The sequence below is a fragment of the Lemur catta genome, chromosome 14 (assembly GCF_020740605.2).
Source record: "Lemur catta isolate mLemCat1 chromosome 14, mLemCat1.pri, whole genome shotgun sequence".
Taxonomy (NCBI): domain Eukaryota; kingdom Metazoa; phylum Chordata; class Mammalia; order Primates; family Lemuridae; genus Lemur; species Lemur catta.
Window position 1 is genome coordinate 23205836 of NC_059141.1, and position 110496 is coordinate 23316331.

Genomic DNA, 110496 nt, shown 5'->3' on the forward strand with positions numbered 1-110496 from the left:
TATCTGCCTGCCTTGCAGGACTGATAGATCAGATTGCAAAAGCATCTGGCACAACACATGGAAAGCGTTCGATAAATGGGGACTTTTTGTTATCCTCGCTATTATCATTATCGTTAAAGATGTTTCCAGGTGTGGCCCATTGCAGAGATCTGCCAATGTGCAGACGCCAAGGTGGCTGTTCCAGGAAAGAGCAGAGGCCCAGGGTGGGGGTGAAACAGTTATTGGGGTAAAAACCAGAGAGGGTGACAGTGAGTGAGGGGCTGCTCCCCACTGGGACAAGCACGGCTGAGAGGGAGTGCTGAGCCTGGCCTCTGTTAGGACCCCTGGTTCCTGCCACAGAGACAGATGGGAGCTGGGGCCCCTTCCCCAGGCTTGGATGCCTGGTGACCTATCTTCTGAAGCTCCAGATAGAAATCAGGGCCCACCAACTAGCAGGCATCATGTTCTGCTTCCCATTGCTCCATGGGGGGCCTCGTTGAATTCTCTGGGCACTCCAGGGAGCTTGGGGGGTCAGGATTTATCTCCCTCGTGTGCAGTCAAACTGGAAAGTGTTTTCTGCTAATTGACCTAGAGATGGGAAACCAAGGCACGGACTACACAAGGACCACAATCCAAGGCACAAGGATGGTCCAACAGAGCTGGGGCTAGGATCCCTGGCTTTTACTTCCATCCTCTTGACCATGAAGTCCAAGAGGGGATAAAAAAGGTCCTGGGTTGAAGAGTCAAGATCTTTGTTGTCTGGAGGTGATGCCAGAGTCAGCCAGCCAGCAGCTGGGGAGAAACAAGGCTTTTCCAAGGCACCCAAACACACAGACTTCTGTTAGATGAGACCGCAGGGAAGCTGGGAATTGAAGGGGAGGCACTGAGACCAAGACACTGTCCCCTCTGCAGCCTGGGCCTCGCTGAGGAGGCCAATTACCCACGAGCCCCTGCTCCCCAGGGCCCCATCACGAGGAGCAGCTCTCATCACCTCCAAGCCCAAGCGGATCCCCCTTTATCAGCCCCCCTGGCACCAGCCTGTCTGAGCCTCCCCCACCTCTGACGGCCAGGACGTTTGTTTTGGTATCTGTGGTGGCTGTGGTCAAAGCATAATTGGGGTTGAAATACCCACTCAGACCCTCTGAAGGATAAACAAGCTGGGCTGGGCAGCCCTGGAACAGACGTGAAGACAGACATGAAGACAGAGGGTCCGGGGAAGCCAGGCAAGCTGGGTGGGAAGGGCCAGAGGGTTGAGGAAGGGAAGGGACAAGGTGGGAGACAGTGAAGAGGCCAGTGCACGCCTGCTGCCAGTACGACTGCTGCAGAGAAGTCAGTAGTCTGAGGCTAACTAGGAAAACCTCCCCACTCAGCCATCCCGGTCTGGGGCTGCCCTCAGGAAGCTTTGAGTCTAATGAGGGCTCGAGCCTGGCTCTAAGGAAGTCTCATGTGCAGTGGTCCTCAGACTTTAGGAAGCTTAGTATCAATTCAGTTCTCTGGACCCCATCCCCAATTTCCAGCTCAGAAGGTCTGAAGTCGGTGCAGGAGGTGTGCTTGGAGAAACACTGGTCTTCATTGATAGGGATGTCTTGACTTTGCCTTCAAAGAATCTGAAAGCAGGAGACAGGGCCCGCCTGGGGCTGGGAGTCCGCATCATGACCCAAAGGCCCTGCTGGGATTCAGGGGGGGCACTCCAGACTCCCAACTAATATCACCAGAGAGCTGAGGAGAGGGATTTGCAGCAAGGATGCCTAGGCAAGAACTGCCAAGGAGACATGAAGTTCCATCCATTTTCCTAGGACTCCAATTGAGGCAGCTGGGCTGCAGGAGGCCTGGCTGTGTTCAGAGCCTGATTCTGCCAGCTCTACCCCTGGGGCTCAAGGTATCTAAAGCGCCAGAGCCCTGCATCTTTGTGGAAGCAGCTTGCAGGCTAGGTGACAATGCAATGTTACGCATTGTCATACACCATCACACTGCAGTGCTCGGCCCAGCCTCAGCAGATGGTATAAGACTATATCTTCAAGGTGTCTGTGGAGGATGAGGGGCTTGGAGAAGTGCCAGGTTGGGGGCCCTCTTGCAAGCCCAGTGTTGAAGCCACAAGTCTCCTGAACTGTAGGACCCATTTGTGTCTCTGGGCAGCTCCCTACTCTGCATGTGGAGGGAGGAAGGAGTGGGACCATGGAGGGACAGGCGTCCTTGAGTGGACTGGGTCCGAATGTTTGCAATGAGATGGGGAGTGATCCAAACCCTGAGGGCTGGGCTCTGCTGGACCCCCACTGACCATACATCAGTAGCTTCTGTCTTGGCTGTTTCGGGGGGTCTCCCAGCAGACAGAGGGATGGGGAGGCTGGCTGCGTTTCAGGGGAGTTGGGCCAGGGCCAGTGAAGTCTGGCTGGCTGTAGCTGCCCCCTCTGGGATATGGCTGCTGACATACACCATCTGGGCTCCCAATTCTTCTCCTGAGATGATCCCGTTTGAAGGTGGCACCATGTGTGGTTTGACGTGCGAAATGGGTCCCGTTCTCTGGTCCCACTGAGGCTAAGGGCTCACCGTGTCAGCAAGACCCCATCTCCACCCACTCCCCGTCACCCTCCCCTGGCGGGTCCCGCCGTTCCATGGGCATTTCCTCACTCAAATGCTGCCTCCTGCCTCCTGGAGCTGCCATCCTGGGTTTTAGGTCCGCCATCTGGTGGACATTGCCGTAACTACTGCCACCACCTTCTGAGGCTGAGGCTGCCTCTCAGAGGCGTGGCCAGAGAGAGCGGCCCGGACCCCAGGGTAGGTCAGGGCGCTGGGGAGGCAGGTCTCGCAGCCCCAGGGACACGCCCACATCCTGCTTCCAGGGATGCGGAACTCCCAAGCGCTGGGCTTGATTGGCGGGAGACGCTCTCAGGTGGTGAGCAGGAACTTCCAGGTAAAGTCTCCCCCTGATCTGTTGGCCCAGAGCTTTAGGAAGCCAGGAAGCCTCCCCCCACCGCATTCTGCTCTAGATCGTTCTCTCCTGTCTAGAGCTGGAGAAGTCCCGAGGCCACAGCCCTGTCTCCTGGAGCTGAAGAGCTCCTGTACGTGCTCCTGGGTGCGACAGTTACCCTTGAGTGGGGGCCCCACTCCTTCCCATGCCCTCAGTCCCCGTGCCTGTGGCTCCCTGCCTTAGCCGGCCAGTGAACGCCTCAGAAATGGGATGGAAGCCCTTACTACAGGATTCCTGGCAGCCCCCAAATAGTGAATAATTTATGTACAAGGCGGAGAAGACAATAATTTATCAGCGGCAGTGATTAACACAAGCTATTCCAAGTGCGCGGGAGCTCTATGGCGGGAGGCTGCCAGGTTGCTGGTGATTAATGCTGCTGTTTGGACTGGCTTGTGGGCCTTTATATTCAATTATGGGCCTGAAGTGTTGGGGGGGTGTCCCGGGATGGCATGGGGAGCACGGGGCCCAGGGAGGGAGTGCTTGATGCCTAGGACCAAGGGTGAGGTGACAACAGGTGGCCCTGTGGGCACCTTTACTGATGAGAAGTTAGTGGGACGGAATGGTGGCTATTTCTGTAATGGGAGTCACTTTGCCCCTGGGGTCACCTCTAAATACTAGTCAAGGGGGAGCCTTGGGAAGCAGGCATGGACAGAAGGAGGCATCTTTGGGAAAATCCGACTCTGGGTTTCTGAGCCCCACTACCTGCCTGGCCTGTGCTGCCAGCACCACCCTGCTAGGAGTGGAACATCAGCCAGCCGGCTTGGGGTGGCAGTGGGGGTGGTTAATGCTGGAAAAAGTCCCCTGTTAGCAGCAGAGCCAGGTCAGATGGCGGCAGGGAGGCAGGCAGGGGAAGAAGTCCCTGTGCTCTCCTCCAGCTGACCCGGGAGGCCCTGGGAGGCCCCTCCCTGGATTCCCACACTCAGGCCCCTTTTTCTCAGCCAGCTCCAGCTGGCCCCTGTCAGTTCAGGGTTCCAAAGACCAGTGGTGGCTTGGGGGTTAAGTGATTTCCCCCTGCCCAGCCCCTCCCATCCCTGGCTCCTGTCAGCTCCTTCCTCCTCTTCCTGACCTCTGCATTGTGGCCCTGCCTCCCCTCAGGACCCAAGCATTGTCATGAGGCACAGTGGTAGGGGGTTCTTCTGAGAGCTGGGCTGACAGCAGGGCTTAGGGGCTTTCTGGGCTGCCTCTCCCCAGCCTGGCTGGGAGCCTGCTCCAAGTCACTCCACCCACAGGCCAACACTCAGAATTCCAGGCCTGGGCTGGGAGGAGGTGCTGAGAGAAAAGGAGAAGGGAACATCCAGGGTGGGATGGGGCACAGAAGGGGCTGGCTGGGGCAGGCCAGAGCTTCTGGCTGCAGAGAGAGTCTCTGGTTCATCCCCCCCAAGCCCCCACCCCTTGCATGCCCCGAGGCATTGTGGGAAGCAGTTCTGAGTCCTAACGGTGGCGTGGGTCTCTGTGCCTGAGCCTGAAATTCCACGTGTGTCTCTGGCGAGCGTCTGGGCACCTGTGGGCTCTCTGCATGAGCGCTTGTGTGGGTGAGAGCGTGAACACACACACTTGAAGCTGACCCCCACCTCGGGCCCGCTCACCCTGCCTCACCCAGCTTCCCTGCCACAGTCTTCCTCAGCCCCTAATCCCCTGTTTGCCCAGCTCATCCCCTGGACTCCTTGGGACTCCATTAATGAGCCCTGGCCACCCCAGGACAAGCCCCAAATTAACTCCACTGCTGACCCTGACACGGACACCTGTAATTAGGCCAGAAGTCGCTGAGGCAGAGAAGCCCTTGGGGCACAGTGGGGTGAGGGCAAGGCTGGCTGGGACAGTGAGCCTAATGCCCAGGAATGCTCTAAAAGCTGGGCCTGGCTCCAGGGCCCGCCCCCCAGCTCACCTCTAATACCTCACAAAGCCCCAGACGGGGCTCCAGGGGGATTACCCATGGAAGGGCCCTGCGGTGGGCAGGGCTGCTCAGCAGGCCCACCCTGCCAGCTCTGGGCTGGGGGGCTTTAGGACGGGAAAAGCTGCCCCCTTGGCCTCAGAGCCCATTGGCCCAGCCACAAGGTCCTCAGCAGCCCAGAACCTGTGCCCATGATGGCAGCTGCCCAGGGAACAGCCCGGTCCAGGCTGGCTGGGGCTGGCCCATCTCCCTCCCCTTCCCAGAGGGGTGGCCCCTCCCCTCCCCCAACTTGTTTTGTTTGCACAGCGTGTCCCAGTAGCTCCATCAGCATTAACCCCTGACCCCAACTGTAACTCTCCCTCCCTTCTGACAACCGTGTTTACCCAGTGGCTTTCTCAGACATACAGGGGAGGGCTCCCTTCTTTCCCCTCCTGCCTGCCGGGCCTCTCCCAGGGGAAGCTGAACTTCCCCATCCCAGGAGCTGCCAGAAGAACTGTTGCCCAGCAGTGTGCCTGAGCTCAGTTGAAGTGGCTGCAGGTAAACACCTGGCAGACAGCACCTACACCAATTTGACAGTGCAGGTATCCTGGCACAATCATCTTCATGTGCAATCTGGCAATATCTATCAAAAGTATTCAATGATCACATCATCTGACCCAGCAAGGCCACTTCTAGGAATTTGTCTATATGTCTTGCACTTATGCTCAAAGAAATATCAAGGGTATTTATTGCAGCATTGTAAGCGCTAAAGACTAGAAACAATCTAGGTTTCCATCTAGGGGACAAGCTAAATGATTAAAACAGCCATACATGAAATACCATGCAGCCATTCAAAAAAATGATGTGCATGTTCTGATCTAGAATGATCTTCAAGATATAAGGATAGCAAGGTGCAGGTAAAAAAGCAAAGTGTAGAATAGAGTATAGAATATGCCAGCATTGGGGGGAAGAAGGGAAATATGCAAATAAGCATTCATATATCTTTAAAAATATACATAAACCCTTGGACCCAACTATGCAATTTCCAGAAATCTAGCTTACAGAAATTTACAAGTACACAAAGATAATACAAGGATGGTCTATTGTTTAAATTACAAAATGCTGGAAAAAACCTAAATGCTCATCAATAGACATTTAAATAAATGGTGATACATCCATACCATAGAATCAACCCATACGTACGTCCATACTATAGAATACAAAGAATGAAACAGATCTACACATACTGGCATGGAAAGACCACAAAAACAAATATAAGAAAAAAGTAAATTTCAAAACAATACAAAAATACCATTCATCTGTGTAAAAAAGAAGAAAACTTCATGTTTCTCTGTGTACATATGTATTACATAAATGCATCCCTAAAACTCTGGAAAAACAACCACCACATTGACGACAAGGGAAAAGTGGGATGAGGTCATTCTATGCTTCCATATATACAAGAAGAGTTTATCAGGTGTTCCTTGAAGAGTTACAAAATAAAATAAATAAAGGCTCATAAAAAGAATAACAGTACCACAGTCACTGGCCTAGTTGCCTCCCACCACATAGCTTCTGGAACCCTCATAACAATGTTATTATTGTCTTCATGTTACAGAAGGGGAAACTGAGGCTAGGGGAGGTCATGTGGCTTCCCCAGGGGCATACAGCAAACACAAAGCCAGAGTCATGTCCCAAAGCTCATAGCTTGTCCATGGCAGCCCTCCTTAGAGATGACATTTCTTCCATGTTCTGAGCCTCTTCAAGGGTGTGGGCATCTGGCTGGGGTTAATAATTTCCCCCTGGACTCCTCTGCACAGCACATGATAAAACCCCTTCTCCTCCCATCCACCTCACCCCCTCCAGCCCCCAGAGGGCCCGGGTGGGCTCCAGAAGCCAGTGCAGCTCCCAGCCTTGGCATGGCTGCCAGCTTCCCCATCACCTGCTCCTGTTCCGGCTCCTGCCTGCCAGCGAGAACCCAGTACCCTTCCCCGCCAACAGCCCCCCTCCTCGCCACAGAGCACCCCCTTAATTACACTTAATGGCAAAGACCATAAGAGCTTTATTAACTTTATTATGGACCCAATTAGCAGTTAATGCCCCATGACTACTGTCCCCCCACCAATAATCCCATTAAACAAAATGAAGCAGCCTCTCCCCACTTCCCTGCTGGGTTGGGGCTGAGAGGACAGGGAAATCCATCTTCCTGGGCCTGATTCTGCCCCCTCAGGTCCCTTGGACACCAGCTTAGTTCCCAGAGCTTCCTGGAGACTAGGGCTGGGTGCGGGCGGAAGACAAAGATTAATCGGCAAGGATTTTGGTGCCAGCCATTCAGCCTACGCACACGTGCACTCACACACGCACACGCAGACACACAGACACACTCACGTGTACACACAGCCCGGCCGATGCCCAAATAGCTCCTTTCTCAAAACGGGGATGTGGACACACATATCCCTTGAGCACAACTCCATCCGACACACCAATGTCCTCTAGCCCCGTCCAAGAATTGGGGGTTCAAGTGGAAGGCCCATGCCTGGGCTTGTCACAGTGATGGACCAGAGAGCTGGGAGGCAAGGAAGATGGAGGATGAGGAAGGAGAGTCTCTCTCCTGAAGTCCACACCTTCACCATACGCCAGGCTCTGCCCCACTCTGATCATTTCAAATATTTATTTAGCACCCACATGTGCTGGACACAGTGTGAGGCCCTCCCTGCCATCTCACTTGGGTATCGCCACAACCCAAGGAAGTAGTTGTTATTTCTCCCGATTTACAGATGAAGAAACTGAGGCAAAGAGAGATGACCAATTTTTGAAACAGGTATTCGTGGGATTTGCCTTAAAATATTTCCCTTCTCTCCTTCGCCAGCAACCCACCTCTCGCCATCCTGACCATGGAGAGAATCTCTCCATTACCCACAGATGGGGGGTAAAGGACAACCATGGCGATCACAGTGAAGCAGCCCTTGGTGTGTGATGTCACATCCACCTTAGCAGGGTTGAGAGGACTAGAAACTAGAGAACACCCTGTCCCTACTGCCACAAGAGGTCCCCAATGCAGGATCCTATATGAATGAGAAGGCAGGTGGGACAGGGCAGGGGGAGCAGGGAGCAACTACAACAAGTTAAATCTCCCAGTCACCACAGCGATCAAAACCTTAAGACTTGGGTATTCTGGTCCCTGAGGGTCTGTGCTAGGGATCTCCGCCCATCCCACTCCAAGCACAAGCACTGCCTCAACATGGGGCAGGGTAGCACATACCAAGCCTCCAGGGACTTGGGTCCCTCCCTCCAGCCTTGGTCCTGGATAAGGAGTAAACACCAAGACTGACAGGGCAGAATCAGTGGTTGCCCTGAGCAAGGGGGTGGGGGCTCAGGAAGGGAGACCCTTGAACCTATGCTTGGAAACAGGCCCCTGTTCCCACTCCTCCTCCCCCGAGCTGGCCCAGCCTGGAAGCAGCCACTTGAAATGGGTCCCAGGGAGCCTGGGAGAGGGGCTGGCCTGACTCCAGCCTCCAGCTCCTGAGGCGCAGCCAGGCACTCCCCCAACCTCCGCTCCGGCCCAGCCCTAGCTGAGGTCAGGAGGTGAGAGGGAGAGCTTTCTCTCTAGGCCCATCAAAGTCAGGACCCGCCCCCTACCCAACACACACCCAGTGTGGCATCCCTCCAACTGCTCCATCCCTGGCGGAGCGGGTGGTGTGGCCCAGTCAGCACCCTCTCCTTTCCCAAGGGGCCATGGGGCCTGGGGAGGGGGCCATCCTACTCCCTGGGGCTACTCAAGGGCAGAGCACTGGGGAGCCTCCCTGGGTGGGGCTCCTGCTCTTCTCTGCCCTGGCTGAATGTTCCCCAACACCAGGCCCCCCACCCCACCCTCTGAACAAACAGCAGGGCCACCCTCTCCACCCTCCTCACACTCAGAGGGACCTGGTGCCTGGGTGATCTCAGCTAGAGATTTCCAGAGCCAGCCAACAGGGCACACTGAGGAACATTGTGGGGACAAGTGAAGTCTGGGGACCTTGGGGGAAGTTAGCCTATGCTGAGGCTCTGGCTCAAGACTGAGTACTGGCTTTGCTGTTTCCTGGCTGCACGAGCTTGAGCAAGTCTCCCAGCCTCTCTGAACCTCAGTTTTTCTCTGTAAAGTGGGACTAAAATAGAACTTGCTTCACAGGGCTTTCTGCGAACATGAAAGTAGTAATGTATAAAAAACCAGTAACAAGTCTCTGGCACTTAGAACACAATAAATGAAAGTTAGTTTTACAGTACTGTTACAGTACTATTGCCTAGGGATGGGGTGGTCTCTAGCTTGGCAATAATGACAATAATATTAATATTATAATAGATAACACTGGTAGAGTACCACAGGGACCACAGCCCTCTCAACTAACCCTGCGCCTGGTTCTTCCTGAGAAATGAGGTGGGGACTCCCAGCTCTCACCTCAGCCCTCCAAGGCCCCCTCTACCAGTAGCCCCCACACCTACCCCAGGCACAATTTCAGAGGACTGCTGAGTCCCTGGCTCACTCCCAGTAAACCCTGAGGGTGCCCCAGCAAGTCTGCTTGCCTATCTCCCCCTGCCCCTCTCTCTCTCACACACACACAATGTTCTTTCTTCCCCTTCCTTTCCCTGGAGCAAGGAGGGAGAAAGAGATATGAAGTTTGAAGGATGTGAAAATTAGCTGGAGCTGAGAGAGGTGTCAACTTCAAGGTGGAGCCCCCCACCCTACCCCTTCTCTATCCACAGGATGGTATTTCCACAAGTCTCTGCAAGGAGACCCCCACCCAGGTGAGGACTGACACTGTCAGTGGGAAGGAGAGTGAAGGAGAGGAGGGGGCTCCCCAGGAGGAGCAGCTGCCCCGGCCCAGGGTCCTGTGCCAGGGATGGGACCTCCACCCCAACCACCCAGGGCTCAGATCTCTGTGGCTGGGGTGCAGGAGCCCAGAGGAGGGGCTCAGTCTGACCTTCTTGATCTCAGTTTCTTTGGCCAGAGCTGAAAGTGTCAGGGGCCACGCCAGCTTGTTGTTGGGGGCAGCTTTTCCTGAAAGGTGAGAGGGATCTAGAACACTGTCCTTTATTCCAAAGTACCTTTCCAGGCCCACCTCTGTCCAGTCTGAAAGTGTTGCTGGAGTCCCTGCCTCAACTTCCCCACCTCTCAGAGAGGGCCAAAAGCTGGTACTTGCTCTACTTTCTGGGCGTGGTCAGCTGAGCCATGGGTGGCAGCTCCAGGAAAGAAGGACCTGGCAGAGGAGCCCGTCCCCTCATCCTGTCTCTGTCATCGTTAACAGCCACAATTATTATTATTTGGAGAGACAGGCCAGAGGTGGTCAGGGACGTGGTTGGGGTGAATGAAATGAAAAAGTCCTCGGTACGTGCCGTCTCGCCAGGTTAATACTCCTGCCTGTCGGCCTGACAGCTGCAAGATTGATTACCCAGGCCTCCCGCTCTTTATAACTCGATCAGTTGAATTAATCTCTGGCTGTCGGCCCATCTGATGCCTGAATCACAAATTTAATTTGGAGGTGCACAGCCCCTCCCCCAGCCCGTCCCCTTCTCCTTCCTTCCAGCCTCCCTCTGCTCCTCCATCTCCACCTTCCTCCTTCCTCTTTCTCTCCCTTTCCTCCTTTCTCCCCACCCCTTTTGCTCCATAGTTCTCTCTTCCTCCTGCTCTTCCTCTGCAGCCTCTCAGGCCCCTGGAGGGGGAAGTGGGTGGAGCGGGAGGAGAGAGGGGGGAGTGGATGGCCCTGAGTCAGCAGCCCCCTGCCCGGGCCAGGGGAGGGGTCGTGTCCCCTACCCACTGGGCGCGGCGCCCACCCCAGCATGCTCCACCCCAAACAGGGAAGAGGCTTAGCTGACACTAAGTAAGACATATTAATGTACTAAAGACTTAATGAAGTTGGGGGGGGTGAGGGGTGGAAAGTGCTTGCTTTATTAGTTTATGGCCGATTAATGGGGACGCCATTACGGGGATGGAGATGGATTGCTGCTGTCAGCAGCCTGGGCTGAGGGCCGCGGCTCCTTTCCTCGGGTGGTAGGTGCCCTGAACAGAGTCAAGAGAACTTCATTAGAAGCGTCTACAGGATCCCACCTAGGGAGGGCCTGGGGCCAAGCTGGAGGAGCAGGGGCGGGCGCTCTGCTCTAGTGGAGGGGAATTCCAAGGACTGGGATATCAGGCGGGGACTCACCCAAAGGCAGCAGGGCAGTGGGGTGGCTGGCTCTGGACCTGCACACACAGGGGATCCATAGTCACCTGGGGAGAGGGAAGGAGGAAGACAGTAGGACAGCATAGCCAATATCCCCTTGATCTCCCTGAGACCCTTCCCAGGATGAAGGGAGCAAAAAGCAAGGGAGCAGTCCTGTTCCCGAATCCTCCTCAGAGGGGACGTGGCACAAAGATCCCAGGCCTAATAGCCCAGAGGACTGGGCAACACACTGGACAGCAGGTCTGCCCCTAACACTAGAATCCCCAGCCCGGAGGCCAGGGACTCCACCCCACACTCTCCAAATGGATGGAGGTGAAAGCCACATTGCCCCATACCTCCAGCTGCTGTGACCCCCCCCACTACCCCCAATCAGTGGGGTGGGCTTTGGGAGAACAGTGGTCAGGGATGGCAGGATGGTAGGGCAGACCCCACCCAGCCTCAAGGCTTTCCCAGACCTTTGGGACTGGAGGTCCCAGACATTGGGCAAGCTGATCCAGACACACCCCTGGTGGCTCCACCATCCCCTCAGCTCCTCCTCCCCCTATGACTCCCTTCATGATCTTGTTTTCTGTGAAGAGGGAGAGGGAGCCTGGGTCTAACACGACTCTGCTCCAAGGGCTGCTTTGTATTTGGAAGTCTCCAGATGTCCCCTTGTGTCTGAGCACCAGTCCATAGGTCATGGCCAGCACATGGTGCTGTGTGTCCACGTGCTCCATGAGGGCTTGTATCTGTGAGTGCTTGTGTGTCCTTCTACATCACAGAGCAGGCACTACCTCTTGGAGACTGGGGTTGCCACTTTGTGCCTGCTCTGACCAAGGACCAACCATCAGTTCAGGAGTCACCACCCAGGCACATTTCTCAAGGTAGGAGATACCTGCTCAGCCTAACCGGGAAATAAATACCCTGTTTCTGAGAGTAATTTAATTATTGGCTCCTGCAGACTAGTGGGTAATTAAATTCCATAACTCCCAAAGTAATTAATTGCTATGCAAATAGTAATGCCCTCTGCTTTGGAGAGAAGGATCCTGGCCTGGGTTTGCCCTGCAATTAGAAGGTAATAATTACCCTGTCAGTTCCCAGCTTTTGCTGGGTAATTATCTGCTAAAGCTCCACTGGTCACCAAGGGTCATTCCCATCAACTGCTGCTGTAGCTCTGGCTCTGGTGACCCCAACAGCCAGGACGGAGGACCCTCAGGATGATGGTGAATCTTGAGCCCTCCCCATCTTGCCCCATGTCCATAGAGACACCCTTACTTCTCACCAAGGGAAACCAAGGACAGGACCTCCTTAGGGTCTCTTTGCTAAGGAAGAGGTGCCCAGCTTCCCAGTGGGTAGAACTCCTGCCAGGTAGGTTCGACTAACCTACACTGGGTGATTCCTATGTGTCAGGAAATTTCCCTAAGAGAATCTGTCAACTGTAATAAAAATCATGTTCCCCATGTGGCATTTGTGTGTGTCAACTAGGTGAGGCTAAGCTATGAGAAGAATAGAAGGGAGGACAGCAGGTATTTTGTAGCTCACACACACTTCTCCCAGTTATTCAACAAACACTAATCTAGGTCCTGCAGTCAAGGAGTTTTGAAGATGTAGTGAAAGTCCCATATCAGTTGACTTTAAGATTATCCTCCATGGGCCTGACCTAGGCAGGTGAGCCTGCCGAAGGGTTCTTCCTGATGAAGGAGACTCCAGACAGCAGCTGGGGCTAGAATCACTCTCCCCTTGCTAGATTCTCCCACCCTGACTGCCTGTGGACAACGGCTTTGCCAGTGCCCAGGAGCTTCCAGCTTGTTCCCCATCATTCCTTCCTGACTGCCTGCCCTCCAGATTTCAGACTTGTTTGGCCAACCCACACAACTGCATAAACCAATTTCTTGAAATAAATTTCCTTTGTATTATACACACACACACACACATAGGTTCTGACCCTCTCAGGACCACCTCCTTAGGAAGATGTCAGAGCATTAAGACCTGAGGCTTCCAACCTCCACAGTCACATTGGCCAAACTCCAAAGGCATTTGTGGATGTCCCTCACTCCCTCATAACTCTATCTCTGTGGTTCGCTGAATTTTTATTTCTTAGCTTGATCTTGTCCCCTCCATCAGGCTCCCGGCCACCTGCCCTGGGTTCTTGTCATTCTCTCTGATTTCTTCCTGAGGACATGAGCGTGAGAGTGACAGAGCCTGTGTGCTTTCTAGGCACAGGTTCCCTGGACCCCTCTGCCCCAGAACTCACCCCACCCTCCCTGTCTGAAGTCTCCCACCTGAATCCCTGTGGAATACTGTCCTGGTTTGGTCTCAGAGCTGGGGAATCCCTTGTGAAGCTGGATGCTGGGTAGGTGTGGGTAGAGGGGGAGGACTCGTGGAGACTGGACTGAAGGACACTGAGCCAGGAAGGGGCCCCAGGGGTCTGGGAAAGAAGAAGTCTAGAGAGCAGAAGCATCAACAAGGGTGAAAATCTTCCCCTGCTCCTCATTTGGGTACTGCCCACTTATCCTTCAGGTGTCAGTTCCAATGTGCTCCCTCCAGGAAGCTCTCCTTCACCTGTAGAAGAGGGTAGGCCACATGCTCCATGTTCCCTGTCTCTCATCCTCTGTCCTGGCTCAGGTGAGCAAAAGTGCAGAGGACTCAGGCAGAGGAGACAGACCTCACAGGTGATCAGCTCTCCTCAGCCCACCATGACTAGGACTGAAGCTGAGGAGCAGGGCTGGCAGGAAGCACTGTGGGCTTTGCGGCCAGAGTCTCACCCTGTGAGTACCTTGCCCTTGGCTCAGGCACACCGTGGAATGAGTGCGAGCTACCCAAGGCAAGACCTCCACACCACCACTGCCAGGGGGACAAGAGAAAAATGGCAGGCAGAGGGTGACACTAGGAAAACCAGGGGTGATAAACAAATAAGCTTCAGACAGGGAGTGGCAGGAACTACACACAGGGAAAGGTTCTCAATACCAGAAGGTGAAGGTCACTTGATATTAATGAGGGTCTCATCTATTTGGGAAAATCCAACCTTGAAGAGGCCCCTTACCTCCACCCCTGGCTTCACCTGCCCTAGCCCCCCATGGCAGAAGGAAAGTAATTGTGCCCCACAGTCTGAAGTCTGTGCCCTGCCTTCTATTCCCAGCTTTTGTTCCCAACTGCAGGAACTGGTAAGAGTCATGCTCCTGCCTGTCTCTTCTTGCCTCATGCTAGAGATTCTAGCACAAAAATGTTGATCATTTGCAAGTCAGTACTCTTCAGAGAGCTAAGACAGCAGTCTGAACTGTGGGAGCCTCGTCTTCCCCATCCAACTGGAGACCCCCTAAAAGCAGGGGCCTGTATCTCCCCACTGAACAAGGACTCTACAGGCAGTTGATATTTCTCTTCTATCCTTCCCATCAGTGCCTGATCCTGAGGTCTGCAAACAACAATTCTCAAAACAAAGTACCTGTGAAGTGGCCTGGTAGGACTAGGGGTCTCACAGCATGACCAGGGCCTCCCAGCACCCTCCACACAATATGGCCTTCTGAATAGACTGGTGCGGTTACCACTCCATTGACAGCTCTTTAGAATCCATTCAGAGTTTTGGCCCTGCTGTAATCTCTGGGTGATGAATATTTCTCCTAATGAACCGGCGGGAATTGGATTAGGCTGGAATGCACGTGTGCTTAGACTCCAGTTGATTAAACCCCCATCTGTGCAAGGCTTGCCTGTGAGCAACTCGTTACATATAATTTTTTAAAGGAGGGGAAGATGATATGGGTATCGAGTTCTGCAAAGGAGCAGGAGAGAAAACGGAAGCAAGATGTCTCTCTGGATTTTTGACAGGATCTGGTTGCTTTTAATCTGACTGGGCCAGCATTTCCCACCCTAGGGTACACCCACTTTCCAGCCAACTGGTCCCATGAGGCTGGACTCAGGCCAAAGTTCCTCTAGGGCTTAGGTACCTAAACCCTTCCCCAGGAGCCCTGCACACATTACCTCTGAGCCACACCTATCTGCCTCCTGCAAGGAGCATTGATTAAACAGGGAATTGCTTTGGGGAAAGGTAGAAGGAGATGGTGTAAGAGCAGGAGAAGTCAGACCTGTGGATTCAGTTCCCGTCAGATGCCGCTCTAGCTCTTTGTTCTTACTCCAAAATCATCCAGTCACCTACACAGGAAATTGCATGGAGTTTGGGCCCCTTCCAGGGCAGGCACTCCGGGCTATTCCTGGGTCGTTTGTCAGTCAGGACCAAGGACAGCGCCCCCACCATTTCGAGTGTCTCCAAACTTCCAGGCCCCTCCACCTATTCCTCTTTCTTCCCTGCCAAACATATCTCCCCATTCTTCAACATTCTTTTTCATTTTCTTTCTCCCCTTTCTCTTATCCCTCCCTCTCTTCTTCCTCTTCCTCTTCTTGCTCCTTGTCCCTAATCCCGGGGACACAGCCTGCCTTCCAGTTCTTCACTACCAGGTACTTCACCCCAGGAATCCCTCAAGAAATGTTATTTAAGCACCTCAATAAGCCTAACATCTGTTAAACTCTCTATTCCACACTGACTCTTACTCATGCCTTACAAGAACACACATACACTGAAATCTGGTGTTTAGCAAGAAGGAAGGTCACAGTGATGGTTTTTGAAAGACTGGCAAACCCCCTCTCTTCAGTGGGGGATTTAAGTACTCCCAGCATGACTACAGCTCTAACTCCATAGCCCTCCCCTTACCTCCCCTCTACTCCCACATTTTCTTCCCTCTCCCTCCCCCTCCTCTCCTCGTGTTTCTATGAGAAGTGGCAGCAGCTGCTAGAGAAGTGAGTCCTTCAATGAGCATCAGCAATTGCAGTGACTGAGTGTCTCAGCCTTCTTTCCTGGTTAATCTAACTCGGGGAGAGTTGAGGTGTGCTCTGGCTCTGCTGCCCATGAAAGGCAGAGAATAAATAACAAGCCAGAGGCATAAACAGATGTGCAGATATATGCAGCTGGCATTTCCCTGCCAAATTACCATCAACGGAGCACTGGCAGGGGGCCAGGATGCCTCTCCCTCTGTTTGGAGTTTGGCCACTAGGACCCATCCCAGTTTACTATCCATTTGGCAATGTCTGAACGAGAGGAGGGGATGCCAGGGAAGGAAGTGGAGAGGCTGCAGGTGCCCCTAGGTTGGGTAAAGAGCTGCAGAGGCTCATCCTAAAGATGCAGATGGGTGGGGGTTAATAGGGTCAGGAGGATTAGGGAGCTCTGACCAGGTTCCCTAGAGTAGTCCCTCCAGGGTGTGGTTGGAAGTGGCTTGAGGGTCAATGCTTATGACACTACATGGCTCTGTGTTTCCACCCTCTCTCTCGCTCAAGGATTGGGTGTTCCTTGATCTTTGATCATATCTGGCACTGCTCAGAGTTGGCACAGAGTGCAGGGGACAGGCACCAGCTGGATAATAGCCAATCACAAACTTCCCAGCATGAAAGCATGTCCCTGAAGATTCCAGCCCTGGAACAGAGATGTGGGAGAAATTGGTTAGAATTATTGTGGAACTAGAGGACAAAGCAAGTGAGCAGGAAAGAAAAGAATGAGCTAGAAGGAGTGTTGCCAAAGGGGGCCTGTCTCTATGGACATTCCCAGATCTGAATTCAAGAGACACCAAGCTACCTCCAGGCTTCATTCGGATCACAAGGAGTCTTTTCTCGTATTCATTTTTCTTTCTCATGCCAGGCCATCTCATGCAGTTTTGGGTGGCATGGAACAGTTTTTCCAGGGCCTGATTACTGTCCTTTCTCCAGATAAGAGAGGGGAATACAAATTCCTAACCTCTGGGAATGGGTGGTATCTGCTCTCGTGAGCCATGGCCTTATGACAGATCTTGCATGGACTCAACTCTGTAGGTAATGGGGAGCCAGAGAGTTATATGATAAAAGTAATCGCCTGAAAAGACAAGACCAGCAGTGGACTGGAAGCCTGGGTTGAAAGGAGAGATGCGAAGTGGGGAGGCTAGTTAGGAGGCTGTTGTTGTCATTCAAGCCTAATGGTGGGCTCTAGAGCCAAGCGATGGGGAAGGAACAGAGGGAAGAGTGGAGGAAGAATTTGTGGGACTTGGTGATGGACTCAACAGAAATCAGATGGAGAGGGATAATGTGGCCATATAATTTATTGCCCAACCCAGATCAGTTTTGAGCATGAATGGAGTCCTATCAGTAATTTTACCAGTCAGCTAATAGGTGATTTAAAAAATAATAATTTTACCAGGACAATAGACATAAACTGGACAATCCTGGGAAAATCTGGACACACAGACACTTTGATCAATGACCCAAAGTATGGCACTTTGGCAAGAGCAGTATAGGGATGATGCTGACCAAAGTAAGGAGGCTAGAGGCGGAGTGGCAGGATGGGAAATGGGGGGACAATGAGCTTGGCATTGGATTTGTTGAGTTTGAAGTGTTTGGAGACATTCATCTGGAAGTTACTCTCAGGCTGCCCCCTTCCAAGCATCTATGGGTGCTTGCTTGGAAATGTCTGTTTCAAACTTGAAAGAGAAGTCAGGGTTAGATAAATAGTGCCTATATTTTGACCCAGTGATGCCATTTCTAGAAATACAAATCTCAGAAAATATTCATTCTTGTGCAAAATGACATATGTCAAAGGAGGATCATTGTGGCATTGTTTGTACAACTTAAAAACAATCTAAATGTCCATCAATAAAAAATTGGTTCAATCTATTCTGGAGTGCCATGTGTAGTATATCCACATGTGTGGAGGGATGTCCATATGCACTGACCTGGAAAATACCTCTGATATTTTTAAGTGAAAAAGGCAGATTGAAAAATAATAGTGTGACATGATAAATCTCTATAATAATGGTCTTATTTTTTGGTGTGTGTCTATGTGGTTAATATGTAAGAGACATAGAAGAATACACACAGAATTATTAACAGCAGTTACTAATGGAAAGGGAGTAGTATTAGTGGGAAAGAGAAAAGGCTTTTACTTCTCTACACACTTCTAAATAGTTTGAAGGTAAAAGTTTTATAAGCATATATTCACAGACTACATTTTTAAAGTAAAGGACAATAGATAAGGATTTTTAAAAGACAGACTAAGGAGTTCATAAGGTGACGGGTGAAGCCCTGGGAGTAGGTGAAAGCAGGGATTGGGGCTGACACGTGAGACCCGTTCTCATAGAAGGGAAAGCTAGGAGAAAGGAGGCAGCGCCAGAGAGGAAACCCCAGAGTGGGGCCAAGGAAGGTGGAAATCATTTCTGACCCCCAAGCCTATGGAGATAGAGTCTCTGCTCCACAAACAAGGCTGCCTGAGCCAATCCCTCCAGACTCCAACTCCCCCTTCGTGAGGACTGAGCTATACAAGAACCCAGCTTCGTTCCAGGGTCCCAGCTGACCCACAGCCATTCCAGACTCTGTGCTGATAGAGAAAAGCCCACCTTTACCTTACATGCCACGCCAGCCCAGAAGACCAGCTCGGTCCTAGCCACCACATTGCCCTGGGTGACCAAGCACCAGCCTAGGTGGCCACATCCCAGGCAGTCCTGACTTCTTGCTGCTTCTCTTCTCTTCTCTTCTCTGAAGCCGTCAAAACTCCCAGCCCTTCTCCAGGTGAAGAAAGTAATAGCCAGAAATTAATTCTCTCTTCTGGAGCAGGGCTGTGTGTGTGTCTCAGGAGGGGGGACACAGGACAGAGCAGCTTGACTCACCGGGGCTCCTCCCCTGGGGAGACAGAACCTGACAGACAGGGCGTGGGACGCACTGAGGTGACTTCCTGACAGGCTGTCAGCACGCTTCACTCCGCACTCTCAGCAGTGAGTCCCTGCAGCTACGCTGAGGCTTCTCCTTCTTTCTCTGTCTACACCTCTCTAAGGCTGGCTCTGTTCCCTTACCCGATGCCACCTCTCCCCATGTGGCAAGCCCTGTCCAGTGCTAACTTCCTGTCTTGGTGCTCCACTTTCCAGTTCTGCTAAGCCTTTTTTCTTCTTCTTTTAATAGAAATTCATAGAGTCAGCTTTTCTGTTTGGATGCCCTGGCCCCTGCCTCCATCTCAACCACAGCAAATTTTATAGATGATTGGGAGTCCAGGGATGCACACAGTGCATGGGGCAAGGAGACTGTGTATGTGTGTGCGTGCGTGTGTGTGTGTGTGTGTGTGAGAGAGAGAGAGAGAGAGAGAGAGAGAGAGAGAGAGAGAGAGGAGAGAGAGAGGGAGAGAGAGAGGGAGAGAGAGAGGAGAGAGAGAGAGAGGGCACATGCACCAGTATCTTTTGGTCTATATATTTGCTGCGCGGGGGGTGGGAGAGTTCAGAGCGTGTACAAGCTGGAGGAGGGCACAGCTGACCCCAAACATAAGGTTCCTCAGTTCTTAGAAGATGATAGGACATCGGTATCAGCGGTGTCTATAGAATTTGTCCCATCAGCACCCCCTCCCCAATTTATAAATGAGGAAGCTGGAGTCCAGATGTTAGTGGCAGAACCAGGATTAACGCTCATGAACCACGCTGTGCTCAAAAGTCTGTCAGAGACCTTAGAGAAAAGGTCCTATTTCTCAGACACTTATAAAGATGGCAGATTGACTAACAACTTCTCAGAGTGGTAGAAAAAGCTAGAAGCTCCTGACCTTCAGGCTGCCCAGGGGACAGGCAGGACCCTGTCTCTCTGTGCCTTCCCCCAGCCCCAGCAGTGACAGCGACACCTCTCCTTTCCATCCTGGCTGCTTCACTCCCCAGGGAGACTCCAGGACCAACCCTTCCTGGGCACCCCTGGGGCTCAGGGAGCAGCCTGGCTGGGAATTCTCTATATCCTAGTTCCTCTCCTGGTCTGGACACTTCTTACCTGACCCTCAGTCCCACTTGCCTCATCCAGAGATGTGGCCCAAGACAAATTTGTCTCTTATCCAAACTCTGAGTCCAGCCATCCCCCAGGGGCTTGCTTTACTTTTTCAAGGTGCCCTCCCTCTCCCACCCGGAATCTGGAGTCCCCTTTGATCCACAGTCCCTTGGCATTGGAGTCACTTGCCTGCTCCAGGAATAGCCCCTCACCCTTCATTGATTGGAAGAAAAACTGGTCCTTCACAAGCTCTATTCATTGTCAACACAGGAAACCCCAGCCGGGTGCCCCCACCCCTGCACACCCACCCAGCACTCCCTCAGTCCTACTGCCCGGTGCACCACACTCTGCCACCCCCAGGGGCCTCTGTTGTGTGGGGACAGTGGGGACTTTGTCAGCGCAGTAGGCTCTCTCCCCCTCTAATCACCTCTCCCACCTGCCCGCAGTTCCCCAGGAAAGGCGGTGCGGAGAGGAGGTTGGCTGGGCAATGAAAATGTCAGGGCCCTTCCTCCTTTCACCCTCCCGTCTCTCCACGCTTCCCGCTTCCTCCCTTTGCCCCTCTCCCCTTCTCCAGCTCCTCCATCTCCCTCCCTCCCTCCTCTCGCTGCAGACCCTGCCGCAAACGTGGTGGAGGCTATGGCATTTGGGGGGATGAGGCGGGAGAGGTTAATTATTGCCTCCCCGTCCCCCACGCCCCCCCACAAGATGTATCTGACTGTCAGAAGGGGTGACAGATGAAGACAAAGTACAGGTACGGCTCCGAGAACCGGCCCTGGACGTACCAGCCAGGGGTGGGGGTGGAGGGGAGCGCTACTGAGGTTTTAACCCCTCCGACACCGGTTCACACGGCGGGGGAGGGGCGGGGGGAGTCTGGGAAGCCGCGTTTAGAACCTGGGGCCTGGTGGGGCCTGGCTGAGGCCAGAAAACCTGTGGGGCCTTCTGCCCTGCTCCAGTGATCTGGAATCTGGGGTGGAGGGCGGGCTGGTGTGGGGGCGAGGGGAGGAGGCAGGGGGCGGCTGTCCTAGAAGCTACGGAATCAAACAATCCTTCTGAGAACCTAGCAGGTACAGAGAAAGGCGCTCAGGGAGTAGCCTGAGTAGACTTGGGGGCCCAGGAACCCCAATAAGAGGGAGAATTCCATCACTCTTTCACCTGCACGACTATGGCCCCCTCCCATGTCTGTCCCCAAGGGTGCTTGTCAGGGTGTGCTTGTGTGTTGGAGAATGAGTCTGTAACCGTGTGTCTGAACCTGTGGGTACTTGTGCTCACGTAACTCAAGAGGCTTGAAAGTACCTGGCTATGCTGGGTGTGTGTGTGCACCGGGTGTGCATACACACCCATGGGGCTTGGAAGGAGGTGCCTGAGGGACCTGTGAGGGCGCCTGTACTGTGAGCACGATGTGTTGTGCGTGTTTGTGTAAGCGAGAGAGCGCTGTGCCTGCAAGCGTGGCTGCAGTGGAGGGAGTGTCTTCAGGAGAACGTGGATCTGTGCTTGCAAGTACTGAGCGGTCTGGGAGGGTGTGGACAAGGCGAATCTTTCTCTGGGCACACAGCGTGCGAGCCAGTGTGAGGGGTATGTGGACATTGATTCCGGTGTGTGAGCATGGTTGTGAGCGCATGTGTGCATTTGCACACACGTGTGTATGCACCAGCCGGAGGCTGCAGCCTCCTCCTCTCACTGGCATCCCTCCCTTTCCCAACTCTCCTCTCTCCATAAGCAAACGAGGTGAAATAATTACTTTTCCATTTAAACGCCCCATGTTCAAGCCAGAATGAAAACAAAGTGATTTAATAAAATTGTCTTTAAAAGGGAAAAGAGGAAAATAAACGTCTACTCTGCTCCCCTCCCTGGTGCTCAGGGAGGCCCCAAGCCCTTCAAAGTTAATTAAAACAGGAACTAAAATCACAGAATAGCTTCCCAGCTCTTTCCCCATCTCTGCCTTGAGGTAAGGCAGCCCCCAGAACCCCTTCCACAAGCAGGCCTGTTCCTGGAGCTCGCCTGTGCTGAGCCTCAGCTCCTCCCTGGGACCAACCCTCATTCCTGCCAGGTACCTCGGCCTTCATGCAGCCACACCTGGGGGAGGGAGCTGTGCCCCCCACTTCCCGCCTCCAGAAGAGTCATTAAAGGCCTTGTCTGGCCATTTGAAGTCCTTGATAGAGGCTGATCCACATCAGAAGCTTCCGGCCTTGCCTCCTCTCAGGACACAGCTGGCCCTCCGTCCCTGCTGACCTCCCCCATGGGTCCCTTGAGCCCCCAGCTGCTCTGAGCTTTATCTGTCTTCACTGACCCCCTGGCCCAGTCCTCAGCCAAAGCTCAGCACAGTTCCGGCTGCTTCCGCCTGGACTGTATCTGCTCCCCATCAGAGGCCCCATTGGAGCTCCAGCCCTTCAGCAGCCCAGATAAAAGAGATGGATGGAGGTGAGTTTGGGGGACGCCCCTCCTCACAAGCCCAGAGCTAGAGCCCTGGGTTCTGACAGGGGCTCCCTGAGGAGGAATGGGGGTGGGGGTGAAGACTGCTGAGTTCTCTGGAAGCCCAGTCCCTGCCCATTCCCGTCCTGCCTCAGCCCTTCCCCTCTTCCTCAGGCCTCCTCCAGGCAGGCACCAAGACTGCGATCACCTCATTCTCCAACACACCCACTTCAGCAGGAAGCTCTGCACTGGGCACCCTGCCCCCAGCCCCATGCAGCTCATCTGCCCCCAAATAGTAATACCTAGTAAAATTGACATTTGTTGGGCACTTACTGTGTTCTGTTCCAGACACATTACTTATAAGATCTCTAATCCTCGTCACAACCCCTATGGAGCAAGTTTTATCACTGTTTTGCAGAAGAGGACACAGAAGAAGGGAGGTTAAGAAACTTGCCCAAGGTGTGCATTTAAAAAGCAGCAGAACTGAGACTCAACCCCATACTGCAAAACACCATGTCCCCTTGCCAACTAACCCTTGAACTCAGAGCCCCTAGTTCTGCTCCTGAAGACCCATTCTTACCCTTCAGAGACCACTGCCCCCAGAATTTAACCCCTCTCACACCCAGGAGTTGAGCCCCAGAGAACTGTGGGGCCTTTTCCAGCCCTACTCCAGTTATCTCAGGGTGGGGTCAGGTGTGGGGCAGGAAGCGATATTGTCCTCAACCCTCATCCTGGGAGACCCCATCACTTCCCTCAGGCTCTCAGCGCTTCTCACAGAGACCTTGTCTTTTCTCCCACAGACTCTAGACCTCATGTCACCAAGAGGATAGGATGACATTTGAATGTGGGGCAATTCTTGTCCCAGAACTGGACTTTCATAACTGTTCACCCTGTCCAGACACCCAAATAGCAGCAAAAATGCCAAAAATAAATCCAGGCCAGGAACCAGCCTGTATCTTCAGCCCATCTCCCTGTTCCCTCCCCCAACCAGTGAGGACACAGCCCAAGATCTCAACCCTGGGAAGAAAAGAGGGACTGGAGGGAGGGACAGAAACCCCAGTTTTAGGGTGAAGAAATCCAGCAAGTGAGGGCGAGAGGGAGGTATGAGTTACTACCACTGAACAAGAATTAGGATGGCACCTGAAGACCCCTAGACTTGACTGCATCTGCAAAACATCTGGCAAAAGGAGGGCAAGAAGGAAGAAATGACTCAGAAGCACCTTTCCCAGTTCAGCCCCAGAAGCCTGTGTGTTGGGGAGGTGCATATTCTGTGACATTTTCCAAGTCCATGCCCCACCCTTGTTTGAAACCCCTGAGCTGAGCCCAAACTGGAAGCTGGTAATGGCAGCTGGGTGGGCAATGACCCAGGTGGCTGGGACATGGCTTCATGGGACACTGATGTTGTGAGCCCTGCCCCACCTCACCCACCACTTAGGTGAGTCACCTAAGCCAGGCCAAGCCCTAGCACCTTAGCTGTCCTCCTCTGCCCCCAGCACACGTGGGAGCCACTGGAGCATAGGGAGGGCTAGAGCACTGTAGGGGCCCAGCATGGGGAAGGGAGGGGGTGAGAGAAGGGGAGGATGACTCCCACTGAGCCAGCCTCCAGGCTCCACCCCAGGACTGGTGTATTCCTGTGCCAGAGCTTCTCTCTCTGCCCCACCCCACCCCAACTCCATCCCCCCTCTGACCTCAGTACTCCCCTCAGGCCCCTTCTCCATCCCACCACTCCATCCTTCCCCAAGTGTCCTCAACCACCCCCCATTGTCAGCAGCCCACTCCCAGAGCTCCTCGCCTCCCAGACCCAGACCCTCCCAGTCTCTGAGTGCCCCCTAACTGCCCTCAGAGAAGCTATTCCCACCCCCAGCCTCCCAGACCCACTCACTCCCTTCCCCACCCCACCATCCTTCCGCTGAAGGGGCTCTGAGTTGAGCACAGGTGAGACTTGATCTTCTTTAACTTTTCATTACCACAGCTGCACTTACACGGCTGTTCCCTGTGTAGAAAGAATTTGGTCATTCAGAGGGCTGGGAAAATAACCAAAATATACCCTAGGAGGTAATCAGCCCATGTCTCCAGTGTCCTTCCCTCTGGTCTCAGCTGCCTGCATACTCAGAATAGAGTTCTAGGTGACAAGCACCTGAGCAGGGAATCTCCAGGCCCACCAGAGCCTAAGCTTGTCTGCTCCCCACATGTACACATATAGACAGAGTCACATGTACACAAGCACATAATCCTGTAAATATAAACATATAATTTATGTAAGTACACATACATTCACACATATACATCTTAGACTAGAATGGAAACTCCATGAGAGCAGCGACAACTTTTGCTCCATGATGTAGCGCCAGCCCCTACAGCAGTGCTAGTACATAACAAAATATGTGTAGAAAGAATGACACACAGGCTGGGCGCGGTGGCTCACGCCTGTAATCCTAGCACTCTGGGAGGCCGAGGTGGGTGGATCGCTCAAGGTCAGGAGTTCGAGACCAGCCTGAGCAAGAGTGAGACCCCATCTCTACTAAAAAATAGAAAGAGATGATCTGGCCAACTAAAAATATATATAGAAAAAATTAGCCGGGCATGGTGGCGCATGCCTGTAGTCCCAGCTACTTGGGAGGCTGAGGCAGTAGGATTGCTTAAGCCCAGGAGTTTGAGGTTGCTGTGAGCTAGGCTGACGCCACGGCACTCACTCCAATCCGGGCAACAGAGCGAGACTCTGTCTCAAAAAAAAAAAAAGAATGACACACAGTGGAACACATACTTGCAAATGAATGTAAATACATACACATATAACAATACATCATATATTCAATGCTCATGTACACACACACATACAACCTATGTGTATTTCCACATACATATTAATATATGTGCATTTAGATAATCCACATGCATACATACACTGCGACATACATACATGTATACATACTGTGCATATAACACAACTACCATAAACATATTAGATAGTATATATAGATATCACACACATATATATAGATCTCACATATATACAACACACACACGTGCACGTTCACTTACACTAAATGGATACAAACCCAAGCACCTTTTTACTCAGATTTTTCCAGTTAAACTGTCTCAAGGCGCCTGGCTCAGGTCTGACGCCCACTATCAGAAACATCCACCAGATGGCACTCTGTCGCCATTCCCATTTCCTGTACTCCCAAGTGTTGCCAGAGATGCCGCCTCTTTCCGCCAAGGCACAAAACTTGCGGAGCCAGGTGTTCACAAGCCCAGAGCTAGAGCCCCGGGTTCCAACAGCGGCTCCCCACCGCCACCACCAGCGCCGCGAGCGTGTTCTCAGTCCCCAAACTCTGCGATCTTGGCCCTCTCCGAGTCAGGTTCATCCTCTCGGGCCTCCAGGCTTCTTTTGGAGGGACGGTCCTCCCCCTTGGGGCTCCAATTCTGCCTAGTCCTCAAATCCGCCCCCCGCCCCCCACCCCCGTTACCAGCGAGCCAAGGGCTGGGCTTGGCCCCGGACACCCTCAGTTCAGACCGGCATGGCTGAAGGACCCTTGGACCCTGCTTTGGAGCCTTTGTAGTAACAAGCAGCCAGACGCAGCGGGTCCTTTCCCCAGGACAGCCCGAGAAAGGGGTCAGAGTCAGGGTTATTTGCACACACGGCCCGCTTTGGCCTACTCCTCACACTTTGCCTTGGATGGAGGAGAGACTGACGCCCAGCCCGGGTCAGCCAAAAGCGGGAGGTGGTGGGGTGGTGGGGGAGAATGGCCTGTCCCTGAGACCAGGAACCTTTGGCTTGGGAGGAGCTGGTCCCGATTAACCCTTCCTGCCCCGGTCGGGTCTTGACTCTGGATCTCCGGTGGGAACCCAAAGAAACTGCGTTCGCTGGATCTTAAACAAACTACTTAAAATCCCAAAGGTGCGGGAACTAAGGTGGACTGAGCCTCCCCCGCCCTCAGGCCTGGCTACTCTGGGTTGGCTCTCCTGGAATCTCACATCTCCGGTGTGAGCAACCTAGGACGAAAAACACGGGGAAGGCTTGGAAACCCGAGGGGAGGCAAAGCCGGGAGTCGTGGCAGCAGCTCAGCTTCCCCCTTCTCCTCCCCTCTCTTCCCCCGGGAGCAGCAGGAAATTATTTATTAAAACGCCGCCCGCACTCTCATTTATTTGCGGTGAATAATCCTCGGCATCTCAGCGCGTTTATTAAACCTTTCCCGTCCCCGCGCCCGCATTACTTTAATAATAAATCGCGTGTCACTTTCCAGCGACGTTATTAAAGCCGGTCCGCTGCAGCAGAGGCTGGGTGCGGGGCGGGTGGGGGCGGTGGGCAGCAGGGGTTCCTCCGGTTCCAGACTGTGGGGCTTGAACCAAAAGGGAGGCAGAGGGAGAAATTGAGGCTGCAAGGAGGCTGCTCCCGAACATCCTACAAAGTCTGCAAACGCGATCGAGTACAGATTCCCCAGGACCCGTGTGACCCACTCGGGTAGGGTGGGCCTTTAGGCCGGGAGCCTCTGCTCTGCAGGTGGGCGCGGTAGGACCCATGGGCCCGCAGAGGGCGCCTCCGAGCTCAGCTGGGTGAAGAAAAAGCCAGGGGCGGATGCCGGGGCTGACACAGGGACCCAAACCCACCGCCCCTTTCAGCGCCGAGCGGATTTTCCTCTGTCCCGAAGGCGCACAGCACGTCCCACACCCCACTGCCACAACCCCACCCACCCCCTTGCTCCTGTTTTGGCGGTCGCCTTGGAATTCGCTCCAAGTATCCAACCCGCTCGCGCTCCTGGGGCCGCCGGCTCCAGCCAGGGTTTGCCAACAAAAACCGTCGTCTGGCTTAGGGGCCCAGGGCAAGGCAACAGTAGATGGTAGTGCGTAGGCGCGGGAGGGGTGGCCCAGTCCCAGGGTTGGGGTTTGGACCACGCCCCTCCCAAGAGGCCAGGCCCCCTGAGTTGGGCCCCAGAGGACAAAGTCAGACGCCGAGCCAAGAGCGGTCCCTCCCGCGGTGGCGCCAGGCTCGGGGCGGAGCCCAGGAGCGTAGGAGGCCGTCGCCATCCGCACACGGCATCCTGGCTTCGCTGACTTAGGCTTTCATTCTTTCCTTCAATCATTCGGTAAACACTGGGTCTCACCAGTGTCCCTGGGCTAGGTAAGCAGAATGAGGGAGGAGATTGGGGGAGCCAAAGAGTGCGGTTCTGCGAAGGACCCCAAGCCAGATACAACAGGTCACAATTGGGACAGACAGGAAACAGGCTTACCATGGCCTTGGGTTCAGCCGGGAAATAGATTCCTATGGGAGTTGGGCAAGGCCACACTGGTGGCCAAACTTCTCCCCTCCCCTATCCAATTTATGCTTTCATTTTGGGGTCCTACCCACACAGACATGATTCCCCACTCAGCCTAGGGAGGAAATCAGAGTAAGATGAACAGAGGGGCAGATACCTATCTGTATACCAGCCCCAAAGGAGGGCAGACTGAGAGGATACCCTGCTTCCAGCCAGATGGCTCCACTTTCTCCCCCTAGAGGGCTCAAGCCTTCCCTCTGTACATCTGGCAACCACGTGCTTAGAGAGCAGGACCTGCACTTCTGCAAGTCAGTGTCCTATTAGTGTGGGAGGCCTCCCAGGGATATTTGATCTTCATGTGCACATCTGCATGAAATCTCTGCATCTGTGTGGCTCAGTTCATTTGTAAATCTTTATTGGTGCTTACTGTGCCTAGTCCTGTGCTAGGCTTTGTCTAATAGAGTGGTATAAAATATGGAGCTGGCCCTGCCCATCTTACTGCAGGGAACTAAGTGCTCCACTCTGTTTTCTTGTACAAAAGACGGCATGCAGTTAGGAAGTGCAAAAAGGACTTAGGAGAGAGGGAAAACTTCTAGAAGACAGGCTAGGTAAAGGTTAGGGACCAGGAAAACAGCAGGAACAGGGCCGTTGGGGAAGGGCAGTTAGAAGAGACTGGCTGAGCAGGGCTGGCCGGAGGGCTGCTGGAAAGAGGTGGAGGACCCCCGTGCTGTGCGTCTCCTGCAGGGGCCCCTTTGCACACCAGCTCTCCTAGTCTCTGCCTCTCTCCCTACCCTCCTTCAGCTTCTCTCTCTCCCCTACCACCCCCTTCTACCCTGGAGACAAGTAGACCCCCAACCACCATGATCACCCCTACTAAGAGCATTAAAGTCAATCCATGAAGGGACCCTGTTCCCCCTTTCCAGGTCTTTTTAAGAGCAGGGATTGAGCTCATGCCTGCTCACCCACCCCAATGAGCCCAAGCTCTGGACCTAGTAGTAATCCTCGCTGTCTTCACTCTCAGCCTCCTCCTCAGGAGCCAGGTTTAGTGACCGCAGCTGGGGGATGCCTGTAGAGTTCAGCTGATCTGCAAACACACGTGGGCAAACGAGAGAACAGGAGAGAGGGACTGTCGGTGTGCATATATCCCAGTCTGTGGGAAGGCCATGCTTATGTGTGCACACACATGCACATACACAAGTGACTGTTTATTACGCACATATCCAAGGGCCCTAATCCAGCACCATCCTCCCAATCCCCGAGTTCAGGCCTCCCTCTTTACCTGGTGTGAGCACTGTCAGGCTAGCAGGAGCCTCGACCTGACCCAAGGCATTGCGGGCAAGGCAGCGGTAGGTGCCCTCATCACTGGGACGCACAGCCTGGATCTGCAGCCAACCAGTCACCTCAAACTTCTGGGGTCCTCCCCTAAACTGGAGCCAGACAAAGAGTCAGCATGCTCCTTTTGAGGGGGGCCCTGGGAAGCCTGAAAGAAGCTTCTACTCTCTGTCCCTACCTGCACAGAGATGTGGGGGTCATCTCCTGGCAGCTGGATGTCCAAGCCGTCCTTCCTCCACTCGATGGAGGCCATGGGGTAGGCAAACACCTCACAGCCAAAGATCACGTCCTGCCCTGTCACATTCCAAATGTCGTATGGGTGTGACACAATCTGGGGCTCTGGGGGTGGAGGTGGAAGGCCTGAGAACAGGATGACACATCCATCCCAGCAAGGACACGATATACGAATTACTGTGGACATGCTTGTGGCAAAACACAATGTATGCTGAGGTCAATACACATCTATAAACACAACATGACACACAGATACATATAATGTGGATGCTGGCACACACAAAGATGTGAACACAGATATGGAGATGTACACGAACACGTGTGCACACAGAGAGCCATAAAGACATGATGCACAAACACACAAGCACACAGACCCACACCTTAGCTTGGTAGCCACACTGTCCCTGACTGCTCCCTTGTCCTCATTCCACCCTGGGTGGGGAAGAGGGGGCACCTTGTCTGCCTTGCTTAAAACCAACACCTCCCCCCTTCCCCATTTTCAAACCAGGCCCAGTTCCCCTAAACCTGAAGAGCAGCCCTCCCCCCACCCCCCTGGGAAGGTCCCTCTGGCAAAGGCAGAGGACCTGAAGGCAGACCCCGGGCAGCAGGCCAGCAGGCAGGAAGCCCTGAGGACTAGTGGAAACTCTTGGGACCCCCCGCGGGGTGTTTGTTTCCCCTCCCCCCCCACCCCCGCAGCTTCAGCCAGGCCCCACCAGAGCAGGGGCTCGGGAAGTGAAAGTTACTAAAACCGCCAAAGAAAACTCCAGGCTTGATGGCCCCCAGCCCTGAGGGGATAGGGCGAAGGAGAGCTAGAAGAGCTCCCACCTTCACTAATCCCTAAATGCAGAAGAAAGGACAGAGGTGGGGAGACTGGGTTAATAAATTGCTCTAAGAATCTGCCCAAGCAAAACGTGATTGCATCTCACAGGAACCCAGGTCTGGCTGCCTGGGCTCCAGCAGTCTGGCAAAGTGTGGGAGTCGCTTCATTCTCTCAATTTTGAGCAACCATAGGCTATGTGCCTGCACCCTCGGAGGGTTTGATCTCGCCAGCAGTTCTGGAGCTTTCCCTGCTCAGCCCACGCAGCTTGCCAACAAAGCTCGGGGCCCCCACCTTCGGGCGGCGGCCTCTAAGGACCAGTAGAGAGAGCCCGGTCTTATACTGAACTCGAGGCCTCCCCGACCTCATTTTTTCCTCTCCCCTGGCAGAGGCCATGCTGTCGGGGATCAGGGAGCAGTGCCTCGAGGAAGCCCAAGTGCTGGGGGTAGGGGACCCGAGCCATGCGTACCCGATTCGCAGGGCCCCGGGTGCGCTACAGTGAGGTTGGCTTCGGGCCGAGCGCGGGCGGCCTCCTGCAGCCGGCAAATCTGGGCGTAGGTGCGGCCGTCGGACCCGCAGAGCGGGTGCTGCAAGCGGCAGGCACACAGCGGCTCCGGCACCTCTCCGCGGCTCAGGTCGCCGCCTGCGTCCAACCGGCACTCAAGCTGCTCGCCGCAGCGCCCGTAGAAGTGAGCACTGGGGTCCAGATCGCAGAGCTGACCCTCGAGATTGGCGCATTCCCAGCAGCAGCCGCACACGTCGCGCACCCAGCCCGCCAGGCAGCCGCGCGGCGCGGCGCACTCTTCTGCCTGGCAGGGAGCGCAGCCCTCGCCCTCAGCTAGTAGCCGCAGCCAGCCACGCCGCAGGTAATCCGGGCCTGGGGATGGCCTTGCGCCGGTCGGGGGCGGCGTCCGCACCACCAGCAATAGCAGCAGCAGGGGCAGCGCCAAGGCAGTTGCCAGGGACTGCGGCATGGTTAGCTGGAAGCCCTGTGAGCACTCGGGCATCAGCGCGTTCGTGGCACCCTGCCAGGGACGGAAGCCAGGTCAGGAGGTCAGAAACAATGTCTATGCTGAAAGACCAATCTCACTGCCCTTATATCAAAGCTTGACCCTGGCATTGGCTCCTCCTGCTACCTTGAAGTAGACCCCCAGCCCCAACACAGAGGCCCAGTGACTATAGGAGCTATCCAGTTATGCCAGTTGGCAATTAATTGGGCTGTTCTTGGGAGGCTGAGGAGGAGTGAGGAGAGATGATAGGAAGGGGTGATAAAGCTCAGGCGGAGGCGCGCGCATACACACACACATACACACACACACACACACACACACCGGCAGCATCACCACCATACACCATCCAACTCCAATGCTCATTGCCCCAGATAAGGATGGGAATGGACGGGTCCAGAAGTGAGAAGTTGTTAATGGGGGGTGGGAAGTGTGTGTGTGTGTGTGTGGGGTGTGATGGCCCTCGAGTGTGGCCTGGGGCCCAGGGCCCCAGGGCGCTCACCTAGTGTCCAGGACTGGGCCCTTGGGAGCAGTCGTGATTCCAGTCCGAAAAAGGAGGTGATGGAAAGAAAGCAGAGGTGCACGGTCAGCTGGGCCCGCCAAGCCACCTCTGCACCCGCCTGAGGATTTCTGAGGGCCTACGGATTTGGATTCAGAGAGCAGCTCCTCCGCCCCCTCTCCCCGCCCCTCGACGTCGCACACCCGCCTTCCCCCTAGTTCTGAGTCTGCCAATTTTATGCAGCCGCACGGGACCTTCCCAGGCCATTTCCCCCTAGCCTGGCCCAAAGTCACAATGAGAGCAGAGGAGCCGTAACCAGACACCAAAGCTGGGAGAGAAGGGGGGGGTGTGAGGACTGGAGACGGGGAGTGGGGGTAAGGAAGTGGCTGAGAAGCTCTAAGTGTTGGCTGAACGGCTAGGCCCTGTCCCATCTGACTTTACAGTCCCTGGGGTAGTCTGCACAATGGGGAGGCGGTAGGGGCTCTGGTGCCAAGTCATTTTACGTCGATGTCTGGGCGCTCCTGGAGGGCAGGGCCAACCAACGTCGCCTCCCCGCAGCCCAGGGCCGGCTTCCTGGGAGCAAGTGCAGGCTTGCCCACCCAGCTTCACCACCGGGGCGCGGACCGGAGACGGCGCTTACATCTGCCCTCCTCCTCCCTCCCCACATCCGGCAGGTGCTTCGACCCGCGGATGAGCCGGGTGATTAGAGGTTGGAGGCGACCGGCGGCCGCAGGAGAGGCGGGCGGGGCTCAGGTCGGGATTACAGGTTATGGTTGCGAGGCTGGCAGGGCCGTAGGCATTCTGTCTCTCCGCCGCCACCAGCGCCACCGTGGCACTCAGGGCTGGGGGAGGGGAGAAGAGACTTCTTGCAGGCCCGCCCGCCGAACACGGGTCGGCCAGGCCCCGCCCCGGCCTGTCCCAAGCGGTTTACAGAAGCCGCTCCGCAGTCTAGCTGGTAGGGGGCGGAAACAGCCGAATGCAGCCAGGGAGGAGGCGGCATTTAGTCAGGCCTGGCCCGGGCGGCAGCCCCAGCACGGCCCACCGGGATGGGGTCCGCATGCGCACTGGAGCCCTGGAGAGCCAAGCTCGGGAGGCGGCCCGGGACTCTGCCTTCGAGAAGCGCACCGGAGCTCGGTCAAGCCCTTTCACTTAGGGGCTCCCGAGCCCCGCATCTGGCCAGTGGGATTCTGATGAGATGGACGAGGACAGGTTGCCACCCGATCTCAAACTCAAAAGAGGGACGGGAAGCAAACTTCACGCGAGGTCTAGCAACTGTCGCGAGAATCAGAACGGGAAATCTAGGAATTCAGAACAGGAAAAGCCCGCGGGTTTTAAACCGGAAAAAGAGTGGGCGGGGCCAGCTATGGCCGATAGTTGCGAGTTATCCCTTGTCCTTGTCCTTGAGGACAACGGCAGTGTCGACGTAGTGCCGAAGTGAACTGTCAGAGAACTGCAGGAAGCCCTGAAGAAGGCCGGAACGGGGACTTGCGGAGCTGACAAACGGAGCCACCCAAGGAGGGGTTGGTCCCTGGCCCTGACAAAACACCAGGCGGAGATCGTTGCCAGGGTACAGAGCGGAAGCAGTTCGGGATCTCTTAATTAATTGCTACGGGTTTCTAAGCCCTGGAGCCGATTTTTCAGCCGCAAACTCCACGGTCCTAGAAACTCTTCACTTATCCCACTTTATAGTAGCCGGTGGTTTACTTTCCGTCTTTGCTTTGCTCTAAGCCTCTGGTAGTAGAGTGCTTAACTCACCACAGTATCTCGTAAACCTAGCCCCACACCTAGCGGCACAGTAAATTCTCGGCAAATTTTTGTGGATGAAATGTGAAAAACTTAGTTTCTGAGTGTTTAACCTAGATTTTTCTGAGTTGCTGATGGAGACGACTAGATAGGGAATGAGCGCCCTCTGGTGGGGTCGTGGTTGGTGACGAGAACATAGCCGTGCATACAAAAGATACCAAAGATGTTGACCATATGGGGGATCCAGTTTTATTAAGTAGAGGTTTTGTTCTAGGAAAACACCACATATTGTAAGAATACTTTTAGGAGGGAGTTGTTTGAGTAAGACACAACTTGATAGTCTGGATACGTTTCCAAATCCTTATCATCCAATACTTTATCCATTAAGGCTCCTAAGTACAGTCGGTAACAGCCATAGGAATCACAAATAGTAAAGAAATAGCAAAAGATTTTCCATACTCGTACTTTGGAAATGTTGATCAGTTTAACGGGGTTCATAGAAAACTGTTGGGCCAAAGGAAAAGGATTCTCTAGATGATGTGAGTACTGCAAGGAGAGAAGCCAGGTGGCATCGTCTTTTGCATTTACATGAGGAAGACTAGATTGAGACAGAAAAGGTGAAGTTAATGTTTGTTGAGGAATAGATGGTCCTGCCTCTTTCCCACTCTTTCCTGCAGATGCTTGTACTGAAGAAGGAATGAGGTATACAGTGTAGTCGTTTGCTTTCCACTGTGAATCCTAGCCTTGTGTTCACAGGTTATCAGACTTTCACTTTCTTTCAGCCACTGACACATAAAATAACTGTGATATAATGATAGAATGAAAAAGGCCCTATATAAATGAACAACAGATTAAACAAGGCATAAAAAGTCAGTGTGTAACTTGGTAAGAAATTACGTGGGAGGATCCCATATTTTAACCTGTCACTTCATGAACCCTGTTTTGACACAGCTGGCAAAAATAGTGGGGCTGCAACTTTGAGGAAGAAGCAGATGTGAAGCAAATGGTCCATACTGACCTATCAGATATGGATACAGAAGAATTGTGCTTCCTGTAAATATTAGAATCAGTTAAGTCAAAAAAGGCACAACATAGATAACTAAGATGACATACTTTGTAGCTATCTACTACGTACGACAAATAGGTAAACTCAGTCAAGGTGAAAAATATGTGTCGGAAATAATGAAAAATAGTGTAGGAAGGTAAGGTTAAGAGAAGAAGAGAAGTATATGGATACTGATCACAACTGTGTAAATATTTATCATATATTTATCATCAAGGCCAGGCGCGGTGGCTGACACCTGTAATCCTAGCACTCTGGGAGGCTGAGGCAGGTGGATTGCTTGAGTTCAGGAGTTCAGTACCAGCCTGAGCAAGAGTGAAACCCTGTCTCTACTAAAAATAGAAAAAAAAATTAGCCAGTCATGGTGCCTCACACCTGTAGTCCCAGCTACTAGGAAGGCTGAGGCGGGATTGCTTGAGCCTAGGAGTTTGAGGTTGCTGTGAGCTAAGCTGACGTCACGGCACTCTAGCCTGGGCAACAGAGGGAGACTGTGTCTCAAAAAAAAAAAAAAAAAAATCATCAATAAATGCCCTAAGAGAATTTGGAATGAGGCTGAGTAATGACTGAGTGTAATGCTCACTACTCCTTTATTTTGTAAAATTATTTTTCATAATAAAAAAGTAGAGCCTATTTTTATAGGTAAGTTGGAATGTTGAGATAAGTAGAAAGTTGGGACAGCCAGGTAGGAAAATAAACCTTGTAATTGAACTACAAATAATGTTACAAAATGAAGGCTGGAATAGCTAGGAACTGGCTCTCTGGAATACCTAGGCATTAAGGCAAATTGAGTGAGCTTTAAGATTATCTAGAAAGAAGTCAGACCTCAGTCTACCTTTCTTCCTATTTCTCAGAAGGCAACTCCTTCTACCTCCAGTATCCAGTCCACCTTTGAGATGGGCACTATAGCTCTATCCAACCTGATGACTTGGCCACATTTTGTATTAAACTTAGAAAGGATGCTTAAATCACTGTACCTGTGAACTCTTTCTACGTTTCTTGTTCCCCTTTTGTTTGTAACTTTTTTCATTATGAGGCATAACAGAGAAGCAGAAAAGCACACAAGATGGATATATAGCTTGATTAATTATTACAAAATGAACATTCATGTGATCATCATCCAGGTCAAGAAATAGAACATCACTAACACTCTCAGAATCTCCCATCACGTCCCCTTCCAATCATTATTGCTCTTCTTGCCCATACAAAACCACTTCCGTACTTTAATTTTACCTGGCTTTGACATTTATTATATATAAATTGGGACATGCCTAGGAGTGGATTTCTGCTTCATGTGATATGCATAATTCAACATTAGTAGATATTACCATACCCTTTTTCCAAAGTGTGTCAATTTATATGGTCACCAGCAGTTTATGAGAGTTTTCCTTGTATCACACCCTTGTCAACACTTGGTATTGTCTGTCTTTTAAATTTCAGCCATTAAGTAAAAATTTTAGGGCCTAAGATTTTAATATGGCCAGTCCTGCAAGGATTTCCTCCTTTAGATTTCTTTTTTAAAACTTTTATTTTGAAATAATTTTAGATCTGTATAGAAGCTGCAGAAATAGCCAGAAAGTTTTCATGTACCCTTCACCCAGGCCACCCCAGTGATAACATAACATCTGACCATATCATAATTATCAAACCCAGCAAATGACATTATTACAATACTATTAACTAAACTATGGACCTTATTCAGATTTCACCAGTTTTTATATTACTTGTATGTGTATAATTGAAATTTTATTGGCCAGGTACAGTGCCTCATGCCTATAATACTAGCACTCTGGGAGGCCAAGGTGGGAAGATTGCTTTAGCTCAGGAGTTTGAGACCAGCTTGAGCAAGAGTGAGACCCCCACCTCTACTAAAAATAGAAAAATTAGCCAAGTGTCACGGCGTGCACCTATAGTTCCAGTTACTCGGGAGGCTGAGGCAGGAGGATCCCTTGAGCCCAGAATTGTGAGGTTGCAGTGAGCTATGACGCCACCACTGCACTCTACCCAGGATGACAGAGTGAGACTGTCTCAAAAAAAAAAAAAAAAAAAAGGGAAATTGGGAAATTGAACCTCATTCCCTGTTAAAAAAAAAAACAAAGGAAATTTTATTTTTTTATTGCATGTATAGGCTTTTGTGACCATGAAGTGAGTAAATGGGTCTTCTATAAGCTAAAGCTGATGCCAAGGGTAAACTTAGTAGACTCTATAATACTAAACACAATGCCATTTAATATATGAGTTGCTGTTTTTTGAGACAAGGTCTTGGCTCTGTTGCCTGGGCTAGAGTGCAGTGGCATCATCATAGCTCACTGCAACCTCAAACTCGTGCAACCTCAAATCCTCCTACCTCAGTCTCCCAATTTGCTGGGACTCCAGGCATATGCCACCATGCCTGGCTATGTGTTTTTTTTTTTTTTTTTTTTAGAGAAAGGGTCTCACTATGTTGCCTAGGTTGGTCAAAATGCTGGGATTACAGGCATGACCCCGGCGCACCCTTACATCCACTTTTTGCTTGAAGACAGTTTTCTGTAGGTGAGGCCAGAGAGATAACTTTCTGCTGACACTTGTACATTGATACTTCTTTCCTTCCAGCCGATTCCCAAATTTCTATCTCTGGTCTAGACCTCTCTCCCAACCATCACTCTAATATATCCAAACTGATTAATCTACTGCTGATATTTTCTTCCAAGCAGCCAGGGAGGAGGGCCTTAAACAGCTCCAGCCTGCATCATACTTACGTCTCCCAGAGAAAACATCAGCATATCAAATCTCAGAAATCTTTTATTGAACAGGAATTCATCACATGGCCAAAGAGTTGTCACCCTGGACCACAAACCTCCCAGCAGCAGATGTAGTCAGTGTTCACCCATTTACACCAGAGGTTACCTGCAGACAGTTCCTGCAGGATCTCCTGGGTCTCTCTGCCTGAAGGAGTTCTCTGGCTCCTACTAGAGTGAGCTTGGCCGGCATGTAGGGCAGGCTAGACATGCCACATCCAATGAGGGACAAAGCTGGAGGAAAAATACCCCTGTTCCTTTCCTTTCAGGGGGATAATTCTGAGGTATATTCTGTACAGTTTTGCAGAAGGTCTCCAGTGAGATTGAGTCCCAGTTGCCTTCAGTGGTAACCCATTCATTAATGCATCTTTTATTTGGTTTTCCTCCCCTCTCTTACTTCTCTTCTCCCTCACAGTATTTTCTGGGATAAACTCCCAAATAAACCACTTGTACCCAAATCCTTGCCTCAGGATCTGCTTTCTGAGGAAGTAAAACTAAGACAACCCCTGTAAAGGGAGGAGGCCATCTCCTGAGAGCCCCAGCAAGACCATGTGGGCTAGGAAGAGATCTTGGGCCCCAAAACCACACTGTGACTACATGCTTGTTCACACCGCACTTGCAACCTTTGCTCTTAAGAGATAACAGAGTCTAGTGTTGGCATCTGTGGAGAGTTTGGAAATAGGTTAACATTCAAGAATCGCCTGAGCTGACCATTTCACTGAAACCAAGGAAGAAGCTGCTAAATGTGTGCTCAGAACTCCAAGCAAGAAACAGTGGGTGCTTTCTCAAGGGATGGTGGGAAATAAAGGGGACTAATTCATCAGCCAGGAATACTTGGCTTTTAGGCAACCAATCCACGTGGAGAATCTTGGGTCCCAGTGGAGCATCAGAATGTGATTGGTAGAATGCCGCACATCTTCAGAAGGTCATAGCTTTACATTTCAATGTGCTCAGCCTCCCCAAACCCCGGGTTCCTTCCTGGCTTTTCCATAATTTTCCCCAATGGTAAAGTACAGGAACAAAGGTAACAAAAGGTGGCAATTGGGAGAACTGCCCCGCAAACCTCCTCCTGGCTCTGTGCCCTGACTGGGGAAATGGAAGTGAGGAATTTTTGAATAGAATCATACAGAAGTTGATGAGCTTAAGAAGTGTGTAGAAATATGGGGCTTTAAGTTGGGGGTCAAGATCTCCTGGGTCCTGGAACTTGACTTGCTGTCACACTCTCCTCTACAACATTTAAAAAGAATTTGGATGGGGCCTGGCACGGTGGCTCATGCCTGTAATCCTAGCACTCTGGGAGGCCAAGGCGGGCAGATTGTTTGAGCTCAGGAGTTTGAGACCAGCCTGAGCAAGAGTGAGACCCTGTCTCTACTAAAAATAGAAAGAAATGATCTGGACAGCTAAAAATATATATAGAAAAAAAAATTAGCCAGGCATGGTGGCACATGCCTATAGTCCCAGCTACTCGGGAGGCTGAGGCAGAAGGATCACTTGAGCCCAGGAGTTTGAAGTTGCTGTGAGCTAGGCTGACGCCACGGCACTCTAGCCTGGGCAAAATAAATAAATAAATAAATAGATAGATAAAAAGAATTTGGATGTACCACAAAAGACGAGGCTCTTGTGACCCAGGTCTTGTGCTTTTGGAGCTGCCAAGTGGTAACACTGGCCCAGCCACCGTGCACTGTCTGCAAGGGGGGCAGCATCTGCAGTGGGTGGCAGCTAAAGGGACCCCACCATCAAGGAAAGGCCTCCTAGGAGAAGTTTTTATTTTGACTTAGAATCCAGGCTTCCAGTCTCAGCTTTGCCAGCAGCCGAAAACCATCTGAACCTCAGTTTCTTCTGAGAAACGAGGGTGAATTCAGACTTCAGCCATGTTATATTCAGAACCATGTTTTTAATTTTCTGCTTAATTGCTAATTTTTTAATATATTTTTTTTAGAGACAGGGCCTTGCTCTGTCACCCAGGCTGGAGTGCAGTGGCTAGATCAGTTCATTGCAGCCTCGAACTCCTGGGCTCAAGTGATCCTCCAGCCTCAGCCTCCTGAGTAGCTGGGAATACAGGCATGTGCCACCACTCCTGGCTAATTTATTTTTGTAGAGACAGTGTCTTGCTATGTTGCCCAGGCTGGTCTTGAACTTCTGGCCTAAAGCAAGCCCCCTGCCTTGGCCTCCCAAAGTGCTGGGATTATAGGTGTGAGACACCATGCTTGGCCTTAATTGCTAATATTTAAACATTGAAAAATTTTATACTGGCCGAGTGAGACTGTCTCAAAAAAAAAAAGAAAGAAAGAAAGAAAGAAAGTCTTCCCTCTCAAATTATAAATTGTGTTATTTAAAAAAAATTATATAAAAATCCAGAATTTGGGGGTCAGAATTGTCAGGCCAGGATGTTCAGAGAGGCCTTGAGGGGAACCCTGGGTTGCTCCCGGTGCTAAGATGGGAGGTAGGAGGTAAGAAAAGTCAGCTAATAACTGAACTGCTATGCTGCCAGATTTTGAAAACAAACAACAAACAAAACTGAAAATCTGGTCCACGCAGCAACAGTTGCAGGTGAGTACTGGCTGCTGTTTTAGATAGGGCTGGCCCTCTCCAACTCACCACAAGCCTGACCTAGCCTGCTTCCCTCTGCTAAGATTCCTGCCTGCCCCTGTAGTCTTGAGTTTCTGTTCCTTGAATTAGGTGGTAACTTCAGCTCTAATATGCAATAACAATAACAATAATAGCTACCATTTGTCAAATGGTTACAGTGTGCCAGGCACTGTAACAAGCAATTTACATGACATTAACTTGTTTCAGACTTATCCAACCTTGTAAGGTAGAATTACTAACCTTAATTTTTAGATAAGAAAGCTGAGGTTCAGACCTGTAGGTAAGTTTGCCCAGTGTCACACTAGCCAGTGAGCAACACAGCTAAAACTTGAAGCTGGGGCTGCTTAGGTCCCAGGCATGATTCTAACCATCACATTCTCCTGATAGTATTAGTGTATCTTTGTCAGCCTAACTTCACTGCAGCTGGAGCCAGAACTGCAGCAGGTGTCTTATAAATTTAAATAGCCCATATTCAGGAGCCAAGCTGTAGAAATGCAGGTGAGTGGTGCCCAGATGGCAGAAGATCAGGAGATAGGGAAGTGACAGGAAACATCATAGGTCACAGCATCTGGGCACCTGAGGCCAAAGTGCTTGCATCAGGGCTGGCATCAAGAGAGCCAGCTGGCATCAAGAGAGGACAAGAGAGATGACTGAGGCTGGGGGTGAAGGCAGGTTGGGCCCCTGTGAGACAAGGAAATTTGAAAGTCCTTACGGAGAGCCTCCAGGTTTTGCTAGTGCTGAGACGGGCAGATGGGCGGTGAGAGAAGTTAGGGCTAATATCTGAGCTGCTGGTGTTCCCAGGAACCTTCCTGGCTATGGTGGTTGGAGTAGGGATGAGGTTAGTGGAAATCAGGTGGCTCTCTGAGCTTGGGGCCTGCTCCTCCTTATTCTTGGTCCCCTCTAGTCCTTGACTGAGTGGTCTGTGGTGACCAGCCAGGTTCCTTTGCAGGAAGCAGCCCAGCTACCTCACAGGGGAAAATGTGGTCGGAGCCCTCCTTAAGAGCAGAAACACAGCAACTTACCTAAGGCCTCGGGGCCACCGCCCTGGGCAAGTGCATCGAAGTGGGACGTGAAAAAAGGAAGGGGCTTGTCCAGAGGCGGGCGGTTCTGCAGCCCATTAGGTGGGTGGCCCCGAGCCCAAAACCCGGAGCCTTGACCCAGATCTCCCATCAAATGCCTGGGGCGCCCCCTAACGGGGGCCTAGAGCACTACAGGCAGGTGACGACACGGGGTAGAGAGGCGGGCGCAGGGAGCTCCAGCCAAGACCGCCCGCAACTCTGGGCGCCCCCTTCCCACCTGCGCGAGGGCACCCCGCCCGGGGGAGGAAAGGCGGGAGTCCGAGGCGGGTCGGATTCCCAGCCAGCTCCCTCCTCACAGGAGGCGGCCCATTATCCGGCGTCGTTAAAGAGCAATTAGATGGAAATTAAGCCGAGAACAAGTATTGATTATCTCATTAAGGCCGGGGAGCCCGCTCTGTCGGGGAGAGTTTACCGCCGCTCACCCCATTATCTGCAAGGTGAAAGCCTGCGGTCATGAAAACCCAGTGAGGTATCGATCCTGCCCCTCCCCCAAGCCCATTCCCACCCTCCCCCCTAAAGTATGTGGGTTCTAGAGAGGTGACACCAGGGGTGTGATGAGGTGGAGGAGCACTTCTCTTCAGTTCCCTTCCTTTTTGCAGTTTCTGATCCCAAATTTCTGCCGATGCTGGGGAGCGGGAAAGACCAGAGAGTTCACATCTCTCCAGGCTTGGAGAGAGGGGACTCCCCTAATTTTACATCCAAGGAGGAGAAACCAGAGTTGAGTCTTCACGGAAAGAATTTGCCTCTCTTGACACAGTGTGGGGCATCCCTGGGCCCCAAGCCCCTTATCCTGTAGATAAGGGGAAAGGCTTAGTCTGCGTCACCATCATCGCCAAAGGAAGAGATTCCTGGGGCCACTCCACAGGCTCCCCAAGGCTTAGAAACGTCAGGAGGGGCTTCCTCAGGGTCCCATATGGTGTGACCTTTGTAGAAAAATCACAGTGTGTTGAAAAGTTGTTTTCATCCTGGTTTTGTTTCTAGTTGGCTGTGTGGCCTCAAGCAAGTCACTTTGCCTCTCCAGGCTACAGAGTCCTCAAAAGAATGGAGCTGGAAGAGCCCTAAAGTTCCTGAACTCTCAGACACCATAATCTGCCAAAGTGCCTGGCTCCCTGCTTGCAGGCATTGAGGAGGCAGCGGTGTGCCCTGCCCCACCTGCCCTCAGAAGCTATGGCCTCCAGGGGGAGAAGACATTTAATGATAGTCATGGAAATAATGTTACAGTTATGAGTTAGAAGAAAGAGTGCAGGTGCTATAAGAGTGTTTAAGAAAGGGGAGCAGCTTGCACAGGAAGTAATGTTCCAATAAACACACAGGGGAAACAAGCCTGTTGCCCACTCATTCATTCAACACAATTATGGTGAGCAAAAACTATGGTCTCTTCCCCCAGTCTAGTGGGAGAGACAGACATCAATGACATAATCGCACCACTAAAGGTAAAACCACAAATATGATACCATACTGAAAAGTATGACAGGGTGCAATGAGCAGGAATAAGGAGGAATTGACTTAAGGGAGGGCGGGCGTCAAGGCAGCCTCTCGGAGCAAGGATGGTCGATTCATCCTGTAAGGTTGTAAGTCCTTAACTGAGTCCGCGGGAAAGCTGGGGGAGTCCCCTGGCGAGGGCGAGCCTTCCTGCCCCGCGTGCCATGACCTGCCTCGCCTTGGGGCGCGCCCAGGTCGGAGACGTAGCAGGACACACGGACACTCGGAAGCCGGTGGCTGGATTCACCTGAGAGCGGCAGGTGCGCGGCGCGGGGCGGGGAGGAGGCGGCGAGGAGGGTGGCGGCGCAGGTGGCGCTCCGAGCCCGCGCAGGGTTGGCCCGCGCAGAGCGAGCGGCGCAGCCGCGGTATCTGGGCTCATCTCCCTGCCCCGGAGCTGGGCAACTATTAATCTTGGTTGACGGTTTCTAATGTCCTAATTGGGAGGTGGGGAGAGCAGCCCAGTCCGCCCTAAAGGTAGAGGCGGCTAATGGGGCTCTTCATCACCGCCAGGAGCAGGTCCCTGGCGGAGCGCGGGGGGCGCTGCAGCAGGTGAGCCGCGGCGCTGGCGCCGGCCCTTAATGAAGCTGCCCGGGCCGGAGCGGACGGAGAGGCGAGCTCGGGGGACAAGGCGGATCCAGGGGTGAGAGGAAGGTTCGCGCATCCCCGCGCCCACAGCCCAGCGCGGGGCTCACCTGGTTGCCCTTTACCTGAGGAGGCCCTCTGCGGGCCCGGTGCTGGGACAGAGGGAGGAGGAGGATGCGGGGTTAGGCCTGTATAGATACGGATCTTTTCAGAGGTGACAGGAGTTGGTGTTGGAGCCAGAGTCGCCCTGCAATAAGCGAGCACCGGACACAAAGTGGGCGCTCCCAAATGTTTGCTGACCTACAAGGCCTGTGCCCAACGCGTGCAGAGGAAAAGTGTTAGGAGCAAGTGTGAATCCCAGGGCCTCCGGACCCCAGTGATCCAGAGCGTCCAGTCTTTTGTAGCCACGCCCCTTTCTCTTCTGTGACTCAGTTTCCCTTCTGAGAAAGGTTTATGATCTCCTTAGTCTGCCAACTCCCAAGCCCGCCCCCTCCTCCAGCACAGGCTAGCGGACTTGTCGCTAACCCCATCCTCCCAGTGCAGTCACCATCACTCCCGCCCCCAATCCTGGCCCAAAGTGCTGGGGGAGAAGAGTTGAGCACACTCAGCCCCATTGGCGCCGCTAGTCGGCCCTCCCCTGGGACCCTCTGTGTCCCAGAGCCGCAGCTTCTCTGCGGGCTTGGCTGTCTCTCGCTCGCTGTCAGCCTCTCTCCCGCCCCCTCCCACCTCCAGCCGCATCAGAAATATATTGTATTCTCACCTAATCCTGTTCAATTACAGCATAATAAAACACATAATAAAAACGTAATTCATTTTTCTCCCGCTCCCCCCATCTCCAGGCATCTTCTTGCTCGGGATTAAAAATTTGTCTTCATGTTTGTGGCACCGCAGTCCCGGCGCCTTCGCATCTTTAATGTATGAGCAAGGGAGCTAGGGACCCGCTGGTTTTGCGGGCTTCGCGCCGGCAAGGCGCCTACCAGTCACCTGAGGATACGGGCGGGAAAGGAGGGAGGGGTGTGGACCTTCATGGGGACCCCAGCGGTGCCCATCCCCTTCCTTCCCTGGGATGGGGGCACTCAAATGCCCCCAGATTTCCAGTGCCCAGGAGATAGCAGGTCAGTCCTTATAATAGACCCAGCGTGGCCTCCAGTGGGGGAAGCTTGGAGCAAGTCTCTGGGGATCCAGCCTGCCAAGGAGACTTGGCCTACCTGGTGCAGCCCAGCTGGACAGGCAGAGCAGAGCCAGCCTAGGAGGGGGCCCTCGTCCTCAGCCTCCATTCTCTCCTTTGCCTCTAACCTTCTGAGCTGGCCTGGCCAGGGGAGCTCTGACTTCCAGGCTTCCACCACTATGCCCTGGGCAGTCCATATGGGCTCCCTAACACCCTCTGATCATGTTGTGAACAACCCCAATCACTGAACAAAGGTTAGAACGTCCTGCACTGTCCTGCACTGGGCAGTCCATATGGGCTCCCTAACACCCTCTGATCATGTTGTGAACAACCCCAATCACTGAACAAAGGTTAGAACGTCCCAGATGGAATTATTAAGAATCCAATAAAAGAAAAATTCCCACAAAGGCATAGTACCTAATGGGTTTACAAAGGGCAGGTCTAAGACCCTAGTACAACCCAGTAATATTACTTCATTTCTTTCTTTGTTCATTTGAGACAGAGGTTCCCAAACTTTCTGCATTCATGGAACTCTTAGTTTTTCAGTAATTTTCACAATGCCCTAGGTCAAAAGAAATAGCTAACAGTTTCCTTTAAAGTACTTAGGTCCAAACAACTTAAGAATTTACATCCTAACAACTTTGTGGCTGTTTGAAAAACTAATGCACACAAATTGGAAGGAAAAAAATAATATTTTTATTTCACTCTTAACCCCAATTACTTACTAATGGGATGTGCGTGCCTGTTGGGCTCAGCATACCTTCTTAAAACTTGGACTCACCTTGGCTGGGCACAGCCAAGCCAGCACTTTGGGAGGCCTAGGCAGGAGGATTGCTTGAGCCTGGGAAGTGGAGGTTGCAGCAAGCTGTGATCATGCTACTGCACTCCAGTCTGGGTGACAGAGCCAGACTCTATCTCACAAAAGAAATAAATAATTTAAAAAAACAAAACTTGGAATCACCTTGAACACTGCCACCCTCATTTCCTGTTCCACATTCTTTTGTATAGTTCTTATCACAGCAACCATCAAAAGTCCAGTTATGCAAAGACGTCATCAAATGGAATGCGGCACAATCTGACACTCAAACTCTGCACTATTTCATGCATTGTCTGATAGATACCCAGTGCTGCTGTGTTTCCCTTGAAAATTTTAAATGTCTTTCAGCGGTCCTGTGAGTTCATTGTGGCACTCTGGGGTAGCTCAGTACACAGTCTAGAAGTTGCAGATTTAGGGAGTCTGCCTGTTCTCTTTATGCAGCAAGCCTCCTTACGTGGTCTTAGAAAGTTTGGGACAATTGAACAGAGGTCATCTGATTTAGCCAAAGGAAAAGCACTTGAATCTTATCCACAATTTGGGGGTCAGATATATGCAGAGGAATCTAACAGCCTGGATGTCCAGGTGTTGGAAGCCAGCTTGCAGAAATGGGGCCCTGAGAGGAAATCACTAGTAGTGATGAGCAAGCCTAGCAGGATGAACCAGACTGGCAGAGGCTTGTGTATTATGGAAATCAATGCTGCCAAACATATTATAGAGTGATGTTTTGCTTTACACCACCAGTGTCCAGCAATACCAGCCTACCCCACTGTGCCCTGGCACCTTGGAAAGAAGGCCATGAAAATGAAACTGTATCACCAAAGCCCAAGAACTCGGCTATGGGACCACTCTGTAGGAAATGGACAACAATAAGGTGAAGGTGTCTCCCTTCCAGCATGCCTTAAGTGACAGCAGGTCGGTGCCAGCCCCAAGAAGCTGCAGAGGTAGAAGGCAGGTCAGCCCCACAGGGAACTGCCAAAGGAAATAGGCATTGGCATGCGCAGGGAAATGGATAAACAACAGACTTGGAGACAGTGGCTCTGATTACAGATGAGACACTCTCTCTGTCACTCCATTCCCACATTTGAGACTCCTAGGGAGACACAGGAAGAGGGAGGGCTGAGCTTGTCCTCTTGCTTGCTATAATAACCAGGGACAAGCTTCATTTTGTCTAGGGGACTTTTTAAGCCACACTACCCCCAAGATTCTGATATGCCTCACTGAGAGGACATATTCCCCCATCCTCCAGGCTGAAAATCACTAAAGCTGAGAGCCATTTTTTTCTGTTGTGAAGGTGTCACAACCAAGTATTGATACCCACTGTGGATCAGGCACTATTACAGGTAACGTGGGCATATAAAAGTGAAGATACGGATTGTTGTTTAATGGGTATAGAGTTTCAGATATTCAAGATGAAAATTCTGGAATCTGTTGCACAACAATGTGAATATACACTTAAAGATCATTAAGATGGTAAATTTTATGTTATGTGGTTTTTTAACCACAATTTTTAAAAGTGAAGATATGGTACCTACCCCCAGGGGTGTTTTCCTTTCAGCTGAAAAGAAATATCTGTATAAGACCAATAATACATGTTGTGGTAAATACCAATCAGGGTGTTTCCTGGTTCACAACAATTGCCCTTCTTTGGGAACAGCCCCAACCTCAGAGGTAAATCTGAATATCCAACGTCTGTGCAACTTGACCCTGACCCCTGGCCACCTCCTAGGGATAGATCACTGATCTAAGCTGCACAAGTTTTTGAAACTTGAATGGAGAGAGCAGAGCTTGGAGATGGTTGAAGCTGTTACCTTAATGGTAGTGCCCATAAAGCCCAGCTGCTGAGGGCCCTAGAACTGCCCAGCTTCCTGTCCTTTCTAAGGCCCTGTTGGTTACTCCATCTCTGGTTCTGAAAGCTATAGCAGAGTCCTTCCAATCTGTCTCCCTATTTACTGAAGCTAGCCACAATCATTCTCTGTTGCTTTCAACAAAATAACTTCAGTTAGAAACCAAATCAAAAGTGATCCTTCTGGGAAATAAAAATTGCCAGTGGACTGAGGATTTGCTGGTGATAGGGGAGGGGAGGTCTTCAGTCACAAGGGAAATAACATAGGTGGTTAATTGGCTAATTTATAGACTAACATAGCAAACTCGTGCCCCATAAGCAGGCACTTTACCCTGAAGGAGCTTCTTCTTGCTTGTTATAGGCATGGGGTTATATTGCTGCTGAGTGTGCTGGGGGTAGGATGGGGTTGTGTGTGTAGCCCAGGGTTCCTCCCACATCCTCCTGGTCTGTATTCAGTTGCAAAACCTCCCTGGTCTGAGAAGATTGGAAGGAGGAAGTTAGAGGAGGCTGTGGCCTGGAGCTGGGGACTGGAGCCCAGGGGACTCCCTCTGAGAAAAAAGATGTGTATAAAGGAAGAGAGAAGGGAGCATCCCAGGAAGCTCCCTTTTGGGGCACGATCCAGGTGGATCACGATTCCTCCACAATACCTAGCAAAAGGTTGTCCCCGCATCAGGACCCGAAATTACTGCAACGTGTGGGGAGATTAACGAAGATGGGACAGGGAGAGGCGCCTTAATGCTAGTTGGGCCCTGGCTGTGTCCCTGCAGGTGGGAGGGTAGGTACTCTGTTCGCCGTCCATTTCTACCCAGTGCCAGAAACCGAGCCACACTTAACAGAGTTCAGTAAACGTTTCCTAAACTGTTGGGCGCAAGGGCGGAGAGAGGGAGAGGAAGAGGACGGTGTGGGAGAAAAGCCAACAGCCACCAAAGCGGCTGAAAAAATCCAGGCTCGGGACCCAGGAGGAGAGGCCTCGCGTGATTCCTCGAAAACCTCGCGGATTTCCGGGTAGGAAGTCAAAGGGCGGGCGCTTGAGAGGTCGTGGATTTCGAAACCGAAAAGGAGGGAAGGACTTGGGGGATTTAGCAGTCCAGGACCGAGGTCAGCGAAGAAGAGGATCTGAGATGTAGGCTCCAAGCTCAGACCAGGAAGGTGAGCCTGACTCGCGGCCCGAGGCAATAAAGCTGTTGCCCGGGAAACGGGAAGGAGGCGGAGCCGAACCTAGCTTTGACTGACAAGGGGCTACAGCAAGGGCAGAACTCCACTTCTGACTGGCTATGGCCCAGGGGGCGTGGGTTACCTGTGATTGATAGGGCCGGGGCGGGGCTTGAAACTGATCAGCTCCACTCGGGGGAAATGGGGCTTGGCTTACACCGGTAGGGTACCGGCCCTGGTGGGACTAGGGCAGTGCCTGACTGGCATAACCCCGCAGGGCCTGAGCTGAATCTGGCCCTAACCACCTGTCCTTAGGATGTCGGCCTCATTAGTCCGAGTGACCTGGGAAACAAGCAGGATATGCCCACTTGGTCCCCACCCTATGGCCAGGCTAAGCCAGGGCTTCAGACCCAAGCCATTTTTTCTCTTATGGGCAGGGAGAAAGGAAGGGTTGTGGTCTTCCTGGCCTTCATAGTAGGCAGGATGGTAGCTCCGGAGCAGATTAGGCCAAGCAAGGGGAAGAAGACTGGGGAGGAAAAGCCAAGGACACCAACACTGGCTCCCAGAGAAGGTTTCTGGATACTGAGCTCTGGGAGGAAGAGGGGAGGCTCACCCAAGAATAAGGCAGAGTACTTTCCAGTGAGAAACGCTCTGCCTCTGCCCAAATGCTAATTTCTGAGGAAAATTCCAAGTATGTGGAGGCAGTTTGGAAAGTGTATCTGGCTAGGATTTGTCCCTAGAGAGCCAGTGAAATGCCCTGTAACTAAATCTTTTGAGAAACTGGTGTGCAATTGGGAAGGAAAAATGGCGGGAAAGCCGAATCCGCCCACTGGTGCCCTGGCCAGTCTTCTCTCCGTTATGGTTTGGTGTTATCTGTGCAGCATAGATAATTCTGTTATAAAATGTTCTTAATGATTTTGTTTTGCAGAGATTCTTGCACCTCACTCCTCAGATGGGTTTATCTTACATAGATTTTCCAAAGTACAAGGCCACTTTTCAAAGGGGTTACCAAAGGCCAAAAGCTGTAACTGCAGAAAGAGCTTCAAGAGTTAACCCAGGACTCCAGTGGTCTTGGTGGGAGGCACTGCTCCAATTGTCAGGACAGGATGGAATTGAAACTGTCTATCTAAATGTTGTCACATGTTTACTTAAGAATGAGAATTTTAGGCTGGGCACAGTGGCTCACGCCTGTAATCCTAGCACTCTGGGAGGCCAAGGCGGGTGGATCGCTTGAGGTCAGGAGTTTGAGACCAGCCTGAGCAAGAGTGAGACCCCATCTCTACTAAAAATAGAAAGAAATGATCTGGACAGCTAAAAAAAAAAAAAATATATATATATATATATATATATATATATATAAAGCCAGGCATGGTGGCACATGCCTATAGTCCCAGCTACTCAGGAGGCTGAGGCAGAAGGATTGCTTGAGCCCAGGAGTTTGAGGTTGCTGTGAGCTAGGCTGATGCCACGGCACTCTAGCCCGGGCAACAGAGTGAGACTGTCTCAAAAACAAAAAATTAAAAAAAAAAAAAAGAATGGGAATTTTTGCTTATATGCCAGCTATAATACCCTTAAGTTTGGCAATTCTTCAGTGGCTTTAGTAAAAGGTTTATATATGTGTATGTATCCTTATGGATCTGTTTTGTTGGTCTATAAACAAACTGGGCCTAGGGAGAAGATGACCTGAAATTTCAAAAGGACCAGGAAAATGACCTCAAGTTTGGCTGGTGGCTGACAGGAGAGAGGAAACATAGCATGGTGGCTTCAGAGTCACACAGACCTTGGCTTGAATCTCAACCCCACCACCTCCTAGTTGTGTAGCTGCAGGCACCTTTCTTAATGTCTCTAAGGCTGTGTCTTTGCTAAGAATGGGCATAATATGTCTGCTCACAGGAGTGGTTGTAAAAATCAAAAGAAACAATGACTTAAAGCACTTGGCTTCATTGAGCCTCGCTCCACACAGCAGGACTCAGTGAACAGTAGCTGGTGTTCAGCCATGCTTCTTGTAGAAGTAAACTTCTACTGACCCCCAGAGAAGTGAACCCAGGCCAAGGTTCACTTCAGGCTGCTATGGGGGCCATTCAGCCCTAAAGATTTCTCCCCATCACCTAGTGTGTGAGAGCTTTGGGCTGAAAAAAGGAAAATGAAAGGTAATTTCCCTGTAGGGAATGGAGAATGGATTTTATTATAGACTCATTCATGTTTATTTTCTTAAATCTATCAATGCTAATACTTAGGATAAGAGTGACAACTATAAACTGTTTAATAGTAGCTCTTACCAACTGTATACAGGAACAAACTTTTGGCTTCATATTCCTCAGGGAAAAAAGGAGGTTACATAAGTAGGGAGGGAGTGGAGGGCCCTGGGGTGGTGGGAAGAGGTGTTAACTGGCAAGTGGTCCATGCTAGGCCTGTTCCCGTGGCAGACTGAGGGGGGTGTGGAAGGGTGTGGAGGGTGTGCTGCTGCCCTGGCAGCCTCTGTGTGATGGAGCTCGGTAGCCCTCAGCCCTCTCTCCTCCTTCTCTCCAGAGGGCTCCCGGGAGCAGAGGTCGCCAACCCATGCCCAATGCCTGAAGGAAACCAACCACCCCAGAGCCTGAATTTGTGCTAGGTATGTGATCAACCCCCCTAACAAAGAGGGAAATGACGGCAGGACTCCATGTGCTGAGGGAGTAGGAGACGGAAGCCTCCACTGACATCCCCGCCCTCAACCCTTGAGTACATACTCAGGTGCCAATGGGGACTGATTGTCTAATCTCAGGGCGCCCTCTGCTGGGGGATGCTGTTCCCTACAGAAGACGGGGAAGAGACTAATGAATCAAGCAAAGATCAAGAAGTAGATGATCAAGAAGTAGACAGGTTTGCTGTTTATTGAGTAACCACGGCATCATAACTGTTATCACTGGCGGTGGTTGATTGAGGGTAGCAGGAGGATCCCACCAGGGCCCTTTCGTCTTCAGGCAAGGGCCATGGGAGCTGGAATTGAGATCTAACAACATTGTGAATTTTTACCACCACCCATCACATCCCCAAGCCCATCTTGCGTGTAGACTAGCCATTGGTGCCTGGGTCCTTCCTCTTCTGGGGGGTGGGAGTGGAGGTGGGGACAGGACCAACCTCTATCAAGAGAGGACGTTATGGTGGGGGTTTTGCTGAATGTCTACCAAGGGTCAGTAGAATACAAAATTCCCTGTCTTAAGATTGTACACTTGGGGCCTAGTTGCCCTTGAAGGTGTCCTAGTCACACTCACTCAGCTACCTGTGGAGTTTAAGCACCATTCCCACAGTGTGCCCCTCTGTGAGAGGACACAGTGGGAGGCCTAAAAGGGGGATCTTGCTCTGCCTCTGTGGGTTTTGGTTGGGGGATGGGGTTGGGATTGTAGGATTTAGATTTGAGGTCATGTCAGAGCAGACCAAGAATTCCTAAGACTGCCTGCAGACACCCACATTGCAGTGTGGGGAGAGGCTGAGACAGCAAGGGCTGTATGGGATACTGATGCTCCTTTGTTCTGGAAGGGAAGCAGAGGAACCAGAGCTATTGCAGGATGTGAAGGATGGCACCAAGGGATGCATTAGCCCCCTGCCTCCCTTATCCCAACATATCTTCGTCTGCCAGCCCAGTTCCTGAGTCCATTTTGGGAGCTAGGTATCAGAAACCTGGAGGATTCAGCCCAGTTTGGCCTGCTAGTGTCCCTCAGTCTCTGTCTGAGATCCTGGGCCTCCTCCTATGTTCAGAAGGGATGAGGTGCTGTCAGGTGGAAGTGTTCAGGGAATGCAGCTCCACCTGTAGCCTGGCTGGCTGGCAGGTGTGCAGGAAGCCAAATATCAGAACATCCCAGGACAACATGTCTGCTGGTAGCTTTCAAGAGCACATACACAATGTATGCATACACACATATATCACATATGTATATGTGTGGACATTCAAACACAGGACGGAGGGATTATGTGACCTTGTTCTTTGAAACCAGAGGAGAAGAAAAGGCTTACAGTGGTGCATCCCCCAGCCTAATGGATTACTGGCTCAATGGCTGCCTGCCCACAAAGCCCCCTGCCTGGTACGAGGCGGTAGGGCAAGTGGCAGGGATGACAAGGTTCCACTGAAGCAGCAGCCCAAGGAGGTGAGGGAGGAGACAGGCTGACCCTCCCTCAAAGCCCTTTGTTGTAGTAAACCACTTCGATGTGGGGCTTTTGCTCGTGGATCTGAGCTCTCAGCTCCGGCTCCAGCCTGCTCACGTGTATGGAGCTGCAACAGAAGAGCACAGGCCAGCTGAATGTCGCCTGAACCCAACCCTCCTCAGGACCAGGGACCACCATACCTCCTCCTCCCAGGAGTAAGCATCCTCTCCTCCTACTGCCAGAAGGACTGGCTCACTGTCATTCCCCTGCCCCCTCAATCAGTTGAGTGGCTGCGAGGCCTGCTCCTGGAACGCACTGCAGGACTGTAGGTTTGGTTGTCTAGAGACACAGTCCTATCCAGAGCCCCCAGTCAAGCCTGGGGGCAGCACTTACCTCCTCTGGGGGAACAGGGCACAGCACAGAGGGGTGGCAAACACCAGGCTGGGGGAGAAGAGCATTGGAAAGATTTGTAAGGGTGTTCACTCCCCACACCCCACCCCATCCTTGGAGATAGCCCCTAGTGGTGGAGATTGATTAAAGCCAAAAAGACCCTTTAGGAACATTAAACTGAACCCTGACATTAGATTCTGGCTGAGGGAAGAGCCTTCAGAGTAGTGATTCAAAGCCCCACAGCCAGGAAGTGGCAGAATCAGGAATTAAGTGGGCATGAAGCTCCTGGATGATATCAAAAGCTGTATTTCCATGGTTTCCTCTTGTAGATGAAGACTGGAACTCCCTTGACTAAGCTCTTGACCTTCAAGAACAGGGACCATCCGTAACACACAGTATGTCCTACAGGTGTCCAAGACACACACCAGCTGAATATATGAATGAATGATGTCTATAAACATCTTAGAGGGCATAAATACCCACCCACATCCATCATGAACTCCCTGCACACTTACCAGAAGCCCACCAGTCCCACCTGCAGGGGTGCCCCCAGCCAGGGGCGGCGCTGTGAGGAGAGAGACAATGGAATGGCTTGTGTCCCCTGCCTCGCTAACCTTCACCTCATCTCACCCAACACAGCTCTCCCCCATCGGCCCGGTCCTGCCCTTGACCCCCAGGACTTGTGGCCCTTTTCTTTCTCCCAAGCCCAAGTCTGGGGTGGGACCTCCAGACTGCAGCCTTCCACTCCAGCCAGGCCTGGGTGCCAACACCCTCCCTGGTATCCCACCACCCATTCCCACCCTTCAGAATTGCTTCCCAAGGCACTCCCTGGCCCACTTTCTCTTCCCTCACTTGCTCCAGAGGCTGCTTTCTACAGGGACCCTCCTCTGAGCCTCTACTCATTGTCTCCCATCCCAGTGGCATGAAACTGTCCCTTTCCAAACACATCTCCAGCTCAGCACACCCGTCTCGATTCACTGTAGCCACAGGGACCACCTGTTCCTCAAATGTGCAAGCCTGTTCCTGCCTCAGGGCCTTTGCACTGGCTGTTCTCACTACCTGAAACACTCCTCTCTGTGCTCTTTGCCCAGCTTCTCCTTCCCATCCTTTTGGTCTTCCGAGGCCCCTTCTCCCAGCACCCTGTCTAAACAGCTCTCCCCCATTAGTCTCAATTACCATGTCCCATGCCCCATTGGTTTCCTGGAAAGCACATAGTGTAACTTATGATATATTTATTGGCTGCCTCCTTGTTTATTGGCTTCTGCACTAAACTGTAAACTTCATGAGGACAGGGACTATGACCATCTTGTTCAGTGCTGTCTCCTTAGCCCTAAAACATACCTGGCACATAGTTGGTGCTCAATAAATATTTGTGAATAAATGATCCTGTGAATGAGCCAGAGCTTGTATTCCTGTGCCTTGCTTCCCTGTCCTGTTCGTGCCTGTGTGTGCCTGAGTGTGTTGCAGGTAGTGGGGGGTGACAGATGAGTGTGACATCAAGTGTGACAATGATAGTCCATTCCTGTATGTGTCAGAAGCTTCCAGAGTGACACCAGTTTCCTTCAGGACAGAACCCATTTCCTTCCTTCCCTCATCTCCTCCTGCTCCCTCTGCATTCCTTCACCCCAGCCCAATTCACTTTTGCTGAATGAATGAGGGTGGAAGGGACAGGGCAGGGCTCAGGACAATGGGTGGCAGGTCTTAGACCCAGACCAGGCTGGAGAGAGGGTTGGGGACTGGTCTCTTCTCCCAGCCACCGCCATTTCCAGGATTGGGGAGGCGAGAGTGGCCTACCTTGAGAAAGTCTTTCTTCTCCAGGGCGTCCATGATCAGCGGGGGGATGGCTGAGGGAGAGCAGGGCAGGGACGGAGGAGCAGATTAGTGGAGTCAAAGCTGGGAACCCTAAGGAAGGGGGTCCCCTCCACATCTCCTCCCACTCTCCCCAGAGTCTTACTGCCCCCGGAGTAACAGCCTCCAAGAACAGTGCCCCCCTTCTCTCAGAGCCTCCCGTACCCCCCCCCAGCTGCCCCTGCCTTACCCATGGCAGGAATCGCCATGCCTATTCTTGATATCACCACCTGGAAGATTCCCTGCTTGGCCGCAGTCACCGAGTGGCCAAGCCTCTGACCTGCCTCGTCAGTCACTGGGATGCCCACCTGCAGCTCCCTGGGAAAGGAGGTTGGGGTCAGATCACAGGCCCCAAGTGCCACCTGCAATGCTCCAAGGGGCAGCTACTCCCTGGAGTTCCCGCACACATCCTAGACTCAAAGGCTGGTTCTCCCCCAACCCTGGAGGATCTTAGTGTCAGACTGAGATAGGTGACCAGCTCATGTCCAGGGAGGGAGAGGAGTGTCCCCACTCTGGGCTGATCTGCATGGCTGGATGGTGTGCCACATGCACATGGGACACGCACGTGCCAGGAGTTGGGGCCACTCACCTCTGCCTCATCAAAGGGATGTTGATGCAGTTGGCAGCTGCCACAGCTGCAAAGGGCACAAATCTGCCGACCAGGGGGGGTAGGTGCTGGGGAGGAAAGGTGTTGTTCAGTGGCCCTGAGGACCAGGGTGAGGTTAGGGACTCTGGGGAGAGTTGTGGGGAGCCCATATGTCAGGACTGGAGAGGTGATGGGAAGAAGGAGATGGATAAAGGGTGAAGGGGGGGGTGATGGAGTGGGGAGCCTTACCTTGGTGAGGGATTTGAGTCCCAGGGCCGTGGCCACAGCCCCTGTGGTGGCACTCACATAGGCTGTTCCCAGCTGCCTGTGGGTAAAAGAGCCAGGTCACCAGAGGGAGGTGAAGAGTCCAGCATGTAGCTCTTTCCTTTAGGGACATGCCAAATCCTCAATGCATGAGGCATAGGACGGGGGTCTTGGTGCAGAGAAAGCCCTCCCCCCAGCTCCAGTGCAACCTTGTCTGGAAACCCCAGTCCTGTCCTTTGAAGAGGGGCAGGTGCCCCAAGGCATATGTAAGAGGACCTCCTGCTCTCAGGCAGGGGAAGTAGGGAGGGGGCGGGGCTGATGAGAGCCGAGCCCCACAGGGAGCAGGCGCAAAAAGCAGAGCGCAATGGCGGGCTGGCAGGGGGGGTCCCACACCGTGCTGCAGCTCTTCCCGGGGACCAGCTCTCTCTCACCCCACAGTGATGGGAGCGTCGCCACTGCGGTTGGAGTAGTTAACGATGGCATTGAAGGACTGGTTCACCCACTGCCAGAACACAACGGTTGGGGTCTTCCTGAAGGAACAAAGACACTTATTTCTGCCCCCTCAACAGTGTCCCTCATCTTTGGATCCCTATCATGAAACTCCAGAGGTTATTCCCACACCCCAAGAAGGGACCCAGTTGATGATCCTAGAACTTGCTCAGGTAACCCCTGCATACCCACCTACCCACCCACTTACACAAACACAACCACCATGTCTGGGGAGCAAGGACCCTGAGGCTGAGTTTTGAGGAGTGGAGGGGATTCTAACACAAGCTGGCTCCCACCCACTCTTCTCTGCCCTAATTGGCCCAGAGAGGGGGTACACGGTCACCAAGCCATGCTCTAGCCCAGAGCCCTCAGGAAGGGGACGTGGGGCAAGACCTGCCTGTAGAAGGTGAGCATGCAGCCAGTGATGGTCATGTTCATGGGCACCTGGGCTGACATGCGGCCAATCAGGACCACCTTCTCCCCCGTGTCGGGATGGAAGGCAGAGTCGTACACATACTTGGCTCTCCACAGCTGGTCCTCGGTGAGCCCTGGGGTCACCACGCCAGCCCTGCCGAAGTTGCCAAGGAGCAGACAGGCTATGGTCAGTTGTCTAATTATTTCATTATATATTACAATGTAGTAATAATAGAAATAAAGTGCATAATAAATGTAATGCGCTTGAATCACCCCAAACCATTCCCCCTCCCCCCGCAATCTGTGGAAAAACTATCTTCCATGAAAACAGTCCCTGGTGCCAAAAAGGTCGGGGACTGCTGCTGTAGAGTGTTTGTGAGGCATAGAACAGCCCCCCGCCTATAAATATCTACGCCAGCTCCTCAACCCAAACACCCTAAAATCCTTTGGGTTAAAGCACTGTGCCGTAGTTCATGATGCCAGCAGAGAGAGGGGGGTTGAGGATTGGGACAGGGTCACTCTCAACCTTGAAAAGGAAGGCACAAAATATACTATATTAATGGCAGGGAGTGAGACCTTAGAGTACAGGGTCAGATGGGGGTGCGCATCACCTGTAGTTCTGCACGATATTCCGAGACGCTTCCAGCTGTGCCCCAGATAGCAGCAGATTTCGGGGATCAGTAACGGTGAAGAAGTGCTGGGCTCTGCCCAAGAATGTGCTTTGGTCCCAGCGAGGTTCCTGGATGTTGATATCCAAGGGCAACTCACCCATTTTCTGCAGGGCAGAGATGAGGGTCAGAGGGCTCCAAGGTGGGGGTCCAAGAGCTCCACCTGGGGAAACATTTGGTGGCCCTGCCCTGGTCCCTGAGCCTATCACCAGTCCCTTCAAGAGCTCAAGGTGACTCCAGATAGGTAAGCAAGGGCTGGAGAGGAGCTGTTTCTTAGGCAATGTCCTGGCCTAAGAATCTGCAGCCACAGGAGGAGGGGGAAGGGAAGACCAGAACCAGGAAAACAGATCTCCCTGGGCTCTGGCTTCGTGCAGATTTTCATGAGTGAGGATTTACATGTGTTTGATACATAAGCAGCAGCTACCTCCTGTGCAGCTACTTATGTGCTGCAGATGCACAAAAAAATGTAATATATGCATGACATACCCATGCTTATGTTAGCTTTAGGCCCCAGCTGCCCTGAGACCTAGATACAAACCCCCAAGGCTGTTTGGGAAGATGGCATAAAACATCCCACACGTCAGGCCCTGATTGGAGGGGAGCAAGGACTCATTGGCCACCCAGGGCTTATCTGTTCCAGATCTCAAACAGAGGACTCTGCTGTCAGCCATGTATGTGCCCGTGGGCATGCACAAATCCCCTCTCCAGACCCATCTTCCCCAACCCACACTGAATGACCCCAGGCTCTCCCTGTTCCCTGGCTGGCAGGGCTGGCACAGACACCCATCCAGCCAACCACCTACAGAAAATAGCAGGATTCAGTGGACTCCCTTCCACCCAGCACAAAAGAAAGCCTGGAGCAGCCATCTGGCAGCACAGGGCAAAATCCTACAGAATGACTAATCCTCTCCAACCACACTTCCTCCTGCACAGGCAGACACATCCTCCTCTCTCACTCACACTCACATACCCACACACAAAGACACCGTCGAGCACGCCCTACCCAGATACACAAACAAGACCAACGCACTCTATACACCGGCCCGCAAGGACCAATATGCACACTCCGACCAGTTGCAGACACTTAAATGTGACCACACGCAGCCCCACCCTGACATTCCTTCCCCCAACCAACTTCCCCTTGTGTCCTGTGGACCTCCATAGAGCCGCCGATACTGGATCCCACAGGATAGAGAATGCGTCTCAAGGTAGACCTCCTCCTCCTACCCCCAGCCCTTAACCCTCCACTCCCCTGACTCCCGAACACGGCCGGGACAGCTAGCACTCACGCTTTCCGGAGCTCTCCGCAGCTCTCAGACCCGCCTTCCTCTCCGGGCGTCGCCACAGCCCTCCCAGCCATCACACAGGACGTCACGCGTGACGCTGACCAGCAGGGAGGGGCGGGGGCTTCCCTGCCGCGCCTGCCCGGCGGAATCCAGGATTGGCAGAGCCTGGCGGCGGTGGGTGTCATTTGGAGCGATGCCCCCAGCCGGGGCCACAGGGACCAGGCCCTACGCTGCCTTCCAGAGCCAATCGTATCGCGGGGATCAGTCCTGGCCCCTCCACAGCCAGATAGAGGAGGGGAGGAGCCGCGCCCGCTGCCCCCTTGGCTTGCAGTCCCCTGGCGGGCCTCAGGAGGCACCCAGCCCCTGCAGCAAGGGGTCCAGGTGCCCAAGGAGAAAATGCTCAGTGCGCAGGGCCCAAATGGGCGGCGTGGATGGGCGATCCCCTGAAGGTGCGTCCGGAGGGACTCGGATTACTGCCCAGTTTGTTTACTTGATGACTGCCTTGGCAATGGCTCTGCCTGTTTGGCCCCCTAGGCACCTACCCCCATACCCACAAGCTTCTCTTGCAGCACCGCGGCATTCGCATGCCTTCACAGCCGGTTCCAGTAGTGCCTGTGCCCCGTTTATGTCCCCAATCCTCTTCCTGTTGCCCCTCTGTAACCCCCAGCTCCAGTGTCCCCAGCCTCCTTATGCTCTCAACCCCTAGCCCTACACCACAGACCGAACCCCACCGCTGGGATGTGAAAGGGCAGAAGACTCCAGGAACGTCTGTCTGCATCCAAGCGATTGCACCAGAAGGGAATTCTTAGGACTCTTCCTCCCCTGGTGTCATGTGGCCAGCTGCCCTGCAGTCTTTCAGGAACTGGGTGGCCAGAGAGACACCTTGTGGTGCAGGAGGAGGATGCAAGTGAGGAAGGCAACCCTCGGCCACGCACACACAACTCACTCAGTCACCGTACAAAGCACGCCTGCCGCCAACGCAGGCTCAAGCCCCGTTCTGTCCCGATGACATTACCCCGCTGACGCCTTAGGGGTGGCGGCCGAGGGGTGGCAATTCTAAGAGCCCCAGTAGCTGGCTTGGCCCTGAGAAGACGTGGTTCTAGCGGAAGCGAGGCGAGCCGAGACCCAAGCCCTAAGCTGGAGCGATGGAATGGGACGTCAGAAGTAGAACTGGAATGAGTAGGACCCAGCGACTCCAAACCAGGTAAAGAGAGACTGTCCTGGGCGTCCAAGGGAGGTGCCAGGAGAGAGTGATTGGCGGCCCCACCAACCAATAGGAGCCCGAGGCTGCGCAGGCTAGCCCCATTCCCGCAGCCCCGGAGGAGCGTGGGCGGGGTTCCCAGTCTGCGACAGTCGCTGGCTCCCGCGAGCGGGCGAGGCCGGCAGCCACTACACAGGCAAACAGGTGAGGGGGCCGAGTTTGAGAGGTGGGGGGCTCAGGAGAGCCGAGATGAGGCTTGAGTGCTGCATTCTGGGTCCCAGATCTGCTCTGAGGGACTTGGCCCCGGGTTTTGCGCGGGATGTTGTGCGATCCTCCCCAGCAGATCCTTCCCTCAAGCTTGGGAGAGGTTCACACTACCTCTTTAGACCGGGAGCAGCGACCTGGGCCCCGGGAAATGTCTGAGGGCCTTGGCTGCAGCTGTCTAAGGTCCTGGAGCCCTGCCCGCGAGGCCCAACCCCCCACGGCTGACCCCTTACGCGCATGCACAGGAGAGGGGGTGGAATGAACTGCCCTGACCCCTCATTATGTCACCGTTTGAAGCTCCAGGTCCCGCAATAATCCCAACCTCTACTGAGGACTGGGGACCGCAGTAGATGACTCAGCTGAGAACAAGAATGAGGGGTGAAGAAGAGGTTCCCACCTGCCTTGTATAAAGTCCACAAAAGTTCATGGAAGTCTCCGGCCTGGAGTGGGAGAGGTGTGGGAGCCTAAGGAGTGGGAGGGCAGGATGCTCACTGGGGGGCAGTAGGGGCAGCATTTACACCCCTCCCCATCCCTGTCCTCCCCGCCCAGGCCTGGAGCGCACACTTCCCAGAGGCAGCGCAAGGGAGGGCTCCGCGTTACTGAGACCCCAGGTCTGCATCGGAGACTCATGGAGCTCGGAGCACGAACAGCTGGCCTCTCTGGAGCTAGCAGGTTCCTCCTGAATCTCTAGGGCGCCGCCCCAGCCCAGCCACCATGGCGCACGGTTTTTCAGTGGGCTTTGACCCACTGGGCCTAGGAGACCTAAGCTCCGGCTCTCTGAGCTCCCTCTCCTCCCGAGGCCACCTGGGCAGCGACTCCGGCTCCACCGCAACGCGATACCTGCTAAAGAGGCAGCAGCGGCTGCTGAATGGGCCCCCCCGCGGAATCCGAGCCTCGTCGCCCATGGGCCGTGTCATCCTCATCAACTCCCCCATCGAAGGTGCGGGCGGGGCCCAGCCACTAGCCTGGGATGAGGAGGTGGGAGTGGAGGAGAGTGGGAGCTAAGCAGGGGGAGGCAGAGCCAATATAGGTGGGGGAACTCGAGAGATGGGAGTGTAGGGAAGGTGGGGGGGCCTCTGGGAACCCATTAACTTTTCATTACCTACCCTTGCCTCTCCTCCAGGACAATCCTTTAAGGTTCTAGGATTGTAGAAGGGTCAGAAGTGGCAGACAGGGACATGGCAGCAGGGAAAGGCATGTGTGTGGCATGCTAGCTCCCAAGTGAGCAAGGCAGGGCACTGAACCGGCCTCTCCCTCCCATAGGCTCTGCAAATTCATTTGTGTCTTCTTTGGGGGGGAGCAGGATGGAGGAGGACATCCTCCATCAGCCAGTCCACTGTGCGGCCAGCTCTGTGTTGGCTGTGAGGAGTCAGTGCCCAGGCTGGTAGACAGAACTAAAGGTTTCAGGCACAGAAAGAGGGGGATGAGGGTAGAGCAGCAAATGTTTAGAAGAGGGGGGAGAACAGGGGGGCCGATTCTGCCCCAGCCCTAGGTAGGTCCTTCGGGGGATCTAGAGAGAAATAGGACCCATTTTTCACCTTCCAGCAATGTACAGTGTAGCAGGACTTAGAGTAACAAGAACAGCTAGTGGTGGGATGGAGCTCTCAACAACAAAGGTTGGCAGTGAAAGCATGGAGCGTGGTGGGGTGAGCACTTAAGAGACAGTCTGCAGTGACAGATGTGAGGCAACAAAGAGCTGGTAAGCAAGATGGGACCTTGCATGTCAGGGGCAGAGTGGGGGCCCCCAGAGCCTGGGCTTTCTGTGAGCAGGACCAGATAAATATCTCCAGCTCATCTCCTCTTTCTCAGTCAGCGTAGCACCTCTGGCTAGATCCCAGACTGGACTTTTCAGGCCCTGCTCCTGCCCTTGTCAGCCGGGTCACCAGCTGGGCAGCTCTGTTCCCCTCCTGAGGCTGCTGGGACAGGGGTCGGGTGTCTCGCTCAGGGAGCAGGCTTTCCTCCATCCGTGGCTGCTCGCCCCTGCCACCCACCACTGTGAGCCTCACCCTCAGGTGAGCAGAAAGGCACTGCTCAGGGCCACTCACCACTGTCATTCTGGTTAGGCAGCAGGAGTCCCCAGAGGAGCTAGGAAACATTGGGTGGGGGCACTGCAGCACTGCCCTCCCATTCTATTGAAAGAACAGAACTATGCTGTACCCCTCAACGTCCCCCACACCCATGTATGATGCAGCAGCTGTTTATACCGTCCCCCTAAAGATCCTCTTCTGGAATTTCTATGATTTCTTTCTCCCCCTGCCTCACCTTGGTGCCACCATGCAGCCCAACAATCCAAGGACCAGGACTAGGGCATTGCCCTGACCTCCTGGCCCCTACCCTGCCTGGGCTGGGAGCCTCTGAGCTCAGAATCCTCCCCATCACCTGAGCAGAAATGTCCTCCAACTCTCCGCAGCTGGGACCCCCTGCCCCGTGTTATTATTGAGTAGCCGATAAGGGAGAAACAGTGAGAAGGAGGAGACTGCCACCCACATCAGTCCCATGAAGTCCCACCAGCTCCTTAAACTCAACTGGTCCCAAAGAAAATTCATTACCTTTAATCCAAACCAGCCCTTTCTCCTCACTCTCCTAGTTCATTCATTCATTCATCCATTTATTATTTTGTTTATTCAAAAAGTACTTATTAACTTCTAAGCACCGTGCAACATACAGGGGAAGAGAATGACAAAAACTACCATGACTGAGCACACAGCCAAGTGAGAGGAAACATAATAAATAATGCACAGAGAAGCAAATAGTGACAAAGGACAGGAAGAATCCTGAAGGAAGTAGTCATTTGGATGATATGATAGAATTGTGGTTCTCAGACCTTAGATGCATCACAATTGCCTGGAAAGCCCATTAAGAGATGGATTGATTGCGGGCTTGCTCCCAGACCTTCTGGTTCAGTGGGTCCATGGGAATGTGCGAGAATTCACATTTTTAACAAGTTCTCAGGTGCTGCTGGTCTGGGCACCACGCTTTGAGAACCACTATAATAGGCACTTACTGGGAGGAGGGGAGGAGATCCCAGGAAGGCGTCTCTGAGAAAGTGGCGTCTGAATGAGGAAAAGGAGCTGGCTTTGCAGAGATCTGCGCAGGGGACTGGAGGCAGAGGGAGCCGGAAGGAGGTCAGTGTGGCCAGACCTCAGCGAGGGAGGGGAGAGTGGCTGGAGGTGAGGGCAGAGGGCTGGGCAGAGGGAAGACCATGAAGCCCATGAAACCCCACAGAGCACGGGGAGGGGTTGCAGTTCCTCTAGGAACAGGAGCAGGCGTGGAAGTTTTCAATCAGGGGAAAGGCATGACCTAATATGAAAGCTGCTCTGGTGGCTGCATAGAGAGTAGATAGAGGGGTGAGAGCAGAAATTGGGAGATAATTAGAGGGTTGCTGGGGCTGCCTCAGGGGAGAGGCCAGGGGCTGGGCTGGGGCAGCAGAGGTAGAGAATGTACCAACCTTCCAGGACCTGAGCTCCTCGGCTCAAAGCTTCAAACTGGGCATTATCCTCCTCCCCCCACCTCCCACCGCCCAGGGCCCTGGGGAGGCCACAGAGAGGGCCTGAGGGGAAAGGGGTCATTGGCTGAGGCTGAAAAGGTCCTGACATCTGTGTAGATATAATCAGCTGGGGAGCCCCAGGCTCCCTCACATCTGTCCTGCGCTGCCCCCGCCCTTGGGGATTTCCTTCTGAGCTGCCTGGGCCATGCGCTGTAACCTGATTTCTCTTAGATCAAATTGAAGCGTGATGTGTGTGCGTGCATGTGTGTGTGCGTGTGTGTGTCTGTGTGAGATTTCTCCCTCTCAAACACCTCTAGAGTAACTCTTGCCCAAGAAGAAATCTCAGCTTCTCACCTGGGACCCAACTTACCCCTGCAGCCTCCTCACTGTGCTCTACCCAAAAGGCCTCCTTGAGGGCCGGCAGCTGGGCCTGGCTCCCTCCATTTCCTCATCATTGCCCTCCCTTCCCCTCCACCCAAGAAATCCCACCCATCTCAGTCTCCTAAGAAACCTTCTGAGCAGCTCCAGCCTCTAGGGACCCTGTCCCCCTCTACTGTCCCCGAGACTGATGGAGAGGGCTGCCCCGGGCTCTGGGCACATGCTGCAGTGTGCTATCATTGTGGGTTTCTCTCCCCGTGCAGCCAGGTCATTCCTAGAGCCCTTACCTCCAGAGTCACAGAGGCTAAAGATGGAAGGGGCCTCAGGGATCCTTCCATAACATCGCAGACAGGGATTTACCAGGTCTCACCTTGCATGCCTCTACAGATGGGAAGCTCACTATCCCAGAAAACCCATCCCACTGTCTGATGGCTGAATGTTTTACAAAGTGTTTCCTTACAAAATCTGCCTCTGTCTAATTCCACTATGTGGGCTTGCTTCTGCACTCTGGGTTACACAGACAAAAACATCTAGCCTTCCATAGGATGGCTCTACAACTATTTAAAGGTAGAGTTAATATACTCGTTTCTGCTGCAAGCTGAAGAGCCCAGACTTCATCAACTGTGCCTACATAGAACAGAATCTTGAACCTTCCTTTCTGTCCCTCTGACCCTAAAAATGCTGGGATTTTTAGGAATTTGGCTTACCCAGGCCTGTGGGCATGTGAAGCTTGGTAAGCATTGATACACATGTACCCCCATATTAGGAGTCCTGTCCTGCTGTTCTCGCTGATCCCACACCCTCCCACGTGGTATCGAAATCACCCAGAGGGGACTTAGAAATTGGCTGCCCTCTGACCCATTTAGGGCCCTAGGTGCCTGTGTGGCTGTGCCCAGCAACCCAGATTGTGCCAGCTCCAAGTTGGGGAACCCAGGGTCCCTCTGTGCCAGAATGAACATCGGGTCATGCCTATGTCCCCATCCCCACAGCCAACAGTGACGAAAGTGACATCATCCACGCAGTCCGGGTGGAGAAGAGTGCAGCAGGGAGGCTGGGTTTCAGCGTGCGTGGGGGCTCGGAGCACGGCCTGGGCATCTTCGTCAGCAAAGTGGAGGAGGGGAGCAGCGCAGGTGAGCAGGGCCCCTAGGGTGAGGTCCTGGCTTGGGATGTGACACCTACCTGAGTGAGGGGCAAAGAGTGCTGCTGTCAGGGGTAGGGGAAAGAGTCTTCAGCTCTGGAGGACATGATGGGGAGACAGGGAACACCCTCAGGGCAGAGGGGACGAAGGGACAGATCCCTGGGCTAATAGGAGACAGTCCACCCTGCTCTGGGGATCCCCACTCTGATTGAGGAAGCTCAGTTTTACCCCAGGAAGCCCCGTCTGATGGGGGAGGCTCAGCGTGACCCTGGAGACCCTTTCCCCTAGTGCCCCATGCCAGCCACCCCCGTCCTCTGGTGCAGAGCGGGCTGGCCTGTGCGTGGGGGACAAGATCACGGAGGTGAACGGGCTGAGCCTGGAGAGCACCACCATGGGCAGCGCCGTGAAGATGCTGACGGGCAGCAGCCGCCTGCACATGATGGTGCGGCGCATGGGCCGTGTGCCGGGCATCAAGTTCTCCAAAGAGAAGACCACGTGGTAAGCAGCACCTGCCCTGTCCCGGCCCCTGCCTTGCCCCAGCCCACCCGGCACCACCACCCCCCAAACCCATTGGCAGAAGCTGCTTCTGCTCTTCCTGCCCCTCTGGGCGCCAGAAACAGGGGATCCTAAGGCCTGACTTGGCCACGAGGAGAAGCGTGTCTCTGTCCAGCCCTTCCCCATACCAGTGGCCCTGCTCCCATGGCTGCCACTGTGCAACGGGGGACAATAACAGCACCTCCCCATGGGGGCACTATAAGGATTAGAAATGCTCCTGGCACCTTGCCGAGGCTCCATACAAAGGTGATCAGGATGGTTTCCCAAGTTTGATGAAACCTATGTCCCACTGAGGGCCCCAGGCCCAGGCAGGTCCCCAAAGGCAACCCCCCTTTCCCGTGCAGTTGTCAGGGCTGGGAGGGCAGGTGGGTGGTGGTGGATGGAGACCCAGCCGAGGCCCCCTGCTGTTGCCCCAGGGTGGACGTGGTGAATCGGCGGCTGGTGGTGGAGAAGTGTGGCTCAACGCCGTCGGACAACAGCTCGGAGGATGGCGTGCGGCGCATCGTCCACCTGTACACAACCTCCGACGACTTCTGCCTGGGCTTCAACATCCGTGGGGGCAAGGAGTTTGGCCTGGGCATCTACGTGTCCAAGTGAGGGCTGGGGCAGGAAGTGGAAGGGGTAGGGCTGGGACCTGGGGATGGTGAACAAGCGAGGCCTGGCCAGCTGCCTGTCCGAATGAGGGCCTGGGTCAGAGGGTCACCAGGAGGAAGGGCCAGGAGCTTGACTGGGGCATCCCCGTGTCCAAGTGATGTATCTGGAATGGGGGGCGGGAGGGCAGGCCAGGGGCCTAGATTGATGCCTGTCTGCCCCCAGAGTGGACCACGGTGGGCTGGCCGAGGAGAATGGCATCAAGGTGGGGGACCAGGTCCTGGCGGCCAATGGTGTCCGGTTCGATGACATCAGCCACAGCCAGGCCGTGGAGGTGCTCAAGGGCCAAACGCACATCATGTTAACCATCAAGGTGGGCAGGACCCTGGGAGTCAGGGAGAGGCCAGCCCAGAGGAAGGGCTTCCTGGGCCACCCTGGTATCTAACATTGCTCCGCAATTTATGGCGTTTCCCTAGCTGCGTGAATGGTAGGGCAGGCATTGTTCCCATCTCTATTTTGCAGAAGACATTGAGACTCAGAGAGGCAAAGGAACGAAGCAGTCAGTTACTCAGCTGGTCAGCAGCAGGGCCTGGTTCCAGTGCTGCTCCCTGATTGCTAGAACAGTGTCCCTTCTTCTGAATGGCGGAGGCTTAGGGTTGAAAGGCGCAAATGCCCTGCCCAGAAGGGTGAGCTGGTAGCAGTGGCTTTGGGCAGGACCTGCGTGGTGGGCATCCCCGCGCACAGGGCAAGGAGGGCTGGGGCCAGAGATTGGATGTCAGGGGAGGCGGCTGCATTCATTATTCCTGTGGGTCTCCCCCTTGCCTGAGGATCAGGTCCTTCTCACACTGGCTCCTGGAGGAAGTGACACCCCGCTCTCCCCAGGGCCCAATCCCAGCCCCTGCTCTACCCTTCTGCTTCCCCAAGCCTTCGCCCATCTGGCTGTTCACTGCCCTCTCTGCCATCCCCCACCTCCACTTCCCACCTCTTCCACATCCCATTTCTCCCTTTCCTTCCTCTCAGATTACCCCAAATGCCCCTTCTCACTCCCACTCTGCCCACTTCTTCAATAATAATTCATTCAATAATATTTCGGGGCACCTCCTGTGTGCCAGCCACTATGCCAGCTACTGGAGCTGTAACAGTGAACAGGACAAAGTCCGTGCTGCTGGGGGAGACAGACAAACTCTATGCTTGCAGATTGTGACAGATGCTATGAGAAGACTAACAGAGAGACAGGATGGAGTGATTTAGAAAGGCCCCTGTAGCTCGGGGGGTCAGGGCAGGCCTCTCTGAGGAGGTGACACATGATGGGCGGAAGGAGGAGAATCCAGGCAGAGGGAACAGCAAGTGCAAAGGCCCTGAGGTACAAAGGAACTTGGCATGTTCAGAAATAAAGTGGCCCATGAGGCTAGAGTATGATGAACTCAGAGGAGAGAAATGGGGTTGAAAGTTTACTCCTGTCCTGTCGCCCCCCATTCTTGCCCTCCCTTCTTCCACTCCCCCATGCCCTTCTATGCCTACTGTGCCCTCCGTCCCCAGGAGACCGGCCGGTACCCTGCCTACAAAGAGATGGTTTCTGAGTACTGCTGGCTGGACCGACGTAAGTGGCTCTCGTCCCCAAGGTTGGAGGGAAAGGGCTGAGACCTGAGGGTGGGGCCAGGATCTCTGAAGAAGAAAGGGGGAGACCAAGATCCCCTCAGGACGTTCCTGTAGCCCAGAGCTATTTCTGGGCTCCCTGCTGAGAAGCTGCAGATCCAATTCCAGGCTCTCCTAGGGTCTGGCGTCCCAGTGGGTGAGTCGAGAAGTGACTTGCCCAAGGTCTCCCAACAAGTCAGAGGCAGGATTGGGGAGCAGCCGGTTCCCCAGACCCCACGGTTCTAACCTTGGCTGCTGCCTGACTGATGTTCGTTCCTCCACCCTGAGCCCAGGGGTGGTCTGCAAGCTGGGCAGGGCCCGGAAGCAAACCGGCAGACCCCTGAGATGCCCTGCCTTCCCCACTCCATGCAGTGAGCAACGGGGTGCTGCAGCAGCTGTCCCCCGCCTCCGAGAGCAGCTCCAGTGTCTCCTCCTGTGCCTCCAGTGCCCCTTACAGCTCAGGCTCCCTGCCCTCGGACCGCATGGACGTCTGCCTGGGCCCCGAGGAGCCTGGCAGCCTCGGGCCAGGCTGGGGGCGGGCGGACACAGCCATGCAGACGGAGCCTGATGCGGGGGCCCACGTGGAGACCTGGTGTAGCGTGCGGCCCACGGTCATCCTCAGGGACACAGCCATCCGCGCTGACGGCCTCCCACCCGCCCGCCGCCTTGATTCTGCCCTCTCTGAGTCCCCCAAGACCGCTTTGCTGCTGGCCCTTAGCCGACCCCGGCCCCCCATCACACGCTCCCAGAGCCACCTGACCTTGTGCGGTACGTGGGGGATGGGTGGCTGCTGCTTTCTCCACAGTCCCTGGTCCCAAACCTGTCCCGACCTCTGCCCCAGACCTTGACTCAGCCCCAGAATATACTCAGATCCTACTCTGGGCTCCAAACCAGCCCAAGCCCAGCCCCTCCCATCCTGGAGCTCCCAGGCCTGTTCACATACACGCACACGCACACGCACACGCACATGCATTCTTGCAGGCACCCGCTCCTCCAACTGGCCCTCAGGGGAGATTCCGAACGTAGCTACAGCTGTGGGGTGGCGGGAAGGAGTCAGAAATTTGGAAGAAGAGCCCCCTATCCCCTCCCACCCCGCAGGGCTGCAGATCCTATCTGCCCCACCTCCTCTCCCTTCTTTCTGCCCCTCCCCACGCCCCTGGCCCTCGTCCTTCCCTTCTGCCCACCCCTCCAGCCCCCCGGGTGCTCCCTCGTGTCTGCAGAGGAGAAGAAGCAGCGAAAGAAGGAGAAGTCGGGGTCCCCTGGGGAGAAGGGAGCCCTGCAGCGCTCCAAGACGCTGATGAACCTCTTCTTCAAGGGAGGGCGGCAGGGGCGCCTAGCAGGGGACGGGCGCAGAGAGGCCTGGACGCTGGACAGCGGGAGCCTGGCCAAAGCCCGCCCTCGCCCGGACGCGGAGAAAGGTGAGTGCTGGGTTGATCAGACAGGAGGGCAGGGTGACGTCCGCTAGCCATGGCACCCAGCAGTCCTGGGGTGAGACTCCGCACTGCCTCTCACCAGCCGTGAGTCATCGCTCAACCCCTGCGAGCCTCAGTTTCCTCAGGAGTAAAATGGGAGTAATAATACCTGTTCTTTAGGAGTAGTGAGGAATAAGTGAATGCACGTACATAAATCGCTTAGAACGCTGTCTGGCACCGGAGATGTAGTGGTCGTTATGGCATCCTTATCGCCTCATCTCCCCATTTTACGGAAGGGGAAACTGTTAGAGTCACAGCACAGCAAGGAAGCAGGAGAGCTGGGATCAGATGCTGTGCTCCTGTGGTGGCGGTGATGGTGGTGGTGGCAGGGCACATTTTCCTAGAGCATTTGGCTTCACCTCCCCTGGCCAGAGCTCCACTGGCCCAACCCATTTCTAGAAGCATCCTTAAGCAAGGCCATTTCTAAGTCAGGGCCCAGGCAGAAGGGTCCTGCCCAGGCTGACTCATGTCAGGGACTTCCCAAGGACGCTCACAAGAGGCCCTGTCCTCTCTCTGGTGAGTTTCAGAGACTAGACCAAGAGTGGCTGAGTTAGTTAGGACTCTTGGAGTTGCACATGACAGAAACTCAACTCCAAGTAGCTTTTTTAAAAAGCACTTCTTGGCCGGGCGCGGTGGCTCACGCCTGTAATCCTAGCTCTGGGAGGCCGAGGCGGGTGGATCGCTCGAGGTCAGGAGTTCGAGACCAGTCTGAGCAAGAGTGAGACCCCGTCTCTACTAAAAATAGAAAGAAATTATCTGGCCAACTAAAAATATATATACAAAAAAATTAGCCGGGCATGGTGGCTCATGCCTGTAGTCCCAGCTACTCGGGAGGCTGAGGCAGTAGGATCGCTTAAGCCCAGGAGTCTGAGGTTGCTGTGAGCTAGGCTGATGCCACGGCACTCACTCTAGCCCGGGCAACAAAGTGACACTGTGTCTCAAAAAAAAAAAAAAAAAAAAAAGCACTTCTTGGCTCTGCTACAGATTTAAGCTGGGTCCAAAGGTCTGAACAATATCAGCAGATGTCTGTCCCCTTCCATCTTCCCATGGGTTAGCTTCATGATCACGTGGGCTTTGCCAACTTGGACGTAAAGTGGCCACCATTGCTTAGCAACTCCAGGGCAAAGAGAGCTTCTTAAACAGTTCCAGCAGAAGTCCCAGGACGGGCCCTCATTGGCCCAGCTAGGGTCCCATGCCGTGCTGAACAAGTCACTGTGATGTGGGACAGAGAGAGGTGCTTTCACTAGCCAGCCTGGGGCTTGTGCCCACCCTGGAGTACATGGGCTGAGAATGGGGGGAGGGGACTCCACAGGGAAAAATCAGGGTGCTGTTTCCAGAGGGAGAATGGATGTCGGGTGGGCAAAGACAACCAGAGGATAAGGGGCTGGACCCCGCTCTACCCTGGAGTCAGATGTTCTGGGGTCTCAGGGTGACAGTCCCATGGGAGAGAAAATTCCTTCAAACTCGGGCGGGCCAGCCCCTCTCCCTCAACCATCTCTCTTTCCCACAGCTCCCAGGGCCCTGCTCTCTCCCGGTTCTCCCTCTCCTCTCTGGCCACTCTCTCCTTCAAAGGCTCCTCTTTCCCCTGTCCCCTGAAGGTAGGTGACCCCCAAGCTCAGTCCTCAAGGCTCCTCCCTCCACCCATTTGCTTCCAGTGAATCTGCACAAGCAGAGCTCAGACTGTACCCTCTCTTGATCCAGAACCTTCACTGGCTACCCATTGCCTATGGAGCGAGTCCCTAGCCTCAGCTCAACCTCCAAGCCCCTCATGGCTGGGCCTCTTGCCCCCCGTCCCATCTACTTCTGGCCTGAATCCCCCCTTTCCACCAGTCCTGAGCCCTTCCAAGCCCCATTTTCAGATTGGGGGCCAGAGCCTGCAGCTGAGCCTCTTTCTTCTTCATGCAGGGGGCGTGGGGCCCGTGCAGAAGTTTGTCACCTGGAGACTGAGACGTGGTAATTCGCGCATCCCTTTACCAGGGCCTGGTTTACAGGGGAGCAGTGGATGGGGATGGTGTGGGGGGCCAGCTGGGTGGCTTTGGACTAAACTCAGCTGGGGTCAGGCATGGGGAGCAGGCAGCTGGGGAGGTGCCTATTGGGGCAGCTAAAAGAATCAGATGAAGCTTACTAGGAAAAGGGGGTGTATTTGGGGCTTGGGTTGGGACTCCCAAAGACAGATTTGGGGCCATGAGGGAGCCTGTGCTGGGACTCCAATGGGAACAGACTCCCTATGACAGCGCCTGCCCAGGGGGCCCAGGGGGCACTGTGCTAAGCCTCTGTTAAGGAGCAGACTGGTACGGGGTCCACGTTGGGGGCTGGGGGGGCAGGGGTTGGCACTCCATTGGTGGGAAGGCCGCCATGGAAGACCACAGTAGGCAGCACAGGGCTGGGATTCCGTCTGGGTGCCTGGGCCTCTCAGCCAGCCTGTTCGGGACCCTGACCTGCCGAGGGAGGTCCCTGCCCTGCTGCAATGGCTCCTGGCTCCTCCGTCACACCCTTTGCTCCTGCCCTGTAGACCGGGAGAGGGGCCGGGCCCTGCTCTCTGCCAGGTCCGGGAGCCCCTCCAGCCAGCTGCCCGGCGTGGATGAGTGGGTGCAGGCCTGGGAGAGCCGACGGCCCCTCATCCAGGACCTGGCGCGGCGGCTGCTGACTGATGACGAGGTGCTGGCTGTCACCCGCCACTGCTCCCGGGTAAGCCTTCAGCCTGCCCCCCAGCACATGGTCAGTCAGTCACCCAGCCCTTCATTCATTCAGGCCACTGTCCGCTGACCAGTATCCCGGCTCGATGACAGGAAGCCAATGGTCAGTAAAAGCAGAAGTCACTCCTGTCACATACACCCTCAGTAAGCGCACAGTTAGGAAGGGGAGATAAACAGTGACTAGAACCTAAACACCCATGGTGACAGTCATGTGAAGTGCTGTGAAGGGAAGGAGCATGAGAAGACAACTGGAGGGCACACATTAGGTGGTGCGGTCTGGGAAGGCCTCCTGGAGGAGGTGATATTTAAGCTGAGGAGAGAAAAAGCCAGACAGGTGATGAGTGGGGGAAGAGTCCCTGCAGTCACCTGCCTCTGTCTTCTCTAAGTAAGCCCCCGCTGTCCCCCCATGCCTCCTTTTGCTCCTGGGTCAGTCAGCAGGACTGGCCTCATGCCAGGCCGCTCCCCTGTTGCCCACATAGGTAATCCTTGGCCCCACTCAGTCCCCTCCAACACCTACACTGTTCTCGGTGCCCTTTGACTTCCAGCAGAACCACAGGGCTCCAGGGTGGGGGAGTCGGGTTTGAAGGAGTCCCTGGAGCCTGAAGTTGGGGAGGCTGTGGAGGCGCAGCTTGCCCCCTCTGGGGGGATTGGAAGGTCCCCGCCTATCTCTCTGTCTCAGGAAAGCCCAGGTGTGCGGTTCACAGCCCGTGCAAACCTGCGTGGCGGCCTGCGGTGGGCTTCCTGTGAGCACACGCGTCAGCCCGCGCTGTGTGTGAGGGCCAGCTGAGGGGTCTCGGAATACCGTTTGTGGCTTCCCCCCACCCCCGCCTTGTTTAGCGGGGGACTGTTTTGTATGTTCATGTGCTGTGCACTGGTGTGTCGTTGGGGTACCTGGTTTGTGTCAACATGACTGCATGATTGTGTCTGTGTGAGCGTGCGAGTGGCTGGCTAGTGCATGAGTGTGTTCGTGCATTGTCACCTGGAGACTGAGACACGGTCATTCACGCATCCCTTTACCAAGGCCTGGTTCACAGCAGAGCTGCAGAGGGAGTGCAAGCTAGGGGGCAGCTAAGGGGCTTTGGGCTAACTCACCGGTGTCAATCATCCTGGGCTCTCGGCGCTGAGTGGGCCTGTGGGTACCAGCCTGCAGTGAGCCTGCAACTCCAGATGTGGCCACGAGGTGGCGCTCTGTGTCTGTTTCTTTGGCCCGCTCCTTTTCCCCACCCCTCCACTCCCCTCCCCTGCACAAGCCAGGCCTCCTCTCACTGTGCTCTCAACACCTGCGGGGCTCCAGGTACCACCCAAACCTGGCCCAAGCCCCACCCACACCCAGAGATCAGACTCCGGGATGGAGCCCTGGCCAGAGTGATTAGTAAGGTTCCCCTAGTTACTCCGATGTGTGGCCCTGAGCCCCTGGCCTCCCCTCTCTCCTCCCTGAGCCGTCTCCCCACAGCCACCAGACCAAGTGTTACACATCCCCTCTCCTGTCGCTTTACATTCCCCAAGCCACCTAGTGACCAGTGTCTTTGGCAGAATAGAAGACAAGCTCTTTGCCCTCACGTCCAAGGCCCTCCCTGATTTGACTCCTAACCCACCAACCTCAGCTCTCCCGCGGCCACGGCGCAGGTCTGCACAGCTTCTGAACTTGCACCACTGTTGGGCGCGCTGCTTGCACGATAGTTCCAACCTGCACAGCCCTGCATGGAGGCTCTTCATGGACCCTGTGGCCAAGTGAAACCTCTACCTACTCATTATTCCACACCACTCCGGGAGTACTTTCCTCCTGTTCCCTGCATCTATCCTCTAAGAATCAGTGGCAATACCACCACCTCCATGAAGCCCGCTCTGATGCTCCCTTCCTCTGAGACTCCCTCTGCCCCGTTGCCAGTGGTTTGTAGCTCACTAGGGTAGGTGACTCATCTGCCCCTCATTCTCACTAGACTCAGTTCCTGAGGATCTGAGACAGGGTCTTCACCGCTGTGTCGCCACTGTCTGGTACAGGGCCTGGCTCTTAGTGGATGCTCAATGCAGGTTTGTGGACTCGAAATGTGTGCGCGTATGTGGTTGGTTCTGAGCAATGGATGTATCTCTCTTCAGACAAAGGGAGTATATTGTTGATATGTGGATGTGTGAGTCCCTGTAACTTATGTGTGGTTTAGGGCCACGCGGTTTGTATTTTATTTATTTCTAGATATTTATGGATGACTCCCTCTGACGGCCAGGGCACGCTCTATCTGTGTCTATGCCCACAGGAGATGTTCTCTGTGTGTGTGTCTGTCCCTGAATCAGTCTCCCTCTCGCCACCAGGGGGCGGCGTGCTGTCCAAGTAGGGTGGCTTCCAGCGTTCAGGTCTTCAGAAGGAGTGGGGTGTGGCTGGTGGCATCCCAGCAGTGCCGGGGGCTCCACACCCCCCAGGACACTGACTGGAGAGGCTTTCCCTAGAGCCCCTCTTCCCCAGGGCCCCCATTCCAGCCCTGAGCGAAGCCTAGCTTGTAGGTCTGTGTGCAGACACATGCTGGGCCCGCCAGGCCCGCAGCCTAGTGTTTGGCTCGAATTCCTTCCTTCTGCCTGGGAGGCGGGGGTGGGGAGAAGAGTCCACTCCCTGCACATCCTTTTCCGGCACCAGAGCAGGCAAGAGCCAGACTCCTCAGGTTCCAATCCCTCTTCACGATTCCTAGTCTGCGTGGCTTTGAACAAAGTCCTCCTCTCTAAACCCCAGTTTCCTCATATGTAAAACACGAATAATTAATGTCATTTCTCAGGGTGGTTGCTAAATAAGAGATCATATGAAAAAGGCTTAGTTAGAAAAGTGCCTGTCCGCAAACGGTTATTGTTGCTGTTTACTACAGGTCGTTATTATTGTAGGTTTCTACCTAGTCACCAAGATAAGACCCTCCCGTGGACAGCCTGGGGGTGGAGTGAACTTTTCCTAAGGCATGGATGCCTCCCAGAGCCCCTCAGGCCCTGGCGTTTCCCCTCACCCAGCTCAGGAAGTCCCCCCAGCTGTCTGACCTGTGGTGCCTCTATCTGCAGTACGTGCACGAGGGTGGCGTGGAAGACCTGGTGAGGCCCCTGCTGGCCATTCTCGACAGGCCTGAGAAGCTGCTGCTGCTGAGGGACATCAGGTGGGGAGGGGCTGAGAGGAGGGCTGGAGGCAGGAAAGGGATCCCTAATACCTCCCCCAACCTCCCCAGGGCTGAAGTTCCTCCCGGCAGCAGAACTGAGCCCCTGCCCACCCCCTTCCCCTTGTCCTCTCCCAGGAGTGTGGTGACCCCCACGGACCTGGGCCGCTTTGACAGCATGGTGATGCCCGTGGAGCTGGAGGCTTTTGAGGCCCTCAAGAGCAGGGCAGGTCAGCAGCTGGGGCGGGGGAGGCAGGACGTCCGCATCCTGAGCCCGTGGGGACAGGGTGGGATCTCACGGCAGAGCCTGCCTGAGCCCCTGGAGCCGTGTCCGCCAGGGAACCTGGCGGGGAGCCTCGCCTCTGACCTGTTCTTCTCTCCTACCAGTCCGGCCTCCTGCTTTGCGACCTGCCCGGCAGGACACACCGCCCAAGCGTCACCTCATCACCCCTGTGCCTGGTCAGTCAGAGTCCCACAGCCCAGGGAGGGGCACAAGCCTGGGGAGACTTGGGGAGGGAGGATGGGCCTTCTGTCCCAGCCCCCACGTGGGGACACATTGTGGGTCCCTGAAGGAAAGCCCTCACCCGCCAGAGCCGTTTCTATCCTATCTGCTCACCTTCTATATCATTACTTAATAGCTGGCTTGAAACCTACTCACTTTTAACATCTAGTCTCATTCTATGCAATAATTTCTGAGAAGTTACCTGTTTGGTGTGCTAGTAATATTTTTTTCTTAGGTATATTAAAATAGAACTGTAACTATTACCGCAGAAAGTATTAAAATACCATTATAATAGAATGCATTTGTCCTTCTGCCCCAGGGGGCCATGTCCCCGCTGCAGTAGGGCCTGGGAAAGCCCAGGCTGGTTCACATTGGCCTCTCACAGACTGGCAGGGTCTGGGGCTGGAAAGGTGCTCTGGGTGACGAGGGAGGGGCGGGCAGCCTGACCTTGGCCTTCTTCCCCAGACAGCCGCGGAGGCTTCTACCTGCTGCCCGCAAACGGCTTCTCAGAGGAGGACGATGCCGGGGAGCTGAGGGAGCAGCTGGGGGGCCTCAAGGTCTCTCTGAGTGCCCCTGCCCCCTGCCACTCTCATAAAGGGATCCCCCCTCTCCAAGACGTGCCAGTAGATGCCTTTGCCCCCCGCCGAAGCACCTGCACACCCCCTCTCCAGCTACCCCTCGTGGCTCCCTGGCCCCCACGGCCTAACTGGCTGCTGACAGAGCCCCTGAGCCTAGAGGGTCCCGGGCAGGGCCAGAGCCAGGGCCGGGCCCAGAGCCACAGCCGCAGCCGGGGTCGAGGCAAGTCCCCTGGACGCAGGCGCTCCCCATCCCCGGCACCCATCCCCACCCCCAGCATGGCCAATGGGCGCTGCCACAAGCCTCGGAGGGCCAGGCCCCCCCTGCCACGACCTCTGGATGGGCAGGCAGCCAAGGTGGGGGGCAGGCAAGGGCCCTCCGAGAATGGAACTGGCGGGACAGTGGAGGAGGCAGCCACGCAGGCCCCCAGTGGGGAGTTGAGGACAGTCACGCTGTCCAAGATGAAGCAGTCCTTGGGTGAGTCCAGGTGGGACTGGGGCCGGCAGGGGGGACTCTGGGATTTGAGTGAGGAGGTTGGTGGGCTTCGTTTTGGGGTGTGACTAAGGGGCCTGGGCCTAGGAAGAGAATCTGGAGTATTGGGGTATAGCTGGGGGGTCTAGATTTGAGAGGGTTGGGATCTGGAGGATCTTAGAGTAAGATTTGAGTAGTAACAGAATCTGGGGGTGTGTGAAAAGTTGGGGGCCCTGGATTTTGGGATGGGGCCCTAGGTTTGTCCCGGAGCTTGCATTTTGGGGTGTGCTGCACTCTCACAGTTTCTCACCCTCACTAGGCATCAGCATTTCCGGGGGCATTGAGTCCAAGGTGCAGCCCATGGTGAAGATAGAGAAGGTCTTCCCCGGGGGGGCCGCCTTCCTCAGTGGGGCCCTGCAGGTGGGTGAAGAGCGCCCAGGCCCACTCCTGGGGGAGCATGGTAGGAGGCCGGGCTGGCACATGCTCACCTTCCAGCCAGACATGTTTAGACCAGGCTGTGGGAGGAGGCTTGGGGTTAGGGGGTTCAGATGAGCAGGATCAGCAGGCCTAGGGAAAAATCTGTCCCTTCATGCTAGCCCGACCCTGAGGCCGGCCCATCCTGTTCCACCCCACGCCCCAAGGGACAAAGGGCCCTTGTCTGTGCCCCACCCTGCCCCCAACGGCTCCAGGCACAAAAGTCCCATTGTCCATCCCCTCCACCCAGATGGGGGAGGCGTGTCCTAGCTGGTAGAGGTGAGAGGACACACTGCCTTCAGGTGGAGTGGTGTAGTGCGGGTGACTCTCCCACCCCATCCTAGGCTGGCTTTGAGCTTGTGGCAGTGGATGGAGAGAGCCTGGAGCAGGTGACCCACCAGCGAGCAGTAGATACCATCCGTCGGGCTTATCGAAACAAGGCTCGGGAGCCCATGGAGCTTGTGGTCAGGGTCCCCAGGCCCAGCCCGAAACCCTTACCCTCTGACTCATCAGCCCTCCCTGACCAGCACCTTCCTGCTGACCATTCCCCTGCCCAAGCCTGTGATGCTACTGAGGCTCCTGCCCCCTGGCACCCAGAACCTTCCACCAATACCCAGCCCCCTCCCACAGATGCTGGCCTCCTCCAGCCCACTCCCAGCCTAGTCCCCTCTCTAACCCTCCAGAGTCCTGATACCCACCCCAAGCTCTCGCCACTTACCCCATGACCCTTCCCACTAACCTCAGACTCCTGCTGACCCCCAGCATCTCTAGGCCGTACCTGCTAAATTCCTCAGGACGCAGGAACCTTCCCCTTCTGCTTGTCCTGCCCACTCTGAGCTCCACACTGGTGGCTCTCATCTCCCTACTTCTTTCTCTCCTCAGCTGTCACTAAGGCTCTGCCTTAGTGTCCAAGGACAAGGTGCTAGCGGGCAGCCTGTGTAACCCACACTCACTGCTCCCCAACCTCCCAAGATGGGAAAGGGGCTGAGAAACCCAATATCTGGAGCCTGGGATTGGTGGGTACTTTTTCATGATGCCCCTTTGATTTCCCTCAAATATTGAGGGACATGGACTCCCAGGGCCCTCAAAGGGTCAATGCACACACTCCCCAGCCCCCAGCAGCATTCTGTGCAAGGGACAGGATGAAAGGCTATTCATTCCCTTGAACCCCAAGAGACCATTTCATGTTGGGGTCCACTAGGACCTCAGACTTTCTACTTTCTATGATTTTTCCTTCCCCTATCACCCTCTCTCTCCATAAGAGCTCTATGAGGGGCAAGGGAGTTGCCAGCAAATAAAGAGGGGACAGGGGTCAAACAAGTTCCCATAATCTTTACCCAGCACACTTTTTTTTAAACAAAAAGATTTTTTTTAATGTTTTCTTTGGGTTTGTACAAGAATTTACAGTGTGAAAAATATACACATGAAAACGAGGCCATAAACCTGGGTGAAGGGAGGGGCCGCTTGGTCACAAACAAATAAACAAGACATTTCTGAGTTCTTCCTTTGGTCTGACTTCAGCCCCCTCACTCCAGGAGAGAGGCTGCAGAGCTGGAACCTGGGGGCCAGACCCAAGTCCCAGCCCTGTCCCCCAATGTGGGCAGGGTGGGGGTAGGCACATCTGGAGCAGCTGGTGCCGTCTGGCTCTCTCTGGCTTTGGGGTTGGGGAGAATGTGGAGATGACGGCGTCCCTTCCTCTTCCCAGCTCCCCGGCAGGAGTGGGCTGGAGGTGTCTGGGTGAGCAGGGTGGCGCTGGCAGCAGTGGGGAGCGAAATGGGTAGAGTGAGTAGGAGCCTTTGGGTGACAGTGAACACAGGGACCTTCGAAGGGTCTATTCTTGCTCCTCCAAGTCACAGGGCCACCTTGAGCTCTTGGCAGATCCTGGGGGAAGAGTGGCTGTGGGGCCCTCAGACTTGGGGAGCCTCAGTGGATCCAGGGCCTGAATGGACGCCAGCTGCTGCCCGTCTTCGGCAGAGCTCCCTGCAGAGCGGGGCGCGAGGGCCCTAGATCTCAGTGGCAGTGATCTCCTCCAGGCAGATGCAGGGCGCCTGCTCGGCCAGCCCCAGGTCGGCGAGCTCCCGGGCCTCCAGCTCCAGGCTGAGCTGCTGCAGCTCCTGCTCCAGCTGCCGGTTGCGCCGGTACATCTGGATGTAGTTGTGCTGCAGCTGCTTCTGGTATCGGATCACCTGCTCCTTCTCCGCCTGCCAGGCCAACCTCTCCCCCTCAAAGCTGTCCCGCTGCTCCTCGCCCCGCTGCCGCTCCTGCTGCAGCTCTACCCGCAGCCGCTCCACCTGGGCCCGCAGGCTGCCCCCAACCCCTGCTGCCGCCCGCTGCACCTTGGCCTCATCACTCTCCGCCAGGAGGAATGGGTCAGCGGTGGCAGGTGGCACAGGGGGTTCCCGGAGTCCGGCCGCCTCAGCATCCAGCTGCCCAGCTTTCTCCCGCAGCCGCTCGGCCTCCTGGCGGTGCCGCTGCAGCTCCTGGGAACAGGCCTCCAGCTCCAGCTCCCGTGCTCGGGCCGCCTCCTGGAGGCCCCGCGCCCGGCCCTCACTGACCCGCAGCGTAGCTCGGGCCTCCCGTAGCGCCACCCGCAGGGCCACCAGCTCGCTGCCCTTCTGCACCAGCTCTGCCTGAGACTCCTTCAGTTGCTGCTTCAGCAGGGAGATCTCACCTGACTTCTGGCACACCTAGGGTGGGAGGTAGTCGGGAAGGGTGGTGAGAAGGGTTCTCCTGGGGGATGGGCCCCGGTCATGCTAGGCATTTGGGCAGAGAAGCTTCCATCATCATCATTTTACAGACGGACACAGAGGCAAGTCTAGTGACATGTCCAAAGTCATACAGCTAGTATGTGGCTAAAGCGGAAAGCAGAGATCTTTTTCCTGCAAAGCTCATGTCTTTAAACCACCACAAGACACTGTGGAAGCACCACCTAGCCCTGGGGACTGGGTGGTGACAGGTGCTGCAGGAGTGGAGCAATGGCGGGCAGTGCCCACGCCGACAGTTGAGAGGCACTACAGTGTCTCGGTTAAGAGCACAGACATCAGAGCCAGACTGCCTGGGCTCAGATCTTCGCTCTGCCACTGCTAGGTGTGATCCAGGTCTCCACCCTTTCTAGGCCTCAGTTTCCTCATCTATAAAAAGGGTATTAACAGTGCCCTCCTCATAGGGTTGCTACGAGGATTAATATGTGATATACTTAGAACAGTGCCTGCAGCACAGCAAGCATTACGTTATTACTGGTTCAAAGGTGGGGGGACGGGAGTGCCACTGGCCACATGGCACTGGCCACGTGGAGGCACAAGGAGACCCCCACCTAGAAAGGGACAGCAGAAGGGGGATCCTCATCTCGTAGGGTTGAGGAAGGGGGGGTCCTTTGGGTGTGGCAGGCTGAGGGGGGTGTGGCTAGGACCCTCTTGCCAGGGCTCATCCCTGTGTGACCCTGCTCCCTTGTCCCTCCTATTCTGGCTCACCTCCCACTTGGTCTCCTCCAGCCGTGGCCCCAGCTCCCGTTGCTCCCGCTCCAAGGTGGCGCAGCGTCGCTCCAGCTGCTCACGCTCCTGCAGCAGCTGGGCAAAGTCATCCTGCAACTGCCGCTTCTCCTGCTGCAGCTGGAATACCTGCAGCTGCAGCAGCTGCTGGGCCCGCTGTGCCCGCTGCGCCTGGGCCGCACAGTCTTCTCGCAGGGCCTCGCGCTCTCGCTGCCAGTGCCGCTGCCGCTCCTCGTACGCCTGTGGGTGACAAGGCAGACCCGGGTCCTGGGTAGCTCCTCCAACCCCACTCCGACTGTCCTGGTGGCCCACTGCCCTGGGCCTGGGGAGGGCGGATGCCATTAAACAATAATTATGACAATAGCAACTACTTTTATGACAACAGAAGCAACAACAATAATAATAGCAAGCACTTACATAGCACTGCCTAGGTGCCAGGCAGTTTTCTAAGCACTTTGTACCCTTTGCCTTATTTAATCCTCACAATAACCCTATGGAGCCAGAAGTACCCCCATTTATAGACGAAGAACTAAGGCTGAGCAAAGTTAAGTAACTTGCTCAAGTCCACAAGACAGCAGATGGCAGTGCCACGTGTGAACCATGCACTCTGGCTCCTTCCCACTCTATAGGCAGCCAAACAATGGGGGCTCCTCGACTGCAACTGCCCAACCCTCCCCCCAAAACAGAAATGTCCCCTGGATTCCCAGGGCCTTGGGACATTCTGCCATGCCATTCCCCATTATTGCCGCTGACCACACCTGGCATATGGACGCCTCACTCTCGTCCAGATTGTCCCGCAGCTGCTGAAGCTCTGCCTCACGGTCACGGAGCTTTCCTTCCAGGACACAGTGCAGCAGGGCCTCGTCCGAAGGGGGTGGTGGGGGTGGGGGCGGTGGGGAGCGCTCCCCACAGGAGCTGCTGTCAGGGGAGGCCCGGGGACCACTGCCCAAGAGCCCCCCAGCCACGCGGCCCCCCAGGGAGCCTGTGCTCTTGCTGGAGGAGGAGCGGCCACTGTCTGAGTGGGAGGGCCCAGTAGGGGCCCTGCAGGCTGGCCCGGGCTGTGCCCCCCGCCCAGGGCCGTGGGAGGGCAGGTGCCCACCTGGGGAGTTGGCGGCTGGCTCAGCACCCCCGGTGCTGTAGGTGGGCAGGCTGGACAGTGAGTTTCGGCCAGAGTCGGACAGTGTTCCTGATGGACAGCCACTGGCCCAGCCACTCAATGCCAGGGGTTTGTCAGCAGCCGAGGAGGAAGAGGAGGAAGAGGAGGAGGAGGCAGGGCCCCCAAACAGCTGCGTTAGGCTGCCCTGGCTCCCAGATAGCCCGGTGGCCCGAGGACCCAGGAAGCTAGGTAGGGATGGTGCCCCTCGAGGTTTGGGCAGCACTGGCTTGAAGGCTGTTGGGCGGATCAGGATTTTCTCCATGTTCTGAAATGAGGTGCCATGTGACACTGGGAGTGAGCTGCCCAATCCTGCAAAGGCCTCATGATACTCCCTGCCCTCCCACCTGGGGTCCCCAGTCCCCACATATTAATAACAATTGCTACCACCGGCAGAAGGCCGCCGTGAGTGTCAGCTCTATGTGAAGTGCTTTGAAAGTTTCATCTCTACTCGTTAAAACAGCCATAAGAGCAAAATACTATCACTGTCCCCATATTTCAGATGAGGAAATGGAGGCTTAGCCAGGTGAAAGGCCTTGCCCAAAGTCAAATGCATAGCTATTGCAGAATGACAATAATTTAAGCAATTAGCATCTAGTGAGTGCATGCTAGGTGTCAGGCACTATGCTAAGCATTGTTTGATTTAATTCTCACATCAATCTTATGAGGGCTGACCTATTACTTCCATTTCACAGATATAGAAACTGAGGCTCAGACAGGTTAAGTGAATACCCTGAGGTCACACAGCCAGAATGAGGCAGAGTTGGGACTAGAACCCAGGTCTGGTGAATCTGGAGCCCACGCTCCTTTCCTCTATATAAGCTTCCAAATTCCAGCTTCCCAAGGGGGGGGGGTGTCTTGATTCTACCCAGGTCCCTAAGGAAGAGCCAGTCCTCACCTTCTCCAGCTTTCCAGAGACAGGGATGAGCTTTGGTGGGGGGCCACGGAGGTGGGCGTTGTGTGCCCGTTGCTCTCGGGCATCTTCCACATCACTGCTTGGGCTGGGAGGTGACTCTGTCCGGAAGTCCTCATTGATGTAGGTGAAGGTAGTACCCGGGACAGCCTTCCTGGGGGGCACAGCTGGGCACAGTGGCTCTTGTGCCTCATAGCCACCCCGAAGCAGCCCATCCTGCTGGCGGAAGAAGGTGGGCCCAGGCGGGCCTTGGTGGCGGGGAGGAGCTGGCCCCCCAGGGCAGGGCCGGCCTGAGATGAGGCTGCTCACACTGCCCATGGCTGGAGCTTTCGGGGCAGTGGCAGCTTCAGGAGCGGGTTCCAGTGGCACTGGCAGAGTCTGCACAATGGCCATGGCAGCAGAGGCTCAGGCCTGGCCAGGGGCCTCCAAGGCAACCTGTGAGCAGGGCACTGGTATCAGAGTCCCTCCACCTGGAGCCCCCTTCCTATACAAGGCCCGGCCCGAGTCCCTGTCTTGACCCCTTGATCCAGGCCAAATACCACCCTGCCATCAGTAACAAGCCCTGATCCTGCTCAAGATTCCCCCTCCAAGCACTGGCATGAACTTTAGTTCTCTCTGGGCCCTAGACCACTGCCCAACTCTGGTCTGAACAGGACTGAGCACTGAGCCCACTGAGCAGAGATGACAGCAGTGGGAGGCCTGGGGGGTTATGCAGGGCCCCTTGGCAGCAGAGGCCCAGGCCCAAGCCTAGTCCAAAGAGGACAGGACTCAGGTTAGGGAGGGAGCCCTCTCTACCAGCTCCTGGCACAGGTCCCTGGTCCTCTGGGACAGGTGGCCTCATTACAGGGCAGTTTAGACAGAGGCAACCTCAGGGATGCAATCAGTAACTCAGATGGTAATTAGGGAACAAAGAGCCAAGGCTGGGCAGTGCCCTGCCTTCCCCTACTGGGCCTCAGTTTCTCCCAGACAGAGAGGCGGCAAGGGTACATCTGGCCAAACAAGAAACCCACAGCTCTTAGGGAGTCCACCGGTGCCCTCTGGGGTCTCCCGCTTCCTAGAGGTGGATGCTTGTTTCCATGACAACTCCTAGCCTCTCCACATCCAATCAGTCGGGCCTAAATGAGCCTACACAGGCCCTGCCCCACTGCCAACCTCTATGACACCTTCCAGCTTTAGATGGTCCCCAAAGTAAGCCTGAAGAGATGAAGGTGGAAACCCCACCTCCAGCAGCTGCTCCAAGACCTCACTTACCCGGAGCCCAGGGAAGAGGGCTCCACTCTCCAGGCCCTGCTCCTTCCTGGAAGGGGACAGCAAGCCTCCACCCGGAACTCCCTCCCCAGTCCTGAGGCTGCTGATGACCAGGACTTAGGCATCTGCTGAAGTCATCAAGCAGAGTAGGGGCCAAGAAGTGGACAGAGAACTGCAGGGGAGTAGGAGTGTGTGCATGTACTTATTGTGCGTGACTAAATGCACAGTAGCATGAAAATGAACACTGTGTGCATACTAAAATGTTGGAAAACATCATAAACGTGTATGAGTGTATGTATGTTTGAACAGATGTATCAGTACATTCATATATACATGAACACGTGTGAATTCGTATGTGTGTATCTTACAAAAGAACGTGGGTAAACGGGGTGGTTACTAGAAAGAATATGATAGTTACAAATGCATATACATGTAACATGTGGTAATGTGAACATAGGAGAAAATATGTTTGGATAGAGGCATCAGCACATTCACGTCAACATGAGTTTATGTGTGAATTCCTATGTGTGTACTTTCCACGAGTGTGTGGCTAGGAAGGTGAGTGTGTACAAGTGTGTACAGAGAAGTGTGCACACATGTGGGAGTGGGTGGGAGCCTGGGGGTGTGCAGGCCAGCGGGTGAGTGGGAGCCTGTTTTTCCTCACTCTCTGTTGTGTGGGGAGAGGTGAGACACACATCATCTGATTCCTTTGCCTGATCTGTTCCCCTTCATTCTTGTTTGTGCTCCATTAAGTCCACCCCCCTCCTCCTCTCGCAAGTCGAAAGCCAGGCAGCACCAGGAAAGTGTCCAGACTAAGGCAGGAGTTGCTGGGAGCTAGGGGAAGGGGTGAGTGGTGTGCAGGGAGCAGTCACAGGCCCCTCTGCAGGGCTGGGAGCTGAGACCACCCACAAACCCCAGCCAGAGCAGCGCAAAGCAGATAGAGAACCCCCTCCTCTCCCCTCTCCACGGCCACTCCAGGGCATGGAGAGAACAGTGGGGAAGGGACTTCTTAGGGGCATTTCTGTCTGCATTTCCCCACTTCAGTGAGCACAGAGAGTGAAAACTGAAGGGAGGAGACAGACAGACTCAGAGAAAGACAGGGACCCAAAAGACAAGAGACAAAGACTCAGAGGGGCCTAGAGGGTCAGGCAGACAAGGAGAGACAGGCAGGCAGACCCAGTGAGCCAGGGCTCCTGCAGCCCACCAAGCCAAGGGGCCCTAAATCCAGAGTGCCATAAAGCTGGGCCCTGAGAGCCAGACACCCAGGGAGCCAGAGCCAGGCGTCTGGAAGGCCAGGCCCAGCCAGCCGGCTCCCGCTCCTGGAGCCGAGAGAGAAGGAGGGGCAAGTGGAGGCTCCATTTTGAGAAATGCGTCTGTGGCTGTGGGAAAAGGGAACCCCTCATTCTCCCCAGCACTCCCTGAGCGATCACTCCGGCCGGGAGACCCCTCCCTTTTAGTGGGCTGGGGAGAGTTGAGGGCTGGGACTCAGCCCGGGCTAGAGAGGGGTCTGAGGAGTTGAGGAAAGTCTCCCCCCGACCCGAACTCCAAGGAGCAGTCAGGCGGGATCAAGTCTGGGGTCTCCCCACTCCGCGACAGGAGGCCGGGAGCCCCCACCCACCCTCAAGAGTCCAACCCCCCCTTCCAGAAAGTGGGGGCAGCTGTGGAATGCGGCCTCCCCGCTGGAGTCCACCGCGCAGAGTTGGGGGCGCCCCAGGCCGCCTCCCAGCCCGGGCCCCCCCTCACCTCCGCCGCGCTGCTCCATGCTCAGCCCCGGGCCGCCCCCGAGCGCTCCCCAGGCGCGCCGCCCGGCTCCAGCCCGCGCGCGGCCACTCCGAGCGCCGGCCCGGCCCCGCCCCGCCTCCGCGGCGCCCCTGGCCCGGGCCAGCCCCCGCCCGGCCCGAGTGGGCGGCGCCGCGCCGCGCCGGGGAGGATCCGAGGGGCGTCCCCGCCCCTGGGGCGCGGACACGCGTAAGACCCCACGTCACGCGTGTCCGCCGGGGCGTACGCAGGGGCTGCACGGCGGCAGTCAGGGTCCCTCCCTCCGATGCCCGGTGACTGTGTCTGGGGGCTCGGTCGGCTCGGGACGCGGCGGCCGCAGGTCACCCTCTCCCCCAGCCGGGGCCCCGGGGCCAGCGGCAGCTGGTCATTGTTTGAGCACAAAGGGCCAAGGCGCGGTGGCGGCCGCCCCTCCCCCTCCTTTTCTCTAGTCGAGGCCTTCCCCCAGACACACTCTCGAGCTTCAGAGTCAAGGGGGAGACAGGGGGTCCGCTGCCCCCTACTCTCCCGCTGCCCGGGCCCTGCGCCCCAGCACGAGTCGGGGACCGAGGCTCTGTCGGTGTATGCCCCACCCCCAGCGGGTCGGAGGCGGCACACAAGGATTTGTGGAGGCGGCGCCACCTGGCGGCCGGCTCGGAGAACACACTCAGTTGCCCCCCACCGCGGGGGCCCTGCCGGACTCCCCAGCACTGTGCTCTCTCCCCCGTGAACCCAGGCCTGCCCCTGCGCCGGCCCTGTGATCCCCAACCTTCCCTCGGAGTCATTTGCTAAGAGAGAGGTCATTTCTCGGAGAGGGGCGGCCCCTGGCTTCCCAACAATCACTGGAGTGAGCCAGTCCAGACCTACAGTCCAAATCTATGCCAACCTCACTGCAGACAACATTGTACTTTCTCAGGGTCACAGATATTCTCACCCTCTCACAACAACACAGAACACCCACACTACCTTTCCCACAATCAGTCTCACCGTGCAGCCCAGTCTCATCCATCACGTGGGTTCACGTTTCTTCTTTCCATAATCTTCCAGTCCAACTCACACAAAGACACACTCAGTGTCACACGCCTGTTGTGTGTAGTCTTTCACAATTCGCAGTCCTTCACACCCAGCCACAGTCTTAAACACACTGACTTTGTGTCCTGACCATCTTTCACACATTGATAGTCACTCAGACAACTTCTTACACATCCACATCGTGTTTCACAAAGAGTTTACCACTCAGCTTTCCCCCCAGGGGTCTCTGTGGCCTGGTAAGGTCAGCTGATGCCCGTACCCCTGGGCAAGGACAGCCTCTCTCCACCTAACGCCCCCACTCACAGCCAAGGCCTGCCAGAGCTCGCCTTGGCCCCAGGAAGGAGCATCCCCCCTTCCAGGCCACAGTCCTGGCCGGCTCTCAGTTCTATTTTTAGCTCTATGGAAAGGGTTGTTTTTCTTTCTTTTTCCCTGGAAAGGGAAACACAGCCCAGCCACCCTCAGGCTCACCCCAGACCTTCAGCTTCACAAGAACAGATTGAGCCCCTCTCTCCGGTAGAGACCTCCTCCTCTGGCCTTGCCCTGATCCCTGCCTCCTGGGGCACCAAGAGCCGCCTCCCCCTTCTGGCAGCCTGCCCAGCTCAGGCAGCAGCTGGGCTCAGCGTGTGTGCAGGGGTGGGGAGTGGAGGGTGGGGGATGGGGAGCGGGGATGGAGGCACAGGGCTGCTGCCCACTCCCTCATTCCCTGGGGGGAGGGGGGCTCGTCCTCCTTGCTACTAGAGGTGGGTAAGGCCCTCTCCGGTATTGGGGTGTTTACACTCATGCATTCTCTTGGGGGAGGGGGGACTCCCACTCCTGCAAGGGATGGAGGTGGTGGTAGGAAGGGGACCACAGGCGCTCAGGCAGCTGCTTCCTGGGCTGGGGGTAAGGGGTGGGGGCAGCTGTCCAGGGCCATCAAGGGCGTATCCCATACCTTCAGGGATGCAGACACCAGGAATGTGCTGGAGAGAAGGAAAGCGAGGAGCCCAAGTCACCCCACCCTGGCCCAACAGTCTTCCTTCTTCCTGCGCCACCCCGGCTCCAGGGGGCGTTGTGCTCCCGTTTCTGGGAGAGGGCTTATCGCCGCTCCTGGCGGAGGATGGAATACAGTCCAGCATGGGACCAAGCAAACTTGCCCGAACTGTGGAGGGAGGTCCTCGCCCTGTGGTGGGGTTGGGGGAGCACAGTCCACTAGTCTGCGGGGCGATCACGTGCCCGGCGCCTGTTTACGTCTTAATCTTCACCTGCGGGCGGCCGGGAAGCAGGAACCTCCGGATGCGTCCCACCCGGCCCGCCCCCGTCGGCGGTCACGGGGCTGCCCCTCTCCGCGACCTCCGCCAACGCGACAGCAGAGTGCCCTGCCCGCTGGGGGTCCTGCGCAGGTTGGCGCTGCCCCTGGGAGTGTAAGGGTAAGCCACTGGGCGCGTCCTTTCCGAGTGCACGTGTGTTCGTGTGTCCCAAGTGCGTGCGTGGGTCTGTGCACGCGTGTCTAAGGGACTGTCGATGTGAGTTTCTGTGTCGCTTCCCTGTTCAGACTCTTCTCCTGCGTCCCACCGAGTGGGGAACCCCTCCTCACCTCTCCCCCTAGATTCCTCAGATGCGGAAAGTTCGCTCCAGAGCGGGGATGTGTAGGAGGCAGGAGTTCCTGCACCTCCGCCGCCCAACCACTCACCCAGCGCCACCTGCGCCTCCGCTCCAGCTCCGGCCCAGCTCCTGCTCCAGCGCGCCCACCTCCTCGCCGCGAGAATGCCGGCTCCCCAGCCGGCTCCGGGCTCCGGGCTCCGGGCTCCGGACTCCGGGTGCCCGCCAGGCCGGACCTGGCGGAGCGGGGCGGGGCAGCTGAAGCCGCGCCCCCCACTCAGGGAGGGGAGTGGTCTGCCCAGCACCCCCTCAACAGCCGACCCAGTATCCACCCCAACAGTAGCTCGACGGTGGTCCGACGCCGTACCTCTGGCCTCTGACTTCTTAGTTTACTGGGCTTGGCTTGCGACCTGGGGAAGGGGTGCTAAGCACGTGACCGAGAGCTGAGCTACCTGGCTGCCCTAATTAAGCTGGCTATAGGGCTTGACTGCCACCCTCCCCTGCTCTGTAGGGATCCCAACCAGGCTAACTCTAAACCCACTCCAAACACAAGGAAAACCCCTGGGAAGCTGAGACAGTAGGATCGGGTTTCACCAAAACAGCTCCCACCACCACCATACACACACCTCGGCTGGGGGCTGCCCAAGCAGAACCAGCACCTCCCCCTTCCCTGGAGTAGGTGTTGGCACAGGTGAGTAGGCCTGCCAGTTTTGGCCCCCCACATGGCATGGCTAGGCTTCCCTTAAACTCATAAAGTCCCACCCACAGGCACAAACAGGAAGTTGGCCTGTGTTGCAGGGAGGCACCAAGGGCTCCCTCCCTCCGCGGCACTCAGAGCAGCCTGTGGAAAGGCTCAGGTCTACAGGTATCTGGGCCATATTTGCAGCCAAGTACTTGGGCTGCGGGAGATCTTGGTTGAGTTGTTTCTTCTCAAACCCATCCACAGTAGAGAGGAAGCTGCTGGAGGACCAAAGCTGTCCCCTCACAGCCAAGTATGACACACAGACACTGTCAATCTGAGGACAGGGCTGTAGATCCACCTGCACCCAGCTTAGCCAGGCCCTTCCTGAGCTCTTAGGGAGATTCTTTACAGCCAGTTAGTTGGACACAGGCAGATTACCAGCCCTGTCCCAGGTCATTTACACAGGTCCTAGGGATCCTCCACTGCTTTCTAGGCTCTAGGGACTCCTGAACATACTTTGGGCCAGATCTTGAGATTGGGAGTTTAAAGCAGGTATGGAGTGGAATGTTTGTGCAAGGGGTGGGGTCAGGGGTATTAACTTGCCCTCCCCTTCATCATTCTGGTTTGTGCTGTGTCGGGGTGTCTACTAGCAGAGTAGAGCAAGAGAAACAGGCAAGTCTGTGTCTATCCCCAATTCACAAGACCTCACAAAGGTCTGCTACAGGGAACCCCTCAAGGATTTCCTGAGAACACACCAAACATTATAGGGAGACCAGAATGTGGAACCTGCATCCCTACAGGCAGTTATCTGATGATGTGCGTCTGCAAGGCATGGCTGACGTTCAGTGGTACAGACCCTGGATGAGGCCTAGATCAGCTGGGAATGATTACTGCAGGATTAGGGAGGCCTGGCTCCAGCCAGTCTGGGAGAGACCCCCAAGAAGGGAGGCCCTGGAGGAGCTATCCCCACACCCAGGTTCTCCCACACAGAGAACAGCTTTGCAGCAGCTCTGCTCCAGGGTCTGTTTCACAAGTTTGTGGCCACAGTTCTCATACACTATAGACCGGAGACCAAAGACCAAAGACCCTTCTAAAGGGTCCCAAAAGTCCCCTCTTAGGAAGACTTTGACAAGGCAGTCCTGATTCTGGGGAACAGGAAACCTTCCCCCAACCCTTACAAAAGGCTTCTTCTCAGTCCCCTCAGGACACCTTGCATTCTCACTACTTTTTCAGGCAAATCCTAAGGGAAACTGGGACTTTAGGGTATCAGAGGATGAGAGATGAGAAAGTGTCATCATTAGGGATATTTCTGACAGGGTCTCTGGATCACCTATATTAGTCTCCTGCAAGGCTTCAGACCTCCAGAATTAGAAACATTTACGTGTGATAGGATGGGGAGGGGGAAGGAGAGGGAATAGGGCCTGGCTTCTGCATTTTTAACAAACCCACAGGGTTCTGACACACATTAGCATAAGAGAAACATGGAGAAGGTACAGAAGGAGGGAAATGGTAAGGCGGTAGAGATAAGAATACGTGGAGTCTGAGTCCACAAGGAGAAGGGAGTGGCTCACATCACAGGGACAGCTGGTCAGGCAGGGTTTGGGCATGTGGCCCAGTGACCCACACCTCTGCCAGGAATCACATGGAGATCCTCAGGGAAGTCAGGGATGAAGACACACCATCTTGTCTCCCCTCCATGAAGAGATGTATGGGGGAGATGGGGGTGTGCAGGCCTTTACAGTGTCCCTGCTTCCTTGGAAGCCCGCAGCTCAAAGGCTAGAAGTGGGGGAGGGGACCCATCCACTCCAAGTCAGAGAGGAAAACCCAGTTACAGACTGAGGAGACACCTGGTGGACAAATAGAAAATAGCACACAAACAAAGGCAACGAAAAAGTTTTTTTCAGTAAAACTGGAAAAGGGTCTACAAAAAGTCCTAACTCCAGCTGTCTATCTGATGCAGCATACAGTAAAATCAGTGTCCAGGTGGCAGGCACTCTGGGCTCACAACTTTCTCCACGGCTCTTATGGCCAAGCAATTCAGCAGGAGGCAGCTTCTACCTTTGAGGCCCAGAGATTATAGGGCTAAGCACCTAGGATCCAATTCTAGCAAGTGCTACCTCATGCCAGGCTCTATAATGCAGGGGGCAGAAGGGCTTGGAACCCACCACATCACCCTTTGGCTCTGAAAGCATGTCTGGGGTTTTGGCCATAAGTCTCCTAGTTTCCTCCAAGTTTAGGGGGCCTGACCTCATGGCCTTGAATTTGACTTGCTAATTTCTGCCTCAGAGCTCTGTATTTACTTCTCTCTCTGCCTGGATCCCTCTTTCTCCAGATGTTCACCTGGCTCACTTCTAGTTCTTTAGGTCCCAGCTCACATGCCCTCTGCTCAGAGACACCTTTCTAGACTACTTATCTCAACTACCCTGCAAGCGCTCTATCACATTACTGGTTTCTTTCTAGCATTTTTCACTAACTAAAACTATGTTTTATTTGTTCATCGCTTGCTTGTCTCTTCTACCAGAATGCAGGTTCTACGGAAGCAGAGACCTTACGTATCTTTTCAGTGCTTTGTATACAGGACCTTGAACAAAACCTGGCACAGAGTAGGTTCTCAAATATCTGCTAAATTGAATTTTCTCGCTGTGGAACCCTGCCTTAGGTTAGGCTCCCTCAGACTGAAAAGGGCCCGTAGCTCAGGACCACAGGACAGATGAGCCCTAGCAGAGGGTCTGGAGAGTCTATGCCCCAGCCAGTCCTATCAGGCTCATTTCAGTGGCCAGCTGGGCACAGCCTTCACCTTGAAGGCTTGGAGGTATCTGGCTGGTAGGGATTGGGGGCCTAGTCTGAGCCAGTCTCAGAGTTCTGGGGTGTAGCCCCCTTTTTGCCAGAAGATGGCTTTTTGGCCACTAGTCCATTGTCATCCTTGATCTTCTTGAGCCGGGACTTGCTCTTTGGTGGGATGGAGAAGGTGAGGGAACTCTTGTTGAACTCCAGTGGGAAGACACCTGTATCTCCATCAAAGCGGTTCTTGGACACCTGCAGATACCGTTTCCCTGGCCCAGTTACCAGTTTCCTGTCCTGCAGGATCAGAATATTGTCCGCTTCCTGGCTTGCCTAAGGGAAAGGGGGCAGAAGGAGGCAAGAGTTAGACATATGAGTAAAGCAGAAAGGAAGGCTGAGGGTGCAGGGAGAAGTGGTAAGAATGGGGAAAGGTCTTTGAACTACTGACCACAATGCTGGGGCCACTCACATCTTTTAGTGCCCTGACAACAAGCTTGCTGCTGTCTCAGACTTTGCATGTGCTGTTCCCTCTCCTTCTCCTTCACCTTCACAGCTGGCCACCCCACTCAACCTCAGCTTCTTCTCCTCATTCAGGTCTCAGTCCAAATGTCACACTTTATCAGAGAGACCATTCTCGATCTCCTTAAATAAAGCAAGCACCACTGTTTTTCTATTTCTGCATAATTCTCTTTCCCAATTCCATGTTTGTTCTAGTGTGGCACATAGTTTGTGCTCCTTGTCCTGAATTCCTGTGCCCAGCCCAGGCCAGACATGTAATAAGCACTCAGTGTACCACTGGGAGCTCCAGAATGAGGCTGGTCCTGCTACCAGAAGGCCCTCCCATTTATTTGATTATCTAATACCTATTGTCTGCCAAACTTCAACTCAACCTTTGTTGATACCTCCTCTGGGAAGTCTCCCCAGATGTCCCAGCTGACTCGTATCTTTTCTCTTTGTTCCCCAAATACCTGTGCTGTCTATCATAGCTCTTCTAACACTGAGTTGCAATTACTATCTCATTGTTTCCCCCAAGAGATTGTGAGCTCCTGAAGGGCAAGGAGGGCAAAGGACAAACTGTTATGAAACTATGTATTCCTAGCACACATACATTCCTCACGTGATGGCCCAGAGGCACTGCCTCCTGCCTGCTCCATATGGACAGTCAAGGCGTGTTAAAAATGAGAATGCTGTATTCCACCTCAAACCTTTCTCAACCTGATTTTAGGCTGAATGATGGCCGCCCCTGTACTCTCCAAAGCTTTAGCTAGCTCCTCTACAGACCACTCACTTTGGCTGAGCCAAAAATGGATGCTGTCTGCAGTTCCTTGTCATCATCCTCTTTCCGGGGGTGAATGACCAGTGTCACATGGCAGCTACTATCTGTTGCAAACTTCCGAAAGGCCCCAACAATGTAGTCTTGAGCTGCAATCCTGTCCCCAACAACACAAAGAGGTTATCAGACACAGGAGGACAAGAACATATACATATTTTGATTCACTCATACGTCCCACAAACCACAACCCATTTCACCTTCCTCTCCCCAAGGACTCACAGTCAAGTCCCTGTCCATACTTCCTGCTACCACACCCCATACCTCCATATAATGCGTGTGGGGTGGTATGTACCTGTACACATCCCAGAAAATAGGAGAGTACAGTGTGTGTGCCCAGAGGCCAGCTGCCTGAGAAGACATGCGAGTTCAACTGGGTTCAACCTAGACAAGAGGAGGATGTCACCTGTCTGTGGACAGCTGCTCGTGACCCATCATGAATTGCAGGTTGTCGATAACCACATGACAAATGTCATAGACATAGACTGCATGTTGCATTGTGTCTATTACAGTCCTGGGAAGAAGAAAGGGCAACGAATTCAAGAGTCAATTACAAGGTATCTCCAGACCACCCCAGGCAGAAGAGCTAGCATCCTAAAAACTCTCATGGCCGCCTATTCTGCCCTCCCAAACCTATCTGAGGAGACCTAGAAGGAGTTCCCATTGGAGCTGGAAAAGCAACCAAAATTCCTGAGTGCTGGGATCTGTCTGGGAAAGCAAAGTGGCTGGAATGTGGGTGGGGGACAGGGATCTTACTTGATGCTCTGCTGCCCATGGAAAGTCATGAAATAGAGGGGCAGGTCTTCAAAGCGGTCGGCCCACTCATCGTATTTGTCCAGTTGCTCTTCCAGCCGCCCCATGGCAAACTGTGTCAGCATGACCCGGGCTAGTCTCACGTTGCTGATCTCAAAGCTACCCCATAGTGTGTTCACCCCCTGGGAACACAAATCCAGGGCATACTCGCTGATGAATGTTGTCTTTCCACTGCCTGTTGGCCCTGCAGGGGGGGTGGAACAGGAACCTGGGTAAGGAGGAAGTCCCACCCTTGAAACCAAGACACAGGTCAGGGCTTCAAAGTTGGGAGGGGAAATCTCCTTTTCAACATTTTTGTGGCCCAAACCCACATACTTTTGTCACCTGATCCTCTGTCCCTTTACCCCAAGCTGTGATTTCCCAAAGGGTTACCTGTGAAGACTGTCAGCTCGCCCTTCCGATGCCCCTTCAAGAGACGGCTGAGATCTGGGAAGCGGCTCCAGCGGACACCAGCTACCTGCTCCACATTTGACAGTTCTCCTAGCACCTCCTCCCGCAGCTGCCGGAAAGACACAATGGACTTGTGCCAGGCAGGCAGGGCAGAACGAAGAATACGAGAAAGATTTAAGCCTCGGTTCAGTGCCTCCAGGGGGCAGGGCTGCTGGTCTCCAGGCCGCACCAAGGAGCATCGCTTGGGGTTCAGTTTTCGAGCAAACAATTTGGCAGCTTCCCAGGACCGAAGGTCATCCCCCAACCAGAATACGATACGTCGGAACTGTTCAAGGTAAGGGAGTAAGGCAGGGGGTAGGCAGGACGTTCCTCGGGGTAGGGCAAGGGTGGGCAGCCCCATGGACTGGTTCAAGGCCAGGCTGTCAAGCTCACGACTGGTCAGTACCACCTCAACATCTCGACGACTGATCAGTGGTAATCCGAACAGATTGTGGTAGGCACCAGGCCGGGGAATGGTGGTCTCCACGTAGTGCACTCCATTTCCCTGGCGTTCAGCCCCTAATAGCTTCAAGCCTCGTAATCTCAAGCTCCCAGGGGAGAACCAAGGAAAGACAAGGTTGTGAGCAGACCGCAAATACCGTACACGGAAACGCCTGAGTGTATCATCAGTAACCTTGTTAAGGCCAAACATTGTCCGAGCCAGTTGTACCTCCTCTGGGTCAGGCAGCTCCCAGAGAGGTACAGCTCGGTCCCAGATCCTCTGGACCTCCTCAATGTCTTCAGCTTCTGGGACCTTACTAAGCAGGACCCCCTCTCTAGTCCCATCCCCTTGCCCCTCCACGCTGGCCTGGAAGTCTTCCCAGCTCCCCTCTGCTAGGCTGGTCATGCAGAGAAAGCGGCCTGTGGTCTTGTCAATGAAGAGGCTGAAGGAATTGGTCACACCAGTCTGGTCCTTGAGCTGTGAAGACTCCACAAAGGGGCTTGGTGTCCGCAGGCAGCTGTGGCCATCCTGGAAGGGGATCCCATGACCCCGCAAATACTGGCGGATTTCAGTGGCAGTTACAGGCAATTGTGGTACCTCTAAGGCTGGGAGAGCCTCCTTTCTGTACCGTCTGCGAGGAGGGCCTGGGACCAAGTTTCGGGGTAGGCTCCTCCGACCCATCCACACCCCACGAAGGGGCAGCAAGATGCGGAAGGGGTACCCACCTCGGAGAAGGACCCACATTCCTAGCCAAATGTAGGAAGTCAATACTTAAAATGCCTTAGGTGCCTGGTTTGGGTGTCTTCACTAGGCCAGACCCTAGGGATGGTCCATACAGCACTCTACAGAGCTCATTCTAGGGGACTTGTTTGTCTCCTCAAACGTCTTCCTTATAAATATCCCCTGGATCCTCTTTAGCCCCTCTACACTGCTACCTCACATCTGTGCCCATCTACACCACCCTTTCATGTGTATGTCCCTCCAAAATGGCTCCCTTACCTCGATGGTCCTTTTACAGTTTCTCTCCACCACCAACTCACCTCTGACCGCCTACAGAACTCTACACAATTCCTCCCTGATATGGTTTCTCTGTATCATCTCCTCACCTCCACTGCCCCTCTACAGAATCTCCTCGTCGTCCCCATCTCTACAGCCACCTGCATCTTTTTTGTAGTCCTTCTCTAGGCCCCGACTGGAGACCCTCTCCGCTGCTCCTTTCCTCACTGGGAGCTCTGCACGGCTATGGCGCCACCGCACGACTCCGGCCGCTCCCGAGCCCAAAGGAATGCCCACCTCGCTAGCCTCCCGTGCCTCCCCTCCGCTCTACTACTAGCAGCTCCGCGGCTCGGGACCCTGGCCCGGAGTCGTCACCGTCGTCTCACCCTTCTCGCCCGCAATGTGTATCACTGGAACGCACCACACGCTTTGACCTCGGAAACTAAACTCCCCGGGAGCGGATGCCCCGGAACCGGAAGCCTCGAGGTTTAGTCCCGCCCACCTTTCCTCGCCGTTTGGCTCCGCGGCCTCAGAGCTGCATCCATGACCGGGCGCGGGACTCCCAGCCGCTTCCTGACCAGTGTCCTACACAACGGGCTGGGTCGCTATGTGCAGCAGCTGCAGCGTCTCAGCTTCAGCCTCAGCCGCGATGGGCCCTCTTCCCGCGGTGCCAGGTGAGCCGGAGGACGTGCGCGGGCGGGGGTGGGGATAGTAACGACTCCTCGCGGAGGTCATCCCGGGTCACGAGTCACAGTGCTCACCCTTCTCGGGTTCCTCAGGGAGTTCATGGAACGGGAGGTGACCGACTTCGCCCGACGGAACCCCGGGGTCGTAATGTACGTGAACCTGCGGCCCTGCTGCGTGCCCAGAGTAGTGGCCGAATACCGTGAGTGGGGCCGGGCTGGGGCTGGAGGGCGGGATCGGGTCTCAGCCCGCTAGCCTCCTTATCTGACACCTGACCGACCTTCTACTCACTCCCCACCTCCCTTCTGCCAGTTAACGGGGCTGTGCGCGAGGAGAGCATCCACTGCAAGTCGGTCGAGGAGATCGTGACGCTAGTGCAGAAGCTAGCAGACCAGTCTGGCCTGGAGGTGATCCGCATCCGCAAGCCTTTCCACACGGACAGCCCTAGCATCCAGGGCCAGTGGCACCCCTTCACCAACAAACCCACCACGTTTGGTGGGCTACGCCCCCGAGAGGTCCTGGATCCTGCCTCAGCCCAGGTGCAAGCACAGTGAAGAGTTGCTCCACCAACTCCGTACCCAGGCTTTGTACTCTTACTCCAGCAGAGCTGGTTCTTCCTCTTTGGGATTCCAAGCCCAGGCAGACAAATGGAGCTCCCACCAAAGAGGAAGTTGACACCAGAGGTTTAGCTTGGGCTTAAGAACAGCTGCCTGTTTCTTCTCAGTGCCCATTTCTAGGGGCAGTAACCTTGTGAATCCCCTAGTTCTTACCCAGTGGCATCACTGAAACCTGAGCTGAGAGAGCCTTCAAGGGTTTTACAAGGGCCCGTGTTTTCTGAAATCCAAATTAGTAATAGTGATCTCAAATCACAATGAGGAGTCTCAAGTCTAGCTTCTAAAGAATCCCTGATACCTTGTTGCTACAACCATTGAGCTAGAGAGAGCTAGCTGTTCTCTGCTGTGAGCCTGGCATTGGGCTATGCACTTTACATCTGTGTGAATATCTGTGTACAGATTAGAAAACTGAGGTTAATAAACTTACTCAAGGTCACACTTGAGGTCTTACTTCAAAATATGTGCATATTCTAAACATAAGCCCTATTTTTCATTATTCTAAAACCAGAAGCAGAACATGTAACAACGCTTCAGGGTGATTAGTATCAAAGGCCATGTGGTTAATCCAGGCCTGACACCTGGAGGGAGTGATTCTCAGACCAGGTCCCCGGTAACATGCTTTCCCTGGTCCCAGGTGTACAATCCCCCTCTGCCAGGCCCCTCTTTGTACAGAAATGAATCCATGTCTTCCCTTGGGCCAGTGGGTGGGGGGCGCTGAAAAGCCTCTTAAGGGAGAGCAGGAGGGCTGATAAATAAGGAGTATGTTCTAGGCTTAGTTTTTAAAAGGGAAGGATGGTGAGAAAATGAGAGCCAATAAGTAAAAATCTGGAAACTCTTGTATGAATTCTTGAACTGTTGTCATTTTCCCTTGTTTGTCATGCCTTATCACCATGATCAATGAATAGCGTGAGCCTTAATAAAAGGGCCTGTGTGCGTGCCCAGGACAGCCATGATAGAAGCTGATGATCCCAATTTTCTCGGCAAGTGGTTTTATGGGGAGCAGAGGCAACCCTGGATGCAGAAATCACTGCAGCACCTTCCCTATAGGCTCAGGAGCCTGTCCCCTGGTGATCAGGGGAAGGCTAGTCTAGACCAAGCAGACTACTCATAGCCGTGGGGAAAGAGGGCATTTATTAACCAACACAGGGGGAGGAGCTGAGCCCCGGCTCCCCACTCTCACATGCCTCTTCCACCCACCTGGGTGGTGAGTGGGGGCATTCCTAAAGAAGTATAGCCATTCTCACAATAAATACATTCATTGTGGGGTGGAGGTGGGAGAGGTTGGGTGAAGGGCAGTAAAAACCCGTGGGATTCCACGTTCTCAGCTACAAAAATAAGTCATCCTCATCCAGAGGGCATGGGGGAACTCAGGATTGATTGTCCCATATGGGCCTAGAGACATCAGAGGCCCCTGGACCCTGAAAGTGCCCCGGTGAGGTAGGACAGGGATGGGAGCCAAACATTCAAACTCCCAGCCTCTGCCCTTTGCATAGTTCCAAGAACGGGCTTCATGTGCCAGTTGAGACATCAGATCTTTCCTCCCTTCCCCTGCTGTGGTTTAGGGGAAGCAAATGCTTGGTCCCCAAAAGGGAGGCTGGCTCACTGAGTGCAGTGTTGGTCATCCATCCTAGGAAAGGGTCTGTGAGGACAGCTAAATAGGAGGGGGATCTCCCTCTGAAATGTCCACGGACCAAACCCGACAGGTGGGTCCGAGGCAGCAAGAGGCGGCTCAGAAGGTGCATGTGAGTAGAAGTAAGCACATGTGCAAGGGGAAGGGAGGGACATGCCTGGAGGTCTGTCTCTCTCTTGAGAATGACCGGGGGAGTGGGGAGGCTGACTCACAAGGGCTGCACAGGAAGGGAGAAGAGGGGAACGATGCAGTCTTACCTCTTCAGGCTGGCCTGTTTTCAAGCTCTTGCCAAAGAGGTCACCACATGGAGCTGACACTGGGGAAGAGGACTAGAATGGGATATGACAAGTCCAGAAAAAGGGAAGAAAACAAGAATGTACCAGAAGGTGGGAGTGGGGACACTGCAGCCCAGCTGATAAAAACTATTCCATGTGCACATGTGAATGTATGCAGGGCTCAAGTGGCTGGCAGAGGTCTTGTCTGGCTTCAGGACCATCCAGCACACAGGGCCATGCAGAGGGTGGTGACATTGAGGCCATCTGGACCTGCAGAGCCCTGTCTGGGAGAAAGAGAAAGGGTTTGGGCAGATGAATGGGACAGGAGGATGGAGTCCTCTCCTCCCAAGTGTGTAGGTAAAGGGGACAGGAACTGGGTCTGGGTCTGCAGAGCACCTGGTCCTGAGGGAGCACCTACCTCTGAGGAGCACCGATGGGCCTGGGCTGCTCACATGTGGGTCTGTGGAGACTGAGGAGGGGGCTTTGGCTAGGCCTGACTCTGGCCAGCCCTACAGGGACACTAAAAAGTTGGGAGAAGGGCAAGGAGTGGGGGCTGTGAAGGTAGGGTGGCTGTGTTAGGAGGGCAGCTGCCCAGCCGGGGGTAGACAGGCTGGCTTGGAAGAGCGTTTGTTCTGGGAGGCTGGGCTCAGACAGAGCTCTCATCTAGCTGCTCTACGAGTTGCGTGTGCTTCCTCTTCTCCAGGATGCGGCTGAGTTCCTCTGTGAAGGAGCAGGGCCCTGCCGGTACTCCATTGTTGCTCTGCCTCAGGAGCATGTAGCTGTTGCCATTCATCCTTCGCAGCCGGCTGGGCAGTGCCACCAGCCCATTGGTCAGCTCAGCCGGTGGCGGTGGGGGCGGTGGGGGTGGTGGGGCTGGGGCTCCCTCCCCGGGGATGATCTGGAGGCAGCTGCCTTCCAGGCCCCCAGCCCCCTCCCCATCGTCACCCTCATCTTCCTCTCCAGGACACTGGCCTGAGACTGTCTGCAGCTGCACAGCAGATCCCCCTGCTAGGCCAGCCCGACCCAGTGAGTATTTCCGTTGACGCCCTCGTCTGCCTTCCCGCAGACAGGCCACATAAAGGAGGGAGGAGGCCAGGATGAGGCAGAGGCCACCAAGTGCGGCAATGGCTAGCACATAGAGCAGCCTCACATCGGGTGCCAGCTGTGCCCCAGGCATGGCAGGGGCTTGTGGAGCTGGGGCAGGAGTGGCTGGCCGGACCATGAGGCTATAGGAGGCCAGCAGGGTGCGCAGGCCATTCTCTTCAGCATAGCAGCCATAGTTGCCACTGTGCTCGGGCTGTGTGTCTGTCACCAGCAGCCCATCCACACCCACGCGGTAGCCATCCTGCCCATCACTCAGGCCCGTGCTCCCATTGAGTAGCCACAAGGCGCGGGCCAAGTTGGACGGCTGGTCACAGGGCAGGAGGACATCATCACCCCGGAGCACAGAACGGGTCTTCAGTGGTGGTGGCGGCCCTGGGAGGGGAGGGGAGAGGTCAACGCTTGCATTGAAGATGGCAAGCCAGATTGTTTACTGCTAAGTCCCTGACAGCAAGCACAGAATCTGGAGTCACAGGGACCGCCGAGCAGGCCTCTGTGCTCATGCTTCCACGTAAGGTTCACACTGGCTCTTCCCAGGAAGCAGGCAGTGCCTTGGGCCCTTTTCCATTCTCTCTCCATGCTCTCGTCCTCTCCTGTGGTTTCAATTCTTGCCATCTGCAGATGAGTCCTAATCTCTATCTCCAACACAGACCTCTCTCCTGAGTGCCAGACTTGAATGTCTACCATGTGCTGGACATTCCCATGTGAGGTCTCTCGGGCACCTCACTAAGGTCAAAGCATGTCTCCCAAACTACACCAGGCCCTTTCCTTGTATTGCCACTACTGTGAATGGTACCACCAGCTACCCAGTTGCTTAAGTCAGAAACCTGGGAGTCTCCCTTGCCACTCTTTCTTCCTCACCTAGATTCTGTTTCCAGAATCTATCTCAGACCCGTTCACTTCTCTCCTTATAAGACTGCCAGCCCACTCTGGCCCCCATCTGATCCATTCTCCATGGAGCAATGGGGCGATCTTTTAAAAACATAAATCTAATCATGCCACTCCCCCACCTAAAATTCTTCAGAAACCTTTTGCTTTTCAGATAAAGACCCAAATCTTCAACATGGTCCCTGCCCACTTCTCCAGCCTATTCTGCTGCTCAGACACTCCAAGTTCCCTCTGCCTGCTGTTCCTTCTGCTTGCGTGTGTTTGCCCTACCCTGAGCCTTCCACTTGTGGGAGACAGCATAGCAACTATGCTATGGAAGCACAAACTCAAGTCAGACTGCTTGCAGGTTTGAATTTGGATCCTGCTGCTTAATAGCTGAATAACTTTGAGCAGTTTACTTACGCTCCTGTGCCTCAGAGAGGTTGTCCCTCATGGGGATAATAATAATGGCACCTCTCTCAGGAATGCCATAGGAATAAATGAGATTGTGTGTAGAAGTGTTTAGATCAGTGTCTGGCACATAGTGAGTACTCAGTACATCTTAGCTATGATTATTAACTTTTCTTCCACCTTCAGATATCTGATCTTCCTTGGGGATCATCACCCATTATCCTTTTTAACCCCTTTCACAGTTGTCATTATTAATAAGTATAATTATTTGTGTGATCATTTGATTGCCTACTTGCTCCCCCATCACCACCACCACTTGCTATAAGCACCAGAAGTGAGAAGACACTTCCCGTATTGAACCTGTTTCCTCATTTATAATTCATCTGGACAGTAAATGTTTGTTGAGCACTGACTCTGTGCCAGGCTCTGTGTTGGGTCATCCTCACCAACAGCACACAGACACAGCCACTCATACAAACATGCACATAACTGACGACAGCAAATGGTAGGGAGGACAGATGGTGCTAGACCCCCACACATTCATGAGTGTCACTTACCTGTATCTCTGCTGCCCTCACAGCCTCGATTTCCTCTCTCAATGTCCTGTATCAGTGCTGTCCTGGGGACAGAAGTTCAGGATTCATGAGCAAAGGGAACTGGGCTTCAGTTTCCCCAGTGAAAGAGTCCATAGGGCTAGTTACCAATAACTAGCTCCCACTCCCCCAACAGCTGGCAGGCCTTCCTCCTCCACTCAGGCCACATGTGAACCTCACCTCCCCCCACCTCCCACCTGCTACCCTGGGACCTGTTGGCTACAGTGGTGGCTGCCATGCAGGCATGGGTGCTGGGGTCCCAACCACAGTAGGGGTCCCGGGCCAGGATGCAGTCATAGCAGGAACGGTAGCGGGAGCAGCTGGACAGTGGTAGCTGGATGACTCCACTAGGGGCCCCCACGTAGAGGCTGTGCTGGGAGCCAGAGAGGACAGTTAGTTGGCAATACCCCCCACTCCTACTTACAGACACACACAAGCCTCTGCCCAACCTCCCCCCTCCCTCCTATTCCAGCAAGGCTATATTAAAAGTCACAAGTCAGGGCTACCTGCATCAGAGAGATGACTAGATTCTCCACAGCCTGGAGCTCCCTGAACACTTGTGTCTCTTCGATAATGTGCATTCCAGAGCCCAGGACCACAGCCTTGTGGATCCAGCCATCAGCTGGCATGGAAAGAGCAGAGAGTCAGACTCCAACAATGGGAGCTGCTCTCAGCACCACAAGAGGCCTAATGGGAACAGCTCAGGAGTCATGAGGTCAGGGACAAGGAGTCAGCCAGTAGCAGTGGACCCTCAGGACATTGGGAACTCCAGGCTACTCATAGCAGTAATTATTGGATTTAGAAGCATTACTGATCAGGGTCAATAGGTATCAAGGATTTGGGTCTGAAGCACCTGTTCCCAGAAAGAGCAGGTCATAGGTGGGTCCAGCAGGCGTGGTAACGGGTGTCCCTGTAAGGTATGTGTAGCGCACATTGCGCTTGAGCAGCAGGGGCCGTCCACGTGTGGGCACTACGGGCCGAGCCATCAGTGGGTGCAGCTTCACAAAGTCCAGGACCAGGGATGGCAAGTCTTGGGATGAGTTGTAGCCTTGGCTGCGCAACGAATCTGTGATGCACTGGGGTAGGGGTGGGGGGTGGTGAACCTCAGGACTCCACCACCTGCCTGCCCTCTCCACAAGGCCACACCCTCTTGCCCCTCCCAGGAGCTATCTACTCAGCACTAGCCCCAGGCCTGGGTGCTCACCGAGCCAGGCCGGGGCTCAGGCACTCCACCCTCATAGCGGCCCCAGCGCCGGGCACCATCCTGGTACTCCATGTAGGGGCCTGCGAAGACAGCCTGCACTTCCGCCAGGTCATAGCGGCAAATGGCTGAGGCCTCCAGGGTCTTCCTAGGAATGGGATATAGGGGAGGGGGCTGAGTCACACTGAGTGGAGGCTGTCCCGAGACCCATGCTTAGCCTGGAGCCCACTGTTATCCTGGCCAACCCCAGCCACAAGCCCACAGAGCCTCTCCTGAAATTCCCACTTTGCAGCCAGCGCTCCCCACAGTGATCATATATCATCCTCATTGACCTCTGCTCCAGCCCCTGTGCTGTTCCCAGTTCCTTGCCTCCCCATCGTCCCTGCACTAACCACTGTGTGGTCAGCGTGAAGGCTGCGTAGAAGTGTGTGCGGGCTGAGGTGTCAACATCCAGGCTGCAGACCCCACGAAGCGTCTCATACTGTGGAATGTGGCAGATGAGACGAGCCTTCAAGAAGGATGTCCACTTCTTCTGCAGGATCTTCTTCCCTCCTAGGTCTCCCTGGGGAGGTAGTGGCGCAGGGTCAGGGGCGAGGGTCAGAGGTCCAGCCTCTACACCCATGCCCCAACCTCACCCCTGTCACCTTGCAGACACGGGCCACACGGGCCACACGGTGGCTGCTGCGGCTCTGAGCGAAGCTGTTGGAGCCTTCCTCAGCGGCACGCTCCGTGAAGAAGTAGTAAACCTTGTCATCATCACCCACTGCGCTGGCCTTGCTCTCCCGCACGAGGACGGAGAATACAAACTCAGCATCTGTGGGCAGTTCAAGTGGCTTCTGAGACAAGCTGGGGAGCCCTCCCCCACAGCTTCACTTGGCACCATGCAGGAATGGAATGGACAGGCTCACCTGGGGATTTGGGGGTGGGATGGTCAGCTGCCTAAGGGAGTAAGAATGAAGAAATAGCCCCCTAGCCCCCATCATCCTGTGCCTCATGCTCCTAACCATTGAGCCAGTGCATTGGTGCCTCCTCAGTTCTCAGAGAGTGTGGGTGGCGGCTCCGGCGGATGTCAGGAATGCTCCGGAATTCATACCGTGTGGCTGTATAGAGGCCTCCGTCTGGGACAGGGACATGCCAGGCATGAGACATGTCACAGACAAGAGGGCGCATGACATACATTGGTGGCTAGTCCTAGAGACGAGATCCATGTCCTAAAAAACATGCTCGTGGTGGAGAGAAGGGCCTGCTCACCAATGACAAGGCCTGTGAAGCCGCGGGCTGGGTCATAAGGACATTTCTCCTTCCCCTCCTCGAAACTGGTTGGCAAGGTGAAGGCCTCAGCATCCTGGGGAACGAGGGGCCAGCAGTAAGTGGTTCTGGGGACAGGTGGGGGTGGTGGCTCAAGGTCAGACTAGTCTGGGGTCAGGGATCAGCGATCAGGGCTAGGGGCAGGTATACTCACAATGGCTGCACAGAGGGGCTGGAAGGCGTGAGTCCCACATGCGTAGAGGTGGGTGGTATTGAGGCGCTGCAGGAACCTCACATAGTTGAAGCACTCAGTCTGTGGGATGAGGTGGGGAAGGGCTGTGAGCCCCCTGCCTGGCTAGAAACCTCCATTAGTCTAGCTTTGTAGTTTGGCTCTTGTCCCCATCCATAGGACAAACAGTTCTTTCCAAGATCCCCGTGGACTTTCTGACTGCTCAGAACACAGAATATTGCCTGGACTTCACTGTCCTTGGCCTCCCAGTGACATCACACTCTCCTCTCTTGTATCCCTCAGATTACCTGACACCACTCTGCCATCTTCTCCTGTGTCTCCTACAGTCCCCTCCACCCCCGGTTCGGGAGTTCCCGGGGATGCCACCGCCCTGAGATAGTTCTCTGATAGAGCTCCTCAGCAACTTGCCCCAATCCTGGGATGCCCTGCCCCTCCAGGATGATACTACCAAACCTGTCCACACGTCCCAGCTCTCTCTCTACCTGATATCCCAGAGACACATCAAACTCGCCTTGTCAAAACCAAGCTCATCGTCTCCTCCCTTACCTGCATCTTCCCTCCTAGACCTGTTCATCCAGTCTTTCCCACCTCACTCCTCCATCCATCCTACGGCTCAGTCCAGAATCTAGGAATCATCCTTGCTGCTTCCCACTCTCTCACCCCACATCCAGTTCCTGTCCGTGGTTAACTTACTGTCCTGAATGGCTCTTGACTTGATCCACCTCATCTGCGCCACCACCACTACCACCCGGTGCCGATTACCACCATCACCTCTTCCCTGGACAATCGCAGTGGCCACCTGACAGCTCTCTCAACTCTCCACCACTCTTTCTATAAAATCGACTTTATTTGCTTAGTGAATGAGGAATACATGCACATAGTATAAAATTAAAAATGTACAAAGGGATATGCTCTAAACAGAAAGTCTCCCACTTGTCCGTGTCTCCTAGGCTGCCTGCAAAGAGGACTGCTGTTGCTGTTGTCTAGTGTTTCCTTTCAGAGAGATTCTACCAATCAACACACTTTTGCTCCCCTCCAACTGCTTTCAAAGGCATATTTTAAAAATGTAAACCAGATCACATCACTGCAGTGGCTCACCAGTGCCCTGAATATAGAGTCCCACGTGCTCTTGGCCCTGTATGACAGAGCACTGCCCCTTTCTATGGCCCCACTCCTCCTCCTCCAGCCACACCACCCGCCTCTGCCCACCAAGTGCCCTCAGCGGCTGCCCTCTTGACCTCTTCGCCCTGTTACCCAGGGTTGGAATTCACATAGGCCTCTTTGTCTCCTCCCACTCCCTCACCTGGTGCAGGCCTCCGGCATCTGTCCCTCCACTCCACCTGCCTGCTCAGGCCCCTTCCTCTGACCCACATGGTGCCCCCGACCTCCTCACTGTTTTTCCTGCCCCCAGACTCACCCTATTCTAATCCATCCAGTGCCAGATAAATATTCCTTTAGTGATGTTTCTCCAAGATGTTTACATTTTTAGAAGTGGGGAGGAAGGAATTCTATGGTCAAATAAATTTGGAAACCATGGGTAAAACCTATCTTTACTAGGGGACTTCTCAGAGCCTTAAGGATGCTGCTGTGCATTGTGGGATTGAGCATGTAGCACTTCCCAAACTCATTTGGCCATTAGACCCCTCTTTCGACCTACTGAGTTAGCACCTGCATTGATAATACACCCAGGTGATTCATGTGCACACTAAAGTTTAAGAGACTCTAAAGTATTAAATAGTGAGTGTGCTCATTGTCACAGAATAAAGTCCAAACTCCCAGCTGGAAAATTGTGGCCCTCCACGACCTGGGTTCCACCTGCCTCACCACCATTTTCTACCCTTGCTGCACTAAGAGGCAGCCTTTTTTTTTCTTTTTCTTTTTTTCCTGGAGACAGGGTCTCACTCTGTCATCCAGGCTAGAGTGCAGTGGCATCATCATAGCTCACTGCAACCTCAAACTCCTGGGCTCAAGCAATCCTCCTGCCTCAGCCTTCCAAGTAGCTAGGACTACACCTGGGGACCAAGCCTGGCTGATTTTTTAATTTCTTGTAGAGTCAGGGTCTCCGCTATTGCCCAGGCTAAGAGGCAGCCTTTGACAGAATCTCCTGGAGATGCTTCTTTAAATGCAGCTGTACCAACACCACCCCAGACCACTGAATCAATCCATGAGCAAGTAGACCTTGGGAATGTGTATTTTTTTAAAAGGTCTCCAGGTGGATCTGTTATAGCTAGACATGGGATCTCTGCAGACACCCTGTTCTTTAGCCAGAAGGGCTGACACTTGACTAATGTCCCTCCATGGAATACTGGGTACCTAAGCTATATTCCTTAACCAAAGCCTTATTTTTCTCATCTGTAAAATGGGGGATGATACTACTTAGTACGGTTATTTTTAAATTAGCAGAGATATTTCTACACAGTATTCCTGGTCAAAAAAAAAAAAAAAAAGCTGGGGTAATAGCTAAGTCAGCACTTACTATAGATGGTCCCTGACTTATGATGGTTCAACTTACTATTTTTTGACTTTACAATGGGTTTATAAGGACATAATCCCATTGTAAATTGAGAAGCATATGTAGAGGTTACTTATTGTTATCATGATTATTATTTGGGAGCCCAGAGGGGATTAAGATGCCATCGCAGGGCATGCTAATAGGTCACCAGATGTTTGGATTAGAAATGTTGTGCCCAGGGCCTGCCACTCAGTAATAGTTATGATGTTTATTGCAGTTGCTAAGATTGACTGGTGGGTCTGTACCCCCGCTGCCCCCCGCCATCTGTCTCTTCACCAACCCTGGCATCCCTGATGGAGGAAGAGGAGGAGAAAGGAGGAAAAGAGCTGGAGGCAGGGCAGATCACGTACCTGGTTGTTTTTCCCTTTCTGATGACATTTGCTTTGCATCTCTGGCGAGGCCTCCCAGCGGATCTAGTAGGAGTAAAGGGAATGGGCTGATGCATTGATCCCAGCACTCATTACTCACAGGACCAGGCAACAGGACCCCAGGGAGCTGGGGAAGTTGGGGTGAGGAGGAATTTCAGGGGGAGCATTGGATGCAAGGGACACCTGGTTTGGGATGGGCAGTGCTGTCTGATTAGGGAGCTGTGGAAAGCTGCCAGGGTTTCTGGGAAATTGAGGTCCCATGGAGCTGGATGAGGCTGGAGACCCTCTGGGTGGTCCAGGTTCCAGGGGCTGACCTCTTTGTGAGCCCCATCTCCTATGTCGTGGGCACTGAGAGAGAACAGGGCGCCTCGGGCTCCCACCAGCAGCCTCTCGGAGGCTTCCTCCAACAGCAGTGTTGAGTAGTTCTGGGCTTGGCCCTTGAAATGCCGGGTCCCAGAGAGCTCTGGGGAGAGCGGGAGCAGTGAGCCCAGTTCTGGAGTGCCTCCTAACCCCCAGCCTGGGCTCCCATGCCCTTTCGAGGTTGAGGGTCTAACCTTCGTAAGGGATGGTCATCCGAGGGGTGGCATCTAGTTCTCTGGATGGTCTCCGCAGCGAGGGGCCGGGCACTGCAGTTGCTGTGAAGAAGCTCAGGAGAAGGGGCCAGAGCCTCCCAAACATCTTCCTGGGGAGGCCCAGACCAACAAGACCTCCAAGGGGAGCCAGGGCCAGAGTCACAGGGGAGAGGGATGGGAAGAACAGTCACAGGGGTCAAAGTCTAGCGAGGTCACTTGGAAGTCCAGGGGTCATGAGGCCATGGGGGTCAAGGAGTCATGGGGCCAAGGGGGGTCCTGGAATTGGGGGAACATAGAGTCACAGGGTTGTGTGGCCATGGAATCCCAGCTAAGAGGTCAGAGAGAGGGATGGATCACATGCCTTTCTGCATCAGATGTAAACTCCATGGTGAGAGGGAGTTGTGAAGTTATAGAAGGGTTGTAGGTTATTGATGGGGTCACCCTGCCCCCAACAGCAGGGCTAGTCCTGGTTTTCTGAGGTCCGTTTTCTGAAGAAAAAATGGAAAAAAAGCTCTTTGATCTGTGTGTGGGTGGAAGATGTATGGCATTACCCAGACTTGAGGGGGCACTGAAGGGAGGAGGTCCAGCCTCCACAGAACTCCCACGCCAGGATCAACTCACAGTCATTCTGTCCTTCCCTTCCTCTGCTCCGATGCAGGAGGCTGGGGTGGCACTCACCCTCCTGACAAGACTCCCCCAACCCAAACCCAAGGTAATAGCGCCTTCTGGCAGAGTCAGCAACTCTGCTAGGACCCCATCTTGGTGGAGTCAGGTTCTGAGAGAATGCCTGCTCCTCCCAGCAATGAGACTCAACTCGGGCAGCTGCGGGGGTGCCTCATGCAGGAAGGCCTGACCAGAGACGTTTAATGGGCCTTTGTTTATTTTGTCCTGTTTTCCCTTTGTTTTTTTCTTTTCCCTTGCCTGAGAGCTCCTTCTGGAATTTCTCTTTAATTATAACTTTTTCTTGGCATTCCTCTCCAAGGGGGTGCACATCTCTGCCCATGCAAGTCTGTACCGCACCCTTTGGCTAGGCATCCACACATGTCTCTGCCTGCAGTCAGGCACTCACAGGCATGGGGGGTGGGAATCTGGGTCCCCCTAGCCACACAGTTACAGTGTCTGTGCAGGAGGCTGTAGTTTGAAAGGCCAGTTACTTGAGACATAAACAATGTGGAGAAGGTAAACAATGGGATCGCTGAGCTCTTGGACCCCTCCCCTGGCACATCTTAGAGACTGTTCTCACATCTGGACCCTCCCTCAAGCCAACCAGCTGGGGATGGGCGGCAGGCCTCTCCCAAGCCCTGTAGCAGACCTCCTGATCTTTGAGGGGGCTGCTGAAGGCTTCCTGGGCTGGGCTAGGTGTGGAGGAGATCTGACCCCCCCATCTCATCAGACACCCACAGGCAGTGCTAGAGGGTGCCACTGGCAGGCATCACCCTTACTTTCCAGGTCAAATATTAACTCTCTGGCCTTGAAGAGAGGGGAGGGATCAAGAGCTGGCCAGAAGGATAACAGGAATTTGGAGCATTTATTCAAGAGGCAAAGGTCAGCAATGTAGTGGCAGAGCCCAGGGGTGGGAGAGTAGAATATGAAAGGGAGAAAAGAGGGTCCTTGGACCATAGAAAGGTCACCAGCTCCTGGTTTGGGGGCTGGGGCAGAGGAGGCTCTAGGCAAGCTGCCCATGCCCCACCCCTCACTGTAGAGGCACACCTGTTTATCTTTGGGACCTCCTATTTGCTCAGCACAGAAGGGGGAGCCTGTGGCTAGGAGGGATCGGTCTCCAGGATTGGGCAGGAGGAACACACCCTAGGCTGGAGGAACCACTCAGTGCGGTGCAGGGGGCACACTTATACAAGTTTACTCTAAGAATCCCATGGGGCCAGAGGAAGGTGATATGCATGCACACAGGTGCACATGCTCACAAGGAAGACAGTGAGCACATGGATTCACAGGAGGGTCATTCACACACACACAGAGCGAGGTTTGTGCACACATATGTTCACATGGAGGGCCATGGCCACATGTAGTCATACATATTCACAAGGTTGTATTCACATGCCCATCCATTCAGCAGGTCACACAGCCTGAGATCGACAAGGAGAGATAAACCCACACATGGGGGTTTATATCAAAGATTGTACACCTATTCAACAGGAGGGCCCTGCACATACATAGGTATATATAGGGATGTGCACACAAACACATTGATACAGTGGGTCAGGCACAATCATATTCATAGAAGGGTCAAGTACATGTGTGTTCACAGAATCCTCAACACACCACACAATTACATCCATGCAGAGACAAACACACAAGTGCATACAAGGTCTAGTTCTTGCTGCAGGCTTGGAGGCTGCTAGTGTCCAGGAGGGTGAGATGCAGAGCAGAACCCTGCCTCCCTTCGCGAAAAGTCCCAATTCTAAGGCCAGATTCCAAGTCTGTGTGTGGTGATGGGGGAGGCTTCTGACCCAGATGCTCAAATGGGATGGGTGCATGGATCAGGCTGCTTTGCAAGGGAGGGAGCAGGTAACTAACCCAGGCAGGAGGAGGCTCCCAGCTTTAGCAAAGGGAATGTGCAATGGAACACATAACTTAGCACTCCCCTGCCCCCAAGTCTACTGCAGTTCTAGATGGGGGAGTTGGGCTGGAGTACCTCAGCCGCCGTTTAACCTGTTGGGAAGGAAGGTGGAGCTAAATGGGCGGGGCATAACCCCCCTCCCCCCTGCTGTGGGGAAGCGGGTTCAAGGTCTCCAGTCCACACCCCACACTCCACCCTGAGTTCCACAGTTCTGGTTCCTCCCCAGGGCCAGCCCCCTGAACTCTGATCTTCCCTCTATTAGATCCTAGGGTGGAGGGAACTGGGGAGGGGAGACCCTCACCCTCCAAACAGGATCAGTGGAGAATCAGCAGGTTCTCGACCTTCATCCCAGACGTCCACCTGCTTAGAGTAGGCGGTATCTCCCTCTGCCCAGCAGGATGGCGGTCTCTCCTCAGAGCCCCTCCCCCGCCACCCCCCTCCCTCCAACATCCTGGACAGTCCGCGGTTCTCTCATTTCGTCAGGTCTAACCTCAGTCTCTACTGCTGCAGCTCGAGGACAACCTCTCCTTCCATCCCGCCGGACGCCGGGAGACGTGACCCAGATCTCGGGGAACACTGTTCGCCACGCGGCCCCCTCCCCGCGCCGGTCCCCGACTCCATGGTGGCCAGTCTGCACCCAGCGCGGCCCGAGGCCTGGCCCGCGCCCCTCTAAAGCCTTTTTGCAGGAC

General features: G+C 54.4%; 7 protein-coding genes and 1 long non-coding RNA gene across 16 annotated transcripts; 3 read left to right on the top strand and 5 right to left on the bottom strand.

Moving 5' to 3' along the window:
- Positions 1–27674: 27674 nt before the first annotated feature.
- KAZALD1 (Kazal type serine peptidase inhibitor domain 1) lies at positions 27675–31624 on the bottom strand. The gene is made up of 5 exons (XM_045568593.1): positions 31349–31624; positions 30309–30864; positions 28967–29127; positions 28736–28883; positions 27675–28540 (listed from the first exon to the last, which is right to left on the bottom strand). The coding sequence occupies exons 2-5, from the start codon at positions 30844–30846 to the stop codon at positions 28446–28448; spliced, it is 942 nt and encodes a 313-aa protein (XP_045424549.1). The 5' UTR covers positions 30847–30864; positions 31349–31624; the 3' UTR covers positions 27675–28445.
- Positions 31625–47558: 15934 nt separating this feature from the next.
- Positions 47559–53499, top strand: LOC123650116. Its single transcript, XR_006739264.1, has 3 exons — positions 47559–47634; positions 50167–50248; positions 52476–53499. It is a non-coding gene; the product is annotated as an uncharacterized LOC123650116 (long non-coding RNA).
- On the bottom strand, positions 50475–57960 carry SFXN3 (sideroflexin 3). Its single transcript, XM_045568601.1, has 11 exons — positions 57705–57960; positions 56359–56522; positions 55731–55901; positions 55276–55374; positions 54830–54905; positions 54584–54669; positions 54185–54312; positions 53941–53990; positions 52662–52711; positions 52150–52197; positions 50475–51883 (listed from the first exon to the last, which is right to left on the bottom strand). Exons 2-11 carry the CDS (start codon positions 56517–56519, stop codon positions 51787–51789), a joined length of 966 nt encoding a protein of 321 aa, XP_045424557.1. The 5' UTR covers positions 56520–56522; positions 57705–57960; the 3' UTR covers positions 50475–51786.
- Positions 57961–58004: 44 nt separating this feature from the next.
- PDZD7 (PDZ domain containing 7) lies at positions 58005–77616 on the top strand. Its single transcript, XM_045568594.1, is given in 18 exon segments — positions 58005–58905; positions 59716–60106; positions 64021–64161; positions 64493–64667; positions 65141–65317; positions 65541–65688; positions 66855–66915; positions 67323–67718; positions 68171–68368; positions 70328–70375; positions 70935–71110; positions 74152–74243; positions 74379–74470; positions 74628–74699; positions 75208–75795; positions 76109–76209; positions 76608–76978; positions 76980–77616. Coding segments are annotated over 17 exon segments (3084 nt in total). The 5' UTR covers positions 58005–58905; positions 59716–59880; the 3' UTR covers positions 77002–77616.
- LZTS2 (leucine zipper tumor suppressor 2) lies at positions 77610–88141 on the bottom strand. Of its 6 annotated transcripts, none has more exons than XM_045568596.1 (5): positions 88057–88141; positions 81803–82252; positions 80510–81172; positions 79734–79991; positions 77610–78950 (listed from the first exon to the last, which is right to left on the bottom strand). In XM_045568596.1, the coding sequence occupies exons 2-5, from the start codon at positions 82208–82210 to the stop codon at positions 78267–78269; spliced, it is 2013 nt and encodes a 670-aa protein (XP_045424552.1). In that variant the 5' UTR covers positions 82211–82252; positions 88057–88141; the 3' UTR covers positions 77610–78266. The 6 variants fall into 6 exon arrangements, with proteins under 6 accessions (XP_045424552.1, XP_045424551.1, XP_045424555.1 ...); XM_045568595.1 differs by lacking the exon at positions 88057–88141 and adding an exon at positions 87522–87671; XM_045568599.1 differs by lacking the exon at positions 88057–88141 and adding an exon at positions 86784–87144.
- Positions 88142–89990: 1849 nt separating this feature from the next.
- On the bottom strand, positions 89991–95308 carry TWNK (twinkle mtDNA helicase). The gene is made up of 6 exons (XM_045568605.1): positions 95290–95308; positions 93409–94653; positions 92980–93220; positions 92630–92737; positions 92182–92323; positions 89991–91226 (listed from the first exon to the last, which is right to left on the bottom strand). Exons 2-6 carry the CDS (start codon positions 94649–94651, stop codon positions 90951–90953), a joined length of 2010 nt encoding a protein of 669 aa, XP_045424561.1. The 5' UTR covers positions 94652–94653; positions 95290–95308; the 3' UTR covers positions 89991–90950.
- MRPL43 (mitochondrial ribosomal protein L43) lies at positions 95092–97154 on the top strand. The gene is made up of 3 exons (XM_045568606.1): positions 95092–95577; positions 95683–95789; positions 95900–97154. Exons 1-3 carry the CDS (start codon positions 95447–95449, stop codon positions 96139–96141), a joined length of 480 nt encoding a protein of 159 aa, XP_045424562.1. The 5' UTR covers positions 95092–95446; the 3' UTR covers positions 96142–97154.
- Positions 97155–97311: 157 nt separating this feature from the next.
- On the bottom strand, positions 97312–107341 carry SEMA4G (semaphorin 4G). Of its 4 annotated transcripts, none has more exons than XR_006739268.1 (15): positions 107212–107341; positions 106972–107120; positions 106640–106702; positions 103742–103840; positions 103531–103624; positions 103284–103397; positions 102924–103093; positions 102672–102841; positions 102283–102427; positions 101932–102154; positions 101585–101700; positions 101291–101451; positions 101043–101104; positions 98525–99582; positions 97312–98390 (listed from the first exon to the last, which is right to left on the bottom strand). XR_006739268.1 is itself a non-coding variant. In XM_045568604.1 (14 exons), exons 1-14 carry the CDS (start codon positions 107333–107335, stop codon positions 98753–98755), a joined length of 2535 nt encoding a protein of 844 aa, XP_045424560.1. In that variant the 5' UTR covers positions 107336–107341; the 3' UTR covers positions 97312–98752. The 4 variants fall into 4 exon arrangements, 1 of the variants encoding a protein (XP_045424560.1); XR_006739267.1 differs by having other exon boundaries at positions 97312–98386; positions 101276–101451; XR_006739266.1 differs by having other exon boundaries at positions 101276–101451.
- Between the last annotated feature and the right edge of the window lie 3155 nt (positions 107342–110496).

What these genes read in the sequence shown, in the direction of transcription:
- KAZALD1 (XM_045568593.1), bottom strand. Translation starts at nt 30,846, where the DNA reads ATGCCCGAGTGCTCACAGGGCTTCCAGCTAACCATGCCGCAGTCCCTG. An exon ending in CCCGGGGCCCTGCGAATCGG is followed by an intron (nt 29,128 to 30,308) that starts GTACGCATGGCT and finishes CTCCACCCCCAG; the next exon opens with AGCCCCAGATTGTGTCACAC. An exon ending in ACCCCCACATCTCTGTGCAG is followed by an intron (nt 28,884 to 28,966) that starts GTAGGGACAGAG and finishes GTCTGGCTCCAG; the next exon opens with TTTAGGGGAGGACCCCAGAA.
- SFXN3 (XM_045568601.1), bottom strand. Translation starts at nt 56,519, where the DNA reads ATGGGTGAGTTGCCCTTGGATATCAACATCCAGGAACCTCGCTGGGAC. An exon ending in ATCCCTTTGATGAGGCAGAG is followed by an intron (nt 54,313 to 54,583) that starts GTGAGTGGCCCC and finishes CTCCTTTCCCAG; the next exon opens with GGAGCTGCAGGTGGGCATCC. An exon ending in GCCCTGTTCCCCCAGAGGAG is followed by an intron (nt 51,884 to 52,149) that starts GTAAGTGCTGCC and finishes CTTCTGTTGCAG; the next exon opens with CTCCATACACGTGAGCAGGC.
- LZTS2 (XM_045568596.1), bottom strand. Translation starts at nt 82,210, where the DNA reads ATGGCCATTGTGCAGACTCTGCCAGTGCCACTGGAACCCGCTCCTGAA. An exon ending in TCTCTGGAAAGCTGGAGAAG is followed by an intron (nt 81,173 to 81,802) that starts GTGAGGACTGGC and finishes ACCTCATTTCAG; the next exon opens with AACATGGAGAAAATCCTGAT. An exon ending in TGGAGGAGACCAAGTGGGAG is followed by an intron (nt 78,951 to 79,733) that starts GTGAGCCAGAAT and finishes CTCCCACCCTAG; the next exon opens with GTGTGCCAGAAGTCAGGTGA.
- TWNK (XM_045568605.1), bottom strand. Translation starts at nt 94,651, where the DNA reads ATGTGGGTCCTTCTCCGAGGTGGGTACCCCTTCCGCATCTTGCTGCCC. An exon ending in CATGGGCAGCAGAGCATCAA is followed by an intron (nt 92,738 to 92,979) that starts GTAAGATCCCTG and finishes TCTTCTTCCCAG; the next exon opens with GACTGTAATAGACACAATGC. An exon ending in GAGCAGCTGTCCACAGACAG is followed by an intron (nt 92,324 to 92,629) that starts GTGACATCCTCC and finishes TGTTGGGGACAG; the next exon opens with GATTGCAGCTCAAGACTACA.
- MRPL43 (XM_045568606.1), top strand. Translation starts at nt 95,447, where the DNA reads ATGACCGGGCGCGGGACTCCCAGCCGCTTCCTGACCAGTGTCCTACAC. An exon ending in CCCTCTTCCCGCGGTGCCAG is followed by an intron (nt 95,578 to 95,682) that starts GTGAGCCGGAGG and finishes CGGGTTCCTCAG; the next exon opens with GGAGTTCATGGAACGGGAGG. An exon ending in CAGAGTAGTGGCCGAATACC is followed by an intron (nt 95,790 to 95,899) that starts GTGAGTGGGGCC and finishes CCCTTCTGCCAG; the next exon opens with TTAACGGGGCTGTGCGCGAG.
- SEMA4G (XM_045568604.1), bottom strand. Translation starts at nt 107,335, where the DNA reads ATGTTTGGGAGGCTCTGGCCCCTTCTCCTGAGCTTCTTCACAGCAACT. An exon ending in TAGTCATCTCTCTGATGCAG is followed by an intron (nt 101,452 to 101,584) that starts GTAGCCCTGACT and finishes TCTGGCTCCCAG; the next exon opens with CACAGCCTCTACGTGGGGGC. An exon ending in TGAGGGCAGCAGAGATACAG is followed by an intron (nt 99,583 to 101,042) that starts GTAAGTGACACT and finishes CTCCCCTCCCAG; the next exon opens with GGCCGCCACCACCACTGAAG.